General features: G+C 39.6%; 1 pseudogene; it reads right to left on the minus strand.

The window, feature by feature from the left end:
- Nucleotides 1-135,561: 135,561 nt before the first annotated feature.
- LOC107816310 (cucumisin-like) lies at nucleotides 135,562-143,335 on the minus strand (annotated as a pseudogene).
- Between the last annotated feature and the right edge of the window lie 844 nt (nucleotides 143,336-144,179).

Raw genomic sequence — 144,179 nt, forward strand, 5'->3', positions numbered from 1 at the left:
TTCTTGTTTGAAATTATTGTTACATGTTATCTCTCCTATTGTTGAGTTACTCTTATTTGCTATCGTTGTTACGCACTATCTCTCTCATTGTTGAGTTAATCTTGTTTGAAACCTTTATTACTTGCATGTCTTTTATTGTGAGCTCGTTCTTCCATTCTTTGTGTTTTGTAACTCTTGTGTTGATTTATTTATTGTACTCCCGTGTTATTATTGTTGTTGTTGTTGTTGTTATTGTACTCATTGTTGTTGAGCCGAGGGCTATGTGTGGTTGTGGTATTGGAATTGTTTTGAGGAGATATTATGGCATATGGGCACATGTGGTGCGAGTCGTTATATTGTATTGTTATATTTTTGGTACACGTGATATTGTTGAGAGGATTGTTGGGGTGTTCGCACGTGAGTTGCCCGTGCTATTGTTATTATTGATATTTGCACATGCAGCATGAAAAGGCGAGCTATATATATTGGTTTGCGCATGTGATGAGACAAGGTGGGATGATTATATGCGCGTGTGGCGAGACAAGGCGGGCATTTACTTTATTATTGTGCACGCAGAGGGACTATGTCGGGGATGATTTATGATGACTTGTGATGGCTTGGGGCCATTGTTATTGATGATATTTATGTTGTGATGTGCCTACCTTGTGTGAGTCATGCATAATTCGGTTTTGTTGTGTTGTTTCCTACGTGCCATTCGTTATCTCTGATCTTACTTGTGGACTCGAGTTGTGATAGAACATTTGCACAAGCATACATTGTAATTAGTCACTTATATCACTCTAAGAAGATGAACCTTGATATTTATTGATCGTTTACATGAACTATTGTATACCTGCCTTCAGTGCGTGAGCTGCACCTTTAGCACATGAGTTGTCTGTGCGGATACGAGATATTGTTACTGCTAGCACGTGAGTTGTCCGTGCGGATGTTGGATATTGTTACTCTCTTAGCACGTGAGTTGTCCGTGCGGATGTTGGATATTGTTACTCTCTTAGCACGTGAGTTGTCCATACAGTTATGAGGTATTAATTGTATTGGAACTTGAGTTGCCCGTGTAGTTGTGATTTGTAATGTGGGCACAAGATGCCAAGTGATTAAGGTTCATGATTTGGGACCCGTGATTTGTGATTATGAGGTGTGGTACCTCGGAATTTTTTTTGTATAAACCTTGTGTGAAAGCGGTTGTTTTATTGGGTTGTTACTTGTTTTCCCTTACTTGGTTTCACCGGACTTTAACTGTATTCCTCTTACTTAACGGCGTTATTACCTATTGCTCCTTGTTATTAATTGTTGTTTCTAGTTCTTAATGCAAGTATTGTAATATTATTCTTACCATATTTAGCTTTATATTGTTCCTTGTTAGTTTTATGTCCATATTTGTACAGGTTATTATGTCTAATAGGTGTCTTAACTGTTCCTCGTCGCTACCCCACCGAGGTTAGTCTTGATACTTATTGGGTACCGTTGTGGTGTACTCATGCTACGCTCGCTGCACATTTTTGTGCAGATCCAGGTACCAGAGCATGTTGATCATTAATTCGCAGGCCTCGGAGTCACATTTTGAAGTTTATTTTGTACTGTTTATTTCTATTATGGAACAGTTGTATTTAGAGATTTTCTAGTGAACTCAGTAGAGCTTATGAATTGTACTACCGATTTTGGGATGTTATATATCTACTTGGGATTGTTGGCTTTATATAGAAATTTCTGATTCATGTTTAATAGTTGATTGGTTAAAATTTGTTATTAATTCAGTAAGTGTTAGGCTTACCTAGTCTTAGAGACTAGGTGCCATCACGACTCCTAAGGAGGGCTTTTTGGTCGTGACATATAATTGGTTCGGTATTTGATCATGTTCGCAGGGAGTTGACTTTTAGTTATCTTTGATTTGATATTCCAAAAATTATAAAATGATCCCGCCTAGCATATTTGACATTGTTAATCAATATTTTGCATAGATTGAGGTTGTTCGAGGCTGATTGGTTGGAATTTTGAATATCGCAAGGTTGGAAGACTTGTCGTTAGCGAGGTAAGTAAGACATTAAGCTTTGATGCTTGCTTTTCCCAAATTCATTTGGAAAATATATTTGGTCTACCTGGTGCATGTGTTAGGACAATTGTGCGCTTGGTAGAATCGGTGGACTTAGATATGATATGCAAATGAATGAGTATGTAATTGCAATGTAAGCAAATAACTCAACAGTAGAAATGACCTCACTGGGTCCCAAAAGGATAAACGTATAGCCTAGACATGGTTTCTAACATGGATCACAGCGCAATTACTCTAGCACGTATAAATTTCATGAATAGAAACAAGATTAGGTCACTACACAGTACCACATAATCAATCGATTCATAATTAACACGGTGCACGCCCACACGCCCGTCACCTAGTATGTGCATCACCTCAACACCAAACACATATCACGTAGATTCAAGGGTTTATACCCTCAGCACCAAGTTTACAAGTGTTACTTACCTCGAACAAGCCAAATCTAATACCTAGTAAGCCAAACGATGCTCCAAAAATGCCATCCCGCATGTACTGACCTCCGAACGACTCAAAACTAGTCAAAAGCAACTCAAGAACATCAAATAATGCCAAAGGAAACAAACCCAATCGATAAAGGTCGAATCTTTAATCAAAAGTCCAAAGTCAACCCAAAAGTTAAACACGAACCCGCACCTCAGAACCCGATAAAACTTACAAAATCTGATAACCCATCCAATTACGAGTCTAACCATACTAGTTTCACTCAAATCCGACTCTGAATTGATGCTCCAAACTCCAAAATTCACTTTATAAAATTTCAGAGCAAAACCCCCAATTTCTCTTTTGATATCATCAACCAAATGCCAAAAACAAGGATTGATTCATGAAATATTATCAAAACCGAGTAGAGAACAATTACCCCAATCCATATGGTGGAAATCCTCTCAAAAATCGCCCTAATCCGAGTTCCCTAGCTCCAAAAATATTGAAATGAGCTTATAAAAAAAACTGCCCAATAAAAATATTAATGTGGTGGCTAAAAGTCCAAATCTGGTCGCTAAAGGTACCAAATCTGGTCGCTTAAGGTGCGCACCAGAACTTGGTTGCACCAGCAATCTATTTTTCACTAAAAAGACTCTAACTCCCTCATACGAACTCGGAATTCGATAATTCTTGCTCCTATGAGTCACAAATAATAATATGAACCTAATTATTTGGTCAAAACTCAATTCGGAGCTCATTTGCTTAATGTGATACCAACTTCGCTCGTTAAATAATTAACTCATGCTTCACAGTAAAAACCCAATCGCGACTTAATAAAATTAGACCAAATATTATAGATCATTCCTATAAATCATTATCAAACTCCCGGAAGTCTTGAAATCAAATTCTGATCTCTAGAACTAAAAATGGACCTTTGGATTATTATATGCTTATGCTCAAAACAATACCAAAATACCAAATACGTTAAAAATCCATCTGAAACTCACCTGAGCCCCACGGGATCCCGACCAAATATACCAATAACTCCTAAAACATAATATGAACTTGCTCGAGCGATCAAAACACAAAAATTACATCAAAACTCCGAATCTCAACAAATTCAAGCTTTATAAAATCAAAACTTGTAACTTCGAATTTAGTACACAAGTCATAAATATTGTTACGAAGCTGCTCAAACTCTCGGAATCCAAATCGGGACCAATTATCGACAAAAATCCAATTATGGCCAAAATTTAGAATTCAAAGCTTTTCAAAGTTAACAATTGTTCGGAAAATTACACCAAATCACTTTGGGACATCCAATTTAAAATTCGGGCATACACCTGATTCCGAAATCACTATATGAAGATAATGGAACCATCAAAAATCTATTCCGGGGTCAAATACTTAAAAGTCAAACTTGATCAACTCTTCTAACTTAAAGCTTCCTAGTTGAGAATCATTCTTCCAAATAAATTCTGAATCACCTGAAAAACCAAAACCGACACTTCACACATGTCATAATTCATCATACGAAGCTACTTGGGACTTCAAATAACTGAACGGAGTGCAAATGCTCAAATAATCATACGTTTGTCCTCGAACGTGCCCTGAGTCGTTCCAAAGCCATCAAACCACCGTGTAACCTTACCGTGCACATACCCATGTGTGATCCCACATCACCCTAATCCATATAAGCCTTACAACACAACCTAACTGACGATCCTTAATTCAACCTTAGCCCATAAACCTTGGAACCCAATTCCCAACATCCGAAATTCGTTACAAGACCCGAATCTCGCATCTACACACTGTACAAGTCTGAACAGGCTGTATCAAGTCATTTCCATAACCCAAGATGTAATCATATGATATACCACATAACGCAGACGCTCACAAAAATAACGTTTGACTGCAGTAGCTGCTTAAAACACACCCGGTACCGGTAACAAACCTCATATCAAACAAAACCTCACTCTAAAACCTTCATACACTGCCGATGATGAAAGAAACATGCAGAAACTCATAACCACTCATCAAATAAACAAGTCACGGAGCCCTCTCTCGTCCGACAAGAACCAAAGCCAAATCCTAAGCCGACTTTCGATATTATTCCTCCATACATACTGTAATAAAATCCGATAGTACCCATTATAGATCCAATGACCTCATCTCATCAAACACAACCAATCTAGTGACAAGCCACACCAATACAACCTAAAGCCACAAACCGTGCAATCCGTGCACCAATAAGCAATAATTCAAATGCACCAAAAAATGAAATATTACTCAAATGAGAGAACGGTCCTGCAAGCATAACAAGTACCATCACAACGCAATGCTAAGAACCCATCACACACAGTAGAACCAAAAGACACGAATATATCACAAATGATCATATCCCATCATAACCCGGCTGCAATACGTGACCCATCCAAACACCGATCCATATGAAATACCACGAGCCCCATTGCTCAAAATCAACAACCATAAGTAATTCGACACCAAGTACACAAGTTCATGATCATAACCATGGAGAAGCGAATAACACTTTATACCACAGCCCGAAAATAACATAACAATGGCGCAATCAACTATTCAACACCTTAATAACCATCTCGCTCAAATTTCGCCACATGTGTGCATATGACCAACAAATCACAACCCCTCGTAGCATAGAAGAGTACTACATAGAATATACCAGATACGAATGAGATCAACTCCAACCGAATGACACACCCCTTAGCTCTAACAGTTTTTAGTCCACAAATCCGACCCGATGTAGAATACACATCCTCCTCGGGCCTATCAATAGTCCCCCAAATGAATTTCGGTCATCCCCAAATGGATAAATAGCCCTCCAAAATTCCAAAATGATCTAACCATAACATGTTCCAGTATCTAGCTAACCTTGGCCACAGTTTCACATTCTGCAACCCCAAAACAATCTTCTTTTGAGAACGCTCAGTCTCAAAATCCATAGAACACCCGAATCACCATAGTCGGACCCAACTCCATCACTCAAATGACTAATACGTCTTTCATACATAATCATCCCACGATAAATTATTCCATAATTCTTCCGTGCCACATAGCAAAATTTAAACATCAGCAATCGATCAACCAAGTGAGTACCGCAATACCAATGAAGCATCCGTAAGCCAAAATATAGTGCAGCCTTCTCAGGCAATACCAAGTAGTAATAGTATTCACTAAACATCTGAAACTGTCCATATTGTTCAGAATTCATGACCTTCCCTCCAAAACTGAATGGTAACCTTGCACATGCAAATCTCAACCCCACAAAACACACTACATATACCATGCCATCATATAAAAAGCACAAAAATCTCATAATCAACTCTGAGTCACAAACAGAATACATACCCAGCCAGTCAGAAACCTTCCATTTGATCTCACCCAGGAGAAAATTGCAATACGCAACATGCTCCATATCCATCTCAAACCGTGGTAGAATACATACCCGGTGCCAGACACTCAGCCCATTTCAATTACACCATATCGTATGGCACCGGTGGAGTTGAAAAAATTAAAGGAATAACTTCAAGAGTTGCTTGATAAGGGTTTTATCCGACCGAGTGTCTCGCCTTGGGGTGCTCTGATACTATTTGTAAAGAAGAAAGACAGCTCTATGAGGATGTTTATTGATTACATGCAGTTGAACAAGGTTACGGTCAAGAACAAGTACCCACTACCACATATTGGTGAATTGTTCGACCAGCTTCAGGGTGTTTGGGTATTCTCAAAGATTAACTTGATGTCAGGGTATCATCAGTTGAAGATTTAGGATTCAGACATTTTGAATATGGCCTTCAGGACTCGCTATCGTCATAATGAATTTTTGGTAATGTCATTTAGGCTTACCAATGCCCCAACATCATTTATGCACTTGATGAACAGTGTGTTATAGCCATATCTTAATTCTTTTGTCATCGTGTTCATTGATGTCATATTGGTGTATTCTCGCAGTAGGGAGAATCATGAGCAGCACTTGAGGATCGTGTTCCAGACTTTGAGGGAGAAGAAGTTATATGAAAAATTCTTCAAGTACGAATTGTGACTTGATTCAGTTGTGTTTTTAGGCCATATTGTGTCTAGTGAGGGGATTAAGGTGGATCCAAAGAAGGTGGAGGCAATTCAGAGTTTGCCCAAACCGTCTTCTGCTATTGAGATCTAGAGTTTTCTAGGCTTAGTGGAGTTTGCGGCTCTGTGTTTGAACTGTCGGGAGGTGAAGTATCAGAATCAGACACCGGACGGTTCACTTCAGAGGCTTGACATTCTAGAGTGGAAGTGGGAGCATATCACCATGGATTTTGTAGTTGGATTTCACAGACATTGAAGAAATTTGATGCAATGTGGGTCATAATGGACAGACTGACCAAGTCTACACACTTCATCCCGGTTATGACTACCTACTCTTTGGAGCAGCTGGCTCAGATCTATATTCGTGAAATTGTTCTTTTTCATAGTGTGACGGTGTCTACTATCTTCGATCGAGGCACACAGTTCACATCACATTTTTGGAGAGTTGTGCAGTGTGAGTTAGGCATACATGTCGAGCTGAGCATGACATTTCATCCATAGATGGACGGGCAACCCGAGCACAACATCTAGATCTTGGAGGACATGCTACGTGCCTGTGTTATTGATTTTGGGGGTTCACGGGACTAGTTCCTACCACTCACAGAGTTTGCTTGCAACAACAGCTACCAATTGAGTATTTAGATGGCTACTTATAAGGCCTTATATGGGAGGCGGTGTCGTTCTCTAGTTGGTTGGTTTGAGCCGGAGGAGGCTAGGTTGTTGGATACTGATTTGGTTCGGGATGCCTTTGAGAAAGTCTAGTCGATTCAGGCTCGGCTTCGTACAACACAGTCTAGGCAGAAGAGTTATGCTGATCGGAGGGCTCATGATGTAGCATTTATGATGCGAGAGAGGGTATTGCTCAAAGTTTCACCCATGAAGGGTATATGAGGTTCGGAAAGAAGGGCAAGCTAAACCTTAGGTATATTGGTCCTTTTTAGATCCTTGAGAGAGTTGGTGAGGTGGACTACAGACTTACATTGCCACCCAGCTTATCGAAAGTTCCTCCGGTGTTTTCATGTTTCTATGCTCCAGAGGTATAATAGTGATCCGTCACATGTATTAGATTTTAACTCAGTCAAATTCGACAAGGATGTGACTTAAGTTGAGAAGTCGATGGCTATCTTGGACAGGCATGTCCGAAAGTTGAGGTCAAAGAACATTTCTTCATTGAAGGTTCAATGGAGGGGTCAACCGGTCGAGGAGGCGACTTGGGACACCGAGCACGATATGCGGAGTCGTTATCCTCGCCTATTTGGCGCTTTAGGTATGTCTCCATGCACGTTCCATGAAGAACATTTATTTTAGTAGGGGGAGAATGTAATGACCTGACCGGTCATTTTGTGTATTGGAGCCCTGTTTCCCCATTTGAAGCTTCCCGTATGTGTTTTTATACTTTTATGACTTGCCGGGATAGTTGGTTTTGTTTCGGGGAAGTTTTGGAATGATTTGGACTCTTTTTTCTTGGTTTAGAAGCTTAAGTTGAAAATTTTGACCTATGTTTCACTTTTGCAAAAATGACCCCAGAACGGTATATTGATGGCTCTGATAGGTTCGTATCGTGATTTTGGAATTGGGCGTATGCCCGGAATTGAATTCAGAGATCCCTGGGTTGATTTGACTTATTTTGCCAAAAGTTGGCAATTTAAGGTTTAGTCTGTTTTGTCATTTAGAATTTATCTGCAAAATTTGGTGTCATTCCGAGTTGGTTTGATAGGAATCAGACGTTTAGTTGTGATTCTAGAGATTCTTGAGTTTCTTTTTGAATTTTACGAGTTTTTATGTCCAATTCGTAGTTCCGGATATTATTTTGATGTTTTGATCACGCGAGTGAGTTCGTATGATATTTTTTGACTTGTGTGGATGGTTGGTGTAGAGCCCCGGGGGCTCCGGTGAGTTTCAGACGCGTTTCGAATTGGTTTGAACGTATTTTTAGGTTGTTGGTGTGCCAATGCTCTAGTTATCACAATTGTTAGTACCAACATCGCAATTGCGAAGTAGACAAGGGGTTCAGGTATCGTATTTGCGATGCCTTCCTCGCAATTGCGAAGAAAGGCTTGGGCTGGGTAAGGTCATATTTGCGAAAGGGACAAACCGCGCGAATGCGAAGTCAGCATCGCATTTACGACATTTCTCTAAGACGACAGGTGCCGCTTGTGCGAGCTATTGTTTGCATGTGCGAGGGTTTGAAATTGTGGACCCAGAGTCCAATTGCTACTCCTGCACCTGAACATAAGGGCTGGAAAAATGGGACTTACTATTATTTTCATAGTTTTTAACCCTAGACTCGTTAGGAGGCGATTTTGAGAAGGGATTTTCACATACAACTATTGGGTAAGTGATTTTGATCAGTTTTCAAATATATTACATAATTATGTATGAGATATAACATAAAATTTATAAGAATCTAAGAGGATTTTTGGAAAAGTTTGCCTATGTTTTGAAAAATTAAAATTTGAGATTTGAGAGTCGAATTGGACTATTTTAAAACAAAACATATATATGGACTCGTGGGGATATGGGTAATCGAGATCTACCCTTGGACTCGGGTTTTGATCGGGCGGACCTGGGGTTGACTTTTGGGAATTTTGTAACGATCTTAGCTTATTAATCAAACTTAGTTTCTCTTGCATTGTTTGATGATATTAAGTCATTTTTCATTAGATTTGAGGCATGCAAAGGCGAATTTTAAGGGAAAAGCCACTTTTGAGTGTTGATTTGGCCTAGTTGAAGTAAGTATCTTGCCTAACTTTGGGTGGGGGAACTAACCCTTATAATTGGATTTGATTGTACTATTTGAATTATGTGGAAGACGTGTACATAAGGAGACGAGTGTGTACACGGGCTTATATGTGCAATTTACCGGTTTAGACTCTTAGGTTACTTATATGCATTTAATTAAAGTTGTTATTATTTGTTCTATCTTTCGTTGTCAAGTTTATTTTTACATGCTTTTGAAGTTGTTATTACATGTTCTATTTTTCATTATCGAGGTTACTCTTATATGCATTTATTAGTAGTTGTTATTACATGCTATCCTTTCTATTGTTGAGTTATTCTCGTGCATTTACTCGTAGTTGCTATTTCATGCATAATCTTTCATTGTTGAGCTTATTTTATGCATTTGAATTTGAAGTTGCCATTTCATGGAAATACTTATTAACACGTTTTGTGGTTGTAGTTGTTTATTATTGAAATATCTTTCCTTGTTGAGTTATTTTTCGTTCATTTTATTGTTATTGAGATTCTTGTATATATTGTGGTTGAGCCATGGGCTATGTGTTGTGGTGACATTGGTGTCGTTTATTTTGGCAATGTTGTGGCATATGGGCACGTGTGGTGCGAGTTGATTATTATATTATGATATTGATGTGCATGTGGCGGTATAAGGGTGGTGTATTGATGTGCATGCGGCGAGATAAGGTGGGATTTATGCGCGTGTTGCAAGTAAGGAAATTACTTGAAGCCACGCAGCGAGATAAGGGGGCTAAAGCGCGTGAAACTATTTCGGTAAAAATATTTTAAAAATAAATGCAAGGCTCATGCGGCGTTATAAGGAGGATTGTGATTGTGTCTTTTGAAATGTAAATATGGGGTGTAGTACATCGGTATGATTCTTATTGTACGTTCTATCTTGGAAAAGCTTGTTGATTTGAACAGTTATTATTTTGTTTCCTTATCTCATTACATTTGTAATTTTATTGTAATTGGTTACTTGTTGTTTCTATCATATGTGCATTCTTTGTTGTCATTTGTTGCTTTTATTTTCATTGCTAGTCTTGTATTGATAAATTATTTCATTTTCATTTATTGCCTTTACTTTCCCGCTGTTAGATTATTTTAATAGTCTGCACATGTTTCTATGATAGTAGGTGTCTTAACATGACTTCGTCATTACTCTACCAAGGTTAGGCTTGATACTTACTGGGTACCGTTGTGGTGTACTCATGGTGCGCTTCTGTATATTTTTGTGCAGATCCAGGGACTTTTGCCTGTGCCGGATGCCAGTGAGTTGACTCAGATTTTGCGAAGACTTCAAGGTACACCTACTTGATACCCGCAAGCCTCGGAGTCACCTTCTGATACTCTCTTTACCACTATTTATCGTCTTATCAAAACAATATTGTATTTCGAGATGCATAGCGTACTTCATTAGAGCTTATGACTCTGTACCGCCAGTTTTAGGATGGTATGATTTTCGTTCCACTTTGGTTTATTATGGTATTTATTAGTTTAAATTATTGTCTTAATCGTTATTTCCGCTAAATTATCAATATGTGTTAGATTTACCTAGTCTTAGAGACTAGGTGCCACACAACTTCCTAAGGTGGGATTTTAGAGTCGTGAAAAAATCAATATAGAATATTCTATAGAAACTTGACTTAACTAGTGCGTACATATTACAATTTGTTAATTCTTGTCGATCATTATGGTCATACAATATAAGATAACAAAATGAAAATGTAATGATATGTTTATCAGGGACAACAACTGTTACACCCTATATTTTCGTATGTGAGAATACGTCGTAAGTCAATTGATGTAAGCTCAAAAATAAGATTATATTTGGAATTATATAAAATAAGTTAATCGTGTTACCTTGTAGGTTACAAATATTTAAGATCATGAATAACATGTACCAAGAGGGTTGGAAGGCTTAGAAGTTAAACGAATTGAAGAAAATAAGTTTCGTCGGAAGTCGACAAGTTAGGAATGTTATAACATATACTTTTTAGGTGATACTAGGGTGCTTAACATGATAAGGAGGTTATGTTATGAGTTATTATAGTCGTATGACAGTCGGGTGAAGTCAAGCAAGCCGTGGAACAAAAGTTGGGAAAGGTCATCACAAGGTACATTCATAAATGTGCTGAACATTAGGTCAAATGTAGCAGAGGTTTTCTCTCAATATAATAAGAAATACGGAGTGATAAACCTATCAAATTTAAGGTCTACGAGTTTAGATTCCAATTCATTAAATCATTCATCGATACGACATCGGAGTAGAGAGATATTCGCATTTTCATGAGACTGTGCAAGCAGCTCCCTATGGGACCCACTTAGGCGGTTGAGATATCTTGATATGTATATGTGACGCCTAAAGCCCATTTTAACTCATTATATTTTACTCTCTTCAGAACCTAGACACCTAAAACTTTCTCTCTAAGTTCTCTCATGATCCAAGACCCAAACCAAGGGCAAACAACACAAATCAAGTGTCAGGAATCCCGTGGCGCTAGTGAATTTCTTGTTCTTCTGGTGGTTGCTGATTTTGGTGTGGTTCTAGATCATGTGGGGAGTTGTTTAAACTGATTTAAGTTCTGTAAAATACTCTCCCAAGTTTTTTATATCAACCCTAGGTGATTTCAAGTCTTCCAAAGTGATTCTAGTACCAAGAAACCCGAATTGACTGCTACTTTTGCTTCCTTATTCTTGTGGCTGCGTTGGAAGGATATTTTATGGTGAACTAATCTCAAATTGGAGTTGTTATATCTTTTTAAAGGTAAGGAACCTCTTAATCTATATTTATTTAAGCTTATCCAGGTTACGACTAAGTCGTTGAAGGTAGAACTTGTGAGATATCGATCGAAAGGCTTATTAGTGATGTTGTTGATTGTTGGACTGTTTAGGAGGTGTTATTGCAGCATTTTATGGCTAAAAATTTTATGGAATAACCTGAGTATATTGTGTTGTTATTATCAATATATTCTTGAATATAAATAAGAGGAAAAGGGTTCAAAATATAGTTTTATTAGGCATGAACCGAACTTGTCGCTTGATGTGTTATTGTGCTGGTTATGTGCCATAGAGCTGCTGGTTGTTGTTTGGGCTGTTTGTTGACTTTTAGTAACTTATGGAATGTAGTAAAAAAAATGGGAGGTGCTGTCCATTTTCTTATAGAATATTAGTTTCTAAATATGAGAGTTACAACGCTTATATGATGACGACGAAGTCGGTTTACTCATTGTAGACGTAAGAAGATCATATTGAGCTTGGTTGCCGATTGGAGAGAAGATTGCAAGGGTATTTTAAGGCACTTCTTTCTTTCTTTTAGCATGATCTAAAATGGAATGAACGTAAACGATACACTATTTCATAACGGATCTACTCCTAGCAACTAAGGTTGTGCATGTTGTTCGTTCCTTATAAAGTTATTCTAAGAAAGTATGTATGATCCTTGAATCCTATTGAGGTTCATATTGATGGTATGGATGTCCATAATGTTAATCGAAGGTGCGACGACCTTAAGTTTCTCCGAAAGGTTAAGAAAGTGATTCCATGAGTCCAGCATGCAATATATATATGTATTTGTTTTACTCTACCGAGCAGCGCTATAGTCGGCTGGGTACGACACCTATTGTGAAACCACTAATCAGTTGGGTTTTACCGAGTTCCACGTGATAGGGTACGATTCTACCGAGCCTTATGATAGCCGGGTACGTTTTTACCTAGTCCTCTTTGTGGCCGGGTACGACATGATGATGATGATGCCCATTGAGGCGTATGTTTTTAAAAGTATACATATATATATGTATCATGCATTTCATGTCAGCCGCCCTTAGAGGCACTCTGATATTACAGGTTGTATCTTCTCTATTTTTCTTTACACTACTGTTCTTATTTGTGTTTTACTGCCTCACATACTCGGTACTTTATTCGTACTGACATCCCTTTTGCCTGGGGACGCTGCGTTTCATGCCCGCAGGTCCCGATAAACATATTGAGAGTCTTCCTAGTAGGCTATTAGCTCAGCGAAAGGTGTTGGTGCACTCCACTTGCTACTGAGTTGTGTATTTGGTCAGAATGCTTTGGACATGTATTGATTGGTATGGCTGGACCCTGTCCCGACCTTTATGATGTCTATGTACCCTTAGAGTCTTGTAGACAGATATCATGTATATGGATACTTGTATGGCTTTATCGACCTATGTTTTGAGTGTACAAATGATCATGTCGGACTTATAGGCCCGTATGTCACATGTATAAGTTTGTATATCATGTTGGATTATCCTATGTTGAGTATTCCCTTATGTTTTATTTTGGTTTTCTCATGATGGCCTTTCTGGCTCATTTACCCATGACTGTACGATAAGAAAGATATGTTACGTTGGTACTCGGTTGAGTAAGGTACCGGGTGCTCGTTGCGGCCCTTCGGTTTGGATCGTGACAACAACGTTATAGGATGTCCAATTAAGATTTTGATATATGAATTGTTAGGGTTTTGTCCTGAATTTCTAATCTATTAGGATTAAATTTCCTTCATATGCATTATCCTTGTAACGACCCGACCGGTCATTTTAGAATTAGCATCCCATTCGGTAGATTAAGGTTTCGAGCAACTTTGTGTTATGTATTATGACTTGCGTGTGTGGCCGGGATCGCTTTTCGGATGATTCGAGATCAATTTGGAACAAGGAATCTTGTTTTAGAATCTTAAGCGATAAGTGTTGACTGGAGTTTGATTTCTGTGTAGTCGAATTTGGAATGGTGTTTTTATTGATTCCAATAGCTTCGTGTAGTGATTTTGGACTTAGGCGTGTGTCCGAATTTTGATTTGGAGGTCTGTAGGTTGATTTGATTCATTTTGGCAAAACATTGGAAAGTTGAAAGTTTGAAAGGTTGAGAGGTTTGATCGGGAGTTGACTTTATTGATATCGGGCTTGGATTGTGATATTGAGAGTTGGATTAGCTCTGTTATGTCAATTGGGACTTGCACGCAAAATTTGAGGTTATTCCAGGTTGATTTGATATGATTCAATGCGAGTTGTAGAAGTTAAAAGTTGATAAGTTCATTAAGTTCGATTTGAGGTGCGATTCATAGTTTTGACATTGTTTGATGTGATTTGAGGCCTTAAGCAGGTCCACGTTATGTTATGGAACTTGTTGGTATGTTTGGACGGGTCTCGGGGGAACCGGGTGTGTTTCACACGAGCTTCAGATAATTTTCATGCTTTTGGGCAGGTCTGGTTCTGGAGCTTCGCACCTGCACATTTTGGAACGCAGGTGCGGCTCAGCTTCTGTGTGATTTGCATCGCTTCTGTGACATTGAGGCCTATGTAGAAGCTTCGCTTCTGCGGAGTTTTGCGCACTGGTGCGATGTCCGCTTTTGCGGGTCAGGGATCGCAAATGCGCAGGGGTTCGCTTCTGCTGTTCATTTGGCGCTATTGCGCTATCGCAAGTGCGATTGATTTTTCTGTAGATGCAGATCCTGGTCTGGTAAGCTCGGTTCACAGATGCGAGCCTTTTCTCTCGCAGATACGAGGCCGTAGATGCGGGGTATCTATCCGCAAATGCGAAAAGCCTGGACAGAAGCATATATTTGAGGGTTTGGTTTCATTACTCATTTTTGGACCTAGGAAGCTCGATTAGTGATGATGTTTCGTGGGTTTTTCAAGAAAATCATTGGGGTAAGTGCTCTTTACCCGAATCATATTATATTTCATGAATCTATTGTTATTTTCATTATTTAATTAGTTATTTAAGTTGGAAATTTGGGGAAAAATTGTGAAAACTTCTTAAACTAAACTTTGGAGATTTGAAAGGCGATTAGAGGTCAGATTTGAGTAATTCTTATATGGTTGGACTCGTTATGGAATGGGTGTTCAAATTTTATAATTTTGGTCGGATTCTGAGATGCGGGCCCGGGGTTTACTTTTTGAGTTGACTTTTTATTTCTTTTTCAAGATCGAAGCTTTATTGTTGGGAATTGTTTCCTATGATTCTTATTTATAATGTTAAGTTATTTTAGCTAGATTTGAGCCATCTGAAAGTTGTTTCATACGAGAAGGTCAATTTAGAGTGTCGGTCTAGTTTCTTGAAGTAAGTATCTTGCCTAACTTTGTGTGAAAAAACTACCCCTTATGATTTGAGTCATTTGTGCTAATTGTGTCATGTGAAGGCCGTGTACGCGAGGTGACGAGTACGTACTCGGGCTTATTTGTGGGAATTTGACTATTTTAGGCTCTTAGGTTCTTATGTTCATTAAAAATGAAGTTGTCTTATCATGTTAAATCCTCCATTTACTAAATTCACCCTTACGTGTTTTATTTGGAGTTGATTGATTCATGTTCTATCCTTGTTGCCAATAAACTCTTGCGTGCCTTAATTGAAGTTGTCGCCTCTTTTATTGCTATACTATCTTTTCCTTAATTGCTTACCCTTAATTGAAGTTATCGTTATCTTTTCTGTAATGGCTAAACTTTAATTGAAGTTATTATTATCTCTCCCGTAGTCTCTTAACCTTAATTGAAGTTTTGTTATCCCTTTCATTGTTGACTTATCCTTATTAGGAATCATTGACTTAGGCTATCTCTTTTATCATCGAGTTGTATTTATGTGGAATTGTTGTGATACATTATCTCTCCCCTTGTTGAGCTATTCTTGTTGAAACTCTTATTCCCTGTTGTGTCATTCATTGTGAGCTTGTTCTTCTGTTTCTTTGTGTTATGTAGTTCTTATGTTGATTTATTTGATGTACCCTCGTATTATTATTGTTGTTGTACTCAGTGATGTTAAGCCGAGGGCTATGCGTGGTTGTGGTATTGAAATTATTTTGAGGAAAAATTGTAGCATTTGGGCATATGCGGTGAAATACCTTATATTGAGTTGTTATGTTTTGACACACATGGTATTATTGAGAGAATTGTCGAGGTGTTTATACGTGAGCTATCCGTGTTTTTGTTACTATTAATTTTTGTACATGCGGTATGACAAGGCGGGCTATATATATGTGGGTTTGCAAATATGGCGAGACAAGGTGGGAATATAATTGTGCGCGTTCAGCGAGATAAGGCAGGCATTTACTTTATTGCTGCGCACGTGGCGAGACAAGGTGGGCTATGTCGAGAATGATTTGTGATGGCCTAGGGGCATTGTTATTGATAATATTTGTGTAGTGGTTTGCCTACCTTATGTGAGTTATGCATTTTACGTTTTGTTGTGTTGTTTCCTATGTGCCATTCGTTATCTCTACTCTTAAACATTGACTCGAGTTATGATAGAACACTTGCACAAGCATACACGTAATTAATCACCCATATCGGTTTGAGAAGATGAACCCCGATATCTATTGATCATTTACATATATTCTCATATACTTGCCTTTTGTGTGAGAGTTGTACTATTGGCACGTGATTTGTCCGTGCGATTATGCGTTATTGTTATTGCTGGCACGTGAGTTGTCCGTGCGGATATGAGATATTGTCACTCCCTTAGCATGTGAATTCTCCGTGCAGATATGAGGTATTAATGGTATTGGCACGTGAGTTGTCCGTGCGGTTAAAAATTATAATGTGGGCACAAGATACCAAGTATTTTGGGTTCGTGATTTGAGACCCGTAATTTGTGATTATGAGGTTTGATACCTCGGGGAAATTCTTGACTAAATCTTGTGTGAGAGCTGTTGTTCTTATTGAGTTGTTGCTTGCTTCCCTTATTTGGTTTCACCGGACTTAAACTGTGTTCAGCTTACTCTACTACGTATTACTTGTTTGTTCCCTGTTACTAATTATTGTCTCTAGTTTCCTATTGTGATTATTGTTTTGTTATTTCTACCATGCTTAGCTTTATAATGATATTGTTCCCTATTAGTTTCACATTCATACTTGTACATGTTATTAAGTTCAGTAGGTGTCTTGACTGTCCCTCGTCACTACTCCACCGAGGTTAGTCTTGATACTTACTAGGTACAACCGTGGTGTACTCATGCTACGCTTTCTGCATATATTTGTGCAGATCCAGGTACCTCGGAGTTTGTTGATCATTAGCTAGTTGATCGGGCACTGCTCTGAAAACTCAAGGTATACCTGTTGTCGCATTCGTAGGCCTCGGAGCCACCTTTTGAAATTTTACTTTGTAATATTTATTTCTATTCCGGAACAGCTGTATTTAAAGATTGTTTTAGTAAATTCAGTAGAGCTTATGATTTGTACTACCAGTTTTGGGATTGTTGGCTTGTATCGAAATTTTCATTTCGAAATTAATAGCTGTTGGTTAAATTTTGCCATTAATTCAGTAAGTGTTAGGCTTACCTAGTCCTAAAGACTAGGTGCCATCACGACATCATACGGAGGGAAATCGACATCACGACATCGTGCCAAATTGAAATTTTTTTTCTTCTCACAACAACAACAATAGCATTCACAATGTAGTCATTAAAGAGTTTTGTTTAGGAGGTTATTTTTATACTAAATGTTATATGTAGGTCAATTGACCAATCCCCATTATAGTATCCAATTTTAGTATAATTCTTTTTTACTATAATTTATCATCTATCAAGTTTTGCATTGTTAGTTTTCGCATATACTGTATTATTTTGATCCCAACATGAATATCCTTCTCACATGGTCTTCATTTAATCATTAACTGGACTCGTGGAGGCTACCTATTAGTGGTTTTGCACATAATAATGTGGTTCTACACGTCAGGATTTCTCTAGAATTTCGAGATCAAAGTTTACAAGAATTATAGACAGTTATTACTTTGGTGTTGATGAATCACTTGTTTATATTCTCTTTAATCATGGGTATTCAGTCTTCCTTTTTATATGCTATTGCTCTCCCTTGTTTCATACTTTCTACATGGTTCAGTCGTTAAAATCCTTAAATTCAACCTGATCATGCATGGATGGCATTTAACTCATCAAGTCTTTGATTGTTGCTTCTATTATTTTTCCAAGAACTTACATTAGTTGAGAAAGCCACCTCGAAGTTAACAGAGAAAGGGGTTAATATGAAACTAACATGATTGGTATTAGTGAAGAATAAAGCAACAAATTGCACAAAATGCATAGGATGGTAGAAAAACACTTTATTACTATATTTTTGATACATCAAGTAGATAACATAGGATATCAGCCGAAACTATAAAATTTCATATGCCGCATGGTCAATAAAGCTTAAAGACGATGTGTTATTCTCATTACTTAATTCCATAGAACACTAGAAGGATTATTTTATCATGTAGATAAAGGACAAGCAATTCATACGAAAAAGCATTGTAGCTTGAGAATATAAAAACCATATAAATGTATTATGTGGTTAATTAGGGATTCGTTGTATATATTGTTTCCATGAAGAGCATTGGAAATTTGAGCAAGTTCCTTGCCATGACTTTGTACATTCACCTCCTGCACCATCACAGCATTTACAGTCCAAACCAATCCTAGAAAACATGTTCGGAAAATCAACTATACTTAAAATAAGAAAAAAAATTAACACATAAATTCCCAAACCGAAGAAAACAAAAGAAAAGAAATTATGCAAAGAGTGCTAACGTTGTGGATGTTGAACAAATACACGGTTGACTTCAAGGCTTCCATGGTAATCTGTAGTTATCAACAATATTACTATCACGATAAACAACTGAAAAAACTTTGAAATGCCCATATTCACTGCTGAAAAGATGAAATGAAACGATTAATTCTTAAAAGGAAGCTGGAAGTACAAATTGCATTTATTTATGCATGGAATATGTGGTTGGCCCTTCTCGATGAAATTATGGTAAACACCAACTCCGTGGTCGCGGTTTTAACTCTATTAGTACGTTAGTGCCTTGCAGTGGGACCAAAGGAGGACCACTCAATGAACATAGATAGGCACAGCTACATATGTTATTTTAAGACGCGCACACACGAGGGAGTAAATTGTGTAGTGCCCAATTTTCACGTGTCAAAAAACCTATTTCTTTGACTTAACTAATCTGATATAAATTGAAAGTGCAGTGCGAAAATATAATGTACAGAAGTAATTTTACGTAGAAAACCTCCTCGAGAGAGTAAAAATCACGATCTACCCTCGTAGAATTTACCTCAATATTTCACCAACTTCAAAGAGCGATATTAGGGTATAATTCAATAACCAAAGGAACTAACTCTAGTACCTTAAGCCCTATAATTAACACAATTGTAGCTACCCCTTTCCAGACTATAAACTCTTGAGAATTATTTATCTACAATTATACTTCTCGAAAAGCAATAGAAGTTACAATTACAGAACAATGACTCAACCTAACCAACTAAGGAACTAAAGCAGCTTCATCTTCGTGAATAAGTTCTTCTGTTGCTCAGCTTGAATACTTGAAAGCACTTTCTTACTATGATTGATATTTGCCAAGAATAATTTTTTGAAACTATGTGAATAGCATTAGCCTTCAATAGCAGCAACATAACGCTTTATATACGAGTGAGGTTAGCCCAAAATTTCTTCAATTGATGCTCCGAAGCCTAGAATATTTCGGTTAATAAAAACTCTTTTCTAGGATTTGGTTTCCTTATTTGTTTCCAAATCAGCACGCTTTTCCTTTTTTCGTGTTCCTTTTCTTTTTATGCAAGTGTAATAATATTAATAAAATCTCATTGACCACGAATTTCTCTTGCTGACGTAATACTTATAGTGGACATAATAAATACTTCACGGAATCCGACGTGCATTAGGAATCAGTTGCTTGCTTCAGATCAATACACTCTAAGATACCTGATTTTTTCACAACTATTTGTTAATCATCAAAACTAATATAAGCTCAGCTCAATTAATTTTTCCTTTTGAGAATGACAAATCCATATGCAACTTAGTTCAAACTTCCCACATACCTATGTGTAGTCCTCAGCTTAAGAACCAAATTAATCATTAATAGAACTTGCTTGATCGGCAGTATTGACTTTTGCAAAGTGTTTGTTCTCGCATAAGTCTAGGCGTAAGAACTAGATTGGTTCAGTATTTTTCCTACAAACAGACACTTTATGATCATAGTTAAACATTTCAACAAGTACATAGAGACATAGAGACCAAATTTATTGATCAATATATGTGCACATCCTTAACTTCTGCTTTTTGGTATCATCAAAAAATAAAATGTCAGTAGAGCCAAAAGTGAATAATTAAGTATATCAAACGTATGACAACTCAAGCTACACTAATATGCACATAAATCAAGAGCTCAAACATTTAATCTAAGGAAATTATCCATCTTTGAGAACTCATTGAACCAAAAAAAATTCACTAAAGTTTGTACCAATTAAGAATGAAAAGACCCAAACCAACAAAAAAAAGTATAAAAACATGCTAACATTACCACATACAAAGAAAGATAGAAAGCAAAATGAACAACAACAAATAGACTTGTCTTAAAAGGAACTAGGTTTTGACTGGGCTTAAGAATAGACTAGAGGCCGGGTTCACTTGCTAGAGGAGGGTAATGTTTGCGTAAGCCCCAATAACTTTTCAAGGCGAGCAGTGGCAACTTCTTGATCTTTCTGTATTTTCTCCATTTGCCGCTTATATTCATCCTTGAAAGAGGCAATCTCCTCATTTAGCTATTGTTCTCTTCCTTGGCATCCTTTAGATCATTGATCAACTGAGTGGTTAGGCTATTGCTCTTATCACCTAGTTCTTTATCCAGAAGGTCACACTTTTGAAGTGTTGCTCTATCAAACATGTCATTTTTATCCCTTTTTTTCTACTCCCAGCGAGCTCTTAAAGTGAGCAATCACTTAAGAAATCAAGTACACATAAGAAGTGTGTGCTATCTTTTTTATGGATTGGTTGCCCTAGCTATGTGCATGATCATGAATGATGGCAAGTTGAACAACATGTTCTTATCAAGCATCTCTATCACTGCCATATCTGGGGTAGTAGCCTCATTCCTTCTTTCCGATCTAGGCATCACACACTTGTTCATAAATTCGTACAATAATGTCATGACCCAAAATCCCACCAAGTCGTGATGACACCTAGTTCAACCCGCTTCGTAAGTAAAATAATATAGTTACAACTATAATGAGATATCATCAATATTAATAATAAGTATTATAGCAAGAATTAAATACAACTATCCCAAGGACTGATAGTATAAGTCATGAGCCACTATGATTTAGATTTACAATGCTAGTATGAAGAATAAATATAATATCTGTTTGAAAATTACATAAACAAAAATGAAATCCTAAGCTACCATGAACAAAAGGTAGCATGAATCATGTACGCTGGTACATTGCCAATGCAAAGCTCCATCTTCACAGCCACTCAGCTACAGAATCTACACGCAAGGTGTAGAAGTGTAGTATGAGTACAATCGATCCCATATACTCAGTAAATATCTTGACTAACCTCAGTGAAGTAATGGCATAATTTTTAAGTCAAAATATACTCACATAATATAACATGTGTAGCTCATAAGTGAGAGAAAATAACAAGGAGGAAAATGAAAAGTAATAATTAAAGGATCGAGTAACGGAAATACTAAGCCTGTTTCACAAATATAACAACAAAACCTTCCGGAAAATCAAATCTATAAAGAAGGAAACAATATCCGTGAACTAATATAGGCCATAACTAGAAATTGGTATAACAAAAAGGGGTATGTTCAAGTAATCAAATCAAATGGCATGGCAACATCCTTCGTGTATTTATCTCGTCCTCACCAAACATATGCATGTATGTCAAATCAAATAGCACTTTAACACCCTTCGTGAATTTTCACGCTTCCTCATCATTCACATGAATAACAACATCAAACAAGGTAGAAGGCGTAGATGTAGCAACAACAAGTGATATAGAAGGCATAAGTGCGACAATAACGACTCAGAAAAATAGCATAAATGTATATGCGAGCTAGAAAAAAGTAACACAATATAAAACATGTCTCTCGTCCTCTCCTGCACGGAACAACTTTGAGCCATGAATTCACATCCTCACTTACATGAAAACACCCTTCGTGCCAATACCAAAATGTCAAAAAGCTCGAAAATAATATTCGAGTGTCCACCAACCCACTAACAATGTCCAATGCATGTGAATAATGCGTCAACTAGCTATATAAATGATATGCATGGATAATACATGTAAAACATGTGAAATACATGACAAGCATAACGAATTCATGTGCATAATCAAAAATGTCATTTGTTTGCCCGTAAAATGGTACATTTGAATTTGCTCGTGATTTTTAGACAAGTGAATTAATTTGATCCAATAAATAATGAAAAAACCAATGAAATATAAAATACTTAGCTTTAAAATATAGATTGAGTGACAGAGATGATGAGTCCGGAAACAGGGTTTTCGGGCACAACAATGATGAGATCAAAAGCGAGGGAATTATATTAAAATGCTGTATAGAATGTAGTGTAAGTTAGCCATAAAATTCGTCCCTTACAATGATAACTGAGCTCTCTATTTATAGCTATGTCTAGGGAAGAAAGTCCTAGGATCATGCCCTTTTTTAATATCAATTATGAGGGCCATTGATGAAGATGTAACGTTAGACATAAATGCCAAATTCCTTGTAACGGGAAATCATTCTTAATGCTGCAAAATATTCTGTATTAAATGTTATCGGGCGCAAAGCATTTAATACTTCTTTTATGATCGTTATTCCTTCCGGTGACAGGCGGAATAGCTATGTTCAGTGGCCATCTCTATCTTGTGTTACATGTGTCCTTCCTTTAAGCAACCACGTGTCATGTCATATTTTTTTCTATACAGATAGTCCCCCTGCTTTCCGGAGACATAACTTTGTGTCACCGGAAAGTTGGTAGAAACACTCTTTTGGCGGGAATTACTATAATTCCTTTTGAAGTCCATTGATGGTTGATTAGACGCCTATCTCTCCGCATTTAATGCCCCGAACATGCGTCTTCCCATGATTTAGCAAGCCTTTTACCGATTATCGAGGTAATCTTAGCCAAGGATTTAGCCGCCAAAACATAACTTATACGTATCAACTTCCCCCTTGAATTCCAACTTCTTTCATCTCATTTCTCCTACTGAGTCTCCATCTTCTTCAAACAAAAACCCTTTCTCTTTTTTGATAGCTTCCTCTTCAAAAGGTATTGGTTCTCCGAAAGGCAAAAACAAAACTGACGACTTTGTCGCTCCAACCGTAGACTCCATCATACCAAAAAGACTCAATACCGCAAAGGATTTTAGGGAGAAATTCCCTTCTTCTAACCCTCAAACATGGGCTGTTAGCAGGTACCCTTCTTCCATTCGTCCTTCCAGTATTCCCAGGAAGATTGCTGTTGCCATGAGTTAGATATTATTACTCCTGATTTATCGGAGAGAGTGACCCTTTCCAAGGAAGGTTTTACATATTTCTTCACGTATCCCTTTACTTTAGGTGCGTTTTCTTTGAGCGGAGACCTTGATTCCGTAATTGTGGAGTTTTGCCTTCACTACCAGGTGTGCTTGGCACAAGTAAGTCCTTCAGTATGGAGGACGATCGCCTTCCTTCGGCGTTTGTGCCAAGAAATTGGAGAGGTGCTAACCCTAGCTCATATTATGAATCTCTATTCCCCCAAAATCTTTCGCGGGGGAATGATAAACCTTTGCAAACGTGGCCACCATGCTTTATTGTCTAGCATGGATGACGACAACGACCGTGGGTGGATGGACTGGTTCGTTGCAGTTGCCACCAGTGACATTATTCCAATAACGGCTTCATCCTTTCCGGTCTCTTGAACGACTCTTGTAAGTTCCCTTTAATAAACCTTTTCCTACTAAATATTCGTTCATGCTTGTATTGATCCTTCAAACTTCGCTTGTTACATCGACTCGATGGATCCTACCGGTGATAGAAGGCTTGAACCAGTGGGTTCAGAAGACCTTGGAAATCACAACGCCCGAAACTCATTTGTGGAAAGAGTTGTCCCTTAAATATGGGTGGAAGGCCGAAAATCATGGTAACTTTGAATTGCCTTATTTCCATTTTTTGTATATGAAGAACTTGGTTGAACCCTTCTGACTTGTTCATGAAATTATTTCTACTGCGGGCTCGGTTGATATTCCCGAGGAGGATGTTTTGGCTGACCCTGCTGATGTGGCGAGGCTGCTTCAGGAGGCACTTACCCGAACAGGCATCTCCAGACCTGCTTCGGGTGCAAATGTTTCTTCACGGAGTCCCTGGCTAGAGAACAAGCAACCAAAGAGAAGATGTTTCTCTATGGACGGGGAGAAGATTAAGAGGTCAAAGGTTGATGCCCCCGAGTCATCTCCGGTGGCGATGGTGACTGGTCCTCCTTCCGGGCCGGTCATAGACACTGTGATGATCGATGATGATGAAGAATCTAGTGATGTGGGAGCTTCTTTACATAGAAGGATACGATCCTCATCATCTCAATAGGATGCTGGACATGTTGAGACAATGGCACCAACTGACGATGACGTCTCAACACTTTGGTGAGAATCTGATTTAGTTGAATATACTAACTCCCGCTTCCGGGCCCCAATTGCTGTAACCGGTACCACGGGGCTGAGTACCGGGTCCGTGCCATCTTTGGTTGGTGAGCATCAAACAACCAGCACTGCATTTGATGCAGCTGCTTCTCACTCTTCAACTCCATCAGCTTCATTTCTACCTTCACCACCACCAGCAACTGCTACATCATATCTATCTTCAGCCACTCTTCCAACAGTGGTTGCTTCATCATCTCCATCGGTCGCACCTGACCATAAAGAAGGTGTCCCTCCTCCACAGTCCCCAGTTCATGGGTATTTGGGGAAAAATTATGCTGCCCCTTCTGAAGATCCACAAAGGAGGAGGAGTGTTACCCTTTCGGTCTCCACCGGGTGCAACTTGCTTTCGAGGCCAGTGAAGCTTGCTAACTATCTGAAGCCTTTGGCTTCAGAAAAAAACTAAGAGAAGATTCAGACACTCTCAAGGGAGTGTTTGTTGAACAATGCTATGCATAACGTCGCAGCGGTACGCTCATTTCTTCTTCTTTTATTTCTTCTACTTTTGAGCAATTGTACTCTAAGTTTTACCTCTTCTTGTTTTGTCGGCCAACTTTCTTACTTCTGAGGGCCTTCAAAGGCTGATTCGTGAGAAGGAAGAACTTACTTTTGAACGGGATCAGCTTTTGGCGGAACGGGACCAGCCTGTTCTCCACCTCTCGGAACTAGACACCAAGGCTAACGAGGTCGTTATTTTGGAGGATCGTTTGCAGCAAAGCGAGCAAGAAACGATAACCCTTAGCAAAGAAATTAGGCCGTTGAGGGTTAGATTTGATGAAGCCACGGGTAAATGGGCAAAAATCCAGAACATCGTTCTTGCTGCAACTGATCGTGAGGCTGCCTCTGCTGAAAGAGTGATTAACTTGGAGGCAGCCTTAAACTCCAAAAGTGAAGAGCTTGTTGTTGTGGTGGCGAAACATGCCCAGCTAGAAGAGAGGTATAGGAAAACTATCGAGCATAATAGGATCTTTAGTTCAACTATCCGTGAGCTCGACGTCAGTCTCAAATATGCTAGGTCCGCCCGAGAAAACCTTTACAATGAAGTTACTCAACTCAAAGAAGAACTCAATCACCGAGCAACTTGCCTCATTGTTGAAAAACTTATTCCATGTATAGCATGAGGAGAAAAACCTTGGAAGAGGCTAAGACTGAAATCATTGACATTGATGCCGAAATTGCTAAGGCCCGAGAGCTTGAGTTGCATGCAAAAAATGGACTCCCGGCGCATTCTGATGCTCCAAGTTCTTTTGATTCCGATTCCGAGTTTTCGGAAACTGAAAAAGGATCGGAAGGTGATGATACCGAAGACCAAGCTGGGGAAAATGTTGAGCCATCGATGGAACCATCTACTACTCGCGGGGATGCGGATACTTATCTTCCTCCTGATTCCGGAGACGCTGCAGTTTAGCTTTTTCTTTCTTTTTCTATTTTGTACCCTTATCATTTTGACGCGTCCTTGTAAATAAAAGCATATTTTTTGCTCAAGTATCGTTTGAGTCATACTTTCATTTGAATGTTCATACAAGTCTTTAACTTTCGTACTTGCTCAAGTATTCTGCGCATGTTGTTCTGTTCGAGCTTTATTATGTGTAATCTCGGATGCCTTTCCTTCGAGGCATTTTGGTTCCGAGTATTATCACTTATTCGTGAGGGTTTCCATTAGTATTTGCGCAAGTTTGCTTTTGGCATCTTTTTCGTATGCGGCTTCGAGGGTATTTTTCCCCGATGGCATTATAGATTCCTGGCATTGATTCTTCCAGAACCAACCCTTTAACGTGAGTATTATTATAAGAGAGGGCCTTCTTATGTTTACGGTGCTCTTGAAGAGGACGTCTCATGTTCATTACGTCACTAACATTTGAAGTACTTGTTTAACTTTCAAATGGAAAAACTAACTCCTCGTTTGGACAAGAAACAAGATAAAAACAAAAGGATTTCATTTCATTTAATTCCTTCTATTTTCAAAAGTACATAAGCATTTGTCTATGCAGAAAAGAAATTGCCATGACTTGTGGCTATCTTGTACAACTTGTTTCGACGGGCTGGATGCGTAGTCCCCGGTCCCAATGATGTATTATATTCCCGGATTTTCATTCCCCGGTTGACGTGGTATTCAGTATTGCCGTATTCTCATATCATTCCCCCTAGTGTTCGAATGCGAAGAATGCGAATTGAAACACTGAAAGTTTTGTATCTTCGAAGAGCCCACCAATGAATTGCTAGGTAATCCTTCACTCGGCAACATATCTTGTTTCCCCTTAGGAACTCATGCTATCGAGCAAAAGAATAACTAACAGTCCTCTAGTAGTTTGTGCTCGTGAACGGTCGGGTAACCTCCGTTCGATAGCAAACTTAACTTTCCAATGGGAATTTTCTATCAAAGAAAAGATTATCTAATCGTCCCCGAGTGGAAAATTGTTCGTTTGCCTTGTTATGAGAACTCTTATCACTGTTTTCTTTATAGTATGCTTTCCGTCGCTGCCTCATTCAAAACCTTTCCAAAAAAAACTCAATTGGGACAAAAACTGAACGAAGGGAAAAGGAGTGCAGCACATACTTACTGTTTGACTGTTGTTTGTCAGCAGTAATATCTTTTGAGGTGAACCACGTTCTAGTTGTTGGGCAACTTGTCTCTGTTCTGGTTCTCCAACTCGTATGATCCTTTCCTAGTGATAGCTGAAAACCCAGTAAAGGCCTTCCCATATTGGGCCTAACTTGCCGGGTGTTTTGAGTTACCTTCCTCAAGACCAAGTCTCCTACTTTGAAATAATGGAGGTTGGCTCTTCGATTATAATATCGCTATATTCTCTACTTTTGAGCCGCCATTCTGACATGCGCCAAGTCCCTGCATTCCTAGAGCAGCTCCAGGTTGATTAGCATTGCTTCGTTATTCGATTCTTCATTCGCTTGGAAATACCTTAAGGTTGGTTCCCCTACTTCCAATGGTATCAAAGCTTCCACACCGTAAACAAGGGAAAAAGAGATTTCTTCCGTGCTTGACTTGGTCGTTGTTCGGTAGGCCCATAGAACCCTAGGTAATCCTTCGGGCTAGCTGCCTTTTGCCGCTTCCAACCTTTTCTTTAGATTTTGTATAATCACTTTGTTTGTTGACTTTGCTTGACCATTTGCGCTCGCATGATAAGGTGAAGAGGTAATCCTCTTTATCTTCAAATCTTCAAGGAACTTTGTAACCTTTGCGCCGATAAACTACAGCCCATTATCGCATGCAATCTCTTTTGGTATTCCAAACCTGCAAATTATGTTTTCCCACAGGAAGTCTACCACTTCGCGTTGTCCGATCTTCTGATAAGGACATGCTTCCACCCATTTAGAAAAATAGTAAGTCAAAATTAAAAGAAACCTTACATTTCTAGGAGCCGGTGGTAGTGGTCCGACGATGTCCATCCCCTATTTCATGAAAGGCCACGAGAACAGAATCGAATGTAGGGGTTCTGTCGGTTGATGTACTAGTGGTGTGTAGCGTTGGCACTTATCACATTTTCATACGAAGTATTTGGCATCTTGTTCAAACTAATTTTCATACGAGGCCAGTAATATCCTGCTCAAACTAATTTCAGCACCAAAGAATCTGCACCTTAGTGGTTGCCTCATATCCCTTCATGGACTTTTCTCATGACATAGTTAGCTTCTGATGCTCATAAGCACCGGGCCAACGGGCCTTGAAAGGATTTTTTGTACAATTGGCCTTTTTTGAAGCTATAACGTGCAGCTTTGGCGCACAACGCTCTTGATTCTTTGGGGTCTTCGAGCAACTTTCCATGCTCGAGATAATCGATTATTTCGTTTCTCCAGTCCCAGCCCAAACTAGTCGAATTTACCTCATAGTAATCTATGTCCAAGACTGAGTTCATCAGTTGTATCATCGTCCCTGATTTCGATCCCTAGATTTTTGTCGATGAGTCCAAATTTGCCAATGCATCTGCTTCCGCGTTGTCTTCCCTTGGGATATGAGTAATTGACCACTCCTGGAATCATGCCGATAAAACCTGAACTTTTACTACGTATTACTGCATACGTTCTTCTTTGGTGTAAAAAATTACGTAGACCTGATTCACCAACAACTGCGAATCACATTTGATTTCGATGACTTCGGAGTCAAGTCCCCGGTGCAATTCGAGCCCTGCAATCAAAGCTTTGTACTCTGCTTCATTGTTAGTTAAAGGAATCGTTCTAATGGCTTGCCTTAAAGTTTCCCCCAAAGGCGTGATCAAGACTATTCCTAGCCCGGGCCCTTTTACGTTTGAAGCTCCATCCGTAATTAAGGTCCAAACTCCCAATGTCGATTCTGACACTATTATTGCCTCTTTGGCTGCCAGAGGCAATAATCCCGGACTGAAATCAGCCACGAAGTCAGTCAAGACTTGCGACTTAATTGTAGTCCTCAGTTTATGTTCTATATCGAATTCTCTCATTTCGATGGCTCATTTGGCCAATCTACCTGAGAGCTCGGGTTTATGGAGGATATTTCTCAGAGGAAAAATAGTCACCACAGCTATTGGGTGGCATTGGAAGTAGGGCCTCACCTTCCGGGCGGCGACTATGAGAGCTAAGGCCAGCTTTTCCATATATGGGTAGCGAGTTTCTGCTCCGTTAAAATTTTGCTAACGTAATAAATGGGGGATTGCGTACCTTTGTCCTCTCGGACTAAAACCGCACTTACCGTAACTTCTGAAACCGTGAGGTAGACTAGCAACGTTTCACCTTCTTTTGGTTTTGAGAGAAACGGAAGGCTTGAAAAATATTTCTTCAACCCCTTCAAGGCTTGCTGACACTCTGGTGTCCACTCAAAATTATTTTTCTTTTTGAGTAGTGTGAAGAAGCGATGACATTTTTTCGATGAACATGGAAATAAACCTGCTCAAGGCTGCCAATTTTCCTGTGAGCCTCTGGACTTCTTTTAAGCTAGACAGTTGATCCGGGAAGTCCTCTATGGCCTTGATTTTATTGGGATTTACCTCAATTCCCCTTTGTGAGACTAGGAATCCTAGGAACTTACCAGAACTGATCCCGAACGCACACTTCTCGAGGTTCAGCTTCATATTATGCTCCCTCTTGATGTTAAATGTTTATTGCAAATGGTTCAGGTGGTCACTTGCATTCAAAAGCTTAACGAGCATATCGTCTATATATACTTCCATAGTCTTTCCTATTTGTTTTTCGAACATCTTATTCACGAGCGGTTGATATGTGGCTCCGGCATTTTTTAACCCGGAGGGCATTACGTTGTAACAATATGTACCAAAATTCGTTATAAACGAAGTCTTTTCCTGATCTTCTGGGTTTATCTTGATTTGATTGTACCCAGAATAAGCATCGAGGAAACTCATTAACTCGTGCCCGGTCGTGGCATCAATCATTTGATCGATATTTGGCAATGGGAATGAGTCTTTTGGGCACGCCTTATTAAGACCTTATAATCTATGCACATGCGAAATTTATTATTTTTCTTAGGAACTACTACTACATTGGCTAGCCAGTCCGGATATCTTACCTCTTGGATTGAACCAATCTTCTTTGACGAATTTATTCCTTGCTTCGGTGATAGGGCGCTTCTTCTGCCTTACCGGATGTATGTTGGGATCCAAGCTTAAATTGTGCACGGCTATTTCTGTCGGGATTCCTGTCATATCCTCGTGCGACCATGCAAAACAATCAGCGTTAATTTTAAGGAATTCGATAAAAGTAGACCTGAGCTCCGGGTGCAGTCCTGTTCCCAAATTGAATTTCCTTTCTAGGAATTCTTCGAACAACGCAACTTGCGCCAGTTCTTCTGCCGTGGACTTCGTCGCGTCCGTTTCTTCTGGTACTTGAAAATACCTTGGTACATTGTATTGTTCCGACTATTCTGTCCCTGGGCTAACTTCATCTGGTTCGAGGGAAGGTGCCGGTTCCAGTAATTGCTATGCCGCACGTTCCTTTCCTTTGCTATTGGAGACCGAAATTGCATTCATCTCCCTTACTTCCAGTTGATCATCCCTTATCTGTTTTATCCCCTCAGGTGTCAGAAAATTTAACAATTGGTGATATGTTGAAGGCACAGCTTTCATCTCATGCATTCATGGTCTTCCCAAGATGATGTTATACCCCATGTCTCCATCTACCACTTCGAAGAGAGTTGTCTTCATTACTCCCTCAACGTTCGTGAGTAGCAAAATTTCTCCCCGGGTTGTCACGCTTGCAAGGTTGAATCCAGCGAGGAGTTTTGTTGCCGAGATAATTCTTCCAGTGAGTTTAGCTTGCTCCAGTACTCTCCATTGTACGATATTGGCTGAACTTTCTGGATCCACTAAAACACGTTTAATTTTAAAATTTAACACATTTAAAGAAATTACCAGTATGTCATTGTGCGGTAGTAGCAATCCGTCTGCATCTTCATCTGTAAATGTGATATCGTCTTCCCGGAGCCTTTTATTATGAGTTATCGATTCTTTTGTCTTCGTCGCTGATGAAAAGGTGATCCCCTTAATTTCATTTCCTCCGAAGATCATGTTGATCATTTGGCGTTGGGGGTCTTCTCCTACTTTTGAGGTTTCCGTGTTGCCCCTGTTCCGACCATAATTATTTTTAGCTCGGTCACTCAAGAATTCTTTGAGGTGACCATTCTTTAACAGTGTTTCCACTTCTTCCCGGAGGTGTCGGCAGTCCCCAGTCCGGTGGCCGTTAGTTCTATGGTATTCACACCATAAATTGGGATCCCTCTGGTTGGGATCAGATTTCATAAGTCTTGGGAATCGTGCCTCTTTGATATTTCTCATGGCTAATACTAACTTCACCATACTGACGTTGAAGTTATACTCCGATAACTTTGGAAAAGAAGAATCTCGCGACCCCGAGATTTCTCAATCCTGTAGCAATTTGTTGTTTCGGCCACGATTATTCCTATCAATGGTGCACTTGTTTGCTGTCCGGAAGCTCCTGCCATGACCTTCTGTCCGCTCGTAGGGAAAAAATCGGCCCCTCAAAGTCCGTCTATCCGTGTCAATATCATCTTTCATTTTTTTCTATTCTTCTCCCGTCCTTTGGTCAACAATGGAAAGCCAACTTGATCGTCTTCCATCCTTATTTTCGACTCGTACCAGTTGTGGACATCCACCCAAGTCGTCGCTTGAAACTCGAGCAGACATTCCTTCAACTTCCGGGAATCGTCCGAACTTCTTGGATTTAAACCTTTGGCAAACGCTTCAGCCACCCATTTATCTGGGACTGTCGGTAGTAACATCCTTTCCTTCTGGAATCGGGTAACGAACTCTCGTAATAATTCAGATTCTCCCTGCGCAATCCAGAATATGTCAGCCTTTGGGGCTTGTACCTTTCTAGCACCGGCATGAGCTTTGATGAAAGAATCCGCGAGCATCCCAAAGGAATCTATGGAATGCTCGGGCAATAAAGAATACCATATTAAAGCTCCCCTCATGAGAGTCTCACCAAATGTTTTCAGCAACATGGACTCAATTTCTTGAGGAGCCAAATCAATTCCTTTTACTGTTGTTGTGTAGGTGGTAATGTGCTCCTGTGGATCTGATATTCCGTTATACTTTGGCACTTAGAGCATTTTGAACCGCTTCGGGATTAATTTAGGGGCTGCACATGGTTTATACGGTAATTGAATATACTTCTTCGAGTTGGGCCTTTTAGTACTGGTGGTGTGCCCTGGATTTGATCCATGCGGGTGTTTACTTCATTTATGAACTGCAAAATTTCACCCTTGAATAGATCATTCTCGTTGTTTAGGCCGGATCTACTCCCCCTGGCCCCGTCAGAGCCAACTTCGCCCCTAGGAGTGTTATTATCAACTCTCTGCGTCGTCTGGTTCGCGGGAACATCAGGAGGAACTGGATCTCGCTTGTTTGCATTATTTGAGGCACCAGATAGTGCCTGCTTCAGTTCTCTCATAACCTGATCCTGCCGCGTGAGATGGAATAGAATGATTGCTTGTAGTTCTTGCAGGACCCTTACTAGATCCGCTACATGCTCCTCATCAGCATCGTCAAGAGTTGCCTCCCGAACCTGTCGAGGGTATTGTCTGTCATGTACCGGTGTGGAGTCGTTCCCCTCATTGCGAGTGTCACTGATTGAATCCTCAAAATGAGGTTGTTCCCCTTGGATTTCAGGATTGCGCGTGCCGTTAACAGTGTTATCTGCCATTTTTGGTGATTTTTTGCTTGGACAAAGTAATCAAAACACATTAGTAAAAAAAGAAAAGGATCCATTTAATCGCACGGCTGTCTAGGCCCCACGGTGGGTGCCAAACTGTTTGCCCGTAAAATAGTACAGTTGTATTTGTTCATGGTTTCTAGACAAGTGAATTAATTTGATCCAAAAGATAATAAAATAATCGATGAAATATAAAATACTTAGCCTTAAAATGTAGATAGAATGAAAGAGTTGATGACTCCGGGATTAGGGTTTCCGGGCACAACAATGATGAGATCAAAAGCAAGAGAATTATATTAAAATGTTGTATAGAACGTAGTGTAAGTTAGCCAGAAAATTTGTCCCTTACAATGATAGCTGAGCTCTCTATTTATAGCTATGTCTAGGGAAGGAAGTCGTAGGATCATGCCCTTCTTTAATGTCAATTATGAGGGTCATTTCTGAAGATGCAACGTTAGACATAAATGTCAAATTTCTTGTAACGGGCCATTATCCTTAATGCTGCAAAATATACTTTATTAAATGTTACCGGGCGCAAAGCATTTATTACTCCTTTTATGATCGTTATTCCTTCCGGTGACAATCGGAATAGCTATGTTCGGTGGCCATCTTCATCTTGTGTTCCACGTGTCCTTCCTTTAAGCGGCCACGTATCATATCATATTTTTCCCTATACATCATCCTCATACCGCCGCATGAACATCGACCGTGAAATTCTACCCTTATTCCGCCACATATGCATAATCAAGAATGTCACCATTATTTCGCCACATACACATAATCACGAATGCCACCTTATTGCGCCACATTTGCATACCCAAGAATGCCATCCTTATTTCGCCACACGTGCATAACAAAAATTACAATTGCACAACAAAGACCTCATGCCACAATATCAAAATCATAATCGCACGGCAATGACATCGTGTCACAATATCAATCACAATTACACGGCAAAGACCTCATGCCACAATATCATCATAATCGCACAGCAAAGACCTTGTTCCACACCTTAGTCCATATCTGAAAATCATATGCAGGAATGTATGCATATGAATGGCAAAAAAGCATGTAAGATGCACGTGGACTGAGAAATAACCATGCATGGATGTGTGCATTTATACAAGGGATGATCCCTAAGTATGATGTATGCCTATATGTTCGTATGACCACAGCCCAATATATAGTACGTCATCCTAATGTTCAGCATGTCCCAAATAAGCATCAAAATCCATTTTGTAGTCTTTAATATGGGTAAGGAACTCAAGTAGTCATACTTTAATTAAAGACATAACACAAGAATCGCAAGTAAGGGTGTATGTTCACAGTGTATGTGTGACTACGTCTAAGAAAGTGTAACTATAACCCAAAGAATATTTTATCATGCTTAAAATAAGGTATTATTAGCCTCACATTAGCTCTACCATGGTTTATTATGTTCATGTAGTCAATCAATTAAATAACACATAGAATCAAATAGAACACATAACCAAATAAGGCATAGAGTAATCTAGTATATACCCCAAGCCTGAATACCAATGGCACATGTATATATGCTTGTCACCTCACATTTACATCACCCCTGCATATAGAAAATAACAACGATTAGCAGGAAAATTCCTTCAACCAAAGTTAGGCAAGACACTTACCTTGAGAAATCACATCTAGCCGGCTCAAATCTAGCTAAATATCATCCAAAGAAGTCAACCAACGCCCTAGGAATTGATCCCAATCCATAAAGCATCGATCTTTGAAGAATTTCCAAAAATTCAATGAAAGTTAATCCGGACCTGGGTGTTCGTAATTCGGATCTAATACCAAAATCTGATGACCCATAATGTGTCGAGTCCAAATATATAATTAGATTCCAAAATCGAGTCCAAATCAATACTCAAATCCTCCAAATATACTTTCTCAAAGTGTAGGCAAATCCCCAAATTTTATCTCAAAATTTCATATTTTGGGTGTTAATAATTCAGGTAGATTCTTGAGATAATACCAAAAATGAGTAGAAATCACTTACCCTAAAGTCTTATGACAATCTCCATGAGAAATTTTCCCTCTGCAAGTCCAGACTCAAAATATGTGCAATGAGCTCAAAATCCCAAAATAAACAAATTTAAAAGTCTGCCCAGGGGTACCCTTCGCAATCGCTACAATCACCCGCGATTGCGAAGAACAAAATGCGACTTGCCAACTGCCCTTCTATGCGAACGCAATGCCTCAGTCGCATATGCGATGACCAAGCTTCCAACACTACAAGAATGCAGACATATCTATGTGAACGCGATGAACATATCTCCAGCGCCCAAACTCTTCCTTTAGGCGAACATGTGCAGCCCTTCACGAACGTGTAACATTCAGGAAATCCCCCTGCTCCTAACAAACACTGCGCGAACGCGATTCCACCTTCGCGATCGCAAAGAACATTAGAGACATCAGAACACCAGCAATGCAAACACCATTCGAAAAGGTTCGAAACCACCCTGAAACTTACCCGAGCCCCTCGGGACCCCATCAAATCATACTAACAAGTTAATATATAGTATCCAAACCTATCCAAAGGCTCAAAACACCGCAACTAACATCAAAATCAAGAATCAAATACCAAATCATTCTCTTAACTTTCAAACCTTCAAACTTCGCCGAACACGTCCAAATCATACCTAAACCTTCTAGATTACAACCAACTTAGCACATAAGTTCCAAGAACCTAAATGAACTTATCCAAGCTTCCAAAGAGACAATAGGAGTCCGATAACATCAAAATCAACTCCCGGTCAAAGGTACAAACGATTAAATTCTTCAAATTGCCAACTTGCAACAAATGGAGAAATTGGCATAGGAGTATCACGACCCAACTCCCACCAATGGCATGACGGAGCCTAAAACTACTTGCCAGGCAAGCCAATGGTAACATAATAACTAAGCATTTAAGTAAACATGGTTTAATATACTTAACAACGAAAATGTCATAATTCTCTGATAAAAACTATAACAAAACTACTACAAAAGTCCCCAAAATATTGTGTCAACAAGTACATAAGCACGACTAAGTAAAAAAATATAAACCAAATATGTAGTACAACTGTATGAAAAATAGAACAGTAATAAGAAAAATAAAGGGAGGAGAGTCAAGGTCTGCGGACGTCATAGCAACTACCTCGAAGTCTCCAAATACTGATACCAACACGAATCTAGCAATCACCACGTCCGGATGTACCTTGATATGCATGCGAAGTGTAGAGTGTAGTATGAGTATAACTGGTCCCATGTACTCAATAAGTAATAGAACTAACCTTGGCCTGAAAGCAGTGATGAGCTCAAAAGAGGACAGATAGAAACCAATATAATCGACAACACATATATAATGATGACAATAGCAATAAGCAACTCAAGGAATTATCATAATCAGCTCGTACGTATTACACTAATTTAGACATGCTTTCAAGTATAACAATTAGACCCCAACACTGATAAGAACATGTTAGTTACAACTTGCATGAGGAATGATACATCTCTATGCCTACATGTCAAGTATGCATGTCAAATGAATGATTTTATGGTGATATCCCCTGATGCTCTCACTCTCAACCTACTTAAGTTGTCTATCTCAAATGCCCACCTCATCACACACACACAATCACTCAGCACTATACAGGTGCCTGGTGTCATGCCCCGACCTCGGGGAGCGCGACCGGCGCTCAAAAGAGTTACCCCGATCGAGCAACCATGCACAGTGTCATCTACCCAACTCACTCAAGAATAAAGAGAAGAATACATTTCATTAATTAGACAGTACAAGGTCATGTGAATAACACCAGTTCATTTCTATTAGTTACGTCATTAACAAGTCTCCAAAACCGTACATTGTACAATCATAGTTAAAGTGGAACAGATGATACGATTACAACATATTTAGTTTAACCTTCCCAAAAATAGATATAACCCACACTATGTCTATGGAGCCTCTAACAGGAACAAAAGAGTGCTACGACAGTGTCGGTAACAAGTCCCCGGCTATACCTCAAAATGCTATGTACAAAGGATAAGAGATACAGGATCCCGAAATGAAGTGGGACTCACCAAGTCAGCTGAGGAGAGGGTGTGCTGCTATCATTGATCAATACCACATGCTATGGAACTACCTGCATCCATTAGAGATGCAATGCCCCCAGCAAAAGGGACGTTAGTACATATGGAATAGTACTAGTATGTAAAACTAAACACCCTCTCAATAGAACGAGTAACAGTAAAAGGAGAAGGAAACATGAAATCAATAAGAGCCTCAAATAGTATTAACGGGTCAAGTTAGGAGAAAAGTAAATTTCAAGTAAGTTTTAGTATTTTAAGTTGGGAGATCTTTAGCACCGATACACCATTGTGTTTTTAGCACGGAGTCCGATCTTAGCCCGATCGGCTAAGCCATCTCACCCCAAGACATCCACTCACAATACCACCATGTGCGCGGCATGGCGTCCGATCTCAGCCCGATCGGTTAAGCCGTCTCACCACAGTGCCGTGTGGGTTGACATCACATCACATCTCGCTAGCAAAAATATAATCCCATTCAAGGGGAAATGTCTCAATACATCATTCTCATCCCATATAAGGGGAAACAACCTCATCACATTAACATGGGGATTTACCCCTCAATCACTCCTACACTGGCACGTGTAGTTTCGGGGTTAAGTCATTTTGACCTACCCTTCATCGGTGACTAAACGATACTCCCAAAGCATTTATTTTTAAAAGGATTCATAACTCATTTCAACATCTTGTTCTCGCCTATTTGTTTCATTGGCTTTAATGGCCCCAAATATAAAGCCATTGTTGGCACGTTGGCCGTATTTCATATTCTATATTTAATATTTCACTTTCAAACATCATCACGGATCGTCAACGACAAACATTTCTATTCAAGACTTTAAATACACATTTGAGCAACTAACCAAATTAAGGGTCTTAGGCACATGTGATTTCTTACACAATTCGACGTGCTAGTTTTCATTAGAATCACGTTTTCAAATCATAACATATTAACACATATCCCATGCTTAATCACCTTCTCAAGTAGTAACTCAAGATAACAAGAACATTTGGAATACAATTGAACGCATATATCTTTCGAAACAAGGCTTATTCGAAATAATCAATTTAAAATGAGCAACACGGGACTTACAAGGATATTGTGGGGTTCAATTCTAAGAGAGAAGTTTAGCCAACATACCTCGCTTTGAGCTTTTCTTAATTCACTACACTGTTCCGAAAATCCTAGCAACTTTGATCTATTTAGAGATATGGCAAAGTTGAACACAAATTAGGGAGGAGTTCATGTTTCCAGCTCATTTGAGCATTTTATCAAACACTAGATGGGCATTATTATTTCTAGCTTCTTCTATGGAGGATTTCCTTCACCCCATGACCCAAGGTCTACCCATTTGAGTTCAACTACCTTTCCACAAGTCATGAATGTAAATGCATGCATAAACAACAACCCTTATCCTAAAAACCTTCCACCACATTACCTATTCCCAAACAAAATTTTGAAATTGAGGGTTAGGGTAGAATCTTACCTCTTGGTTGAAGACCTTGTGAGCTTTCTTGTTGAATTTCAAGGCTTGAGCAAGATTTTGGAAGAGCAATTAGCTTAGGGATTTCACCTCTCACTCTAGGGCACTCCCTCTCTCTAAAAATACCATATATCCCCTTCAGAAATGCTCCCTTACGTCTAATTATTGAAATAGGGTCGGGTTAAAAAGTTAGAAAAATGAAGCCCCGATGCCGATCTGCGATCGCATATGTGACCGCATAACGCTTCTGCGGTCCGTGGAATGGACCGCATAATGGCACTCCGAAACTTGGCACTCTTGCCTCACTCTGCGATCGGTCTACGGTCCGCAGACCTATTCTGCGGTCGCATAATGCGCTGCAGAACTTTCCTCCAGAAATATTTGTGTTGGATCTGCGATGGGTTGTGCGGCCAGCGAAATGATTATGCGGCCGCATAATGGACCGCATAATGGTTTAAAATTTTTGCCCAAATTTATGCTTCAATCTGCGGCAGATCTGCGGTCCGCATATCAGTTCTGCGACCGCATAATGGTTTAAAAGTTTTGCCCAAATTTATGCTTCAGTCTGTGGCAGATCTGCGGTCCGCATATCAGTTCTGCGACCGCAGAATGGACCACAGAAACGCCTTGCACTTCCGAAAAATTTCTTCAACTCCCCAACGCGTTGTTCAACCCAAAAATGGGCTGTGACGAGTGCCCGAGTTCTACCTATCGAACCCCTCTAAGCATTCGTCTAAGAAATAAACATGAAATAAGTGTAGATCATGCATAACGTCTGGAAATAAACTACTGATTCATATGAACAACATACATGGGAAAACATGCCCAAAAGACATATATACATATTTTTATATATATACGGAAGATATATATATACATAATACGGTAGGGCGAGCCGACAAGGCCACATACTATCCAACTATACATGACTGTCTACAGACCTCTAACAGAGTGTACAACTGTATAAAGGACGGGACTGGGCCCTGTCATACACATATGTTTACAAAAGTATCGTACGAAAACTCAATAGCAGCTCCGGATCAAATGCAACACACCAACTCTCGCTGAGCAGGGATTCTAAGGTGGGGGATCGTCAGCCTGTCTACCTGCACCTACGGGTATGAAAACGAATAATGTACCGAGTATGTAAGGCATAAAAATTAATATATAACATACATGAAAGAAACATGGAGTAAAGGATTCAACCTATAAGTCTGAATAGCTCTGTGAATCATGAAACATTTATAATGTCATGCATATGCATATAAATGTCGTATCATGCATATGTATATGCGTACATAACATTATCAAGCCTCTGAGGGCATTCCATCATATCATCTCAGCATCTGTGGCGAAGTCATAAACGTATACCATCTGATTAGGTGGTGGTGCGTATATAATGCCATAACCTTTCCACATAACCCATATACATATACTGTACGCGTATATAATGCCATCTAGTCATGGGTCAATATACATGTATAAATGGATACAATGCATAATGAAGTAAGTCAATAAGATCTCTCGGAATTTCATGAGACCTATGAATAGACGATATGATAGTAGGACATATGGGGAATCTAAAACCTACGCAATTATATTACTTCTAAGAATAGAATCATTTGCGAATGTTTTGTGCCTATTCGTTTCATTGTATTATATGGATAATGCCAAAAGGAAAGAAGGGATAGCCTTAATATACCTCAAGTCGTCAATTCAACTCAACAACAAGCTTATGATAACTAGCACGCCAACCTTATAACAAAGAAATACATGTGCGACTTAGATGGTGCTAGTATATTACGTATCTCAAACGATAACTCGATTCTAAAATAAAACGGGCAGCATTTCCCCTAATTTTATTGCTCCCTCAATCCTACTTTAGGCGAGATACAAACATAATATAATCAGCAACTCAGAACCAACCTAATTATAATTCAGAACCTTCAATACAATAAAAACCCCAAATATACCATAACATACCCAATCAACAAGTTATCAATTAGCGTGAAACTGCAACGACGAGCGACCAACCTACTACCCTACCACATGTGAAATTTTTCCATGCCCTTTTATCCTTCCAAACTCCATAAATCAGAAGCACAATAGGCCAACACGAGTGGACTATGAAACAGTCCACTAAAAGTGAAAAATAATCGAACTCACGGCTTCCGATCACCGTCCCGTGAATTCTAACTATTAGAAAATTAATTTATCAACCTTCCTTTATATTTAAACACTTAAATACAGAAATTAGATGTTTCTTAACTATGAAGTACCTTACAGAACTCGAACTACAAAGAAACAAAAGAGGCGGTATAATGATACTTACGTCGTATGGATCGTTATGATGTTATCGCTTCTCGATTTCGTACCCGGGATGTTAGTATTCTTTGAAACCCTATTAGAGAGCTCGAGGATAGGTTTTATGGTGTTCTCTGGTCGGATTCTATATAAAATTGAAGAGAGAGACAAGTTAAGACCTATATATCAACTTTTGAAAAGTCAAAGAGGTGCTAGTTTGGCACCCTCGAATTGGCCCTTTTTCCGACGCTTATATCGTTTTATCCGGATATTGTATGAATGAATGGTTAAGTGAATTGAAAACTGCATTCCAAGACCTTCAATTTTGTATATAATATGTCTCAAAAATACCTCATATAGCACATGATATTTATTTCTTAAAAAGCTCTGTTACAAGGCAAATCCTTAGTCGGTTTTTCCGCAACTTAAATTCGATTTTTTCCAAACTTTATATTTTTTATCCAAACATCATATATAGTCATATTATGACTTTAAGATCATTTAAATTATTATTAACAAGTCTCATATTCATTATACGTCACCTTGGGACGCACAGGGTGTAAGACCAAAATTAGTTTCTATAGGAATAGTTTCATTTTTTAAGTCCATAATTTTGCACATAGGAATTAATAAATGGACGATTTCTAAAATCCAACCTTTGAATTTTTGTATAAATCTTTCTACATCTTCGAGGTCCACATCATTATTATCTTCTTCTTCTTGAGATTCTCCTGCTATGGCTACTTCATCTTCCATGGTATGACCTGTGGATGCCATAGAGATATCATCTGGTATCTCTATCTCCAGATTTTTTATTAAATCTTTTTTCACCTCCTTCATGTATGAAGCTAGTATTTTCGATTTGCTCATAGTACCTTACTTCATTTGAAGTTGTCTGGTTATTTGCTTGAAAGGACCTAAATCCTCCAAAATCTTGACATTAGTTTTTTTTTGCCTATTGTATTCATCAGTTTTCTTTTGGATATTATCCAAAATTTCCTAGCTATATAATTTTCCTTGTTCGTCTTTATGGAGTAATTTACTCCAAAACTTGGTAAAAAAAATTTTATTTAGGCATGGGAACCCTATTTTGAATCCTTTAAATTTTTTATCTAATAAATTCTCTAGGTCCTCGAGACTTTTTATCATAACAATGAAGATTAATACTCATTATTAAAGCATTTTAAGAGTTTTCATCACTCAAAGAAATTTTTAAATTAGGATATGCATTAAAATATGCAGGGCCATAGGCCAAACTGGTCTGTACTGTCTCTATAAGGGATTTTTTCTAGTTTTGGTTTCTGCCATCTCTTAGAGCTGATATAAAGCTTTCAAGTAAGCCTCGTAAGTGGCTTGAAGACAACTTGTATTAAACCGATGTGCAAAAATCTATAAGTTTCCCTATAAGGGGCTAAATCATTTTTAGATAATAATTTAAAAGTAGCATGATCACTATCTATTGTGATAGTCTCTTCAGTAGTTTTAACTACTTGTTTTAAACCTAACTTCTCAAAGGTACCTAGTTGGTATATAACCTTAGGTTGGATTCTAGGAATCGTCCACTTATTAAGAAGATCTAATTGTTGGGGCATATCATACTCTTCTTTCCTATTGTTTGTTTACAATAATCTATTTCCTAATGATATTCATTAGAAAGAATGTGTTGAACTTTGCACCTATTTCTCTTTCACGTGGCTCTGATACCAAGTTAAGACCGGATCACTTCATGATCTACAAGTTAAGACCGGATCACTTCGGACTTAAAGGCTTCTAATATAGCCTTAGACAAGAGAATTATCAGATTGAAAAATACCCATGGCCCTATAGGTCAGGAATTCAATACTAATATTACTGAAGAAGGTTTTAATGATATTAATGTCGGTACCTCTAAGGATGCAGCAAGAGATGATTTTCTAGGAGCAGTTAATATGGCTGATAATGAGTTTTTACAAAAATTTTAGCTATTTACTACTCAAAAGTTTTTAATAAAAGTTACTTTTTTAATAGATTATAACTTCAAAAAAGAGTTTACTGCTTTATTTGATAGTGGTGCAGATTTAAATTGTATAAAGGAAGAAATAATACCTTCAAGATATTTTCATAAAACTACTCATAGATTAAGAAATGCTAGTGGAGATAAGATGAGTTTTTCTTATAAATCCAAAAGCTTATATTTGCCAAGAAAAAGTTTATATACCTGAAACTTTTGTCTTGGTCAAAGATATATCCCATGAGATCATATTAGGAGTCCCATTTTTCCATCATATAATTCCTTTTACTAGATGGGATACCAAAGGTTTTACAGGAACTTTTAATAATAAAGAAATTAGTTTTGATTTTATAATTCAATCATCTCAGGCTAGGATTCTTTTTATGATAATTTTAGAGAAATTATAAATTCTCTTTGTATTAGCACGATAAAAGTGCTGAAATTCAGCCGAACCTGTAGATGTCAGGATTAATTCATAATGCATCCTATACTTATATGAAAGTGTGACATAAGATACCGTATTAAAATACTTGTTCATAAGTTGCCAAGGGTTGTCTTTCCATTTTAGGTCAGACTGTTCTAAAAGAGTTATTAACTCTTTTTTCTCATTTTGGTTATAAACCTAAATAGACTCATGACTATCATTTGTTAATGCTGATGAATATGATGGACTATCATTATTACCTTGTTTGGATTTCATAAAATCCAGAAATTCTTTGTACATTGGGTGTTCGATATTAATACCCTATGTTCCTGCTATATTAGCAGCTATTAGCTGCTGGTTTCCAATCTGGGAAAGGATATTCCTTCTGCCATAGGAAGGTGTCCTTCCTCGTCCTGGAAAGGATATTCCCTCTGCCATAGGAAGGTGTCCTTCCTCGTCCTCTTCCCCGAGGAGGTCTATACTCGGGCCTCATATCCTGGCAAAAATTAAAGAAATTATTAGTTCAAAAATTCTCTAGTGACAAAATCAGGAAGACTATTATCTGTCCCTTTTTTATAAATTATTTAAAAATCAAATAGTGCTAATACATCTTGCCATCTTGCTAACATCTATTTAGAAACATCATGCTAGAAATCTTTATTAAAGATAAATATTGATGCTTGGCAATCAGTTTTTATTAAAAACTTCTGATTATATAAATCAGTCTAGAATTTTAATACACATCTTACTATAGCAAGAATTTCCTTAGCCATAGTAGAATAATTTTTTTGGAAATTATTCCATTTTTCCGAATAGAATTGAACAAGATATTCTTGTTTATCAATTAGAGAACAATGTTTTAATATTCCACCAAATTCAATATTTGAGGCATCAGTTTCAACTATTTTTGCCCAACTTCGATTAGCAAGTGTAAGACATGGAAGATTATTAACCTTCTGCTTAATTCGTCTGACTGATTTACTATGATCATCAGTCCATGCTTTTGGATTCTTCTTTAATCTTTCATAAATAATTGAAGTATCCTTAGCGAGATCCTTTATAAAAGGAGAAATGTAATTAAGGCTTCCCAGAAACCTTTGGAGTTGAGTCTTATTAGATCGGGTCGTACATCCTCCACAGAAATCGTGCTTAATAATAATAATAATAATAATAATAATAATAATAATAATAATAATAATAATAATAATAATAATAATAATAGCATGTTGCGGCGTGCATCCCGATCCACAATAATACTCTCATCACGGCTCTAAAACCCACCTCAGTCATCAACCTCTCAAGTCTCAATGGCTCACAATCTCATATCACTCAGCCCAACAATACCACATATGTAAAACAACAACAACATGCGATGTATCAACGAATGATGAATAGAGACTGAGATATGATATGCAAATGAAGAATAATGACTGAGTGTATAATTACAGTTAAGTCAGATAATCCAAAACAATAGAAATAGTCTCATCAAGTCTCAATCAAATAACCACATAGCCTAAATACGATTTCTAACATTAATCATAGCTCAGTTAATCTAACAAGTAGGAAAAATATGGATAAAACAAGATGATAGCAACATAGTACAAAAGTCAACCTGGGTCATGATTACCCTGGTGCATGCCTACACGCCCGTCACCTAGCATGTGCGCCACCCCAACATATCACAAATAACATGTTTTCCATGGATAATTACATTCAATTCCATGTTTAGAAATGTTATCTACCTCAAAGAGCGCAACTCAATACTCCAACAAGCCCTTGCCTCGCGAAATCGGCCTCCGAACAACTCGAATCTAGTCACAAACAACTTAATACCATCAATAATAGCCATAGGAAATAATATCAAATGATAAAGCCAAAGTCTTTAATCAAAATCGGAAAGTGAACCCAAAAAGTCAACCCTGGTCCTAGACCCCGAAATCCGACAAAATTCATAAATTCCGAACACCCATTCAATTACGAGTCCAACCATACTAATTTCATCCAATTCCATCCACAAATTGACCATACTAATTTCTCCCAATCCATACTTGCACTCGTTGAGGTAAGTAACATTTTTAAACTTGGAATTGAGGTAATTATCCCTGGAAAACATGTTATTCATGTTGGATTGGGGTGACGCACATGCTAGGTGACGGGCGTATGGGCGTGCATCGTGGTAATCATTACCCGGGTTTTCTTTTGTACTGTGTTGCTATCAAGTCTTGTTTTATCCATGTAATTCCTACTAGTTAGAGTAATTGTTCTGTGATTCATATTAGAAATAATGTTTAGGCTATGTGCTTACTCAGTTGAAACCTACCGAGGCTATTTCTGTTGTTTTGAATTACATGTTTTAACTATAATTATACACTCGGTCATGGTTCTTCATTTGCATATCATTTCTCAGTCTCTGTTCATCATTCATGGTTACATCGCATGTTATCATTGTTGTTCTTTATATGGAGTTATTGGGCTGAGTGATATGAGACTGTGAGCCCTTGAGACTTGAGAGATTGATGACTGAGGTGGGCCATAGAGCCGTGTTGAGAGTGTTATTGTGGATCGGGCTACACGCCGCAGTAGGCCATATTGGTTTTACTATTATTATTGTGTGGATTGGGCTACACGCCGCAACAGGCCTTATTGGCTTTATATTAGTGCTTGGACAGGATCCGCCCCTCCGGAGTCTGACATACCAGAAGTGAGCGCAGGCACAATGATATATACATGTGCTTTGGTGAGGGGCATTGATGCCAGGCACCCGTACGGTTCTGAGTGTTTGTTTGTGTGATGAGTGAGCATTTGAGACAGACAAATTGAGTATTCTAAGAGTAAGAGTACTTGGGATATCACGGTGAAATCATTCAGTTGACATGCATACTTGACATGTGGGCATAGAAATGTATCACTCCTCATGCTAGCTGTAATTCACATGTTCCTATCATTGTTGGGCTTTAATTGTTGAATTTGAAAGCATGTCTAAATTTCTACAATATGTACAAGCCAGTTATGATAATTCCTTTGCGTTATTTATTGTTATTGTCATCATTATATATGTGTTGTCATTATATCGGATTCAGACTGTTTTCTTCAGAGCTCGTCACTACTTTCAGCCCTAGGTTAGTTCTGTTACTTATTGAGTACATGGGGTCGGTTGTACTCATACTATATTTTACACTTCATATGCAGATCCAGGTACATCCGGTCGTGATGATTGCTAGACATGTGCTGGTACCAGTGCTTGGAGACTTCAAGGTAGCTACTATGAAGTCCGCAGAACTTGACTCTCTTTTCCTTTATTTTCTTTAGTGTTGTTCTATTACTCATACAGTTGTACTAAGGATTTGGTTTATGTATGATACTCAGTAGTCCTCATGTACTCGTTTACACAAGATTTTGGGGTTGGTTGTAGCAATATTATGGCTTTATTCCCAGATACTCTATGATATTCTTCCACTACTGAGTTATTAGACCATGTTTATTCGATTTCATTATTATTATACGATTGTTGGCTTACCTATCGGGTTGGGTTAGGTGCCATCACGACTTGTGGATTTTAAGTCGTGACAAGGTTGTATCATGCTACAATACAAAAATACAAGAACATTATCATCAACTCTGAATCACGAGTAGGATGAACATGCCATCAACCAGAAACCATTTAGTTAACTCAATCAAGGAGAATATCACAACATGCAACAAACCTCCCATACCCATAGAAGACACCAACCTCGAGCTGAGGTCAAAACCATCATGAACCCTTCGAAACCCATTAGCACATAGCCAAACCATCATAACCGAATCCTCTAAATCAAGGAAGTCACGTAGATTTCTAAACCCAAATGTACCTCAACCAAAATTCTCTCTGAAGATACCTTCTGCGAATCTGGAGCTAATTCTTTAATCTCTCTTATACTACCATATAGATTCAATAGTGATACAAAATACTGCAAGTCTCGGCACTATCTAATGCAAATCTTAGATCTTAGCCACACACAAATCCATAAATTCTTAAATATCACATTTGAATCTTGAACACACTAAAACCATTCTCGGGAGTCACTCACTCCGACAAAATCTTGAATGCATAGCCAAACATATCGAATGGCTAGTGCTTCACTAGCACATGAATACCCCAAAAGAAGAAATCGAGAAATTCCTTCCTCCTACACAATACATCCACAAAGGAACATCAAACTCGAGCCACTCCACAACCTCCATATATTCATAAGGTGTAATACATCATGCATCCAGTAAATTCCTCACATAAATCATCCTCGATGACACCCATCTCAAACCATATCCAATCCACAGTGCACTAAAGTCCAGGAACTACAGCAACACATGCCCAAATAACCCGATCGTTGATGGTAGACTCTCCCACTTGACTTGGAGGCACAAAAACAACATATGATAACCTACAATACCCTTCCTTCATAACTTCGTGTAGTTATCTAGATGAATCTCCTCATAAGCTCACATAGCACTAGTCAAAACACACCTCAATCGTCTGCCGAGTTCATGAACATCCTCGTGATAGTCGGGCCAACTTCTTTAAGCCCTCCAAAATGGCAATATATGCATTCCATGGAATAGAAGCCTCATATGAATCACATAAACTCAAACCTTTTCGCAGGAGATAACCCACCTGCTAGCCACAAATCGACATCTTCCTGTGGTCACAACCACTTGTTGATCAATTAGTTTTCCCGAGTCTACACCCGTCTACAAGATATAAGAATCCACATCATACCACATATGAATAATTGAAAGATTCACAAACACATCCATATCTTAAAACCGTACAACAGATAAAGATGATGATCAAGCATCCATAGCCCCTCACATCCCATTCGCAACATCGCAAGTCCTAGGTACACAATTGATATTGAGTACTCAACATCACCAACGAATCGAAGTGAAAGAACATGGAGATTTAGGCTTCAAGCTTTAAAAAAATCGCACGATGAGAAAAGAAAAAAGGGAAGTTTCCTACATGCCATGTTGCTTCTCGAAGATAAGTATAGACGTCATCATACCGATCTGCAAGACTCTACTTGGCATTTGCTCATGACTCATAGAACTTATGAACCTAGAGCTCTGATACCAACTTGTTACGATCCAAAATCCCACCAAATCATGATAGCACCTAACCCAACCCGCTAGGTAAGCCAAACAGTATAAGTTACACCTATAATAATAAATCATTAATATTAATAATAAAGACTCCAAAAGAATTCAATACAACTATCCCAAGGACTGGTAGTACAAGTTATAAGTCACTATGATTTAGATTTACAAGGCTGGTATGACGAATAAATACAAGATCTTTTTGAAATTTATATAAACTGAATTAAATCCTTAACTACCATGAACAAGAGGTAACTTGAATCAGGACTATTGGTACGTCTTCAATGCAATGCTCCGTCTTCCACAACTACTCAGCTCCAGAATATGCACGCAAGGTGCAGAAGTGTAGTATGAGTATAACTGGCCCTATGTACTCAGTAAGTATCTTGACTAACTCAGTGAAGTAGTGGCAAGGTTATTAAGTCAAAAGATACTCACTTAATATAACTTGTGCAGTTCATAAGAGAGAGAAAATAACAAGGAGGAAAAAGTCAAGTAATAATGAAATGATCGAGTAACAGAAATAATAAGCTTGTTTCACAAATGGAACAACAAAAACTTCTCGATAAATCAAATTTATGAGGAAGTAAATAATATTCGTGAACCAATAAAAGCCATAACTGGAAACCAATATAACAAAAAAGGTATGTTCAAGTTATCAAATAAAATAGCACGGCAACACCCTTCGTGCATTTATCTCATCCTCACCAAACGTAGTCATGTACGTCAAATCAAATGGCATGGCAACATCCTTCATTCATTTCCACTCTTCCTCACCATTCACATGTATAACAACACCAAACAAGGTAGAATGTACATAACTAACTGTAACAATAAGATAGGAGGAAAAGATGTAGCAACAACAGGCGAGGTAGAAGACATAGATACAACAATGATAACTCAGGAACAAGGCATAATGTATATGTGAGGGAACGATAACACAATATAATGCATATCTCTCATTCTCGCCTACACGAAAACATCCTTCGTGCCATGAACTCACATCGTCAAATGCACAAAAACACCCTTCGTATAAATATCATAATGTCAAGAACCACTGAAACACCCTTTGAGTGTCCACCAACCCACTTACAAGTCCAATGCATATGGAGAATGCGTCAACTAACATATGTAAATGATATGCATAGATAGTACATATAAAACATGTGAAATGCTTGACAAGCATAAAGAATTTATGTGCATAATCAAGAATGTCATCCTCATACCACCACATAAACATCAACAGTGAAATGCCACCCTTATTCTACCACATGTTCACAATTAAGAATCCCACCCTTATTCCGCCACATACGCATAATCATAAATGCCACCGTATTGTGCCACATGTGCATACCAAAGAATACCATCCATATTTCTCCACATGTGTATAAGAAAAATCACAATTGCACGGAAAATATCTCTTGCCACAATATCAATCACAATCGCACGACAAAAACCTCATGCCACAATATCAATCACAATCGCACGGCAAAGACCTCGTGCCACACCTTAGTCCATATCCGAAAATCATATGCAGTGATGTATGCATATAAATGGGAAAATAAGCATGTACGATGCACATGGACTGAGAAATAACCATGCATAGATGTGTTCATGCTTATAAGAGATGGTCCCTAAGTATGATGTATGGCTATATGTTCGTATGACCACAGACCCAACATGTGGTGCGTCTCCCAAATGATCGTCATGTCCCAAATAAGCATAAAAAGTTATTTCGTAGTCTTTAACATGAGTAAGGAACTCAAGAAGTCATAATTCAATTAAAGGCATAACACAAGAGTAGCATGTATGGGTATGTGTTCACAATATACGTTCGACTAAGTGTAAGCAAGTGTAACAATAACCCCAATAATAGTTCATCATGCTCAAAATAAGGTACTATTAGCCTCACATTAGCTCTGGCATGGTTTATCATGTTCACATAGTAATTCAATTGAATAACACATAGAATCGAGTAGAATGTACAACCAAACAAGGCATAAAGTAATCTAGAATCTACCTCGAGCATGAATACCCATGGCATAGGTATATACACTCGTACCTCATATATATGTCACCCCCGCATGTAGCAAACAACATCAATTAGTATAAAAAATTTCCTCAACCAAATCTAGGCAAGATACTTACCTCATCCGGGCTAATCTAAACCTCGGAAGCCGTATTTCCTTGAGAAATCACCTCTAGCCGGCTTAAATATAGCCAAACATCATCCAAGGAAGACAACCAATACCATAGGAATCGAACCAAATCCATGAAGCTCTGATCTTTAAAGAATACCCAAAAAGTCTATAAAATTCAACCGGGACCCGCGTGCTCGAATTCGAAACCAATACCAAAATCCGAAATGGTTTGAAACCACCATAAAACTCACTCGAGCCCCTCGGAACCCCATTCGATCATACCAGCAAGTCCATATACAGATCAATCCTATCCAAAGGCTCAAAAAACCACAAATAACATCAAAACCAAGAATCAAAAATCAAAACCATTCTCTTAACTCTCAAACCTTCAAACTTCGTCGAACGCGTTAGAATCACACTTAAAACTTCTGAATCAGAACAAAACCTTACACACAAGTTCCAATAACCTAAATGAACCTATCCAAGGTCCCAAAGCCAGAATAGTAGTCAGATAACATCAAAGTCAACTCCCGATCAAACCTATGAACTCTTCAATTCTTTAAATTATCAATTTTCGACAAATGGAGCGAACTCCTTCTAGCAACATCCAAATTCAAATCCAAACATACGCTCAAGACCAAAATTAACCTAATGGATTTATCAAATCACCAATCCGAGGTTGTTTGCTCAAAAGTCAAACCTTGGCCAACTCTTCCTACTTAAAGCTTCCAAATTGAGAAGTACTCTATTAAATAAATCTTGAACCTCTCAAAAATAAAAACCAATCATCCATGTAAGTCGTAATACACATTATGAAGCCACTCGAAGTCTCAAATCATAGAACTAAATGAAAACTTGAAACGATCGGTCGGATCATTATAAATAACTTATGAACCAGGTTCATTTCCCTTTTATACGCCTTCCTGGCCTCCTCAGACTCTCTTCCCTGCATTTACTCGGCAGTCAAGTACGCCTTACTTTGCTCCAATTCACTTATCTTCATCTAGTACATTTGACATTCAAACCTATTAGTAGGATCCCTCAAAAGTTGCCCCAGCTCCTCAGAATTGGAGGTCACTTCCACTCCTTTGACAGTGGTGCTCACCGTGTTCTCTTCCAACAATTGAAATTTGGAGTAGAATTGAGACATTTAATCCTCATGAACTTCATAAAGTGGACAAAGAAAAAGATGTGTCCACTTTTGGATTTCTACATTTTCCACCAATTCTTTCCTTCTCGTTTTCTCAACAATCTCCGTGTCTATCACCATGTCCTTCAATACACAGTGTCCACCAAAACCACATGCCATTTCCTACATAGGCAACCTTTTATTTTATTTTTCTCCTCCTTTTATAACCGGTCCCTACCTCCGTGGGGTCAGTATTCTTTCTTGTTTTTGGAGTTCTCTTCTTCTTGGCAACAGTTCCAAAAGAACTCACTTTCTTCTTCTTTATCATGAGGACCTCCTTTTCGTCATTAATTCTGAAATCTATTGCCTCCACATCATATTCATCTCTCAATCTTAACTCTTTACTCTCTTTTCTTTTCTTTTCTCTTTTACTTGGTTTCTCTAGTCGCCTTCCCGAGAATGGCTTTTCATTTACTCCTAGTGGTAGGAGTTCTTCTCTTTGGTGGTTGTTCCTTCTTGTTAAACTTTTTAAAATAATGATTAGAGATTTTAGTACCCTATGGCACTCTCCTTTTCTTCCAGAATTTCATTCTCTCAGTTAGTGACAAATTATCATCTTTCTTTTGTTCCTGATTCACTCCATCTTCTCCTTCCTCTTCATCATCTTCCCCCTCAGTTTCAGCTAAATTGACACCTAACAAATCAGGTTATATGTCAACTTCTTTTGCATTCTCAATTTCACCACCACCCTCACTCAAAAAAACTTCTTCATCACCCTTGCCAACAGTATAAGAGCCTGGATTTTGTCCAACGAATTATGAGGCAACACTAACACTTTCCTCTTACTTGTTACATCATCGGTTTCTCTTTTCTTTTCTCTTTCTTCCATAACCTCCATAGTTTTGTCAATTTCACCACTAGCCTAAATACCCTCCTCCCTAATATCACCATCTTCCCTTTGTAGTTCTACTTTGTTATAGACAGACGTAAGATATTCATGTTCTTGAGCTGGGTTATGGATTTGGGAGATTTAAATTTGGGGATATGAGGGAGAAGCATCACTAAATAGTTTGGTGTGCTCAAACTCAGAAGGAACAAATTGGGAAGGATTAATTTGAAGGCTTTCAAAATTGGGATTTTTTTTTTCTTTTTAAGATTAAGCACAACATGGGAGAATTATGAGAGAGATCGTGAGGGATTAGGCATAAGGGAAGGAAATTAAATAAAGGGTGGATGCAATTTGACAGTGAAGACCAAATCAGCCAGGGATTTTAATTCCTAAACTTGTTCATAAGGAAAAAGTGATACGCCAATATATGAAATGTATAGTAATTCTAGGAGCCTGCTCTCATTTTCACGTTGACTGATGGCAGATATAATTTCTCTTTTATGACTCGAGTATGATCAAGATTTGATTTAGGAACCAGGTTTCACTGACATAGAAATTTTAACAAGTTAATGCAACTAACTATTGGAGATGAGGTACATACCTGAACGTTACAAGAACCAATTTTTTTGATTGATTTTCTCAATGTGTCTGAGTGTCCTATAAGAGTAGGGATAATATAATCAGATCTCGTCTAAGATAATGACCACACCATGCGTGCATACATGTTACGGTATAAGAATGCATTTGATATTTTCAACACTTAGCCATACCTAACGCTTTAATTTAATATAGTCAATCATTGAAGTAACAAAGAATATTCTTTGTTCAAGTTAATAGAATTAATCTCCAAACGATTTCGCTCATAGTGATTCCTGCTTAAAGCTTTGGCAAAAAGATCAATAATCTGCTCTTCCATCTTGCAAAACTCCGTAGATATATGAACCGAATTCTTTGCTATGTTCACAATAAACGTATTATCATAGAATATTAGAACTCGTTCAATCATCACAACATAGTCTTCTAACTGCTATTTGATCCACAATAATTGTGCATAATACATACTCAGTTTTTGTAGTCGATACTTTGCTTCTTTGATGCCCAAGAGATCATACACGAACCTAAAAAGTGAGCCATCCCAAATGTGCTCTTTCTATCAACTAGATAACCTGCATAATCTGCATCAGTGTATCCCACCAAATCAAAAGTACTACTAGATGGATACCAAAAGATCAAATCTTGAGTACCTTTTAGATACCTCAAGATTATTTTCACAACTTTCAAATGTGACCCATTGAGATTTGATTGGAACGTAGCAAAAATTTCAACACTAAACACAATATGGTCTACTAGTAGTGAGATACAATAAAGATCCAATCATACCACTATACAACTTTTTATCAACAGTCGAGGCAAATTCATCCATGTCCAACGGAGTAGCAGTGGATACAAGAGTATCAATTGTCTTTGCATTATCCATATCAACCCTTTTGAATAACCTTTAATGTACTTTTGTTGATGTATCATTGTCCAATTCTCATTTAGCTTAACTTGTAACCCAAAGAAGAAATTTAGCTCTCCCATCATGCTCATCTCAAACTCACTTTCTATTAATTTTGCAAACTCATTACACAAAGATTCATTAGTAGCGCCAAAAAGGATATCATCAACATAGATTTAGACAATTAACAAAGTTTTACATGTCTTCATCAGAAATAGAATATTGTCAATTCTACCTCTTGTGAGCCCGTTTTCAAAAAGAAATTTTGACAACCTTTCATAATGCCCTAAGTGCTTGCTTTAACCCATACAATACTTTATTCAATTTGTACAACATGATCAAGAAGATCATGGCTTTTAAATCCTAGAGATTGACACACAAATACTTCTTCTTTTAGATACCCATTTAGGAACGCACTTTTGATATCCATTTCATATAATTTAAAATTCATGTAAGATGCAAAAGCAATAAGCTTCCATATAACCTCCATTCTAGCAACCAGTGCAAAGGTCTCATAATAATCTATGTCTTCTTCTTGGTTATAACCTTGCCTTATTTCTTGTGATAGTTGATAAGTGTGAATTTTAACCACTTATTAGTACCTTCTTGCTTTAGATTTTCTTCTGAAAATAGTAATTTTTGTTTCCGAATCTAATAAAACAATGTGAATTGCAGGCATACTGGAGGATGTGATATCAATGAAGAAATCTAACTCAAAGAGGAGATGTCCCAACTTAAATAGTCAAAGAGGAGAAGTGCAAAGAGGCCACAAATGCACATGCAACCAGCAGAAAGTAAAGTGCGGTCATAGACTAACCCCTGAAGCTTCAGAGGATTTTAGTAGCAGCGCTGTCCGCATACCAAATTGTGTGGCCACGTAAGCTTCTCGCACCGAAATGATTGAAAGATAAGAGAAGATGCAAAAGAACAAGTTTGAATCCTCCTTGAAGCACGGTCCGCAGCCAAATTGTGCGGCCGCAAAAGCTTAAGTGCGGCCGCATAAGTTTATGCACGGCCGCAGAATCCCTCCAACTACAAGAGCAACAGATGAAAGTGCAGACCGCAGATGAATTATGCGGCCGCAGAATCTCTCGAATGGCATTTTAGTCAGCGAATTTTAGAGCACTATAAATAGATGAGAAACACATTTTTAGGGAAACTTTTGTACTGTAGCAGCTGGTAGCAGTTAGACTTAGCCATTGTGGGCACTTTGTGACTACAATTAGAGAAGACCCATTAGTTTTAACTTTTAATTTTAGTTTTATGTCCTCAATTACTTCTTCTTTTTAATTTTACATGTCTATAAGTATGAGTAGCTAGATTTTATCTAGAGTTGTGACTCAATCCTAGTGTGTAAAACTTATGGGTATTTAATATTAATACTTGTTATTGATTTGGTGTATGTTATTTAGACTTTTTTATGTTTTATATATATAATTAATAGTTGCAAATATTTATTCATGCCTATTTGACTTAGTTCTTACTTGAGATAGAGGAACCTAGTCTACAAAAACTTGGCTAACAAGAAATTGAACTTGTTGAAGTTTTGATTAGTTTGATTAAAGAATTTGAACTAAAGATAAGGATAATCTCACTTGGATTCATATCAATTGTTTAGATTGCTACCCATTTAGTCTTAAGAAAGTCAATTTGGGTATAATCACTCTTTAACCGAGAGGTATTGAGTAGGTACTTGAGTATTGAGAGTCATAACACACCCCGATCTACCAAACAAGCATAGATTTACTCTACCCATTAGGTTTACACCTAGGTGAAGGTTACATACCTAGGCTTTTCCCTTATTTGATATAAACACTAAAAATATTTCACTCATTATTTGATTACTAGTTAGTTCAATTTCTTAGAAGTTAATTTAGATAACAATTACCCCTACTTTTTTGAAAGATAAATTTAGTTATTTCAAGTTACTTTCTTAATTGTTTACTTTAGCACCAACTTAAATTCGACCACGATTCGTGTTGGGATTTATAATTGCAACGACTGTTTCATGCTCTTTAATTGGGTGTGAATTGGACGTGATCAATAGTACCTTGGTCATCCAACTTGTATATGAAAATTCACCTAGTTCCTACGATCGTCTGGTCATTCGGTCGGGATTCCAGATTCCATACTTTGTTTCTCTCAAACTGGTAAAGCTCTTATTACATAGCCACAATCCAATCATATCTTAAAGAGCCTCCTTGAGACTTTTGGGGTTAATCATGAACAACTAAGCAGAGAAGGCACATATATTTCTCACTTTGGATCTCGTCGTGATTATAAAATCCACAAGAGTGAGAACATACCAAATTGGGTGAGAACTTTTGTGGTTCCAGTTTCTCACTTATACTTCCTTAGTAACACTATTCCCTTCCTGATCAGCAGAGAAACCAAGTTCATTGTTACTAGTTGTTCTAGCATTAACCTATTTGATTGTCCCTGTCTGTTATATATCATGCTCAGCTTCCAGAGAATTGGGTTCTTGTATTATCTATCCTTGAACAATAGTGTTCAACAAAATGCCTTGATCTAATCCATCAGTATAGGCTTATGTGAGTAAAATTTCACTATTATCATTATCATCATCATCATCTTGCAGACCTTTCTCGGTCAAGTGATCATGTAACACCCCGAAAAATTTTAAAGTACTTAAGTGTAAGGCCTGATAAAATTTGCAAAGAAAATAATGTTTCATAGTGCCGGACTATGCTCGGACCTTTTGGGTTGAACAATGCACAGGAAAGTAAAGGAAAATTTTTGTCGGAAAAGTGTGTTTATGCGGTCCATTATGCGACCACATAATCACTCTGCAGGCCGCATAATGGCTGCAGAAGTGAGCAGGAGAGGGCTATTCTGGAAGCAGCTATGCGGTCGACTATGCGACCGCATAACTGTTATGCGGTGCATTATGCGATCGCATAATGGTTATGCGGACCGCATAGTTACCGCATACACAGGAAGTTCTTTTAGCTATTTTGTAACCAATTATGCGACCGATATGCGGTCCGCATAATCATTATGCGGTCGCATATGCGACCGCAAAACCTGTTCCGGAGCTTCATTTTTGGATTTTTAAAAACCGACCGTACTTTGTTAAATACACGTTTTGGGCCATTTTTGAGAAATAATCTGACATTTTAGAGTGAGAGAGGGTGCCCTAGAGTGAGAAGGTATTCTCCAATAATTGTTCTTCAATTCTTGCCCAAGTTTTGGAAGATTGAGAAGGAAAACTCACTAGGTCTTCATCCTAGAGGTAAGATTCTACACCCTAACCCTCAATTTCGAACTTTGTGTTGAAATGAATAATAAGCAAGATAATTTATGGGCAAGAGGGTTGGTTATTTTACATGCATGTGTTGTCAAGGGGTGTAGAATGATTGTTGAGCTAAAAAAGGTAAAGTTTGGATTGTGGGATGATGGAATCCTCCATAAAAGAATCTTGAAACCTTAATGCACATCTAGTGTTTGATAAAATGCTCAAATGAGCTAGAACCATGATCATCTTCCTAATTTTGGTTTAATTTATTATATTTCTAAAATAAATTGAAGTTGCTAATAATTTCGCAACATTTAGAGTGTAAGGAAGCTCAAGTGAGGTATGTTGGCTAAACTCTTCTTTGAGAATTGGAATTCCCATTATCCTTGTAAGTTCCGAGATGTTGATTATAAATCGAGTATCCCGATAAGTTCTGTGATGAAGATATATGTTCAATCCGTGTTTCAAATGCTCTTATCATATTGCATTATAAATTGAGGATGTGTCCCAAACTATGGATTATGTATCCACATGTTATAATTTATAGTCGTGATTTATGTGAAAGTTATTATGCCAAGTTGTGTAGAGATTGTGATTGTGATACACCTCCACCCACATACATTGGGGTGAGGCAGCATGACCGCTTTGTGTGGGGATTATGGTATAGAGATTGTGATTGTGATACACCTCCACCCATATATATATATATATTAGGGTGAGGCGGCATGACAGCTTTGTGTAGGAATTATGGTATTATGGGACTGCACCTCCACCTGCTTACATTGGGGTGAGACGGTACGACCGCTTTGTGTATAGTTTTTGTATTGTTGTGGCACCACCACCCGCTTACATTAGGGTGAGGTGGAATAGCTTCTTTGTGTAGGTTCTTGGTACTGTGGTTATACATCCACCCGCATACATTGAGGTGAGGCGGCAGGGCCGCTTGATTTTGAGTTGTGGTACTGAACGTACACCTCCACCTGCATACATTGAGGTAAAGCGACGGGGCCGCTTTATGCTAAGATGGTTATAGAGGATCTCATCTTAAATCCTATAAATGTTGTTGATGGCTTTTAATAAGCTTGCTATGGTTGAGACGGTTATCTATATTATACTATTGCCGCACTGGTCCATCATATTCATCTTGTATTTATGAATTCTTAAATTGGTGTTTAGTTTTCATACTAGTACTATTCGATGGTACTAACGTCCCTTTTGCCGGGGTGCTGCATCTTTAAATGGATGCAGGTGGTTCCACAGCAGGAGACATTGATCAGTGATAGCAGTACATCTTCTTCCCAGCTGAGTTGTGAGCCCTACTTCATCTCGGGGTCATCTATCTTTTGATCTTTATGTATTATGGTTGAGGTATAGCCGGGGCCTTATTGCCGGCATTATCATTGTACTCTTCTTTATCCATAGAGGCTCTGTAAACATAGTATGTTGTGTATTGGTGTTGGGGAAAGACAAACTATGTTATGTTGTGGTTGTATTACTTGTCCTGTTGAGACTTTAAAAATGATGAAACTATTGGTAAGAAATTAGTAATTGCAGATATGGACACTTTATTGTTTAATTAAGGAAAACATATATTATCTTTATTCATGAATGAGTTTGGGTAGAAGGAATCTAATAGGCTTGCTCGGTCGGGTTCACTCGGTTGAGCGCCAGTCGTGCTCCCCAATTTTGGGGCGTGACAAACTTGGTATCAGAGCCTAAGGTTTTCAAGTGTCCTAGGATGTCTCGGAGTCGTGTCTAGTAGAGTCCTTATTATCGGTGTGTTATCGACCACATCTATAATTAGGATGCTATATGGGCATTTAGGAATAATACCCTTCTTTCATGTTCTTGATCGTGCGATAAAGCTGGTTGTAAGATTGTTCCTCCTTGAACTCCTGCGTTGCTTTAATTTTCAGTACATGGCACCTAAGAAGAAGGCAAGAACTAGCCAAAGAGCCAATGTCACCCCAGTAGTGACAGTTGACCCTATAATTGATGATGCGGGTGAGCACCCGAGGAGTGAGAATATTCCTCCAGTTACTACACTTCCTGACTCTGCTACAACTGATGAGACCGCACCTGTCCCTACACCTACAGAAGGTGCAACAGTTCCTCCAACTGATATTCTAGTTCCACCTCCACCTCCAGCTTCCGATTCTGGTGTGTCTGATATTGAAATTAGGGGAGCCATACAAATGTTGACACAGTTAGTGGCTTCTCAGGCCTAGAGATCGAGTGTTGGGCCTACTTCTTCTAGTCACCTAGGGGAATCTGCTAGTTCCAGGGTGAACAAGTTTCTCCAATTAGATCCTCCGGTATTTATGGGTGACGATCCCGAGGAGGACCCCTAGGACTTCATTGATGAGATGCACAAAACTCTCCGGGTTATGCATGCTATAGAGACGGAGGGAGTAGAATTGGCCTCCTACCGTCTGAAAGAGGTGGCCTACTCTTGGTTTGAGTTATGGGAGGAATCCCATGAGGAGGGAAGCCCTCCGGCAAGGTGGGGTGAGTTCACAGATGCCTTTATGGATCATTTCTTGCCTGCCGAAACTAAGGCAGCTCGTGCCACTGAGTTTGAAAGCCTGGAGCAGGGTAGTATGAATGTGTGGGAATACCATATGGAGTTTGCGCGCCTCTCCAAGTATGCTATTCACATGTTGCCCACTATGGAGGCTAGAGTGCGCCGGTTTGTACAGGGCCTTAGCCCCTTGGTTATCAATGAGGCCTCTACAGCTGCCTTGAATTCCGATATGAACTATGGTAAGATGGTGGTATTTGCTCAAGCCACAGAGACCCGCAAATTGAAGAATAGAATGGAGCGTCAGAGTAGCAGCAAGGCCCGGTCCACAGGCAACTTTGGTAGTTCTTCTGGTAGTGGCTGTGGAAGGTCGGCATTCAGGGGAGCGTCATCAGGACCATCCCAATCATTTGTCCAGTCTTCAATGGGTGCACAGTCATCTGGACCCAGTCAGGGCAACAGGGGACCCCACCAGCAGGGTCGGCCCGACAGAAGGTTTCAGCAGCGGAGGCTTCCATGCCCTAAGTGTGGGAAGATGCACTTTGGGTCCTGCTTCATGGACCTACTAGTATGATATGGGTGTGGTGTGAGGGGTCACATTCAGAGAGATTACCGCTCATCCAGCCGAAATATGGATAGAGGTGTGGCACAGCCAGCTAATTCTGCAGCTACTACATCCACAGCACCTCCAGCTCGAGGTACCACAGCGCCCGCGGGGCGTGGTGCATCTAGGGGTGGTGCACAGAATTCGGGAGGACCCAGAAGATTTTATGCTATGCAAAGATGTCAGGAATCAGAGGCTTCTCCAGATGTTGTCATAGGTATATTGACTGTCCAATCTCATGATGTATATGCTCTTATTGATCCCGGTTCCACTTTGTCATATGTCACTCCTTATGTTGCTATGGAATTTGGAATAGAACCAGAATAGCTTCATGAGCCATTCTCTGTATCTACTCCGGTAGGTGAGTCTATTTTTGCCGCGCGGGTTTATAGGGATTATGTTGTCACGTTGCGTGGTCGAGACACCGTGGCCGATCTTATTGAATTGAGAATGGTCGATTTTGATGTGATAATGGGGATGGATTGGCTTTACTCTTGTTTTGCCAAGCGTGATTGCCGAACCAGAACTGTTAGGTTCGAATTTCCAAATGAGCCAGTTATTGAGTGGAAGGGTGATGATGTAGTGCCGAAGGGTAGGTTTATTTCTTACCTTAAGGCCACAAAGATGATCAACAAGAGATGTATTTACCATTTGGTCCGGGTTACGGACACCTATGCTGAGGCACATACACTTGAGTCTATGCCTGTTGTGAATGAATTTTTGGGAGTCTTTCCGGATGAACTCCCTGGGATCCCACCAGACAGAGAGATTGATTTTGGGATTGATGTGATGCCAGACACACATCCTATATCTATTCCACCCTACGGAATGGCACCGGCAGAATTGAAGGAGCTAAAGGAACAATTGAGAGATTTGTTAGAAAAGGGTTTTATCCGGCCGAGTGTGTCGCCTTGGGGCGCACCGGTCCTTTTTGTAAGAAACAAAGATGGGTCACTGAGAATGTGTATTGACTATCGGCAGCTTAATAAGGTCACAATCGAGAATAAGTACCCACTGCCAAGGATAGATGACATGTTTGATCAATTTCAAGGTGCCAGGTACTTCTCCAAAATTGATTTAAGATATGGGTATCACTAATTGAAGATCAGGGAGCGAGATATTCCAAAAACAGTTTTTAGGACTCGGTATGGGCATTTTGAATTTCTAGTGATGTCTTTTGGGCTTACAAATGCCCCAGCAACCTTCATGGATCTTATGAATCAAGTTTTTAAGCCATTCCTCGACTATTTTGTGATAGTGTTTATTGACGATATTCTTGTATATTCACAAAGTCGAGAAGACCATGCCGATCATCTCAGGGTAGTTCTGCAAACCCTACATCAGCACCAGTTATATGCAAAGTTTTCAAAGTGTGAATTTTGGCTTGAATCAGTCATATTCTTGGGTCATGTAGTTTCTAGTGAGGGAATTAAGGTTGATCCTCAGAAAATTTTAGCTGTGAAGAATTGGCCGAGGCCTACAACTCCAACAGAGATTCGCAGTTTCTTAGGCTTAACTGGGTATTACAGAAAGTTTGTGGAGGGGTTTTATACTCTTGCCTCTCCATTGACTAAATTGACGCAGAAGGCAATTAAGTTCCAATGGTCAGATGCTTGTGAAAGGAGTTTCCAGGAATTGAAAGCAAGATTGACTACAACGCCGGTGTTGACTCTACCAGAGGATATAGATGGATTTGTGGTATATTGTGATGCTTCAAGAATCGGGATTGGGTGTGTATTAATGCAACATAGGAAGGTGATAGCTTATGCTTCTAGGCAACTAAAGAATCATGAAAAGAACTATCCAACACATGATTTAGAACTTGCGACAGTGGTATTTGCATTGAAAATGTGGCGTCATTATTTATACGCGGTCCAAGTGGACATATTCACGGACCATAAGAGCCTTCAATATATTTTCAAACAGAAGAAATTGAATCTGAGGCAGAGAAGATGGCTTGAATTACTCAAGGATTATGACATTGATATTTTATACCATCCAGGGAAGGCTAATGTTGTGGCGGATGCTCTTAGCCGAAAATCTATGGGTAGCTTAGCACACTTAGAGGCATATAAAAGGCCATTGGCCAAAGAAGTTCACCGATTGGCTAGTTTGGGAGTTCGTCTTACGGACTCTAGTGAAGGAGGGGTAATTGTGCAAAATAGAGCTGAATCATCGCTTGTTGTGGAAGTCAAAGAGAAGCAATACAACGATCCATTGTTGGTGCAATTAAAAGAGGGGATTCATAAACATAAGACCATGGCCCTTTCTCTTGGCATGGATGATGGTACACTAAGGTACCAAGGGCTACTATGTGTTCCAAATATGGATGGTCTCCATGAAATAATTTTGACTGAAGCTCACACTACTAGGTATTCCGTGCACCCAGGTTCTACAAAAATGTATCATGATCTTAAGAAAATCTATTGGTAGAATGATATGAAGAGGAATGTGACAGAATTTGTGGCAAGATGTCCGAATTGTCAGCAAGTGAAGGCCGAAAACCAAAGGCCCGGTGGGTTGGCACGGAACATAGAAATTCCAATGTGGAAATGGGAAATGATTAATATGGACTTTGTGGTAGGACTACCACGCACTCCGCGCAAGTGTGACTCAATTTGGGTGATTGTGGATCGACTCACGAAGTCAGCACACTTTTTACCGGTTAAGTCTACCAACACAGCGGAGCAGTATGCTCAGTTGTATATCAAAGAAATAGTCAGGTTGCATGGCACCCCAGTTTCCATCATTTTTGATCGAGGAGCGCAATTCACTGCTTATTTTTGGAAGAAATTTCAGCAAGCTCTGGGTACTTAGGTGAATCTCAGTACAGCCTTTCACCCGCAGACTAACGGGCAGGCAGAGCGGACTATTCAAATGCCTGCGGATATGTTGCGCGCTTGTGTTATAGACTTCAAAGTTAGCTGGGATGATCATTTACCACTCATAGAATTTGCATATAATAATAGCTATCATGCCAGCATTCAGATGGCACCGTTCGAGTCTTTATATGGTAGGAGATGTAGATCTCCCATTGGGTGGTTCGAAATTGGGGAAGCAGATTTGATAGTTCCAGACCTTGTGCATCAGGCTATGGAAAAAGTTAAAATCATTAAGGAGCTGTTGAAGACTGCTCAGAGTCGTCAGAAATCCTATTCGGATGTTCGTCTTAGGGATTTGAAGTTCAAAGAAGATGATTGGGTATTCTTAAAAGTTTCCCCCATGATGGGTGTAATGCGATTTGGTAAGAAAGGGAAATTGGGTCCGAGGTATGTAGGACCGTACAAAATCATTCAGAGGATCGGTGAGGTGGCGTACAAGCTTGAGCTACCACATGAGATGTCATTAGTACACCCGGTGTTTCATGTGTCTATGTTAAAGAAAGTAGTTGGAGACCCGAAAGCCATTGTTCCGGTTGAGACTATTGAGGTAAATGAAGAATTGACTTATGAAGAGATTCCAGTTTCTATTATTGATCACCAAGTCCGAAAGTTCATAAACAAAGAAATTGCATCCGTGAAAGTGCTATGGCGAAACCAACAGGTTGAAGAGGCTACTTGGGAGGCCAAAGAAGAAATGAAGAAAAATTATCCTTATTTATTTGAATAACCATGTAATTATGAGTTGTGCCTTATGAAAATGCTAAGGGATATTCCTATGAAATATGTATGACTTGTACATTTGGTGTTAAGGGTGCTCCTTTCTGAACATATATTGCTTATGTGTCCACAGTTGGTGTTGTTTTGTATTATGTTACGTCTTTGGAATACGTATATATTGTTCGGATGTGTTTCTAGGGCTTTCTGACAGGTGGATAGGCCTAATTACAAAGGAAAATTTGGCAAAATTTTTGGAAATTTAGTAAGTTAGTCAAATTTGGGGTTGCTGGTGCGTGGTATGAAAGACTGAGTTGCATAAGATGCTAATAACAGAATTTGCCCTTATTCGAGGACGAATGATCCTAAGCGGGGGAGAATATAACACCCCGAAAAATTTCAAAGTACATAAGTGTAAGGCCTAGTAAAAATTGCAAAGAAAATAATGTTTCATGGTGCCCTACTATGCTTACGTGTTTGAGGATTATAGAAATTCTTCGCGGCGAGCGTGCCAGACTATGCTCAGACCTTTTGGGTTGAACAATGTACAGGAAAGTAAAGGAAAATTTTTGTCGGAAAACTGTGTTTATGCGGTCCATTATGCGACCGCATAATCACTCTGCAGGCCGCATAATAGTCGCAGAAGTGAGCAGGAGAGGGCTATTCTGGAAGCAGCTATGCGGTCGACTATGCGACCGCATAACTGTTATGCGGTGCATTATGCGACCGCATAGTGACCGCATACACATGCAGTTCTTTTGGCTATTTTGTAACCAATTATGCGACCAATATGCGGTCCGCATAACCATTATGCAGTCGCATATGCGACCGCAGAACATGTTCAGGAGCTTCATTTTTGGATTTTTAAAACCCGACCCTACTTCGTTAAATACACGTTTTGGGCCATTTTTGAGAGATAATCTGATATTTTAGAGTGAGAAAGGGTGCCCTAGAGCGAGAAGGTGTTCTCTAATAATTGTTCTTCAATTCTTGACCAAGTTTTGGAAGATTGAGAAGGGAAACTCACTAGGTCTTCATCCTAGAGGTAAGATTCTACACCCTAACCCTCAATTTCGAACTTTGTGTTGAAATGAATAATAAGCAAGATAATTTCTGGGCAAGAGGGTTGGTTATTTTACATGCATGTGTAATCAAGGGGTATAGAATGATTGTTGAACTAAAAATGGTAAAGGTTGGGTTGTGGAATGATGGAATCCTCCATGAAAGGATCTTGAAACCTTAATGCACATCTAGTGTTTGATAAAATGCTCAAATGATCTAGAACCATGATCATCTTCCTAATTTTGGATTTGTTATATTTCTAAAATAGATTGAAGTTGCTAAGATTTTCGGAACATTTAGAGTGTAAGGAAGCTCAAGTGAGGTATGTTTGCTAAACTCTTCTTGGAGAACTGGAATTCCCATTATCCTTTTAAGTTCCGAGATGTTGATTATAAATCGAGTATCCCGATAAGTTCTGTGATGAAGATATATGTTCAATCTATGTTTCAAATATTTTTATCATATTACATTATAAATTGAGGATGTGTCCCAAACTATGGATTATGTATCCACATGTTATATTTCTAGTCGTGATTTATGTGAAAGTTATTATGCCAAGTTGTGTAGAGATTGTTATTGTGATACACCTCCACCCTCATACATTGGGGTGAGGCGGCATGACCGCTTTGTGTGGGAATTATGGTATAGAGATTGTGATTGTGATACACCTCCACCCGCATATATATTGGGGTGAGGCGGCATGACCGCTTTGTGTAGGAATTATGGTATTGTGGGACTGCACCTCCACCCGCTTACATTGGGGTGAGACGGTACGACCGCTTTGTGTATAGCTTTGGTATTGTTGTAGCACTACCACCCGCATACATTGGGGTAAGGCGGCATAGCCGCTTTGTGTAAGTTCTTGGTACTGTTGTTATACATCCACCCACATATATTGAGGTGAGGCGGCAGGGCCGCTTGATTTTAGTTGTGGTACTGAACGTAAACCTCCACCTGCATACATTGAGGTGAGGCGGCGGGGCCGCTTTGTGTGAACATGGTTATAGAGGATCTCATATTAAATCCTATAAATGTTGTTGGTGGCTTTTAATAAGCTTGCTATGGTTGAGACGGTTATCAATATTATACTATTGCCGCACTAATCCATCATATTCATCTTGTATTTATAAATTCTTAAATTGGATTTTAGTTTTCATACTAATACTATTCGACGGTACTAACGTATCTTTTGCCGGGGGCGTTGCATCTTTATATGAATGCAGGTGGTTCCACAGCAGGAGACATTGATCAGTGATAGCAGTACACCTTCTTTCCAGCTGACTTGGTGAGGCCCACTTCATCCCGGGATCATGTATCTTTTGATCTTTATGTATTATGGTTGAGGTATAGCCGGGACCTTATTGCCGGCATTATCATTGTACTCTTCTTTATCCATAGAGACTCTGTAGATATAGTGTGCGTTGTGTATTGGTGTTGGAAAAAGACAAACTATGTTATGTTATGGTTGTATTACTTGTCCATTTGAGACTTTAAAAATGATAAAACTATTGGTAAGAAATTGGTAATTGCAGACATGATCACTTTATTGTTTAATTAAGGAAAACATATATTCTCTTTCTGAAACACACAAGTTTCTTTTGTTATACACTTTATGGGCCTTACTATGTAAATAATATCCAAATAAGACACTCCCATTTCTTTTTGCATCAAACTTTTTAAGAGTAACTTTACCATTATTATACACAAAATACTTACTGCCAAATGCTCTTAGGTGAGTTATATTATATTTACGGCCTTTAAGTAACTCAGAGGAGGTCTTCTCAAGAAAAGGCCTAATGATAATGTAGCAACCAGTGTTTACAGCCTCAGCCTAGAAAGTTTTAGGAAGACCACTAGTAATTATTATAGTTCTAGCCATATCCTCTAAAAGTCCTATTTTTCCTTTTTAATCATTTTACTGGGGAGCCATAGATGCAACAAAGTTGTTGTCAATACCATAATTTACACAGTATTCAAGAAATCTAGCATTTTTAAGTAGAGTGTCATAATTAGATCTAATACTAAGTACTTCATTGTCTATTTTTCTTTGTAGTTTACTCACAAATTCAACAAACAAATCATATATTTTATTTATAGAGGCAAGAAATAAAGTTCACGTAAACCTAGAATAGTCATCAACAATCACAAATACATACTTGATTCCTCCTATATGTTGAACCCTCATGGGACCATATAAGTTCAAATGTAGTAGATCCAAGGACGCGAGGTACTTAGCACTTTCTTTGATTTGAAGGAGGACTTTAAGGTTAACGTTTTGCATAAGCATTACAAATTTTGTCTTCCTTGAACCTAGATTTTGACATGCAAAGAATCAGGTCCTTTGATATCAACTTGTTTAGCAATAAATCTTGCATGTACTACCCTTTTTTGCCACATTATTGACTCATTATCAAGTACTAAGACATGCTAATTAATTTTTTGGAGATAACACAATATCAGCTTTGTAAATATTTTTGTGTATTTTTGCTCTAAGAACCAGGTTTTCAGTATTCAGATTAGTGACAGTACATACACTAGAGGTGAACAAGACCTAGTTTCCTCTATCACACATTTGAGACACGCTCATTAAGTTGAATTTTAGACCTTAGTATATATAAATTTTCAATCGCATGGGAGTGAAATATACAAAGCTTATCTTTACCAATGATATCTCCTTTCTTACTATTTTCGAATTCCACACTTCCTCCTTGATAGGCTACCAGTGAGAGAAAATATTTTTTTTCCTACCATGTATCAAGAGCAAGCATTGTCCACGTACTATATATTCTTTCTTTTCCTTACCTTAGCCTGTAAAATAATTTAGGGGTTAGTTTTAGCAACTCGGACTAGATTGAGTTCCTTTAAGTAAAAGGATGAATCAAATTCCTTTTAGCTCATCTTAATAATCTTGTATTTTCCAATAAAGACCAGGTTTAATACTTTTCCTTTTCTCAACATATTTAATATTTTTAAAATGTTTTGAACTTCGCCGTGCATGAGTCTTTGAAATACTCATTATTATCATAGTGTGTACACACGTGTTTTCAAGGATAAAAAACATAACTACTTTTGGGGTTATAAAGAGTCTTAACCTTTTTATGTCATAATCTTTTTGTATTGCTACTGTGATTTTTATGTAATGTAGTTAGTATATCTTAGGACCTGCTCCATTTCAAAGTTCTTTCCAATTCATACTTACTTTTGTTTAGGTTCTCTTGAAGTACCCTATTTTTCCCACATTCTGTAGAGAGATTATTCTTAGCCTTTTTTAATTCATTATCTAAGTTTTCTTGAATCTCACTAGCATGACTCTTTCTCTCAGAATATGCATCAAGAAGCTTTTTATTTTCTTACTCTAAAGTTGAGCTGTCATTACCTAAAGTAACAACCTGGTCCTTTAGATCTTTAATGGTACTTTTTAGGTTTTCTTTACTTATTTTTCTAAGTCTGTATTTTCAAGCTTAGAGAGGTAAATTTATTTATAAGTTGTTTCTTTTCGGCACATAGAGTATGATATGCATCAATTAAGATATGGGACAACGAAGCCAATATCTTTTCAGTGTAAGTATGAATCTTTTCTTTAATATCATTAAAATTTACTCAGTTTGGTCATCTTCCACAGCTGAATTAGAGTTGGCGATCAAAGCAAGAATATCTTCATTGTTTGAGTCAGATTCATCCTTGACCATCATGGATTGATCTTCATTATCACTTTCATCATTGAAGGTATTTCTATAGTCAAAGCCCGTTTTTACGATCTTACCAGCTTTTTTCCTTTGTCATCTTATTTTCAGGAACCCTGTCCTTTTTTTGCTCTTTCACTTTTTAATGATTACTTTTCTTCTACTCAATTTTTCATATTAGGCAATTCCTCATAAAATGACTGTGACTGCCACACTTGTAGAACTCATCAATGTTGCTATTTTATGGAGCTTTAGACTTGGAGCTGCTATCTTTTTTCTGAAATCCACCCTTTTCTAATTATCTTTTAGAACCGACGTGTCGGTGGTGCCATATCATCATCGCCAATTTTCATCTTTTATGTGATTTTAAGACCCAGGTTCTTCTCCTTGCAAGGCTTTGCCATCCGGCGATCTTAATACTTCTTCAAGTCATAGGTTTTAAAGTTTCCAATGATATCGTTAGTGGCTATTGTCTCAAGATTCCTAGATTCAGTAAATATGTTAACCTTTCTTTATCATGAGACAGGCAGTATACTTAGAATCTTCCTTGTGATTTCTTCAATAGAGATTAGTTCGTTATTGATCATTGTGAACCTAGTATGCATCTTGTGGATAGTTTTTCCCTTATTCAACTTGAAGAGTTCATACTGCCTTGTAAACAATCTTAGACTGTTTGACCTAATTTGTTCCTTCATGAGCAATCTATAAGGCATGAGATTTGCTTAGTATTAATGCATGCAGAGATTTTGATTATCTCATTAGATCCAATACCGTAGATTAAAAAAATTGGCTTTAGTGTTCTTCTAAACAGCCTTGACGTTATCATCATTATATTGCTCCCACATTTTTGGGCCAGTCACTGGGACCCTGGGAACCTTCGTAACTTTTTAAAATACGTCCTAGGGATCTAAATCTTCGCCTTTCAGAGAATCTAGCATTCTTTCTTTTCACCATCCATAGCACTTTCCGTTAAAAAGTAGTGGGTAGTTGATTGTCCTTCTTAAACACTTGGAGGTGCAACTATGTTGGATCCTTTTAAGGTGTTAGCTTTACTTTGACGGAACATGCTCTAATACTAATTGTTATTTTAATATGCACCAAGATACAAGAGGAGGGTGAATTCTTTATTATCCAATTTTCACTTATCAAAGAACCTAGTTCTTTGACTTAATTAATCTAACACAAAATTGAAAGTGAAGTGCGAAAATATAACGTACACAAGCAATATGCATGGAAAATCTCCTTGCTTAAAGGAGTAAAACTCACAACCTATCCTCATAAGATTTGCCTCAAATCATCACTAACTTCATAGAGCGATTTTAGGTTTAAACTCAATAATCAAATGGACTTAACTAAACGGACTAACTCTAGTACCTTAACTCCTATAATCAACTCGATTAACTACCCCTTTCAAGACTATAAACTCTACCCTAGAAAGCTAAACGAACTCTTTAGAATTGTTTACATGTGAATACACTTCTCAAAAAGCAATATAGGTTACAAGAACAATGATTCAACCTAACCAACTAAAGGACTAAAGCACATTCGTCTTCGGGAACAGGTTCTTCAGTTGCTCAGCATGAATCTGAAAGCACCTTCTTGATATAATTGTTATTTGCCAAGAATAATTTCTTAAAACGTGCGAATAGGGTTAGCCTTCAATAGTAGCAACATGATGCTTTATATAATAGTGAGGTTGGCTAAAAACTTCGTCAATTAATATTCCAAAACATAGAATATTTCGGTTAAGAAAAATGCCCCTTTTAAGATTTGGTTTCTTTATTTGTTTCAACTCCATATGCTTTTCTTTTTTCCACATCCCTTTTCATTTTATGCAAGTGTAACAATATTAATGAAATTTTTTTGATCACCAATTCCTCTTGCCAACGTAATATTTGTAGCGGACGTAATAAATACTTTAAGGAATTCTACTTGCATTAGGAATCAGTTTCCTGCTTATGATCAACACACTCCAAGAGACCTGGTTCTTTTATAACTTCTTTTATAACTATTTGTTAATTATCAAAACCAATATAAGCTCTATCCAACACATATAATAAAAAGAGTTCAATTAATCTGAAAATCATACTACCCGAATAGGAAGTATCTATTTTGTCCTCGTATAAGAAAACTTGAATTACTTTTAACATGAGGCTTTTTAGTGTAGTCGTAAAGGTATTTGAAAAGTTAATTTAGGTTGCTATCACATTGAAACTGTAGCATTCTTGCTTTATTTTCTTTTAATCTACTTGCTAGAATTTCTGACTATGTTTGTATGTATATGTGTGCATAAATATTAATAAAAGTTTTACGATAGTATTTTTCTAGACTTAACGATTTTCTCCTCTCTATCGTTTTGAAAACGACTAGCTAAATTTCTCCTATGCTATTAACTAGGCTCCTAGAATATGACTAGCTAAAGTTTCGTCTAGAACAAGGACTTTGTAACAATCTGACCGGCTGTTTCGCTTTCTAAATCCCCGTTTCGCTAAATAAGACTCTCCGTATGTGCTTTAAGTATTTTATGACTTGCGGGACGATTGGTTCGGGTTTATAGGAGTTTGGGTTGAAATCGAAAAACTTAGTTCTTGTTATTGGCTTTAAAGGGTTAAGTATGACTTGGGTCAACACTTTTAGTAAACAACCTCGAAATCGGGATTTGACAGTCCCAATAGGTGCGTATGATGATTTTGGACTTAGGCGTATGTTCGGATCGGATTTTAGATGACCCAGGAGTATTTCGGCGCCTAGAGTTAAAAGTTGGTTTATTGAAGGTTTTAATGTTCTTTAAATTTAGTTTAGAGTAGGTTTGGTGTTATCGAGGTTCGTTTGGGATTCCGAGGCTGGAAATAGTTCTGTATAGTGATTTAAGACTTACACACAAAATTTGATGGCATTCCGAGTAGTTTAAGTATCATTCAGTGTGCTCGGAGTAAGTTGGAAGAAATAGAAGTTCATAAATTGATTCTATTAGTTTTGGGTCGCGATTCTTACTTTTAATAATGTTTTTCGCGTTTCGAGGGGGCGATCGAGTCCGTTTTATTTTTACAAACTTATTGGCATGTTAGGACAGGGCCTCAGGGGGGCCGGATGACATTCGGACGAGGCACGGAACTCATTTGGACTTGGAAAGAATGGCTGAAGCATCATAGTTCTGGTGCAATCGCACCTACGGAGGTCCAGCCGCAGAAGCGAGCCAACTACCGAAGAAGCAGCCTAGCGTGGGCTGCCCAGTGACTGCAAAAGCAAGGAGAGGAGTCGCATCTGCGAAGGCGCAAATGCGAAGAAGAGACTGCATAAGCGGGCTGGTGCGCAGGTGCAGCGCTCGTGCCGCAGAAGCGGGCTCGCAGATGCGAGACGTTGCCCACATAAGCGGGAAGGGCGGACATGGGTATGGTCCGCATCTTTGAGGCTATGTCCGCAGAAGCGGAGCCACAGATGCGGCCATGGCTCCGCAAAAGCGGAAGTCGCTGGGGCAGTGAGATCCATTTATTGCGGACTTAGACCATCACTTAGGCCATATTTAGTTCATTTATTTCACTTCTTGGGGCAATTTTGGAGCTTCCTAGAGAGCGATTTCCACCTAGCTATTGAAGGTAAGTAATTCCTAACCAATATAAGTCAAATACATAGATTATGGGTAGATTTTAACATATAAAATTATGAGAATTTTGGGTTTAGATGAAAAACCTAGGTTTTGATAAAAATAAAATTTAACCACGAAAAATGATTATGGAATGGGATGAAAATTATGTATTTGAGTTCGTAAGGTTATGGGTAACAATTATCTTCAAAAAATTTCGAATTCTGGGCACGTGGGCCCGGGGGTGAATTTTAGGAATCTTCCAATTGGGGTTGGGTAATTACTCTAATAGTTAGATTATGAACATTCAAACATGTATTGATTAATTGATATAAAATTTGCCTAGTTTCGTATTGTTCGGCACCGAGTTGAGGCTTTAGAGTGAATTTGAAGCCGGAAAGTGAGCTTTGAGACAAGGTAAGTCTCTTGTCTAACCTTGTAGGAGGGAATTTACCCCATAGGCGATTTAAATCTACTTGCCTTTAACTGTAGGGGCTACGTACGCATGAGGTGGAGAGAGTCCGTGCGTAGCTACTAATTATTCTTATGTCCGGTTAGTTTAGGATCCAAATCATGAATTACGTGTAATGCTTGCACCCTATTTGTTAATTACAGTGCCTAAATTATATTAGACTTGATAGAGAAATTGTAAAAGACCGACTTCCACTTACCAGAGTTTTGGCAGGTCACTTGACCGTTAATAAAAATTGTATTTCTTTATACATTAGCCTTGTATTAGCTTTTAAATCGGTTGTTCATAAAGTATCCTCTCTTCTTGTGGAGTGGGCCGAACGCCTCGGCAGTAGATAGATGCATCTATGGTTCGTGTCGCTCGACCCTCGTCGGTGTACACATTATTCTGAATCGGGTTGTACGACCTCGGCATAATCGTGCGTGAAAACACTCGGAGTTTAATTATATTTAATATTATTTTATGGCTTGAGAGATTAAAATTTCATATGACAAAAACTTACTTGGGATTTACCATTTGTGAAAGAATTATTTATTTTCTGCTTGTTATTGAGTTAATATTATTATGTACATAACTCTTTCTTATTTAGAATTCCTGTGTTTTTTTTGTTAGCCCATAGTAAGTGTCGATGTCGACCCCTCGTCACTACTTCTTCGAGGTTAGACTAGATACTTACTGGGTACATGTTGTTTATGTACTCACGCTACACTTATGCACTAACCGTGCAGGATCTGAGGCAGGTGCATCTGGCGGTCAAACCGGCGCACATCCCCGATACCCTGAGGCCTAGCGGTGAGCTGCTTCCTGAGCCGTTGTGCAGCACGTAGAGTCTCTCTTTTGCACTTATTTTCTGTCTATTTTTATTTCAGACAGTAGTTAGAGTTTTGTATAATCTACTAGTTGCTCATACACTTGTGACACCAGGTCTTGGCACACATACTAGTAGTCTTTATGGTTTTGGAGTACTTATATCACTATGATTGCTACTCAGTTGTCTTTGTTTTATTTATTAAATTTTTTACTCCTTAATTTCTTAATAAATAGAATTTAATTACTTGAAAACTTATTACAAAGAGAAATAACATGGATTAGTTCACCGTTGGCTTGCCTAGCGGCGACGTTGGGTGCCATCACGGCCTATAGGAAAAATTGGGTCGTGGCAACATAGTATTAGATAGGAGTGGCAAATGGGCGGGTTGGGCTAAATTGGGCGGGTCAAGATGGGTTAGGTCATTAAATGGGTCATTGCCCAACCCAACCCAAAGTGTACTTGGGCTAAGATGGGCTGGATCAAGATGGGCTAAACAAAAAAATTGCGGGGGTGGGGGTGGGGGTGGGTGGTAACTAAGTAAATTTCTAGATAAGTTGGGTTGAGATCCCTTTATTTTGGGGTGAGCTTCATGGCTTGTATTTGGGCTACTTCATGGGTCAGAATGGGCTATAAAAATAATGGGTTAACTTGGGCTCAGGCCAAATAGACCCATGAGCTAAAATTGTCATGCCCCAAAACCGAGGAGCGCGACCGGCGCTCAACCGAGTGAACCCGACCGAGCAAGCCTGTTAGATTTTATTCTACCCAAACTCATCCACAAATGGAGATAATACATATTTTCATTAATTAGACAAAATAGTGTTCACGTCTACAATACCAATTCATTTCCAGTAGCTTCATCATTTTTAAAGTCTCAATGGACAAGTAATACAACCACAACATAACATATTTTGTCTTCCCCAGCACCAATACACAACCCACACTATGTCTACGGAGCCTCTATAGATAAAGATGAGTACAATGATAATGCCGGCAATAAAGCCTCGGCTATACATCAAACATAATACACAAAGAACAAAAGATACATGATCCCGGGATGAAGTGGGGCTCACCAAGTCAGCTGGAAAGAAGGTGTACTGCTATCACTGATCAATATCTCCTGCTGTGGAACCACCTGCATCCATTTAAAAGATGCAGCGCCCCTCGCAAAAGGGACGTTAGTACCGTCGAATAGTACTAGTATGAAAACTAAACACTAATTTAAGAATTCAGAATACAAGATTGTCACGCCCCAAAACCTTGGAGCGTGACCGGTGCTCAACCGAGTGAACTCGACCGAGCAAGCCTGTTAGATTTTATTCTACCCAAACTCATTCATGAATCAAGAGAATATATGTTTTCCTTAATTAAACAATAAAGTGGTCGTGTCTGCAGTTACCAATTTCTTACCATAAGTTTCACCATTTTTAAAGTCTCAAATGGACAAGTAATACAACCACAACATAGCATAGTTAGTCTTTTCCAGTACCAATACACAACCCACACTATGTCTACGGAGCCTCTATAGATAAAGAAGAGTACAATGATAATGCCGGCAACAAGGCCCCGGCTATACCTCAACTATAAGACATAAAGATCAAAAGATACATGACCCCAGGACGAAGTGGGACTCACCAAGTCAGCTGGGAAGAAGGTGTACTGCTATAACTGATCAATGTCTCCTGTTATGGAACCACCTGCATCCATTTAAAGATGCAGCACCCTCGACAAAAGGGACGTTAGTACCGTCGAATAGTACTAGTATAAAAACTAAACACCAATTTAAGAATTTAAAAATACAAGATAATTATGATGAACCAGTGCGGTAATAGAATAATATAGATAATTGTCCCAACCATAACAAGCTTATTAAAAGCTATCAACAACATTTATAGGATTTAAGATGAGATCCTATATAACCATCTTCACACAAAGTGGCCCCGCCGCCTCACGCGATATATGCAGGTGGAGGTGTACGTACAATGCCACAACTCTAATCAAGCGGCCCTGCCGCCTCACCTCAATGTATGCGGGTGGATGTATAACCACAGTACCAAGAACCTACACAAAGCGGCTATGCCGCCTTACCCCAATGTATGCGGGTGGAAATGCATCAACAATACCAAAACCATACACAAAGTGGTCGTACCGCCTCACCCCAATGTAAGCGGGTGGAGGTGCAGTCCCAAAATATCATAATCCCTACAATAAGAGGTCATGCCGCCTCACCCTAATATATATGCGGGTGGAGGTGTATCACAATCACAATCTCTATACCATAATCCCCACACAAAGCGGTGATGCCGCCTCACCCCAATGTATGCGAGTGGAGGTGTATCACAATCATAATCTCTACACAACTTGGCATAATACCTTTCACATAAATCACGACTAGAAATTATAACATGTGGATACATAATCCATAGTTTTAGACACATCCTCAATTTATAATGCAATATGATAAGAGCATTTGAAATACAAATTGAACATATATCTTCATCACAAAATTTATCGGAATACTCGATTTATAATCAACATCTCGAAACTTACAAGGATAATGAGAATTCCAACTCTTAAAGAAGATTTTAGGCAACATACCTCAATTGAACCACAACCCTAAAACGTTCCGGAATTCTTAGCAACTTCAATATGTTTAGAAATATAACAAATTGAACCACAATTAGCAAGATGATCAGGTTTCTAGCTCATTTGAGCATTTTATCAAACACAAAGTGTGCATAAGGTTTCAAGGTCCCTTTTATGGAGGATTCCATCATCCCACAACCCAATCTTTACCCTGCTTAATTCAACAATCTTCCTACACCCCTTGATATCACATGCATGTAAAATAATCAACTCTCATGCCCAAACATTATCTTGCTAATTACCCATGTTCAGATGATTTTGAAATTAGGGTTTAGGGTGTAGAATCTTACCTCTAGGATGAAGACCTAGTGAGCTTGCCTTCTTAATCTTCCAAAACTTGAGCAAGAATTGAAGAACAAATATTGGAGAACACCTTCTCACTCTAGGGCAACCTCTCTTACTCTAAAATGTCAGATAATAGCTCAAAAATGACCCAAAGAGTGTATTTAACGAAATAGGGTCGGGTTTTAAAAACCCAAAAATGGAGCTCCGGAACAAGGTATGCGATCGCATAACCGATATGTGGACCGCATATCGGTCGCATAGTTGGTTACAAAATAGCCAAAAGAACTGTCTGTGTATGCAGTCACTATGCGGTCCGCATAACCGTTATGCGGTCGCATAGTCGACCGTATAATTGCTTTCAATTGGCCCAATTAACTGTCTCACTCTGCGGCCATTATGCAGTCCGCAGAGTAATTTTGCGGTGGCATAATGGACCGCAGAAATGCACTTTTTTGCCAAATATTTTTCTTTACTTTCCGGTGCATTATTCAACCCAAACCTTTTTCAACAATCCTCAAACACGTAAACGTAGTCCGACACCATGAAACATTATTTTCTTTGCAAAATTTATCGGGCTTACCACTTAAGTACTTCGAAATTTTTTGGGGTGTTACATTCTCCCCCGCTTAGGATCATTCATCCTCGAATGAGGGTAAAAATCTGTCATTAGCATCTTATGCAATTTAGTTTGTTTTATACCACAAACTAGCAGCCCCAAATTAGACTAACTCCCTAAATTTTCAAAACTTTCGCCAGAGTTTCCCTTGTAATTAGGCCTATCCACATGTCAGAGAGCCCCAGAAAAACATCCTAACAGCATATACATAATCCAACAACGTAACATAATACAAAACAACACCAATTGTGGCCTCACAAATAATTATATTACCAGAACGGAATACCCTTAACACCAAATGTACAAGTCATACATATTTCATAGGAATATCCCTTAGCATTTTCATAAGTCACAACTCATAATTACATGGTTATCCAAATAAATAAGGATACTTTTTCTTCATTTCTTCTTCGGCCTCCCAAGTAGCCTCTTCAACCTGTTGGTTTTGCCATAGCACTTTCACGGATGCAATTTCTTTATTTCTCAACTTTCGGACTTGCCGACCAATAATAGAAACTGGAATCTCTTCATAAGTCAATTCTTCATTTACCTCAATAGTCCCAACCGGAACAATAACTATCGGGTCTCCAACTACTTTCTTTAACATAGACACATGAAACACCAGGTGTACTAATGACATCTCAGGTGGTAGCTCAAGCTTGTATGCTACCTCACCGATCCTCTGAATGATTTTGTACGGTCCGACATACCTCGGACTCAATTTCCCTTTCTTACCAAATCGCATTACACCCTTCATAGGGGAAACTTTCAAAAATACCCCAATCATCTTCTTTGAATTCCAAATCTCTACGACGAATATCCGAATAGGATTTCTGATGACTCTAAGCAGTCTTCAACCACTCCTTAATGATTTTAAATTTTTTCATAGCCTGATGCACGAGGTCTGGCCCTATCAACTCTGCTTTCCCAATTTCGAACCACCCAATGGGAGATCTACATCTTCTACCATATAAAGCCTCGAACGGTGCCATTTGAATGCTAGCATGATAACGATTGTTATATGCAAATTCTATGAGTGGTAAATGATCATCCCAGCTACCTTTGATGTCTATAACACAAGCGTGCAATATATCATCAAGCGTCTGAATAGTCCGCTCTGCCTGCCCGTCAGTCTGTGGGTGAAAGGCTGTACTAAGATTCACTTGAGTACCCAAACCTTGCTGAACTTTTCGGTACATTATTCTACCCAAAAAGTCTGAGCCGCGTCTACAATCATCAAACACGTAAACCTAGTCCGACACCATGAAATATTATTTTCTTTGCAAAATTTACCGGGATTACCACTTAAGTACTTCAAAATGAATTAAGAAATACAAGATGAATATGATGAACCAGTGCAGCAATAGAATAATATAGATAACCATTTAAACCATAGCAAATTATTAAAAGCTATCAATAACATTTATAGGATTTAAGATGAGATCCTCTGTAACCATCTTCACACAAAGCGGCCCCGCCGCCTCACCCGATGTATGCAGGTGGAAGTGTCCGTACAATACCACAACTCTAATCAAGCGGCCCTGCCGCCTCACCCCAATGTATGTGGGTGAATGTACACCCACAGTACCAAGAACCTACACAAAGCGGCTATGCCGCCTCACCCTAATGTATGCGGGCGGAAATGCATCAACGATACCAATACCAACACAAAGCGGCTATGCCGCCTCACCCCAATATATGCGGGTGGTGGTGCCAACAACAATACCAAAACTATACACAAAGCGGTCGTACCGCCTCACCCCAATGTAAGCGGGTGGAGGTGCAGTCCCACAATACCATAATCCCTACACAAAGCGGTCATGCCGCCTCACCCCAATATATATGCGGGTGGAGGTGTATCACAATCACAATCTCTATACCATAATCCCCACACAAAGCGGTCATGCCGCCTCACCCCAATGTATGCGGGTGGAGGTGTATCAGAATCACAATCTCTACACCATAATCCCCACACAAAGCGGTCATGCCGCCTCACCCCAATGTATGTGGGTGGAGGTGTATCACAATCACAATCTCTACACAACTTGGAATAATAACGTTCACATAAATCATGACTAGAAATTATAACATGTGGATACATAATCCATAGTTTGGGACACATCCTCAATTTATAATGCAATATGATAAGTGCATTTGAAACACGAATTGAACATAAATCTTCATCACAAAACTTATCAGAATACTCCATTTATAATCAAAATCTTGGAACTTACAAGGATATTGGGAATTCCAATTCTTAAAGAAGAGTTTAGCCAACAGACCTCACTTGAGCTTCCTTACACTCTAAATGTTTCGAAATTCTTAGCAACTTCAATCTATTGTAGAAATATAACAAATTGAACCAAAATTAGGGAGACGCTCATGGTTCTAGCTCATTTGAGCATTTTATCAAACACTAAGTGTGGATTAAGGTTCAAGGCCCTTTTATGGAGGATTCCATCATCCCACAACCCAATCTTTACCATTTTTAGCTCAACAATCTTCCTACACCCTTTAACAACACATGTATGCAAAATAAACAACCCTCCTGCCCAGAAATTATCTTGCTAATTATCCATTTCTACACAAAATTTGAAAGTGAGGGTTAGGGTGTAGAATCTTACCTCTAGGATGAAAACCTAGTGAGTTTTCTTTCTTAATCTTCCAAAACATAGGCATGCATTGAAGAACAATTATTGAAAAACTCCTTCTCACTCTAGGGCACTCTCTCTCACTCTAAAATATCAGACTATAGCTCAAAAATGGCCCAAAGAGTGTATTTAACGAAATAGGGTCGGGTTTTAAAAACCCAAAAATGGAGCTCCGGAACGTTTCTGCGGTCGCATATGCGACCGCGTAAAGGATATGCGGACCGCAAAATGGTCGCATAATTACATACCAAACGACCAAAAATATCTGTCTATGCATGCGGTCACTATGTGGTCCGCATAACTGTTATACGATCGCATAATGCACCGCATAACAGTTATGCGATCGCACAGTCTACCGCATAATTTCCCCAAACTGGCCCTTCTCCTGCTCACTTTTGCGGCCATTATGCATCCCGCAGAGCGATTTTATGATCGCATAATGGACCGCAAAATTACAATTTTCTGCCAAAAATTTCCTTTTCATTGTCGTGCATTGTTCAACCCAAAAAGAATTTCTATAATCCTCAACACGTAAAACCAATTCGGCGTCACGAAATATTATTTTCTTTTGCAAAATTCTACTGGGCCTTACAAAAATGTTGTAGCCCAACCCATAAATCTTTGGGCGGGTTGTGCGGGTTGGATGGGTTTGGGCTCAAATTGACGCCCCTAGTATCAGAGCACTAGGTTCACGTAGGTCTCACAGGTTATGAGCAGGCCTAATAGAGTCTTGCAGATCGGTGCGGAGACGTCCGTACTTATCTTCGAGAGGCTATAGGGTGTTAGCAAACTACTCTTCCTTCATCTCCTATCGTGCAGTTGATGTTGTGTTAAGTACCTTTCTCTTATTCTCTCACATATAGTGAAAACATGCATGGCAGATGTACCCGATCATAGATAGGCTGCTCCCATGTTGCAAGAGGCCGAGGCAGAGGCCGAGACAGGGCCCCAGCTCGTAGTACAGGACTAGGACATCCTAGAGTTGCTCTAGTTATGCCACAAGTGGATCCAGTAGAGGATCCTATTATTGAGGATCAGGGTGAGGTGCCGGCAACCGAGCTAGCCCTGGTGCATTTCATGTCTGCGCTGGGATTCCAGGAGGTCATGGGCCATATGCTGCGGTTCATTGATTCTATGACTCAGGCTGGTTTATTTCCAGTGGACCCAGCCACATCTCAGAGGGGAGAGGGAGCACATACCCCTACCGCTCAGGCTTTTGGGCATGCAGCTATCGTGTATCAGACCCCGAGTGCACTACCCGTGGGCAGGGCACAGCCAGTTGCAGTAGCTATACCTGAGCCCAGACCAGCTGCGGCCAGCAAGTCACAGAAGCTATTGGATGGACCAGACTACACCCTCCTGTCTTCGGGGGTGAGCGACATGAGGACCCCCAGGACTTTATTGATTGGTGCAGGGACAGACTGCACAACATGAGGATATTGGAGTCCCACGGGGTGGACTTTACCACCTTCCAACTGGAGGGCAGGACCCGTACGTGGTGGCAGTCATATCTTCTCGGCAGACCAGCAAATTCTCCTCCCTTGACTTGGGAACGGCTCACACGTATTTTTTTGGATAGGTATATTCCGCCCTCTTAGAGGGAAGAGTTGTGGTTTCAATTCGAGCAGCTCCAGCAGGGTCAGATGTCGGTGACCGACTATAAGGCGAGATACTCTAAGTTGTCTCGCCATGCACTTATGATACTTCATACCGACGCAGAGAGAGTGAGGAGGTTTGTTGCAGGTTTGCACTCTGGCATTCAGGACACTATGGCCCGAGAGATTGAGATGGGGACTTCTTACAAGCTAGTTGTGGCGATAGCTCGGAGGATAGAGGGTGTACGTTAGTGTAGCCGAGAGCAGGCAATGAAGGACAAGCAGTTTCGATATTCTGGAGAGTTCAGAGGTGCCCCAGATAGGGGCAGAGGTCAATTTGTGAGGGGTCAGTCTAGCAGGCCCGCATATCCAGCACCGCCGCCTCCTTGGGGTGCTCTGGTGCGACCTTATTTCAGCGCAATGCCAGAGATTTCCTACCGCCCACCAGTTATCCAGGGTTCCTCCAGTGGGTATTTAGGCCATCGGGGTCAGACTTCAGGTCAACAGTCCACTGTACTAAGAGGTTGTTTCGAGTGCAGGGATTTCAGTTATGTGTAGAGGTTCTGCCCCAGACTTTGGGGCAAGGCAGTGCAATAGGGTCCGCAACCTATGATTTCAGAACCAGTTGCCCCACCAGCCATCCGACCTCTTAGAGGCGGAGGGCGATCATCCTAGAGGTTGAGGCCAGTCAGGTGGAGGCCGGTCAGGTGGCGCTCCAGCTAGATTCTATGCTTTTCTGGCCAGACCAGATGTAGTGGCCTCAGATGCCGTGATCACATGTATTGTTTCTGTCTGTGGTAGGGATACTTCAGTACTATTTGATCCAAGGTCTATATATTCATATATTTCATCTATGTTTGTTAATTTCTTGGGTGTTCCTCGTGAGTCCTTGGGTACTCCTGTTTATGTGTCCACACTAGTGGGCGATTCTGTTGTTGTGGATCGGGTCTACCGATCATGTATCATGACATTCTGTGGTTATGAGACTAGAGCGGATCTTCTGTTGCTTGATATGACCGACTTTGAGGTCATCTTGTGCATGGACTGGATGTCTCCATATCACGCCATCCTTGATTTCCATGCCAAGACTGTTACCTTGGTGATGCCAGAGTTGCATAGATTTGAGTGGAAGGGTTCGTCTGTCAGTGCATCTAGTCGGGTTATTTCTTTTCTGAAGGCTCGACACATGGTCGAGAAGGGTTGTTTGGCTTATCTAGCTTATGTTCGAGATACTACTATAGAGACCCCGGCGAAAGATTCAGCGCTCGTAGTTCGGGAGTTCTCCAATGTGTATCCTTCTGATCTTCCAGGCATGCCACCAGATCGTGATATCGATTTCTGTATTGATTTGGCTCCAGGTACCCAGCCTATCTCTATTACATCGTACCGCATGGCTCTAAAAGAGTTGAAGGAATTGAAGGAACAACTTGAGGAGTTGCTAGCTAAGGGGTTCGTCAAACCGAGTGTGTCGCCTTGGGGTGCACCGGTGTTATTTGTGAAGAACAAAAATGGGACTATGCGGATATGCATTGATTACCGCTAGTTGAACAAAGTTACCATTAAAAACAAGTACATGTTGTCACGTATTGATGATTTATTTAACCAATTGCAGGGTGCTAGGGTGTTCTCTAAGGTCGACTTGAGATCGGGGTACCATTAGTTAAAGATTCGGGATTCGGATGTTTCGAAGACGGCTTTCCATACTAAATATGGCCATTATGAGTTTCTAGTGATGTCCTTCGGTTTGTCCAACGCCCCGTCGGCATTTATGGATTTGATGAATCAGGTGTTCAGGCCATATATTGATTTGTTTGTCATTGCCTTCATTGATGACATTTTGATCTACTCACGTAGTATGGGTGCTTTAGACGTTGCGGGAACAGAAGCTAAATACTAAGTTCTCCAAGTGTGAGTTCTGGTTGGATTCTGTGGCATTCTTGGGTCATGTTGTATCAGGCAAGGGTATTAAGGTAGATCCCAGGAAGATCGAGGCAGTTCAGAGTTGGCCTCGTCCTACTAAGGCAACAGAGATCAGGGGCTTCTTGGGGTTAGCAGGTTATTATCGCTAGTTTGTGGAGGGCTTCTTATCCATTACAGCACCTTTGACTAGATTGACCCAGAAGGGTGCTCCGTCCCGATGGTTTGATGATCGTGAGGTGAGTTTTCAGAAGCTCAAGACCGCATTGACTTCAGCACCGGTATTAGTGTTGCCTTCCGGTTCAGGAATGTATACTATGTATTGTGACGCTTTACGCGTTGGTTTGGGTTATGTATTGATGCAGGAGGGTCGAGTTATTGCATATGCTTCACGTCAGCTGAAGCCCCACGAGAAGAATTACCCTGTTCACGATTTAGAGTTGGCTGCGATTATTCATGCTCTTAAGATATGGAGGCATTATCTTTATGGGGTGTCCTGTAAGGTTTACACCGATCATCGCAGCTTGCAGCATTTGTTCCCGAAGAGGGATCTCAATTTGAGACAACGTAGATGGCTTGAGTTACTAAAAGATTATGCTATTAGCATCATGTATCATCCAGGCAAGGCAAATGTAGTTGCGGATTCCTTGAGCAGAAAGCGGAGAGTATGGCTAATTTGGCATTCATTTTAGCAAGGGAGAGGCCACTAGCTTTGGACATGCAGTCCCTGGCTAACAGACTTGTGAGGTTAGATATTTCGGAGCCCAGCCGAGTTCTTGCATGCGTCGTCGCCCAGTCTTCACTATTCGAGCAGATCAAGGCTCGTTAGTTTGGCGATCCGCACTTGTTGGTTCTCATAGAGACGGTACTACAGGGTGGTGCCAAGGAGGTTACTATTGGCGAGGATGGTGTTATGCGACTCTAGGGTCATCTATGTGTTCCAAATGTTAACGGATTGAGGGAAGAGATTCTAGAGGAGGCACACAGTTCTCGGTATTCTATTCACTCAGGTGCTACGAAGATGTATCGCGACCCGAGGCAGCATTATTGGTGGGGGGAGATGAAGAAGGACATAGTCGAGTATGTGGCGAGATGTCTAAATTGCTAGCAGGTTAAGTATGAGCACCAGAGACCAGGTGGCCTACTCTAGTAGATGACTACACTAGAGTGGAAATGGGAGCGCATTACTATAGATTTTGTAGTTAGGTTGCCGCGGACCTTGCGGAAGTTTGATGTAATTTGGGTTATTGTCGACAGGTTGACCAAGTCGGCACACTTCATTCCGGTGGTGACCACGTATTCATCAGATAGATTGGCCCAGATTTACATCCAGGAGATTGTTCGGTTGCATGGTGTGCCTGTTTCTATCATACAGGATAGAGGCCATCAGTTTACTTTGCATTTTTGGAGGGCAGTGCAGAGTGAGTTGGGGACCCGGGTATAGATCAGCACAGCCTTTCATCCATAGACCGACGGACAGTCGAAGCGGATGGTTCAGATCCTGGAAGACATGCTCAGACCATGTGCGATTGACTTCAGAGAGCAGTGGGATTGCTCTTGCCTTTGGCCGAGTTTGCTTACAACAACAGTAATCAGTCCAACATTGAGATGGCTCCATTTGAGGCTTTATATGGTCGGTGATGTCGTTCGCCCATCGAATGGTTTGAGCCCGGCGAGGCTAAGTTATATGCTACTGATTTAGTGAAGGATGCCTTAGAAAAGGTAAAGTTGATTCAGGAGCAACTTCGCACAGCACAGTACAGACAGAAGAGTTACGCAGACCAGAATGCATGTGATTTATCATTCATGGTGGGCAAGAAGGTTGTCTTGAAAGTCTCACCGCTAAAGGGAATTATGAGTTTTGAAAAGAAGGGCAAGTTGAGCCCAAGGTTCATAAGTCCATTTGAAGTATTGAGACGAGTCGGGGAGGTTGCTTATGAGCTTGCTTTGCCTCCCACTCTATCTGGAGTTCATCTGGTTTTCCACGTATCTATGCTCCGGAGGTATCATGCCGACAGGTCGCATGTGTTAGACTTCAGCACGGTTCAGCTAGATGAGAGCTTGGATTATGAGGAGGAGCCAGTTGCCATTGTTGATAGGCACGTTCGCCAGCTGAGGTCCAAGAAAATTTTGGCGGTAAAAATTCAGTGGAGTGGCCAACCAGTCAAGGAGGCAATTTGAGAGGCCGAGGAGGACATGTGGAACAGATATCCACACCTATTCAGCACTCCATGTATGATTCTAGACCCATTCGAGGATGAATATTTGTTTAAGAGGTGGAGAATGTAACGACCCGATCGGTCGTTTTGATTTTTAAATCCTCGTTCCCCTAAATAAGACTCCCCATTTGTGCTTTTATAGTTTTATGAATTGCGGAGGTGGTTGGTTCGGGTTTAGAGGAGTTCGGGTTGAAATCAGAACACTTAGTTCTTTCTTATTGGCTTTAAAGGGTTAAGTTTGACTTGGGTCAACACTTTTAGTAAACGACCTCGTAATCGGGATTTGATGGTCCCAATAGGTTCGTATGATGATTTTGGACTTGGGCGTACGTTCGGATCGGGTTTTGGATGACCATGGAGTATTTTGGCGCCTAGAGTTAAAAGTTGGTTTATTAAAGGTTTTAAAGTTTTTTAAATTTGGTTTGGAGTAGGTTTTGGTTCTATCGAGGTCTGTTTGGGATTTCAAGCCAGTGAATAGTTCCGTATGGTGATTTAAGACTTGCACGCAAAATTTGGTATCATTCCGAGTAGTTTAAGTCTGATTCGGCATGCTCGGAGTAAGTTGGACGAAATTGAAGTTCATAAGTTGATTATAGTTGTTTTGGGTCGCAATTCTTAGTTTTAATAATGTTTTCTGCATTCCGAGGGGGTGAGCGAAACCGTGTTATGTATACAAACTTGTTGGCATGTTTGGAGGGGTCTCGGGGGGCTCGGATCCCATTCGGATGACACACGCAACTCATTTGGACTTGGAAAGAATGGCTGAAGCATCAGAGTTCTGGTGCAATTGCACCTGCGGATGTCCAGCCGCAGGTGCAAGCTCGCAGAATTGATCCAACGGCCGTAGAAGCGGCCTAGCATGGCTGCCCAGTGACGCAGAAGTGAAGAGAGGAGCCGCATCTGCGAAGGTGCAGATGCGAGGAAGAGACCGCAGAAGGGGGCTGGTGCTCAGGTGCGGCGCTCGTGTCGCAGATGCGAGACGTTGCCCGCAGAAGCGGGAAGGGCGAACCTGGGCATGGTCCGAATCTTTGAGGCTATGTCCGCAGAAGCGGAGCCACAGATTCGGCCATGGGTCCGCAAAAGCGAAAGTTGTTGGGACAGTGAGGTCCATTTATTCCGGACTTAGGCCATCTTTGGTTCATTTATTTCACTTCTTGGGGCGATTTTGGAGCTTCCTAGAGAGAGATTTCCACCTAGCTATTGAAGGTAAGTAATTCCTACCAAATATAAGTTAAATACATAGATTATGGTTAGATTTTAACATGTAAAATTGTGAGAATTTTGAGTTTTGATAGAAATGGAATTTAACCATGAAAAATGATTATAGTATGGGATGGAAATTATATATTTGGTTTCGTAAGGTTATGGGTAACATTTATCTTCAAAAATTTCTGGAATTCAGGCACATGGGCCGGGAGGTAAATTTTAAGAATCTTTCAATTGGGGTTAGGTAATTACTCTAATAGTTAGATTATGAACTTTCGAACATGTATTGATTAATTTATATAACATTTGACTAGTTTCGGATTGTTCGGTACGGAGTCGAGGCTTTAGAGTGAACTTGAAGTCGGAAAGTGAGCTTTGAGACGAAGTAAGTCTCTTATTTAACCTTGTAACAGGGAGTTTACCCCATAAGTAATTTAAATTACTATTTGCCTTTAACTGTGGGGGCTACGTAAGCACGAGGTGATGAGAGTCCGTACGTAGCTACTAATTATTCTTATGTTAGGACCCAAATCATGAATTACGTGTAATGCTTGCACCCTATTTGTTAACTAAAGTACCTAAATTATATTGGACTTGATAGAGGAAATTGTAAAAGACCGACTTCCACTTACTTGAGTTTTGGCGGGTTACTTGACCGTTAATAAAATTTGTGTTTCTTTGTACATTAGCAGTAGATAGATGCATCTATGGTTCGTGCTGCTCGACGTTCGGCAGTGCACACATTATTCTGGATCGGGCCGTACAACCTGGGCATAATCGTGCATGAAAATACTCGGAGTTTTATTATATTTAATATTATTTTATGGCTTGAGAGGTTAAAATTTCATATGACAAAAACTTACTTGGGATTTACCATTTGTGAAAGAATTATTTATTTTCTGCTTGTTATTGAGTTAATATTATTATGTACATAACTCTTTCTTATTTAGAATTCCTGTGTTTTTCTTGTTAGCCCATAGTAAGTGTCGATGTCGACCCCTCGTCACTACTTCTTCGAGGTTAGACTAGATACTTACTGGGTACATGTTATTTATGTACTCACGCTACACTTCTGCACTAACCATGCAGGATCTAAGGCAGGTGCATCTGGCAGTCTTGCCGGCGTGCACCCCCGATACCCTGAGGCCTAGTGGTGAGCTGTTTTTTGAGCCGTCCTGCAGCACCTAGAGTCTCTCTTTTGCACTTATTTTCTGTCTATTTTTATTTCAGATAGTAGTTAGAGTTGTGTATAATCTACTAGTTGCTCATACACTTGTGACACTAGGTCTTGGCACACATACTGGTAGACTTTATGATTTTGGAGTACTTATATCACTATGATTGCCACTCAGTTGTCTTTGTTTTATTTATTAAATTTTTTACTCCTTAATTTCTTAATAAATAGAATTTAATTACTTGAAAACTTATTAAAAAGAGAAATAATATGGATTAGTTCACCGTTGGCTTGTCTAGCGGCGACGTTGGGTGTCATCACGGCCTATAGGGAAAATTGAGTCGTGACAGACTTGTCATACTAATTCCTTAAATTAAATTACATTGTTGGTTCTTTTCCTTTTTGGGTTCTCTTGAACGTGAACCTCCAAATATTTTCATCGTAATACGCAGTTTGGGTAATCAATTCACTCGGAAATATAGAAAGAAAAAGGAATATTGCGCAATGGGATTACTGGGAAAAGAAATTGAGTTTCGTCGTATTGAAAAGCCTTATCAGTAGCTACACTTAAGCGTTACTTTAGGTGTAACCTCACCGTTACAAGATTACAAGGGAGCTTTTAATAATTAATTATAAAACGGAAGATACAGTAGTACTTGCCTCATCAGTATTATCAACCGTATTCGTCAATTGTTGGTTAGTAATTGGGTGGTCTCGATTGCTCATACGTACATAGATATTTATTCAGTAGCTGAAGGTTTAGTTAATTTGGCCTTTAGTCAAAAATTTTCCTTTAAATGGCAAATATGTTTGTGCTTTCTAGAATTTCTTCATGTGTTGCAGAAGATGTTATTAGTGTTTTATTCCCTAGCTTGATTATTAGCTAGTTTTCTAGTTGCTTTCTTTCTCCTTCAAAAGAGGAAAAAATTGGCATATAGTAGTAGATTAACATTTAAGAGCCGTTTTGTTAATATTTAACTTTATTGTCCTTTCTACCAAAAAGGTCAAATGCTTCTAGAAGGTAGATATTTGATAAACCAAACGGTGCGCTTCATGACTGGCGAATATCAAGATTACTTTCTTTTTAGTGTCTGAATTCAATGTTAAGGACAGTCCAGATTCAAATAGCGCAAAGGCCTCCCAAGATTCGAATGTCAATGCTTTGTTTCAACGTAGAATAGAAAAAAAAATAGAAAAGAAATGTGAAAGCTCGATAGTATGGTGTTATTTATATATCATGACCCTTTATAATTTTAAATTTAAAAAAATGATATTTTTAGATCTCTTATGTGTAAAAAATAGATCTTTTACGTATAAAAATAAATCTTTCATGTGTAAAAAAAAAAGTGTATACGGTCGAAATAGATGTCGGCCTTCCTACGTTCGATCGAGTTCGAGTGTTAAGAAATCGGAATGAGATTTTGGGAGTGAGCTCTGAGGTCGGTACTAACGAACCTCGAGCCTGAAGGTCGCTCGAGGAGGCGGCTCGATAATCCTATCGAGCCTGTGACCGAATCGATCTGCAAGGCACTTCTTCGAGGTCAAAAATGTGCGACGCCCATCTCGAAGGTCGAACTCGATCCAAGACCGAAAGGCCCGACCCAGTAACGAGTTCGAGCTAGTATCGAGCTCACAGACAAGAGTCGTTGCAACCACACCAAGAAGAGAATCTTGGCGGGAATCAAGGAAGAGACAAGTCATCATGGGTCTTCCACTACATGTTTTATTTTATTATTTTTTGGTAATGACCCTCTTCTATAAAAGGGGGAATCCTTGTAAGCTAGACAGGGCTGAACATAAAAAAGATCACTTCTTATATTGATTGTAATCCCCTTGTGCTTGTTTTACTTATTCTTTCTTTTTGTTTATTATTTTCTTTCTTACAGTCAACAATACACATATTTTTATTTCTCTACGCGATTTATATCAAATTATATCGCATATCCTTAGAACCATCCACAAATCTAACGTTATTTGCTTTTTTCGGTAAACAGTTTGGCGCCCACCGTTGGGTTAAGGGTAACAGTGATCATTTTATATGAACCTAAAGTACACGCCAGTTTGCAACTTCAAATCAGCAATGGCTTCACCTATCGACCACGAAGCCGGCCTTCAAGATGAAACCAATAACTTGGCACCCGGGGCCGGAAGGCCACTCGATGAAGGCGCTGAGGCTCGAATCGAAGCACCCGAAATTCGAGCCGAAGTATCATTGGATGTCAATTCACAAATAGCTCTAGAGGCGAATCAGCGTTCCGAACCGGAAAGGAGCATTCAGGGTGGTACTCGATCCGTAGCTCGAGACACCCATAATGTGGATGAGATCGAAGTTAGCTTACGGATGATCTTCGAGATGTTGCAGGCCCAGCAAATAGCGATAGCTCAGTTGCAGAGCTAAACTCAGGTACAAAGCAGGCCGGAGCCCAATCCGCTTCGAGAAGTCACCCACAGAACGGAACCAGCCATAGAGAAGCCAAATGAGCAAGAATCGGGGACTACGCCCGAAATTACTAAATTGCTCGAGGAACTCACAAAACGAGTCGAAACCAACGATAAAAAAGTAGAAACATATAATTTCAGGGTCGACCAGATCCCGGGGGCTCCACCAATGATAAAAGGGCTAGATTCGAAAAAATTCATTCAAAAGCCTTTTCCCTCGAATGCAGCCCCAAAACCAATCCCCAAAAAATTTCGTATGCCCGAAATACCCAAATATAATGAAACGACCGACCCCAACGAGCACATCACTTCTTACACGTGTGCCATCAAGGGCAATGATTTGGAAGATGATGCGATCGAATCTGTATTATTAAAAAAATTCGGTGAAACCCTGTCAAAAGAGGCAATGATATAGTATCATAATTTACCATCTAACTCCATTGATTCTTTTTCTATGCTTGCAGATTGCTTCGTAAAAGCTCATGCCGGAGCAATAAAGGTCGAAACCAGAAAGTCGGACCTGTTCAAGGTAATGCAAAAGGATAACGAGATGCTAAGGGAGTTCGTAGCTCGTCTTCAAATGAAACGAATGGATCTGCCACCAGTCACAGACGATTGGGTTGTTCAAGCTTTCACTCAAGGTCTAAATGAGCGGAGTTCGAGGGCTTCGCGGCGGCTGAAGCAAAATCTGATCGAGTACCCAGCTATTACTTGGACCGATGTGCACAATCGATATCAATCCAAAATAAGAGTCGAAGATGACCAGTTGACTTCTAGGACCATTACGAAAAAGCAAAAGTCGACCAGAGATCGATACCAGCCATATAGCGGAAACGATACTACTGCTGAGTATCTGAGGCCTATTTAAAATCAACCTCGTACACAGGGGGGCTTTATCATTGAACGCATCTGTGATGATTATCAAGTTCGGTGCAAAGGAAGTTACTTCGTTATTTCATGACAAACAGTTTCTCAACGGGAAACATTGTAAGGGCCAAACGGTCAAAACGAACCATGCTTATATAGTTGGCCCGAGCCCTGATGCAAAACATGAACCCATGTATAATGACCTGCAAAGAAAGCTCTCCTCCTTACCGATATTCTATGTTCAAGATTTATTATGCAAACAGGATCGAGTTCGAATCATTCACTAGATTGCCAAGCCTATGGGCCACCTTTATTTCGAGTTCGAGCAATCACTCACTCGACCATTAAGCCTACGGGCTACTTTGACTATTACGCCTACGGGCTACATTACATCGAGTTCCAATCATTCGCTCGATTACCAAGCCTACGGGCCACCTTTATTTCGAGTTCGAGCAATCACTCACTCGACCATTAAGCCTACGGGCTACTTTGACTATTACACCTACGGGCTACATTGCATCGAGTTCGAATCATTCGCTCGATTGCCAAGCCTACAGGCCACCTTTATTTCGAGTTCGAGCAATCACTCACTCGACCATTAAACCTACGGGCTACTTTGACTATTACACCTACGGGCTACATTGCATCGAGTTCGAATCATTCGCTCGATTGCCAAGCCTACGGGCCACCTTTATTTCGAGTTCGGGCAATCACTCACTCGACCATTAAGCCTACTGGCTACTTTGACTATTACGCCTACCGGCTACATTACATCGAGTTCGAATCATTCATTCGACTGCCAAGCCTACCGGCTACCTTTATTTCGAGTTCGAGCCATCACTCACTCGACCATTAAGTCTACGGGCTACTTTGCATCAAGTTCGAATCATTCACTCGACTGCTAAGCCTATGGGCTACCTTTATTTTGAGTTCGAGCCATCACTCGCTCGACTATTACGCCTACGGGCTACATTATTTCGAGCAAAACTACTCATTTCTTCGAATTAAAACAAACACTTGACTATTTAAGCTGAAGGACGCTCGAGCCCGATAAAGCAAAGGGGACTACCCACGAGGCCCGAAGGCAACATATATTTAAATTCAAACTGTCTATTTAGTTTGAAAGGCCATTTCTCTTCACACAAAAAAAAAAGAAAGATTGGTGTTTACAAAATTTTTGTACAGAAGCGGCGAAAATGTCATCAGAAGTTATCCGATTCAAAGCATGTTGGGCCTCGTTGAAAAGACAGGAAGCCCCTCCGCATTCATCACTGATTGATCTTCTCCGGTCACCAACGGCCGAAGGTAACTAGCAATTCTCACTGGGGAAGAAAAAATTTGGGTATCCTCGATAAAGTCGGGGACTATAAAGACACATAAGATGATCGAGCATTACGTACGTCATGGTCGGGATCGATAAAAATATCAGTGTATAGATCGAGCTGTTGGGAAATCATATCCTTTCTCGCCACATCCTTTTCCGAGAAACGAGGGGACTATCTGTATACGGTCGAAATAGATGTCGGCCTTCCTACGTTTGATCGAGTTCGAGTGTTAAGAAATCGGAATGAGATTTTGGGAGTGAGCTCTGAGGTCGGTACTAACGAACCTCGAGCCCGAAAGTCGCTCGAAGAGGCGGCTCGATAATCCTATCGAGCCTGTGACTGAATCGATCCGCAAGGCACTGCTTCGAGGTCGGAAATGTGCGACACTCATCTCGAAGGTCAAACTCGATCCAAGACCGAAGGGCCTGACCCAGTAACGAGTTCGAGCTAGTATCGAGCTCACAGACAAGAGCCGTTGCAACCACACCAAGAAGAGAATCTTGGCGGGAATCAAGGAAGAGACAAGTCATCATGGGTCTTCCACTACATGTTTTATTTTATTATTTTTTGGTAATGACCCTCTTCTATAAAATGGGGAATCCTTATAAGTTAGACAGAGCTGAACATAAAAAAGATCACTTCTTATATTGATAGTAATCCCCTTGTGCTTGTTTTACTTATTCATTCTTTTTGCTTATTATTTTCGTTCTTACATTCAACAATATACATATTTCTATTTTTCTCCGTGATTTATATCAAATTGTATCGCATATCCTTAGAACCATCCACAAATCTAACGTTATCCGATTTTTTCGGTAAACAAACGGTGCGCTTCATGACTGGCGAATATCAAGATTACTTTCTTTTTAGTGTCCGAATTCAATGTTAAGGACAGTCCAGATTCAAATAGCGCAAAGGCCACTCACAAGATTCGAATGTCAATGCTTTGTTTCAACGTAGAATAGAAAAAAAAAATAGAAAAGAAATGTGAAAGCTCGATAGTATAGTGTTATTTATATATACCTTTTATAATTTTAAATTTAAAAAAATGATATTTTTAGTTCTCTTATGTGTAAAAAATAGATCTTTTACGTATAAAAATAAATCTTTCCTGTATAAAGAAAAAAGATAAGGTTAAAGCAAATTTGTAAAAAGCTACAAACCCTATTGACATGATAGTATGTCGATGTAATGAGACTTGAAATGAATAAGCAAAAAGCAGCAAATAGGCAGACGGATGACGTAATTCTTGATATATAGATAATTAAATTTCGTCATGTTAGAAGGATTTTGGCAATCTTATATTACATATATGCATTAACGAATAGCTTTCTCATATTGGAGGTATTCAACTTGTATCTTTGTCAACTTTCATTTATAGTCAATTTGGACTATATTTATATTCCTTTCAGATTATGGGCAAAACAGTCAATAGTGTGAGAAAATGTCACGACCCAAAATCCAACTTGTCGTGATGGCACCTAACCCAATCCGCTAGGTAAGTCAATAACCAATTATCTAATTTAATGAGATTTATTAAGACAAGAAATGATAATGCAACTGAACTATTATACAAAGGATTTTTCAAGGACTGGTAGTACAAATTATGAGCTTCTAAGATTTAGATTTTTATAAGACTGAACTGAAATAATTATAACATCTGTTAAAATGTAAATGAACAGAATTCGAATCTAATGCTACCAAGGACAAGTGATAGCCATAACTGAAACACATGTATATCTTCAAATCCAGCTCTCATCGTACGCAGTAACCTCAGCATCTAACATCTGCACGCAAGGTGCAGAAGTGTAGTATGAGTACAATTGACCCCATGTACTCAATAAGTAACAAACCTAACATTAGGTTGAAAGTAATGATGAGCTGGGACAACGGTCAGAGTCCAACTCCAATAACCAGCAACAGTTCATAATAATATAATAAAAATGGTACAAGAAATAGCTTAGCTCGTTCACAATTACGGAAAATAGGCATGCTTTTAATTTCAAGTATAACAGTAAATCTCAAATCTTTCACCGAAAATTCCAAAAATATGAGTAAGTTTAAAAACGGTGACTTTTCCCAAAAACTTTCAACAACATTTAAGAAGTCTCATTATCAGATGGCATAAAGAAAGTACATCTCTATGCCTACATGTCAATGTGCATGTGAATGTCATAAATGTCATAAAGTCGTGTAACATGAGGGAATGCATCTCTTTGCCTATGTGCCAAGTATACATATCAATGCAATGCACCACAGTAATGGACTCATGTACCCACACTCTCAGAGCACTCAATCTCACTGTCTCACGCTCCCACTCATCACGCTCAGTCACTCAACACACTCGATCACTCAGCACTGTACGATACCTGCTGCGGCGCACAGCCCGTTCCCATCATGAATCAATAGAACCTGCGCTCATCGTGGGTGTGCAGACTCCGGAGGAGCGAATCCTGCCCAAGCGCTAATATAACATGCTACGGCATACAGCCCGATCCCCATATAGCTCTAAGGCTTGTTGCGGCACGCAACCCGATTCATAAATAGCCATAAGGCTTGCTGCGACGTGCAACCCGATCTACATATATATAATACCTGATGCGGCGTGCAGCCCGATCCCATAAATATCACTCACAATCCGGCCCTCAGGCCCCAACTCAGTCATCAATCTCTCCAGTCTCTCAGGCTCACAAATCTCATGTTAATCAGCCCAAATAATGACAACAATATGATGTGACAAGGAATGATAACAGATACTGAGATATGATATATAAATGAATGAACATGACTGAGTATATAAATGCAATTTAAGGAAATAACTCAATAGCAGAGATGACCTCAGTAGGTATCAACAGAATAAGCATATAGCCTAAACATAATTTCTAGTATGATTCACAACTCAATTTCTCTAACACGTGAAAATTTCATGGATAGAAACAAGATTAAGTAACTATACAGTATCATAGAATCAACCGAGTCATAATTCACGTGGTGCACTCCCACACGCCTATCACCTAGCTTGTGTGCCACCTTAACACTAATCACATAACATGTATATTCAGGGGTTCATACCCTCAGCACTAAGTTTAGAAGTGTTACTTACCTCAAACAAGCCAAATTCAATACCGAGCAAGACAAACGATGCCCAAAAATGCCATCACGCGCGACCGACCTCCGGACGGCTCGAAGCTAGCCAAAAGCAACTCAAATACATCAAATAATGCCAAAGAAAACAAACTCAATCGGTAAAGGTTGAATCTTTAATCAAAAGTCCAAAATCAACCAAAATATAAAATTCGGGCCCGTGCCTTGGAACCCGATAAAACTCACAAAATCTGACAACCCATTCAATTACGAGTCCAACCATACTAGTTGCACTCAAATTCAACTCTGAATCGACGTTCAAAACTCAAAACTTCACTCTATAAAACTTTAGATAAAAACTCCTAATTTCTCTTTTTAAAAAATCAACCAAATGCCAAAAACGAGGATAGATTCATGAAATATAATAAAACCGAGTAGAGAACACTTACCCCAATCCATATGGCGAAAATCGATTCAAAAATCGCTTCAATCCGAGCTCCATAGCTCCAAATATGATAAAATGGCTGAAATCACCGAAATATAGCTTCTGCCTAGGTATTTACACTTTGCGATCTCGGAAAATACTTCGCGATCGCGAAGCACAACTTTTCTTAGCTCAAAATTGCCCTTCGCGATCGGGAAGAACAAGCTACCCAACTCCTCCAGATAGCCTCTAGTATAATAGTCATAACGTTTTGTACAAAATACAAAATGACAAATAGTTTGACTCTGCGAAAACTACACACCAAGGGCTACAACTTTTATTTTTGGATCATCTCAAAATTCCTTATATATTGCAAGATATGATCTTCCAAAGTCAACCCTATGCACCAGAAATTTCTTCTTCCCGAACGCGAATCTGTCTCCGCGAACGGGATTCACATACCCCTTTCTCCCATTTTGCTCTTCGCAAACGCGATCCAATGTCCGCGATCGTGATACACACAGCTGTAGCCAAAAACCAGCAATTAAAAATAGCTTAGAAATGGTCCAAAACCACACTAAAACTCACTCGAGCCCCTCGGGACCCCGTCTGAACATACCAACAAGTCTGAAAACATATTACGGACCTACTCGAGGCCCCAAATCACATATAACAACATCGAGCCATAACTATCACCCAAGATACAATCACATCATATACCACATAACTCGAATACTCATAGCAATAATTCTAATCATCGTAGCTGCTCGATAACCAACCCAATACCGGTAACAAATCTCATATCAAACAAAACCTCGCTCTAAAACCTTCGTACACTGCCGATGATGAAAGAAACACGCAGAAACTCATAACCACATATCAGATCAACAAGTCATGGAACTCTCCCTCCTTCAACAGATATTATAGCCAATTTCTAAGTCGAATTCTGATATTATTCTTCCAAATATACTGCAATCAAATCCGATAGCACCCATTCTAGGTCCGACGACCTCATCTTATCAAATACAGTCGCCCTACTGACATGCCACACCAATATAACCTAAAGCCACAAACCGTGCAATTCGTGCACCAATAAGCAACAATTCAAATGCATCCAAAAATGGAAAATGACTCAAATGAGAGAACCATCCCGCAAGCTCAACAAGTACCACCACAACGCAATGCTAAGAACTCATCACATCGTAGAGCCAAAATACACGAATCTAACACAAAGGATCATATTCTATCATATCCCAGCTGCAATACGTGACCCATCCAAACACTGACCCACATAAAATATCTCGAGTAATCAATTCGACGCCAAAGTACACAAGTGCATGACCATAACCATGTAGAAGCAAACAACACAATATACCACAGCCTGGAAAGACCATAACCAAGGCACAATCAACCATTCCACACCCTAAATCACCAAATCACACAAAGTACGCTATAAGGCTTAAACAGAACTGTCACGACCCAAACCGATGGGCCATGACGAGTGCCCGAGTCCTACCTGTCGAACACCCCTAAGCATGCCTCTAAGATATAAACATAAATTAAGGATAGGTGATGAATAACATTTGTCATTAAACTGCTAAATCACATGAATAAGATATGTGAGAAAAACATGTCCAAAAGACATAGATAAATATAAATGCGAAATACGGTAGGGCGAGCCGACAAGGCTACTATAGACAACTATATATCCAAAACTAGAAGCTGACAAGGCCACATACTATCCAACTATACATGATTGTCTACATACCTCTAATAGACTGTACAACTGTATAAAGGACGGGACTGGGGCTCGTCATACCCATATCTACATACAAAAATAGCATACAAAAACTAATAACAACTCCGGATTAAGTGGAGCACACCAACTCTCGCTGATCAAGGATCCTAAAAAGGGGGACCGTCAGCATGTCTACCTGTACCTGTGGGCATGAAACGCAGCGTCCCCAGACAAAAGGGACGTCATTACGAATAATGCACTGAGTAAGTAAGGCATGAAAATCAGTACATAAAGACATAGATGAAACATGGAGTAAAGAATTCCGCCTGTGAGTCTAAATAATTTTGTGAATCCTAAAACATTTATAATGTCATGCACGTGCGTATAAATATCATATCATGCATAGGTATAGGTGTACATAACATTATCAAGCCTCTGAGGGCATCCCATCATATCATCTCGGCCACTGTGGACAAAGTCATCAGTATATACCAGTTGATCAGGTGGTGGTACGTACATAATGTCGTAACCTTTTTCCATATCCCATATACATATAATATACGTGTATATAATACCATCTGGTCATTGGTCAATGTACATGTATAAATGAATGAAATGCATAAGAAATACATTAATAAGATTTCTCGGAATGTTATAAGATCAATATGCCTTTCAGATAAACTTTATCAACTATGTATTTTTCTGAGACCCATGAATAAAAGATATAATAATAAGTCATATGGGGAATCAAGAACATAGACACCCCTAGTACTTCTATGAATAGAGTCATTTATGAAAGTTGTGCGTTTGCTCGTTTCGTTTGTATCGTATGAATTATGCCAAAAGGAAAGAAAGGATAGCCTTAACATACCTTAGCCGATTCTCTTGACAATCCCTCTAACACACGACAATCGCGACAAACATGTAACAGTGGATCGAAGTAGGAAAAAATCCATATGATATTCTTGAGAAAGATTGTACCGTGCTCCCTTAAAATTTCATCTCACGATGATGTAGCACTAAAAGGGTCCATATGAATTCTTTTTGAGACTTTCCATTTGTAACTAGCAAGCTTATACATCTAACTTAATGATGTAGAGAAAATCTAATTATGGGTTCATAAGAACATTTGAAGCTACACCAGTTACTATTGTTGAAGATCTCATCCTTTACTTTGTTGAAGCCTTCATCCATCTCCCCTTAATTAATTAGGGAGGTTTCTTATTATAGGAGTGGGCCCCACTTTATGTGATGACTTAGCCAACAATTCTCCTAAATATTCCACCTAGATACCTAATTTACTTAGTCACTATAAGACTTGATTATCAATCCAACTTGCTGCCACGTTGGGAGGTCTAATGTCACTACCAAACTTATCCACAAATTTCCAATTAATTAATTAACTTCTCACTCAAATCAATATTTAACCAATTATCCACAAAATTAATTCTAGCACACAATTTACTTAAATTCTAATATACTTCATATACCTTACTATCATGATTATGTGGTACCTTGTATGGCACTAGTCCATAAATATCGGGTATTATAGCCTAGACCGTATTTTATCCCAAATTGATAAACTTCAACGAAACTCATTTTCTTTGATTCGTTTATCCTCTAACCTTCATGACACTTACTTATCGCCTGTTATAAATAGCATAAATGCTTATAACCTCAAAAATAATCTCATTCCCGAGTCTACGTCGATTAACTTACGACGAAACTTTAACGTACAAAAACGTGAAATGTAACATCCTTCCCCCCTTAGAAACATTCGTCCTCGAATGTTTAACTCCCTGGGATCTATATAAATTTTGGCAGTCGCCTTTGTAACAGTACTACTATTAACCCTTCCTGTAGAAAACTCGATAATTCAATACCACATATTGCCACAATCATCAATCACGACAATGGCCTCACACGACTAATGAAAATAATTAACACAAGAATCCATACTCGTACCTTAAGGTTGTGATGTCTCAGTCGTATCCTCCTCTGGAAGAGGAAACAAGTGAGGATACCTAGACTTCATGTCCTCTTCATCTTCCCAAGTCATTTCTTCCACATTTTTGTTTCTCCAAAGTACTTTCACCGAAGCTACGTCTTTAGTCCTCAATCTCCGAACCTGTCTATCTAGTATAGCAATGGGAGTTTCCTCATTTAATAGCTGCTCTGTGACCTGAACATCATCAACTGACATGACTCTGGAAGGATCTTCGATACATTTATGAAGCATAGACACATGAAAGACTGGATGTACAGACTCCAAGTCAGAAGGCAAGTCTAACTCATATGCTACCTGGCCTACCTTGTGTATGATCTTATATGGTCCAATGTACCGAGGGCTAAGTTTTCCTTTCTTACCGAACCTTATAACACCTTTCATCGGTGATACCTTTAGGAATACCCAGTTGTCAACCTGAAACTCTAAGTCTCGTCATCGATTATCCGTATAAGACTTCTGACGACTTTGAGCTACTAATGGCCTTTCCTGTATAAGCTTAATCTTCTCGATTGCCTGTTGTACCAACTCTGGTCTTACTAACTTAGTTTCCCCAACATCGAACCATCCTATAGGCGACCTACACTTCTGTCCGTAAAGATCTTAGTATGGAGCCATCTGAATTCTAGTATGATAGCTATTATTATACGCAAACTCAATAAGCGGCAAATGATCATCCCAGCTACCCTTGAAGTCTATCACACAAGACCGTAACATATCCTCCAGTGTCTGAATAGTACGCTCAGTCTGTCCATCTGTCTGGGGATGAAATGTTGTAATAAGACTTACCTGAGTCCCCAATCCTTTTTGGAAGGACCTCCAGAAATTAACTGTAAACTGAGCACCTCTATCCGAGATAATAGATAGAGGGACACCATGAAGTCGTACTATCTCCTTAATATAAAGCCTTGCATAATTATCTGCGGAATATGCACGGGCAGAAAATGGGCTAATTTTGTAAGTCTATCAACAATCACCCATATAGAATCGAACTTACGCTGGGTACGATGTAAGCCTATGATAAAATCCATATTGATTACTTCCCACTTCCAAGTCGGAATCTCTATAGCCTTCAATAATCCACCGGGTTTTTGATGCTCAATCTTAACCTGCTGACAGTTAGGGCACTGAGCAACAAACTCTGTTATATCCTTTTTCATTCCATCTCACCAATATATTTCCCTGATATCATGATACATCTTTGTTGCTCCTGGATGGATAGAATAACGAGAATAGTGAGTTTCTCCCAAAACCTGCCGATGCAGCCCTGCAACATCAGGGACACATAATCGTCCTCGATACCTGAGGACCCCATCTTCTGTAATCTCAAATCGTGTCTTCTCCTTCTGAGGGGTCGTATCCCTATAATGAGCTAACACAGGATCCTCGTGGCATTTCTTCACTTCAGTTACTAAAGAGGATGTTGTCGTGTCCTGAATAGTAATTCTAGTATCACCTGAGTCCGGTAATCGAACTCCAAGACTAGCTAGCTGATGAATGTCATGGGCTATCCCAATCTTCTCTGGTTGTAAATATGATATGCTACCCATAGATCTACGGCTGAGGGAATCGTCTACTGCATCTGCCTTCCCTGGATGATATAAAATATCAACGTCATAGTCTTTTAGTAGCTCCAACCATCTCCTTTGGCATAAATTCAATTTATTACTGAAGGCTCTTATGATCTATGTCGATATCAACATGAATGCCATACAAGTAGTGCCTCCACATCTTTAGTGCATGAATCACCGCGGCTAACTCTAAATCGTGGGTCAGGTTATTCTTCTCGTGCTTTCTTATTTGTCTAGAATCATAAGCTACAACCTTACCATGCTATATCAGTACACAACCCAATCCAACGCCCGAAGCATCACAATAGATAGTATAACTATTGGTCCCCTCTGGGAGCGTTAGAATCGATGCTGAAGTTAATCTGTCCTTCAATGCCTGGAAACTCCGTTCGCAAGCATCAGCCCATTGAAATTTAGCTCCCTTATGAGTCAACTTTGTCAATGGTGCTAAAAGGGAAGAAAATCCCTCTACGAATCTCCTATAAATACCTGCCAAGCCGAGGAAGCTACGAACCTCCGTTGGTGTCATAGGTCTAGGCCAAGTCTTTACTGCCTCAATCTTTTGTGTATCAACCCGGATACCTTCACCTGAAATAATATGCCCAAGGAAAGCTACAGAATTCAACTAGAATTCACATTTAGAGAGTTTTACGTACAACTTCTCTTTTTGTAGAACTCTAAGCATCGTACGCAAATGATCTGCATACTCAGTCTCTGAACGAGAATACACCAATATATCATCAATGAATACAATCATGAACAGATCTAGAAAGGATCTAAACACACGGTTCATCAAAACCATGAATACTGCTGGGGCATTGGTCAAACCGAATGACATAACACGAAACTCAAAGTGCCCATATCTGGTCCTAAATGTTGTCTTCAGAATATCTTTCTCCTTAACCCTTACCTGATGGTACCCAGACCTCAAGTCTATATTCGAGAAACACTTGGCACCTTGCAACTGATCAAATAAATCATAAATCCTCGGGAGCGGGTACTTATTCTTAATCGTCACCTTATTCAACTATCTATAATCAATACACATCCGCAAGGAACCATCTTTCTTCCTCACGAATAACACGGGTGCTCCCCATGGTGATGTACTAGGTCTGATAAAGCCTTTTCAAGCAAGTCCCTTAGTTGTTCCTTCAACTCTCTCAGCTCTGCAGGTGCCATTCTATAAGGAGGAATAGATATATTGGCTGAGTATCTAGTAATTTGTCAATAGCAAACTCAATTTCTTGCTCTGGTGGAAGACCCGAAAGCTCATCGGGAAACTCACTAACCACAGGGATAGATTGAATGGTTGGTGACTCTACTTTTACGTCTTGTACCCGAACTAAGTGATAAATATAGCCCTTTCTGATCATTTTCCTTGCCTTGAGATAGGAAATAAATCTACCTCTCGGCGATGCCGTAGTACCTTTCCATTCCAAAATAGGCTCCCCTGGGAATTGGAATCGGACCATCTTTGTTCTACAATCAACGTTGGCATAATAAGAAGCCAACCAATCCATACCCATTATAACATCAAATTCTACTATATCTAACTCGATTAGGTCTGCTATTATAGATCTACTATGAAATACTACTATACAAATTTTGTATACTCGCCTAGCTATCACTAGATCCCCAACAGGTGTGGACACCTCAAAAGGTTTAACCAACTCAAGTTTTATTCCAAACTTACTAGAACCTAACGAAGTAACGTATGATAAGGTGGAACCTGGGTCAATCAATGCATATACATCGTATGAGGAGACTAATAATATACCTGTAACAACATCAGGTGACGATTCCTGATCCTGTTGACCTGCTAATGCATAAATGCAATTCTGAGGACTGCTCGAGCTAGATGCTCCACCTCTGCCTCTACCACGATCGATTGGTGCTTGCGAACCTTGCCTAGGGGCACGTACTAATGATGACGAACCAACTATAGATCCCGCTGGCTGAACTATGCTTGTACCACCTCTCGTCGGACAATCTCTCATAATGTGGCCTGGATAACCACAAGTATAACAAACACCCAACCACATACGACACTGCCCGATGCTGCTTACCACACCGACCACATCGTGGCAAGGGCGGCCTCATCTAACTTGTCTCACCCCTATACTGAGAACTTGAGGCCCTAAAATTCTGACTAGGACCTAAATATGTGGAACGATCAAATCTCCTATCGGCAAACTGAGGGGGTGCGCTAGCCGATGGCTGGGCTGGATACCTCAGGTATTGTTGTCTTTGATCACCTCGAAGCTTACCAGAAGAACCCGAAGATCTCGCTCTCTTACTCTGGCCCCTATCATGCTCACGATCGGCCCTCTGCTACTGTTTATGCTCCTCTACACCCTGATCGTATGCCTGAATATGATCAATATCCATGCCTGGCTGAAGCGAGACCGACATACAGTCGTTAAGCAGGTGCGGCTCCAACCCTATCACGAACCGGTGAACCCGATCCTCTATCTTAGATACAATAGTGGGAGCATACCTAGCCAATGAATCAAACTGAAGACTGTACTCCCGAACACTCATGTTACCCTGTCGAATGGTGAAGAACCTATCAACTCTGGCCCATCTAAGCTATGGTAGTAGATAATGATGATGAAAAGCCTCTGTAAGCTCCTGACATACCGCTATAGGGGTATCCTCACCTCTGGACAACTCCCAATACTCGTACTAATTAACTGCAACATCTTGAAGTCTATAGGAAGCTAGATCAACTGACTCAGTCACAGTGGCCTCCATTACCCTCAAAGTCCTCTGTATCCTATCGATAAATACCTGAGAGTCCTCGTTTAGATCTGCTCCAGTGAATACCGGAGGGTCCAAATAAATGAAATCATGAACCCTCGCACTGATGGCCCTATCTGCATGACCAATACCTACTTCCTGACGCTGAGATTGTGCGGCTACTAATCGAGTTAATCATTGAATAGCATCTCCCATCTCCTGAACCAGTGCATCTGGCTGAGGAGCCGGATGTACAGGGGCAGGCGCTAGAGCTGGTGCCCCTCGGAGCTCCTCTGTAGAGGGTGGGGTATGTGAAGTCTCACTATGAGACTCTCCCCGAGCCCTGGTAACTCGTGGTGCTCGACTAGTAGTCTCATCAGCCATGGACTTGCCCTTATGGGCGGCAGTATCTATCTTATCGCTAAAAAAAACACGTCGTTAGGAAAATGAATCCTCACATTGCACGATTCAAGATAAGAAGGGAGGATAACATCCTATATGTCCTGTAGCCTCCTGTCTATAAATGTGGTGTACGACACACTCATAAACAAGACTCTACTAGACACGGTCTGTAGACAACCTTAGGACAGAACTGCTCTGATACCACTTTTGTAACGACCCAAACCGATGGGCCATGACGGGTGCCCGAGTCCTACCTGTCAAATACCTCTAAGTATGTGTCTAAGATATAAACATAAATTAAGGGTAGGTCACGAATAACATCAGTCATTAAACTGTTGAATCACGTGAATAAGATACGTGAGGAAAACATGTCCAAAAGACATAGATACATATACATGCGAAATACGGTAGGGCGAGCCGACAAGGCTACTATAGACAACTATATATCCAAAAGTAGAAGCTGACAAAGCCACATACTATCCAACTATACATGATAGTCTACAGACATCTAATAGAGTGTACAACTGTATAAATGATGGGACTGGGCCCCATCGTACCCATATCTACATACAAAAATAGCATACAAAAACTACTAACAGCTCCAGATCAAGTGGAGCACACCAACTCTCACTGATCAAGGATCCTAAAAAGGGGGACCGTCAGCCTGTCTACCTACACATGCGGGCATGAAACACAGCATCCCCGGGCAAAAGGGACGTCAGTGCGAATAATGCACTGAGTATGTAAGGCATGAAAATCAGTACATAAAGACATAGATGAAACATAGAGTAAAGAATTCTGCCTGTGAGTCTAAATAATTTTGTGAATCTTGAAATATTTATAATGTCATGCACGTGTGAATAAATGTCGTATCATGCATAGGTATAGGTGTGCATAACATCATCAAGCCTCTGAGGGCATCCCATCATATCATCTCGGCCAATGTGGGCAAAATCATCAACATACACCTGCTGATCAGGTGGTGGTGCGTATATAACGGCGTAACCTTTTCCCATATCCCATATACATATATTATACACGTATATAATGCCATCTGGTCATGGGTCAATGTACATGTATAAATGAATGAAATGTATAAGAAATATGTTAATAAGATTTCTCAGAATGTTATAAGATCAATATGCCTTTCGGATAAACTTTATCAACTACGTATTTATCTAAGACCCATGAACAGAAGATATAATAATAAGTCACATGGTGAATCAAGAACATAGACACCCCTAGTACTTCTATGAATAGAGTCATTTATAAAAGTTGTGCATTTGCTCGTTTCGTTTGTATCGTATGAATCATGCCAAAAGGAAAGAAGGGATAGCCTTAACAAACCTGAGCTGATTCTCTTGACAATCCCTCTAACACACGACAATCACGACAAACACGTAACAGCGGATCGAAGTAGGGAAAAATCCATATGATATTCTTGAGAAAGATTGTACCGTGCTCCCTTAAAATTTCATCTCATGCTGCTGTAGCAATAAAAGGGTTCATATGAATTCTTTTTGAGACTTTCCATCTGTTACTAGCAAGCTTGTACATCTTACTTAATGATGTAGGGAAAATCTAATTATGAGTTCATAAGAACTTTTAAAGCTACACTCGTTACTGTTGTTGAAGATCTCATCCTTTACTTTGTTGAAGCCTTCATCCATCTCCCCTTAATGAATTAGGGAGGTTTCTTATTATAGGAGTGGGCCCCACTTTATGTGATGACTTAGCCAACAATTTCCCTAAATATGCCACTTAGATACCTAATTTACTTAGTCACTATAAGACTTGATTATCAATCCAACTTGCTGTCACGTTAGGAGGTCTAATCACCACCAAACTTATCCACAAATTTCCAATTAATTAATTAACTTCCCACTCAAATCAATAATTAACCAATTATCCACATAATTAATTCTAGCACAAAATTTACTTAAATACTAATATATTTCATATACCTTACTATCATGGTCATGTGGTACCTTGTATGGCACTAGTCCATAAATACCGGGTATTATAGCTTGGACCGTATTTTATCACAAATTGACAAACTTCAAGGAAACTCATTTTCTTTGATTCGTTTACCTTCTAACCTTCACGGCACTTACTTATCGCCTGTTATAAATAGCATAAAAGTTTATAACCTCAAAAATAATCTCATTCCCGAGTCTACGTCGATTAACTTACGACGAAACTTTAACGTACGAAAATGCGAAATTTAATAAGAACCACACCATGTGTGCATATAGCCAACAAATCACAATCCCGCGTAGCATAGAAGAGTAACATATAGATCATATCAGAACACGAATAAGCTCAACTCTAACCGCATGAATGCCTAACACATCTCTCATAAACGATCATATCAAGAGGTATACTTCCATAATTCTTCCATGCCACATAGCAAAAATTTGAATATCAGATGTCCATCAACCGGGCGAGTACCACAATACCAATGAAGCATCCATAAATCAAAGCACATTGTTCCTTCTGAATGTACACTCTCTTCAAGCAATACCAAGTAGGTATAGTACTCATCTCGTCATCTAAACCCGTCCATGTTGCCTAAGAATTCCTGACCTTCCCTTCAAAACTAACATGTGACCTTGCACATGCAAATCTCAATCCCACACAACACACGATATCTAGCATGCCATCTGTCATGGGCGGCTTTCCAACCATGCCCCATGACCCTTTGGACGCGCCCCGTGGCGTCCTGGCCAGCCTCCCAACGCCCGTCGCCACAGTCGGCCCCGTGGTCTCGGTAGCTCCAAGTGACAAGCGCGCATGTGCCTCTGTCGCCCCACCGATAGCCATCGCCAGCACCCAGCCACAGGCATATGCCAACAGCGCCACGCGCGTAGACAATGTCGCGCGCGTAGACCCTGATGCTAAAGACAAATGCTGCCAACGGACTTGTTGCTGCTTTGTAGAAGACTAAGTCCTTTTCATTGTAAATATAGAGTAGTTTTGCTGCATTTTCTTTAAGTGTGATTTTCCAGCTTTCATAGATCTAGTCATGTAACTTTGGTTTATTTTTTTTAAGCATTATTAAGGGGGACCAAGCAATCAAAACTTTCAAGCAAGCAAACAATTCTCTGTACTGGTGTCTCTCCCCCCCCGACACCGTCTTGTTTTCTGTAATAGCTTTCATTCAATGCAATCAAGCTTTCTTTTATTCTCAATTATCTTTTCTGCTCTCTTTCAATTGCTCATGACATTGGTTTTCCCGTACGGCACTGACAATCTAGTCTAGCATACGGAGGGGACCTCAGTTGGCGGACAGCAATCGTCCTGACATCGGTTGCTTAGCCTTACGTTGCCCTTCCAAGGAACTTCAGGAAGGCGCCGCGTAACAGCTGGTATCAGAGCCTAGGCTCGACATCGGACGAGGGATTACATTGTAATTACTACCATTTCTGACCATGGTGAATTATGGGGATTGTATCGCGACCCTTGAGGGAACAATTGACGCATTACGGCCCATCGTGGAAATGGTGCCCGATCTAAAGACCAGCCTAGTGCAAAGGTTGGATGACCTGGACCACAGACTCATCCAGGCCGAAGTTGACATAGAAAATATCAGTCGCGACTCTGAAGGAGACCGGCAAACAGCAGCCACAGAGGCAGCTAAAATTTTTGGTAAATTTGAGATCCTCCAGCAGGAGCGTGCCGAGGATTTAGCTAACAGGGAACAAGAGGCAGACAGGGTGACTGCCATGCAACAAACTATAGACAACTTGACAGGCCAGCTCAATGTTGTCAATGCTACTTTACAAGGCCTACTTCGAGGAGGAGGAAACCAATTTGGGGGTGGTGTGAACCTCGCCCCTATGGCACAAAAGCTGAAAATTCCTGAGCCAAAGCCATACAGTGGAGCTCGGAATGCCAAAGAAGTGGAAAATTTCATTTTTGACATCGAGCAATACTTCGATGCCGTGGGAGGCCTAGAAGAAGCTAAGAAGGTAGCAACTCCTGCCATGTATCTTCAGGGTGATGCCAAACTCTGGTGGCGGGTGAAGTACGAAGCCATCAAGGCTGGTGAAGATGCCCTCGAGACATGGGCGGAACTGAAGGCAGCTATACGCCTATAGTTCTTCCCCAAAAATGTTGAGTACAATGCCAGGAGAAAGTTGCGGGAGCTCCGCCAGACCAAATCAGTGCGAGATTACGTGCGGGAATTCTCCGCGCTCATGCTGAACATCTGTGACATGGGGGACAAAGACAAACTCTTCACCTTCCTGGAAGGGTTGAAACCTTATGCCCGAATGGAGTTGCAGAGACAAAGGGTAGACATGTTGCCTAAGGCAATCCAAGCAGCAGAGTGCCTTGGGGATTACCAAGTGGAAGCCCGGAAGGATAGGCCTCAACAGCCTATCCGAGGAGGATACAAAGGGGGCCAACCAAACACTGGTAGCCCTAGCAGAAGTGGAGGAGACCGGAGTGCACCCAAATCCAAGGCTCCCTCTTCCGGCAGTACTAGTGCTGGATCTAACAACAATGATCGGGGGAGGAAGCCCCCCTCAGGATGCCGTCATTGCGACGGACCACATTAGAATAATGAATGCCCACATGCACAGATGAACGCCCATCAAACTTTTAAGGATGGGACGGATGACGACGCCGATGATGCGGACCAGACCGAGCCAGTAGGTGCATTCAATGCAATTGTTGGCTCCATTTCTGAGCCCTTAGCAGGAACTAGTGCCGGTATCCGCAAGAAGAAGGACCCCTGTCTAATTGCCAGGAAAGGAAATAAGAAGGCGAATTTGAGGACTCCTCCTCATCAAGAGAGGACCTTAATGTTCGTTGACATGAAGGTAAATGGCAAGCCCATTCGGGCAATGATAGACACGGGTGCCACCCACAACTACTTAGCCTCGACTCAGGTGGAGCGTCTTGGACAAGTTGTAGGAAAGGGCAAAGGTCGTGTGAAGGCTATCAACTCACCACCTCAACCAGTGGGTGGAATAGCCAAAGAAGTCCCAGTGAAGCTTGGCCCTTGTGAAGGAAAGTTCAACCTGCGCGTAGTGATCATAGATGACTTTGAGTTAATAGTGGGGTTGGAATTCCTGAGACAGACCAATACCATGCCCGCACCGTATGCAGACATGCTACTGATGATGGGAGCAAATGGGGCCAAGCCCTGCATTATTCCGTGCATTCCCATGAAGATGGCAGCCGAGAACATCTCGACCTTGCAGTTGAAGAAGGGGGTAAAAAGACATGAACCCACGTTCTTGGCTACCCTCTGCATGGAAGATATAGAACGCTCATCGGGTCCCATTCCTGCACCCGTGAAGGAGTTGCTTCTGGAATTTGAAGACATCATGCCACAAGATATGCCAAAGCACCTTCCGCCTAGGCGAACTGTGGACCATGAGATTGAGTTGGTGTCGGGTGCGAAGCCACCTGCCCGGGCGCCGTACAGAATGTCACAACCCGAACTCTCCGAGCTTCGGAGACAATTGACGGAAATGCTAGACACAGGGATCATCGTGCCCTCCAAGTCCCCATACGGGTCCCCTGTGCTATTCCAAAAGAAACATGATAGTAGTTTACGACTCTGTGTGGATTACCGGGCTCTAAACAAAATTACCGTGAAAAACAAGTATCCTATTCCGCTAATGGCAGACTTGTTTGATAGACTGGGTGGTGCGACGGTATTCACCAAAATAGACCTGAGGACAGGTTATTGGCAAGTTCGGATTGCAGATGGTGATGAGCACAAAATGACCTGTGTGACAAGATATGGGTCGTATGACTTCCTGGTTATGCCCTTTGGCTTGACTAACGCGCCAGCCACATTTTGCACCCTGATGAACCAAGTCTTCCGAGAATACATTGATGAATTTGTCGTGGTTTATTTGGATGACATTGTGGTATATAGCCAGACACTGGAAGAACACCTGGAGCATTTGCTGAAGGTCCTAGCCCGATTTCAGGAGCACAAACTATATGCGAAGCTATCCAAGTGCTCCTTTGCTCAGAAACAAATTGACTTCCTCGGACATGTCATCGAGGAAGGGAGGATCAAGATGGACCAGAAGATGATTCAGCCATTACAGAATGGCCGCCTCCTAAGGATATACATGCCTTGAGGTCGTTCCTTGGTCTATACAACTTCTATCAGCGTTTTGTGAAAAGTTACTCCCTCATTGCAGTGCCGCTGACAGAACTTCTCAAGAAGGCCACCCCGTGGGATTGGGGCCCCAAGCGGGCAGAGGCCTTCGATGCATTGAAGATGGCTATGTCTAGTAGCCCAGTCTTGGCCCTCCCTGACTTGGCCAAGCCATTCGAAGTGCAAACGGATGCCTCCGACTATGCAATTGGTGGAGTATTGCTACAAGAAGGGCATCCCGTAGCATACGAGAGCCGGAAACTGAAGGATGCAGAGCGGCACTATGCTGCTCATGAGAAAGAATTATTGGCTGTCGTTCATTGCTTACGCCTTTGGAGGAATTATCTACTGGGAGCCCCATTCGTGGTTAAGAAAGACAACACAGCCGTTAGCCATTTCATGTCCCAGCCAAAGATGAATGGTCGACAGGCTAGGTGGCAGGAACTCCTAGCGGAATTTCACTTCAACCTAGAGTACCGAAGTGGAAAGACCAATCATGTTGCTGATGCACTCAGTCGGAGAGCTGATCTAGCATCGATATGTGTACTCGCCGCCCTAAAGGGAAGCGAAGTAACCACCACCATAAAAGACCAGATACAGGTTCTACTCATCAAGGATCCTACTGCACAGTATTTGGTTGATTTGGTAGGACAGGGCAAGAATCGCCAGTTCTACACTGAAGATGGTTTCCTGAAGGTGAAAGGGAACCGACTTTATGTTCCTAAAGGAGGAGATCTGCGATGGGCTCTTCTTGCAGAATGCCACGATACTTTGTGGGCCGGTCATCCCGGCGAGGAACGCACCATGGCATTACTTCGCCGTGCATATTATTGGCCTCAAATGGTCGATGACGTCGCTCAGTATGTGAAGACTTGTCTAGTATGCCAGAAAGATAAGTCAGACCGCTTGACGCAGGCAGGGCTCTTGGAACCACTAGCTGTCCCAAAAAGACCTTGGGAAAGCGTTTCCCTAGACTTCATCACCGGATTGCCCAAGGTCGGAGATCTCACAACTATCTTGGTTGTGGTGGATCGGTTTTCCAAGTATGCTACCTTTATAGCAGCCCCACAATATATATCAGCAGAAGATACAGCTCGACTATTCTTCTCTCATGTCGTCAAATATTGGGGCTTACCTAAAGACATTGTTAGTGATCGCGACTCACGCTTCACTAGCAATTTTTGGACCCAACTCTTTAAGTGCCTGGGGTCAAAATTGAGTCAAAGCTCAAGTTTTCATCCGTAATCTGATGGCTAGACGGAGCGATTCAATGGCATGCTAGAGGAATATCTCCGGCACTTTGTGACCGGATCGCAGAAGAATTGGGTGAAGCTTCTGGATGCTGCTCAACTGTGTTTCAATTCACAAAAGAGCTCAAGTACCAACAAAAGCACTTTTGAAATTGTTACCGGACAGCAACCGCTACTCCCACACACAGTGAACGCACCAAACATGTCAAAATCTCCTCGGGCTACTAGCTTCTCAAAAGAATGGAAGCAAAATTTGGAGATAGTGCGGAGCTATCTTGTCAAAGCCCAAAAGTGGATGAAGAGGCATGCTGATCAGAATCGCCGCTTTGTTGAATACCAAGTAGGAGACAAAGTGATGGTCAAAATCCCAAAGCGGTACTTTTTTGTAGGTGTCCATGACCCTCGCCTATTGCAAAAATATATTGGACCCTTGTCCATTGAAAGTCGCATTGGGAAAGTTGCATACCGGGTGGATACCCCAGCTTGGTGGAAACTCCATCATGTTTTCCATGTCAGTCTCTTGAAACCTTTTTGGGAAGATATGGAGGACCCTTCACGAAGCCAACTCACAATACCAAGTATTCGAGGCCCCAATTCAACCGGGAAAAGGCGTGCTGAAACTATTCTTGATGATCGAGTGATTCACGCCTCAAGAAAAGATCACCAGGAGTTCTTGGTGAAATGGCAGGGTTGTGATGCAGAGGAGAATACTTGGGAGAGGGGAACAAACCTCAAAGCTTACAAGAGCCTGATTGATGATTACCTTCCAAGGAAGGCGCCGAGGACGTCGCCAACTTAGGTGGGAGAGAATGTCATGGGCGGCTTTCCAACCATGCCCCATGACCCCTTGGACGCGCCCCGTGGCGTCCTGGCCAGCCTCCCAACGCCCGTCGCCACGGTCGGCCCCGTGGTCTCGGCAGATCCAAGTGACAAGGGCACATGTGCCTCTGTCGCCCCACCTATAGCCATCGCCAGTGCCCAGCCACAGGCAGATGCCAACAGCGCCGCGCGCGTAGACAATGCCGCGCGCGCAGACCCTGATGCTAAAGACAAATGCTGCCAACGTACTTGTTGCTGCTTTGTAGAAGACTAAGTCCTTTTCATTGTAAATATAGAGTAGTTTTGCTGCATTTTCTTTAAGTGTGATTTTCCAGCTTTCATAGGTCTAGTCATGTAACTTTGGTTTATTTCTTTTAAGCATTATTAAGGGGGACCAAGCAATCAAAACTTTCAAGCAAGCAAACAATTCTCTGTACTGGTGTCTCTCCCCCCCGACACCGTCTTGTTTTCTGTAATAGCTTTCATTCAATGCAATCAAGCTTTCTTTCATTCTCAATTCTCTTTTCTGCTCTCTTTCAATTACTCATGACATTGGTTTTCCCGTACGGCACTGACAATCTAGTCTAGCGTACGGAGGGGACCTCAGTTGGCGGACAGCAACCGTACTGACATCGGTTGCTTAGCCTTACGTCGCCCTTGCAAGGAACTTCAGGAAGGCGCCGCGTAACACATCATATGAAAAGTACGAGAATCTCATAATCAACTCTGGGTCACTATCAAACTACATACTCAATTAGCCATGACCTTCCACATTATCCCATCCAGTAAAAAATCACAATACTCAACATGCTCCTCACGTCGGTAAGAAATATCCATCTCAAACCATGGTAAAAACCATCGAGGACTCTTCGAAACCCATTTGCACATAACCAAACCATCAGAACTGAATCTCGCTAACTCTACCAAGACACGCAAGTCGCCAAAACCAAAGAGCATTGCCACAAAACACCTGTAGAAACTCACCACATCATAAGTACCTAAAGAACCAATCATATCAATTGCTGTGCTGATCCAACCTACTACCAAGTTATCCTATTTCCTCCGAGTTTCTTCTGATTGCCTTCAAGTTGACACTCCTTCTCACGATAATACCATAATCCTCAACCAAAACTGACCCCCATGAGATCCTATAATAAAACCACACCGCCCTAAGGCCCATACGCCGTTGTATTCCCTCTCACGCACCCCAAAAGTACTACAATAGAGACACCTACTCTGAAGAGTCTTTATGTGAACCTGAAACTATTTCATTTACCTTCTTGATACTGAAATATAGAATCCATAGTGATACAGAAATATCGCGAGTCCCGATACCATCCAACACAAATCTTGGAGTCTAGCCATATACAAATCCGAATAAATTCTTAATTTCTATATATAAATCTTAAATCCATTAGATCCTTCTCGAGAGTCATCTACTCTGCTCAAATCTCGATTGTACCACCCAAACGAACCAAACGACTTGTGCCCCATTAGCACGACAACACCCAAAGAAGTAACCTCGCCTTAACGCAACCAAGCAAATTCCTACTCCAATGCGCACTACATTCGTCACGAATAACAACTCAAATCATTCCATGATTTCCATATACCCATAAAGTGTAACATAATCAGTATTTAGAAATTCCCTTACTCGAGTCATCCTCGATCTCATCCTCTGCAAGTCATAACTGATTCACAAGCATGCCTCAAACCGAAACCACCACAACATATAACCATACGATCAAATCGGTGATAGTAGACTCCCCCACTTGGCTCAAAGCCATAGATCAAAACACTCGATAACTCACAATACCCATACCCCATTATTGCCATAATACCGCAATGAGATTCAACTAAATCTTTCATAAGCTCGTGTAACACAAACCATTTAATAGCTCAAATCATCTGCAATTCTCGCATTCATCCTCGTGACGGTCAGGTCAACTTTCTCAACCAATCCGAACTCAAATCGCAACACCTATACCAACTGGTAGAAAAGAAAACCTCCATACAACATCATAAGGATCACACATCCGTAGATTACCATGCAGGTGATAACCCACCTGCTTAGCCTCAAACTAACATCTCTCTATCCCCTTTCACAACCACAGCTACTACACAATCGCTTAAACTTCTGGAGTCTGAACTCATCAACAAGACATGAAAATCTACTTCGTTCCTCAATTAAACAACATAAAAGACCCGTCAACACACTCATAACTCGAGACTATACGTCATATCAAGACAGGAATCAAGCACCCAATAGTCCTTTTTACATCTTAAGAAAACTCTTCTTGTCACATTCAAACCATCTGAACACATCCTGTAGTCATATCATATTTCATCATATAGCCATCCAACCACTCACCGAGCCATAAATTCCACTCATAGGGACACTACCGGACATATAAGTCCAAAAGCATATACTCACACAACTAAAATCCCCATGCTCAAGCTATCGTCAATATCCGATCTCAAGTCCTCCAGACTAGCCAATCATTAGCACACAGAATTCACATCTCGCACCTCATCCATGGAATCATAAGTCGTCAACGCACAGCTGATACTGAGCGCTCACATGCGCATACGAGTACGCGGAAGGAATTTGTCACGACCCAATTTCCCTTCCGTTTGGGTATCGTGATGGCACCTAGTCTTAGGGACTAGGTAAGCCTAACGTTAATTGAAACAACAACATTATTTAAATAACATCTAACAATTTGAAATAGAAATCTCTTAAAATTTACAATTCCCAAAACAGGTAGTACAAGTCATAAGCTCTACAGAGTGTTTGCTAGAAAACTTCTAAATACAACTGTCCAGAAATAAGAATAAACAGTGTAAAATGAAAACTTGAAGGTGACTCCGAAGCCTGCGAACGCAGCAGCAGGTTTACCTTGAGTCTCCACAGCAACAACCCGCACAACTGCTAACGAACAAATACCTAAATCTGCACAAAAATGTGCAGAAGTGTAGAATAAGCACACCACAGCGGTGCCCAGTAAGTATCAAGACTAACCTCGGTGGAGTAGTGACGAGGAACAGTAAAAACACCCACTGGTCTAATAAACCGAACAAGTATAAGTATATGAAAAGCAGAAATATGATATCTACATAAAGACTATGCAATATGGCTCACAATACAGTAATGGCAATAAGAAAGGAAACAACAAGTATCAGCGGGATACCATAAAAATGACACAGAAAAGTGAATGGAACACAACCTAAATCCGGAATCACAAATAGAGCAAGCACAAGTAATAACTCAACAACTACAGCCGCTTTTACATCAGGTTTTAGTCATCAAGCTCCACGAGCTACCGAACCTCGGACAAATCACAACTCACGGGTCTCAAAACCTGAACCCTAACACTTGGTATCATGTGCCCTCATAACACTTCATAACCGCACTAACGACTCATGTACCAATAGAGCCATTCTCACATAGAAAGCAAGTAAATAAGGGTGAGCATCTATGCTCAACAATATTAAGAACACCTCTTATCCGATAAGAGTGCTTAACTACGTGTATGCTTGTACAAGTGTCCTAACATAGTCCATACCAGCAAATAAGCATAAGGAAAAAGAATGGACAGCACGTAGAATATTTTCTCACAGCTTTCACAAGATAAAGCTCACACATGTAAGTGTACCACTACACAAATATCAACAACAAGAATGCTCCCAGGCCATCACAAATCAATTCCTGACACATCCCACCTTGTCTCGCCACGTGTGCAATAATAAAGTAAGTACCTACCTTGTCTCGCCACATGTGCATAACAATGTTCCCACCTTGTCTAGCCACATGCGCAAAATAGCACGGCAGAAACCTCGTGCAACCCCATAACAACAACCGCATGGCAGAAACCTCGTGCATCACAATAACCACAACAACACGGCCGAAACCTCGTGCATCATAATAACAACAATCGCACGGCATAAACCTCATGCATCAGCACAATAAATACAATAGCAACAATGATAATAATACAATGGTACGACAAACAAGTCAACTCAGAAATTCCAGAACTCAAGAAAACGGAGGAACTAATTCACAATGAGTAGCAAACAATAGAGAATGCTAGTCATAATAAGAACAACTCAACAAGAAAGGAAATATTATGTAACAACGGTCCACAATGTACAGTTCGACAATGAGGGAGCTAACACAAGACGAATAAGTCCAAATAAGGACAAGTCAACTAAAATATAGGATATCTAACTTCTTTTAAGGTTGGCAATTAAGAAAGAGATACAACAATTTCAATTAGGGATAAGCAGCAGAAAGATAATCATAGCCTCAATTAAGGATGAACAATTATAAAAGAGATAATTATAACTTCAAATAAAGATAAACAGTTAGGGAAAAAATAACATGGCAATAGAAGAGATAACAATTTCAGTTAAGGCACAGATGACTGAAATAAGCATCAAGGGCGGATCATGAAGCAATTAATTCTAATTAAAGCAGGTAGAGGTGAAACTAGTAATTAAGTAACGTATTCATAATACCACAACTGCATAATCAGTGAATACAAGAACCTAAGAACCCTAAAAGGCCAACTTTACACAAATAAGTTCGAGCACGTACTCGTCACCTCACGTACACGGACTACAATTAGCATAGAAGACTCAAATCCTAAGGGGTAGTTCCCCCACACGAAGTTAGGCAAGATACTTATCTCAAAGAAGACAGACAGATACTCAAAAATGAACTTCTCGTGCGAAATGACCTCCGGACGGCTCAAATCCAACCAAAATAACTTCAAAGCACAAATAAAACTCATAAGAAACTATTCCAGACCATAAAGCCTCAATCTTTATCAAAATCTAAAAATAGCTCAAAAGTCGACCCTCGGCCCCGCACCTCGGAACCCGACAAATTTCACAAAACCCGAACACCCATTCCGATATGAGTTCAACCATACTAAAATTATCAAATTTCGATACCAATTCGTCCCTCAAATCATGATTTTTCATTTTGGAAATTTTCTTCAAAGACCTCCTTTTTCCCCAACTCAAAGCACAAATTAAATGATAAAAATAAAGATAAAATCATGGAATATAATAAAGGTGAAGAACACTTACCCAATCGATTTGCTTAAAAAACCTACAAGGAATCGCTAAAAACCGAGCTCTATAAGTCAAGATATGATAAAAATGGCCTAACCCACGATTTGAAATATTATATTCTGCCCAGGTCTTTAAACATCGTGAACGCGGAAGAACAATCGCGTTTGCGAAAAAGAAAAACAAAAGCTGCTTAGTTGTGCTTCGCGAACGCGACAACACATTCGCGAACGCGTAGAGGAAAATTCTGATGGCCCAACGACTGCTCTTCGTGAACGCGCAAAGTAGTACGCGAACGCGAAGAGTGGAATGGCATAGCTACGCAAACGCGATGAAGGAAAAGGATTGGCTTCCGCGATCGCGGTGTCACGACCCAAACCGATGGGCCGCGACGGGCACCCGGTACCTTACTCAACTGAGTACTAACATAATGTATCTTTTCGTATCATACTATCATAGATAACTGAGCTAGAGAGGCTGCCGTGAGATAAGTAGAATAAAACATGAAATACCAACTTATACATAAGACATACGGGCCTATAAGACCAATGTGATCTATTATATACTTAAAACATAGGCCATACAAGTATCCTTATACATGACATATGTCTACAAGCCTCTAAGAGTGCATAATATCATAAAGGTCGAGACAGAGCCCCGCCATACCAATCAACACATATCCTAATCATACTGACCAAACAACAAATCCAGAGCAAATGGAGCGTAGCAACATCTTTCGCTGAGCTGATAGCTTACTTGGAGGGCTCATGACCTGTCTATCGGTACTTGCGGGCATGAAACGCAGTGTCCCCAGGAAAAAGGGATGTCAGTACAAATAATGTACCGAGTATGTAAGGAATGAAATTCAGTAAATAATAGACACGATAGAAACATGGAGTAAAAGACTCAACATGTAAATCTGAATAACTTTGTGAATCATTGATATTTACAAAGCCATGCATATGCATATAAATGTTATACCATACATAGGTATATGCGTTCATAATATCATCAAGTCTCCGAGGGCATCCCATCATATCATCTCGGCCACTGTGGGCAAAGTCATCAACATATACCAGTTGATCAGGTAGTGGTACATATATAACGCCGTAACCTTTTCCCATATCCCATATATATATAATATATGCGTATATAACGCCATCTGGTCATTGGTCAATGTGCATGTATAAATATATGAAATGCATATGAAACACGTTAATAAGATTTCTTTTATCATAAAAATAATATGCCTGTCAGATAAACTTTATCAAATACGTATTTTTCTGAGACCCATGAATAGAAGATATAATAATAATTCACATGGGGAATCAAGAATATAGACACCCCTAGTATTTCTATGAATAGAGTCGTTTATGAAAGTTGCGTATTTGCTCGTTCCATTTGTATTATTTGGATCATGCCAAAAAGAAAGAAGGGATAGCCTTAACATACCTGGAGTAGGAAAAATCCGTATGATATTGTTGAGAAGGATTGCACCGTAATCCCTTAAAATTGTAAAATCTCGCGTTGCTAAGTATTAAATAGTCTTGTATGGGATTTGATTGTAGCAAATCACATAGGCAATCTTTCTGAAACGTGAATCTTGCATCTTCTAATCTTAAGGAGATAAGAAAGTCTTTTGTTGTGCTAATCACGTTACCATGAAAAATTTTGCATCAATCTCTCTTAAATGAATTAGAGATCTTATACCTTAATAAGGTAAGAAATCTCTTAGAATGTTGTGCTTGAACTCCATCCGTAAGAAGCTCTTTTAGCAAATCTTAGCATACACTTTTAATAAAGTAAGAGATCAAGTCTTAAAGTTACATGTTGTGGGCCCCACTTTGATGATGACTTGGCCACAAATACTCTCTTAAAATGCCACCTTGTAATGAGAGTTAAGAGTCATTTTCTTTGTCTTAGCTTGCTTCCATGTTGGGTTCAAAGATTTATCCAAAGGATCTTAATATATTATCCACCAATTTTTTAATAACTTGTAAATCTCCCATTAACCAATATCCCACATAATTAAGAATTATCTCAAATTACTTAAAATATTACTCACTTTTAACACACTTTGTACACCTTACTATCATGGCCATGTGGTACCTTGTATGGTATTAGTCCATAAATACCGGGTATTTTAGCTTGGGCCGTATTTTATCCCAAAATGTCAAACTTCGACGAAAATCATTTTCTTCGATTTGCTTACCCTCTCACCTTCACAAATTTACTCATCACTTGTTTCAAAAGCATAATGCTTATAATCTTAAAATAATCTCATTCCTGAACTTACGTCGATTAACTTACGACGAAACTTTAACGTACGAAAAATGGGGGATGTAATATCTTATTTCCAAGCTTTCAACAATTTACTTATGGCATACTTTTATGTACGAAAACATGGGGTGTAACATGCGGAATGAGGAATGTGAACGCAAAGAACAAATATTCCCTCCAAAATTACTCTTTGTGAACGCGGAGGAGCAGACGCGAACGCGAAGGAGAAAACCAGATGACAGATATCAGCAGTTCAAAAATAGAAAAAAATGGCCCGTAACCCATCCGAAACACACCCGAGGCCCCCGGGACCCCGTCTAAACATACCAACAAGTTCCATAACCTAATACGGACTCGCTCGGGGTCTCAAATCAAATCAAACAACGATGAAACTACGAATCGAACCAAGAATCGAACTTATGAACTTTCAAAACTTCTAACTTCTAAAACTCCTGCTGAAACCAATCAAACCAACCCGGAATGACGTCAATTTTTGCATGCAAGACCCAAATAACATAACGGAGTTGTTCCAACTCTCAGAATCGCATTCCGACCCTGATATCAAAAAGTCCACTTCCCGTCCAAATCTCCAAAAATTCGACTTTTGCCATTTCTATCCTAAATGAGCTACAGACCTCCGAAACACAATCCGGACACGCCCCTAAGTGCAAAATCACCCAACGGAGCTAACAGAACCGACGGAACTTCATTCCAGAGTTGTCTTCACATAGCTCCGACTACGGTCAAAATCCTAAGACTTAAGCTTCCGTTTTAGGGACCAAGTGTCCCAAATCACTCTGAATCATCCGGTAACTGAATTCAACCATGCAAGCAAGTCAATACACATAATACTAAGTCACTCAAGGCCTTATGCCACCGAACGGGACTTAAATTCTCAAAACAACCGGCTGGGTCATTACATCCTTCCCCTCTTAAACAAACGTCTGTCCTCGAATGTGCCAAGAATCGCCTCGAAGTCTTCAAATTACTGAAAGCACATATCCAACATAGACCCATGGGGGACCCCACGTCACCCCCAATCCACATAAGCCTGATGACACCATCCCAACTGTAATTTATCCTTTCTATCAACACCGATAAACCTTAGAGTCAAAATTCTCACCTTTCATTTATCTTCAAAAGACCCGATTCTAAATCCATACCCAGTATCAGTCTCAACCAGCTGTAACAACTCATGCCTACACCCACAAGGTACGACCACACAACAAGACACACCACACATAGGTCCATAATAACATTTCTGATCACAATAGCTACCCGTAATCAAAACCAGCATCGACAATTAGCCTTATATCCGTTAGAACCCTGTTTCAAACCTCCACAACACTGACAACGATGCACAAAACATGAAAACCTCTTAACTATATACCTGAATCAAAAAGTCACAACTAATATCACCGGGCACACACCCCGCAAGCTAAAACTCAAGAAGCACGAAATGAAAATGACTGAATATGTAAAAAGAAACACATAAGGGAAATATCAAACAAGCCCGACAGGCACAACTCTCTAACAGTACCATACTATGAATCAATTCAAAAGGAAAAATCAAAGTACATGAACAAATCATAAGGATCTCATCCTGATATAACTTCTACCGCGGCGCGTAGCCCGGCTCAAACACATCAAATCACATGGAATCGCGAGGGTCTCACCCTCAACTCTGAATCACAAGTCGAATACACATCATACCAATGGAAATCTTCCACTAACTCAATTCTGCCAATAAAATCACAACACTTAATGAACTCTCACCTCGGTAGAGTATCAAATCACAAATCGTAACCAAATTACTCAGGAATCATATTAAACCTGCCATAATAGACAACATGAATTCACTTCTAGCCTCGAAACTCTCAATAATGAATGGAAACAAATGATAGACATGGGCTACCACTCATAGAGTCTCCCAACAGGGGCAAACACATATACAAAATACTAAGTCATGAACTCACCCATAGATGGAACAACAAATAGGGGAACTCACCCCGATAAGCAGAACCGAATCAAAATACAAATGGTTCCCCTTTGTAACAAATCAAAAGCATACATGTATAACATCATCTGGCGTAGTGGCCTCAAGCCTACTCTATGAAACACATCAACGGGCTAGGCCTTCCCTTCTTGGGCTCCCTCTACTCGCCTGAATACTCTGCTGTGACACACCTACCCGAAGTCTGGGATAATCTCTCACCATGTGGCTAGTATCTCCACACTCAAAGCAACCTTTCTGCTGACGTGGCTGTGGAACGGTGCCGTACAATTACTCTGAGACCCATGAACACCTGAAACACTGTGCGAAGCCTAAAGGGCAAACTGAACTAGATGACCCACAAAACCTCTACCATGTCGTACCTTGCCTCCAAAATAAGGACCAGTAGATCTCTCCGGTCTACGAGGCCTCCTCGCCTCCCTGTCCTCTCTATCCTGACCTCGTATGTCTCATCTATCCTTATCCCACATGCCCTCTACTTGTTGGTCCCACATGCCCTCTACACGGCGAGCGATCCCTACCACCTACTGAAATGAAACATTTGACTCTAACTCCCAAGCCATGCTGAACCGAATATCATGCATGAGTCCCTCAATGAATCTACGGACACGCTCTCTAATTGTAGCGACCAAAGCAGGTGCATGTCTGGCCAAATCACTGAATCTAATGGCATACTCTAACAATGACATAGTGCCCTAGTGCAACTGCTTAAACTCTGCGCACCATGCATCCCGAAGGGACTGAGGTACAAACTCTCGCAAGAATATCTCTGTACACTGAACCCATGTAAGTGAAGCCGACTCGGCCGGACTACCCAACTCATATGCCCGCCACCACTGATAAGTCGCTCCCTTAAGCTGGAATGCAGTAAAAGCAACCCCTTTTGTCTCAATAATACCCATAGTGTGGAGAATGCGATGGCACTCCTCCAGAAAACCCTGTGCACTCTCTAAAGCCAAACTACTGAATGTATGAGGGTCATATTTCTTGAACCTTACAAGTCTAAATTGGTCTTCCTCAGATATTGCTGCCCTAACCACGGGCTGAACTGGAATCGCAGGCTGTGTCGCCATGACACCTGAAACCTGACCAACATGAACTCGCTGCTCTGGGGTGTGGGCGGCGGGAGTCTAGGTTCCTCCCCCCGTCTGTGAAATAGCTGGTGCAACCGGAATCAACCCCGCTTGAGCTATTGTACCAAATATGTTCAGGAACTATGCTAAGGTCTCCTGAAGTCTGGAGATAACAGCAAGCGCCTCCGGTACCTGCCCCCTCTCCCCAACTGGAACTACTGGCGGCTCCACAACTGCTACTCTAGTAGGTGCCCTAGCTTCGGCACGTGCTCCCCATCGGCCTTTGCCTCTGCCCCTAGCGACATCTGCTCCGGGGGTAACGTCATCAGTAACTGCAGCTCGTGTCCTCACTATCTGTGAGAGAATGGAATGATAAAAGTTCAAACTTCGAGACCAATGAACTCGCACGACAGGAAGGAAGGAAGTGAAACTATCCTAATAGTCATGTAGCCTCTCGAAGATAAGTACAGATGTCTCTATACCAAATCGCAAGACTCTACTAAACTCGCTTATGACTCGTAGCACAAATGAACCTAGAGCTCTGATACCAACTTGTCACGACCCAATTTTCCCTCCGTTTGGGTATTGTGATGGCACCTAGTCTTAGGGACTAGGTAAGCCTAACATTAATTGAAACAACAACATTATTTAAATAACATCTAACAACTTGAAATAGAAATCTCTTAAAATTTACAATTTCCAAAACCGGTAGTACAAGTCATAAGCTCTACAGAGTATTTGCTAGAAAACTTCTAAATACAACTGTCAAGAAATAAGAATAAATATTGCAAAACAAAAACTTGAAGGTGACTCCGAAGCCTGCGAACGCAGCAGCAGGTTTACCTTGAGTCTCCACAGCAACGACCCGCATAGCTGCTAACGAACATATACCTGGATCTGCACAAAAATGTGCAGAAGTATAGAATGAGCACACCACAGCGGTGCCCAGTAAGTATCAAGACTAACCTCGGTGGAGTAGTGACGAGGAACAGTCAAGACACCCACTGGTCTAATAAACCGAACAAGTATAAGTATATGAACAGCAGAAATATGATATCTACATAAAGACTATGCAATAAGGCCCACAATACAGTAATGGCAAGAAGAAAGGAAACAACAAGTATCAGCGGGATACCATAAAAATGACACAGAAAAATGAATGGACCACAACCTAAATCCGGAATCACAAATACAGTAAGGACAAGTAATAACTCAGCAACTATAACCGCTTTTACATCAGGTTTTAGTCATCAAACTCCACGAGCTACCGAACCTCGGGCAAATCACAACTCACGAGTCTCAATACCTGAACCCTAACACCTGCAATCATGTGCCTTCATTACACTTCATAACCGCACTGACGACTCACGTGCCAATAGAGCCATTCTTACATAGAAGGCAAGTAAACAAGGGTGAGCATCTATGCTCAACAATATCAAGAACACCTCTTATCTGATAAGAGTGCTTAACTATGTATATGCTTGTGCAAGTGCCCTAACATAGTCCATACCAGCAAATAAGCATAAGGAAAAAGAACGGACATCACGTAGAATATTTTCTCACAGCTTTCACAAGATAAAGCTCACACATGTAAGTGTACCACTACATAAATATCAACAACAAGAATGCCCCCAGGCCATCACAAATCATCACAAATCAATCCCTAACATAGCACACCTTGTCTCGCCACGTGTGCAATAATAAAGTAAGTGCCCGCCTTGTCTCGCCACACATGCATAACAATGTTCCCACCTTGTGTCACCACATGCGCAACCCCCCCCCCCTCCCACACACACAGACACACACACACACACACACACACACACACACACACACACACACACACACACACATATATATATATATATATATATATATATATATATATATATATATATATATATATATATATCCGCCTTGTCACGCCGTATGTGCAAATATCAATAGTAACAATAGCACGGCAGAAACCTTGTGCAACCCCATTACAACAACCGCACGGCAGAAATCTCGTGCATCACAATAACCACAATCGCACGGCCGAAACCTCGTGCATCACAATAACAACAACCACACGGCATAAACCTCGTGCATCACCACAATAAATACAACAGCAACAATGACAATAATACAATGGTACGACAAATAAGTCAACTCAGAAATTTCAGAACTCAAGAAAACGGAGGAACTAATTCACAAGGAGTAGCAACAATAGATAATGCTAGTCATAATAAGAACAACTCAACAAGAAAGGAAATATTATGTAACAACGGTCCACAATGTACAGTTCGACAACGAGGGAGCTAACACAAGACGAATAAGTCCAAATAAGGACAAGTCAACTAAAATATAGGATATCTAACTTCTTTTGAGGTTGGCAATTAAGAAAGAGATACAACAATTTCAATTAGGGATAAGCAGCAGAAAGATAATCATAGCCTCAATTAAGGATGAACAATTATAAAAGAGATAATTATAACTTCAAATAAAGATAAACAGTTAGGGAAAAAATAACATGGCAATAGAAGAGATAACAATTTCAGTTAAGGCACAGATGACTGAAATAAGCATCAAGGGCGGATCATGAAGCAATTAATTCTAATTAAAGCAGGTAGAGGTGAAACTAGTAATTAAGTGACGTATTCATAATACCACAACTGCATAATCAGTGAATACAAGAACCTAAGAACCCTAAAAGGCCAACTTTACACAAATAAGTTCGAGCACGTACTCGTCACCTCACGTACACGGACTACAATTAGCATAGAAGACTCAAATCCTAAGGGGTAGTTCCCCCACACGAAGTTAGGCAAGATACTTATCTCAAAGAAGACAGACAGATACTCAAAAATGAACTTCTCGTGCGAAATGACCTCCGGACGGCTCAAATCCAACCAAAATAACTTCAAAGCACAAATAAAACTCATAAGAAACTATTCCGGACCATAAAACCTTAATCTTTATCAAAATCTAAAAATCGGTCAATAGTCGACCCCCGGCCCGCACCTCGGAACCCGACAAATTTCACAAAACCCGAACACCCATTCTGATATGAGTTCAACCATACTAAAATTATCAAATTCCGATACCAATTCGTCCCTCGAATCATGATTTTTTATTTTGAAAATTTTCTTCAAAAACCTCCTCTTTCCCCAACTCAAAGCACAAACTAAATGATAAAAATTAAGATTAAATCATGGAATATAATAAATTCTAGGTGAAGAACACTTACCCAGTCGATTTGCTTGAAAAATTCACAAGGAATTGCACAAAATCGAGCTCTATAACTCAAGATATGATAAAAATGGCCTAACCCACGATTTGGAAATATTATATTCTACCCAGGTCTTTAAGCATCGTGAACGCGGAAGAACAATCGCGTTCGCGAAGAAGAAAAACAAAAGATGCCCAGTTGTGCTTCGCGAATGCGACAACACGTTCACGAACGCGTAGAGGAAAAATCTGATGGCCCAATGATTGCTCTTAGTGAACGCATGAAGTAGTACGCGAACGCAAAGAGTGGAATGGCATAGCTATGCAAACGCGTGAGATGAATGCGAACGCGATGAAGGAAAAGGTTGGCTTCCGCGATCGCAAAATGAGGAATGCGAACGCGAAGAACAAATATTCCCTCCTACAAAATTACTCTTCGCGAACGCGGAGGAGCAGACGCTAACGCGAAGGAGAAAACCAGAAGACAGATATTAGCAGTTCAAAAATAGAAGAAAATGGCCCGTAGCCCATCCGAAACACTCTCGAGGCCCCCCGGGACCCCGTTTGAACATACCAACAAGTTCCATAACCTAACACGGACTCGCTCGGGGTCTCAAATCACATCAAACAACGACAAAACTATGAATCAAACCAAGAATCGAACTTATGAACTTTCAAAACTTCCAACTTTGAAAACTCGTGCCGAAACCAATCAAACCCACCCGGAATAACGTCAAATTTTGTAGGCAAGTCCCAAATAACATAATGGAGTTGTTCCAACTCTCGGAATTGCATTCCGACCCCGATATCAAAAAGTTCACTTCCGGTCCAAATCTCCAAAAATTCGACTTTTGCCATTTCAAGCTTAAATGTGCTACAGACCTCTGAAACACAATCCGGACACGCCCCTAAGTCCAAAATCACCCAACGGAGCTAACGAAACTGACTGAACTCCATTCCGGAGTCGTCTTCACATAGTTCCGACTATGGTCAAAATCCTAAGACTTAAGCTTCTGTTTTAGGGACCAATTGTCCCAAATCACTCTGAATCATTCGATAACTGAATTCAACCACGCACGTAAGTCAATACACATAATACGAAGCCACCCAGGGCCTTATGATATCGAACGGGACTTAAATTATCAAAATGATCAGCCGGGTCGTTACAGAATTCAAAGAGTTACACTTCAAGATGAATAAATCTCGCACGATAAGGAAAGAAAGATGAGAAGTTTATCCTAAATGACCTTTAGCCTCTCAAAGATAGGTGTGGGCGTCATCATACCGATCTGCAAGACTCTACTAGATACTTGCTCATGACTCGTAGAACCTATGAACCTAGAGCTCTTATACCAACTTGTCACGACCCAAAATCCAACTAGTCGTGATGGCACCTAACCCAACCCGCTAGGTAAGCCAATAATCAACTATCCAATTTAATGAGATTTATTAAGAGAAGAAATGATAATACAACTGAACTATTATACAAAGTATTTCCCAAGGACTAGTAGTACAAATCATGAGCTTCTAAGATTTAGATTTTTACAACACTGAACTGAAATAATTACAACATCTGTTGAAATGTAAATGAACAAAATTCGAATCTAATGCTACCAAGGACAAGTGATAGCGATAATTGGAATGCAGGAACATCTTCAGATCTAGCTCCCACCGTATGCAGCAACCTCAGCATGCAACATCTGCACGTAAGGTCTGACAAGACAAAAACGAGGATAGATTCATGAAATATAATCAAAACTGAGTAGAGAACACTTAACCTAATCCATATGGCGAAAATCGTTTCAAAATCGCTTCAATCCGAGTTCCATAGCTCCAAATATGATAAAATGGCCGAAACCCCAGAAATATAGCTTCTGCCCAGGTATTTACCCTTCGCGGTCACAGAAAATATTTCACGATCGCAAAGCATAACGTTTCTCAGCTCAAAATTGCCCTTCGTGATCGCGAAGAACAAGCTGCCCAACTCCTCCAGATAGCCTATAGTATAATGGTCATAACATTTTGTACAAAACACCAAATGATAAATGGTTTTGACTTTCAAAAAATTAGACACCAAGGGCTATAACTTTCATTTTTGGATCATCTTCAAATTCCTTATAGATTGCAAGATACGAGCTTCCAAAGTCAGCCATGTGAAGCAGAAATTTTTCTTCGCGAACGCGAATCAGTCTCCGCCAACGTGATTCACAGACCCCTTTCTCCCGTTTTGCTATTTGCTAACACGATCCAACGTCCGCGATCGCGATGCACACTGCTGTAGCCAAAAACCAGCAGTTAAAAATGGCCTAAAAATGGTCCGAAACCACCTCGAGCCCCACCCTGTCCGAACATACCAACAAGTCTCAAAATATATTATGGGCCTACTCGAGACCCCAAATCACATATAACAACACCCAAACGGCAAATTGTACCACAATTCAAACTTAAAATTTTTTAAATCTTGTGATTTTTAAAACTCATGCCGAACCATATTAAATCAACTCAGAATGAACTCAAATTTTGCACACAAGTCCAAAATGACATAACGAAGCTATTCCAATTCCCGGAACCATAATCCGAATCTGATATCCTCAAAGTCAACTCTTGGTCAAACTTATGAACTTTCCAAACCTTCAAATTCCTAACTTTCGTTAATTAGCGTTGAAACCTTCTAGAAATATCCAAATACCAATCCGGGCATACACCCACATCCAAAATCACTATCCGAACTTAATGAAACCATCAAAACTCAATTCCAGGGTCAAATACACAAAAAGTCAAACTTGGTCAACTTTTCCAACTTAAAGCTTCAAACATAAAATTTATTCTTCCAAATCACTTTCGAAAAACCTAAAAATCAAAGCCTACAATTCACATAAGTCCGTAATGATCAATACTTCAAATAGCTGAATGGAATGTAAATGCTCAAAATGACCAGCTGAGTCGTTACAAAAAAAGACTTATAGTGAGATTTCAATCCGGTAAGTTGTAACGACCCGGTCGGTCATTTCGAGAGTTGTAGTCCTTTTTCCTTTTTCTACTCATTTTTATGCTTCACTGTTGTTTTATAACTTACCGGGTTAGTTGGTTCGGGTTCGGAGTGAATTCAGAGTGAATTGAGACACTTAGTCTCTTAATTAAAATCTTAAGTTGGAAAAGTCGATCGGATGTTGACTTATATATAAACGACATCATATCGGAATTTTGATGGTTCCGCTAGCTCCGTTAAGTAATTCTGGACTTAGAAGCGTGTCCGGATTATGATTTGGAGGTCGGGAGTAGAATTAGGCTTGAAATGGCGAAAGTCGAATTTTTGGAAAGTTTGACCGGGGGTTGACTTTTTGATATAGGGGTCGGATTCCGATTCCGGAAGTTGTAGTAGGTTCGTGGGGTTATTTGTGACTTGTTTGCAAAATTTGAGGTCAATCGGACGTTCTTTGATAGGTTTCGGCGTCGTTTGTAGAATTTGGAAATTTCAAAGTTTATTAGGCTTGAATCCGTGTGTAATTCGTGTTTTGATGTTATTTGAGGTTATTTGAGGGTTCGAATAAGTTCGTATGATATTTTGGAACTTGATGGTATGTTTTGTTGAGGTCCCGGAAGGCCTCGGGTGAGTTTTGGGTGGTTAACGGATCATTTTTGGACCTTGGTTGATGGTTGATGGCTGATGCTGTGTTTTTCTGGTTTCCTCTTACGCATTCGCAAGAAGAGCCTCGCATTCGCAAATGGTTTTTGTAAGCTGGGAATTTCTGTTATGCGCGTTCGCAAAGAAGAGGTCGTGAACGCGAAGGTGTGGTCTGTGTGTGCATCGCGAATGCGGGAGTGGTGTCACGTTCGCGAAGAGGTGTGAGGCAGTTGGGGACCCCCAGCCTTTTAGTCTACGCGTTCGCGGGGCATGGGTCGCATTCACGAAGGTTAGAGTTGGTAAACCATCGTGTTCGTGAAGCGTTGGTCGCGTTCGCAAAGAGCTAAACTGGGAGGCAATCAAATTGGTCTACGCGAACGCGAGAGGACGGTCGCGTTCGCGAAGAAGGAAATCTGGGCAATAGTATTTAATTTCAAAAACGAGGGTTTGAATCCATTCTTCATATTTTGAGCTAGAGACCACGGATTTGGACGATTCTTGAAGGGATTTTCGTGGTGTTGATTGGGGTAAGTGATTCTTACATGGTTTTGGCTAAATTTCATGATTATGTCTTTAATTTCATCATCTAATTTGTGATTTGGGGTGGAAAAATTGGAAAAAAGAGGAAGTGTTCTTGAGTTAGATTTTTGAGGTTTTGAATGGGATTTTGTTATCGGATTTGAGTAAATTTGGTATGATTAGACTCGTGAGTGAATGGGCTTTCGGGTTTTGTGACTTTTGTCGGATTTCGAAACGTGGGCTTGGGGGCCGGGTACGGGCTGATTTCGGATTTTTGGCTATAATATATTAATTTTCTTGTGGAATTGGTCCCTTTAGACTATATTGACTGTATTTTACTACTTGTGGCTAGATTCGGGACGTTTGGAGACAGATGTGAGAGGCAAAGGCATTTCGGAGTAGAGTTTTGCACGGTTTGAGGTAAGTAACACTTTCAAACTTGGTTTTGAGGATTCGAAACCCCAAATTATGTGTTATGTGATTGGTATTGAGGTGACACACATGCCAAGTAACGGGTGTACGGGCGTGCACCGTGAGAATTGTGACCTGGTTGATTCCATGGCACCATATAGTGACTCTATCTTGTTGATATCCGTGTTTTCATCATATGATAAAGTAATTGAGCTGTCAATCATGCTAGATATCATGTTTAGGCTTTATGCCAGTACTGTTGGGACCCCTAGTGGTCGTTTCTTGCTGTCATCTGACTGATTTCATTGATATATTGTATTCAGTCATGTTCATGCATTTCATATCATATCTCAGTCTCAGTTGTTATTTATTAATATATCATAGCATTGTTTCGGGCTAGTTTTTATGACATTGTGAGCCCGTGAGTGAGACTACAGAGGTTGATGACTGAGTGAGGCCGAGAGCCTGATTATGAGTGACAGTTATGGGATCAGGTTGCACGCTACAGTGGTTATACTGATTTGTGATAGCGCTTGGGCTGTAGGAGCCCCTCCGAAGTCTGTACACACCCCTAGTGAGCGCGGTTGATATTATTGAGGGATGGATCTTTCCTAGATATGGATCTTGTCCGAAGTACTTGATATCTGGAGATGGATCTTCTCCATAGGGCTGGATTGGCCTTCCTCAGTACTGGGTGACTGATGGTCAGTGATTTATATATTCCAGGATGGATCTTCCCTGGGCCGTATGAGCCATATACAGTACCGAGTGATTGAGCATTTGAGAGCGTGAGCACGTGAGGCTGTCAGCATCGTGCATCACATACAATATGTGTATTGGCGTGTAGAAGTAGAAGAGATATATTCTTCACATTGTTCAGACTTGATCTACTTTACTGTTTTGAACTATCTATTTAACTTGAAAGCATGCCTACGTTTCTGCACAGTTATTTCTATTTTATCTGTACCGGTTGAGTTCGTCACTACCTTTCAGTCCAAAGGTTGGACTTGTTACTTACTGAGTTGGATGTACTCATATTACTCCTGCACCTTATGTGGAGATCCAGGTGCTTCTGGTCATGGCGGCTGCTGATTGAGGCATCAGAGTTCGGAGACTATCGAGGTAGTTGCACGGCGTTCGCAGGCCTTGACTCTCTTTCTTTATCTCTATTTGTATTTCAGTTTTTATTCTCTAAATATTGTAGTAGACTGTATTCTGACATAGATGCTCATGTACTCGGTGACACCCCGATCTTTGGGAGAGGTTCATATTGCGTTATGGTTTTATTTCGATTTTTAAATGGTTTCTTAAATATTAACGGCCTTCGTTAATTTTCAAAGCTTTTATTTGGTTGAACTGGTTGAGTAGTTGGCTTGCCTAATTTCTCAATAGGCGTCATCACGACGGTTGGTTTTGGGTCGTCACATGAGTCATGCGAAATGAAGTTACAATTCCAATCTCTAATCAACATGGAGTAGCTAAGTCACACTTGTACTCTTGATCGTTAATTAATTTCTTAAAAGATGTTGAATACGCATAGGGCGCGGCGCAAGATCTAGATTGTATGAGCACTTGATATGATCGACCATGCTTTATCGTGGTGTAAATTTATCCCTAGCTGGCTGATTGAATGCATTGTCACATTCTAGAAGGTGACTTCCCTTGTAAAAGGAAAATGACACTTGTTGAAATATTTTGTTACCGTATAGTAATATATTCTCGTTGCTTCATTAAGTATCTTACAGATTAGAAAAAATGTACACTTTAAAATCGCTATTTTTTTGTTATTTGTTTTGAAGCAGACAAGTGAGATACGTTAGTCCACTTATGAAGTAATAAGATTTTTTTTTTTAAAAAGTAATAAGAGAGTTTTGCATTCGTATAAATAATGTTGGTTATGTGACACATACAATAAAATTTTTATTTTTAATTACTCCTTCCATTTTAATTTAGATGAGTTAGTTTGACTAGACACGGAGTTTAAGGGGGAAAAAAGACTTTTGAAACTTGTGATCATAAAAGTTTAAGGGATAAAGGCTTTATGGGGCCATGATATTTGTTTGGTTATTAAAGCTTCTCCTTAAGGGTAAAATGGGTAAAATAAAAAGTTTAAAATTGAATTATTTTCAAGTGTAGAAATATGTCATTCCTTTTTGAACGGACTAATAAGGAAAGTGTGTCATGTAAATTGAAATAGAGGGAGTACATTTTTATGTTGGAAGGAATGTTGGAGTACTTTCTAAATTTAATTTGAATGACTATATTGATGGTCTTCTTTGGGCGGAATCAACCAACTGCGTGTTGGTCCCCTCCTTCAATTTTGAATCATGACACACCATTAAAGCTCTCATTTCATAGTTGTGGTCCTTGTAGACTTGTATACAAAGATTCAGAAGCTCTATTGATGAATGATTAATGGAAAAACGATGTTTGATGAGTTGCATTAGTTCATTTATCTGCAACTTAATTCTCTTTTCAATCATCCACAGACAGAGGCGGAGCTGCTAGACTTTGCTTACGGGTTCGACCGAGGCGAGTAACTTTTGTTCAAAATCTTATATTTGTCTTGTGAAATTTATGAAATATATAGAAATGATTAATTTAAATCCCAATAATTTAAAAGAACTAGAATACTATATCTATAAACTTCAAATTTTGACTTTACCTCTATCTACAAAAGTTTAGCGGCCCTCTAGAGAATACATAAGTTGTTTGGAAAATCTTAAAAAGAAAAAAATGAAGCTTGAGGTAATTTATTCCAAAAGGCAACATCCAACACCGTCCCCCTTATCTTGAGGTTAGAAAATACAAAGAGATGGTTGACCAAGGTAATGTTTGATACACGTGGACCCCACATTCCCCTAGCCAATAGCCACAACTCTGCTTGTTCCATGAAGTACTGTGAACCTTTTTTCTTAAATGCATTGTATTGTATGTTAGTGTCAATTAGACTATTTTTTCAGGAAGTAGTGTGAACCCTTTTTCTGTAAAATTATTAATTTTGTTTTAGTCAAATGGAAGTTTCCATAGAGAAAGTAAAATTAATTTTTAAATAATAGGGCAACAAAAATTTACAAGATTTTCATATTTACCCATACTATTTTAAAACAGTTTAAAAATAGAATTAAATGGTTTCATCTATCCACACTATTTGAAAGCGATTTCAAACTAAAAAATTTTATATTCAAAAGTAATTTTAAAAAATATAGTTTGTTAAACCTCAAAAGTTAATTTAAGTAATGAGATTTGTTCCTACTGTACTGGGAGACTATCTCTTATATACTTAATTGATGTAAAAATATAATCTAGGGGTTACACATTACCCTCCCCAAACCTCACTTGTGGGATTACACTGAATTTTTTTTGGTTGTTGTTGTTGTCCATTCTTCCATGATAAGTTTTCAACTGTCAATAAATTGTCTTAAATATTACTTGATATAATTTTTATGTTATTTCATTATAAAAATTAACATTGATAATTCTATAAAAGAAAATAAAAACATTTCCCTCATCTCCTTAAATTGAGGAAAAAAATTAAAATTCGTATAATTTATATAGACTTCTATCAAATATTTATTATTTTATCACCAGTTAACATCATTTTAAATGAGTTATAGTTAAATATAATTTGAACTGCTATATTGAATTCCTACAATTTATATAATGTAAAAAATATAATAATAAAAAGGCAATCTACATCATATTAATATTTGTTTTAGTGCATATTGTTCTCTTTGTTTGAAGTAGTAAATTGCCTCGTTAGGAATGCAAATCCTCTTGGAAGTTCTCTTTGCTTATTGAACTAAAAATAATTCTTAATTTTGATGTATACAAGATATGAAGTAAAATCATAATTTTTTTAATCTTTTATCGTATTATAAAGAATGACATTTCTTTCATCAAGTAGCTAATTGGTCCCACTATCGAAATACTTGCAAGACCAATTTGGATGTATTCCAGATTAGTTTATAAAAGATAGATTGGTATTCTTTTTATTCTAGAAAATTATATTAATATAGACGACACTTGCAACTTTTTAATGTATTCTCTTTTAAAATATATATTCAAATACAGTGGGGAAATAATATCATTGATATCAATTTTTTAATTTGATGTTTGTGTTTGACACTAATCGGAGGTTAAAATGAGTATTATAGCACGTAATCATTTTATGTTAATTGAAGCAACTTAAACAGGTTATAATTTGTAGCTTAATTTTATGTAAATTATTAAAATAAATTAATTGTAAATTTTGATCCCAATATCATTCTCTATCCATGATTAAATGGATATATTAATGATAATTTATTTATCAAAAAATTAACTGAGCACCGACAAATCACATTTTAAAAATGAGAATATTATATAAATATCTCAAATAAGTTCTAACTTACTAACCTCTAGCCATTAATCATAGACTTATCAACACTAGCCAAACACATATAAAAATTAAAAATTCAAATAAATAAGGTTCTTTCTCTCCAAGAATCACATGCAAAGATCCTCTTCCATATATTTTAAGCGTGATCAACAACATTAGATGCAAGATGAAAAGAAATAAGGTTCTTTCTAAGTAAAATGGGACTTTTTTCAATGGGTATGGTTGAAATTCATTGAAAACATATAGATTAGTCAATATACGATTTTTGAGGAAGATCAGAGGTGATTTGGACTGATTTGGCATCAAAAATTATAGTTAAAATCGAATTCAAAAAATTCTTCTGCGACACATGTATCACACATACAAATATATATATATGAATATACATGTGATACACCTTTTATACAAATATGATACATATGTGATACACAAATAATGCACAGTATGATACACATCTCATTTTTATCAGGTTTCATCTTCTATTTCGGATTTTCAATTCAAACCACCTCAAAACTCCGCCAAATCATCCCAAAACTAAGATTCAAACTCCTTAAAATGTACCCAATCTAATCTAATAACACCCACTAAAAAGAAAACATAAATTTAACACTTTTTGGCTACAAATAAGTAATTGCTAACATTTGGCTAATGTTAATAGGAGTAATATTTAATGAATTGGTCAATTTTTATAATAAGTAATTTCCCAATGAAATTGCAATATTGGGCCCGGGCCTTTCCTCATCTAGTGGTTATAGAAAATGAATGACCGGAAGAGGAGGAAAAAAAAATATAAATTCATATTCTGAAGCTTTAATTAGAAGCATAAGCAACAACAGGACTCCTAACTAGATGCACCCCCGTCATCCCACACCATACCTGATATCATAGAGTCAATTATCTCCGCCGTAACTGACACCACGAATGATTGCGTCTGCCCCAATGATCTGAACGAAAGAATTCTCGGTTCTACTCGAATGGTGTGTCCCTCAGGTGCTACCACAGTTGCCTCGTAAGTTGAAACGGGCGTACAAACGATGGTGACGATCCTATGAAATACTCGGGTGATCTTTGTGTTTTTCGAAGAAGAAATTGTGAAAGAAGGGTAGTTTAGATCCCAAACAGTTATATTGGTTTCAGAAGTACAAGAAGTCAGCCCCTGTAATAATCTGTAAATTCTTGGTACTGTATCCTTGACCACAGAAGAATTTTATGTAATCAATTTCTCCCATGTCATATACTAGACCGGGATGTGCAGCTTTTATTGGATTTATTTGACCAGATCCATATGCGAATTCTGCCTCAGTGTTTGCCCTGGAGCTCATAGGCGTTGCTGTACCCAAAAGGAAGAAATACAAAAGTTAAAGGAAGGTTATCTATTTTATTGAATGTTTTTTAATTTTGTATAATGTTTGGGTTCCACAAGACATGCACCCCAAAAGGTCAATTTACTGCAATTAGGCAAAATACATAAGGTGGCATCCGACCAAATCTCTGTTATATATTTTTTGTGGACGAAAATAATATTACACACTCAACCTTTTGAAAATGTATCTAAGACACACCGTTTTTTCTTGACCACTTTACCTAAATATGGGTAATGTCACATAACATTAACCATTTTTCTCAATTCTTCCCGATCTTTGTTTGGTTCGTAATATAAAATACCACTGGTAATAGTGTTAATTCACGATTGAAATTGATTTGACCCGGTACTAAGGTCAGTCTGACTAGGTGCACTTGTCCCCTCGGCCAAAGCTTTCATACGAAAATATCTAGCTTTATCTTGAGGGTGTAGCAATATGTGTCTAGTCAAACTTCCCGTCTCCCCCGACTTCCAACATATTTAAAAACTAACTCTTTGCCACAAGTTTATATTTAGCCCTATTTTTTTCTCTCTTAGTTGAGTAAAAAATGGTCAAATAGCATATGTTTCTGCCCGTTTAGAAGGTTGTCTAGAAAAGGTAGGGGCAGTAACATGAGGGTCAGACGGGGCATCATTTGGATTATTATTAGTTGGGTTAACTTCAGGAGCAGGACTAGTGGGTGTATCGTCATCCGGTTGCGTTTCATCAAAATATATTTCTTCATCATCATTTTCATCAATAGTTGGATTACCATAAAGAGCATTCATATATTCATGGTTTAATTGTTCACTGGGTGCAATATTATGGCAAAATTGACTCTCGGTAAATTGTAATAAACTATTATCGCTATCAAGAATAGGAGGTGTAGGACGGGTAACAAGTTTGCGTCGGGGAGCCGGGGGAAGTGGAGGAGGAATAGATTGGCCACTAGATTCACCATTCTTGGATTTTTCCTTATTTTTACTAAATATTTTTTTAAAGAATATGCCATCTTAATTAATCAAGCAATACAGAGTAAATAAAATAAAAAAACTATAATATTAAAACTTAAGAGTTGGAACGAGTTTACCGAATTGACGAATAACTTGTTGAAAATTAATTATCATTGAAGACTTGAAAACTTCAATTCACTAACTTTATAATTTTGCACAAATTGTAACAATAAAGTAAGCAATTATAGAAGAAAGTTAGAGAGAGATTGAGAGAGATTGATGATTTTGTGAGAAAAATAAAAAAATGAGGGGGTATTTATAGTTGAAAATAGGAAAAAAGTATAATTATAAAAAGTTTGGAGTTAAAACAAAATTGGGAGGGGGGAGGGGGGAGGATTAAATGGCTATTTTGACAGGTAAAACAACCATATTTTAAATGCCATAACGACTATAATGTGGCAGATGTTTTTTAAAAAAAATTAGTCGTTGGGCCCGGATAGGCCCGTTTAGGACCGCTTGAACCGGCCCACTTCCCAGCCGGTCCCGGTCTCGCAGGCCTCGCCTATGGGACCGACCCACTACCCAGCTACCTCCCCACGGTCCCGGTCTTATCCGGTTAGGACCGTTTAGGCCCACCGCCCATTTGGGCTTGCGGTCCTAGGTCGGGCCCGGTCCTAACCGGTTCACATGCCACCCTTAGGTTATAGACAAAAAGAAGGACTTGATTACTTTGACACTTACTCGCCAGTAACGAGGATAATATTTATTAGGGTGTTAGTGACACTGGCGGTCGTGTATGGTCTTGAAATCTATCAAATGGATGTTAAAACATCTTTATTAAATGGATAATTGGAGGAAGAGATTTACATGAAACAACCTGAGGGTTTTGTGATTTCGGTTAATGAAAAAAAAGTGTGGAAACTTGTTAAGTTGCTTTATGCACTTAAACAAACACCCAAATAATGGCATGCCAAATTTGACCAAATAATGTTGGCAAGTGGGTTCAAAATCAACAAGTGTGACAAATGTGTTTATATTAAAAATATTTCAGGTCATGAATTCATTGTTTGTTTATATGTTGATGACATGTTGATAATGAGCAAAGATATGGCAGACATAAATACTACTAAGTGCATGCTGGCTAGAAAATTCGACATGAAAGACTTAGGAGTTGCTGAAGTCATTATCACAGTCTCACTACATTGAAAAAGTACTTGAAAAGTTCAAGTATTTGGATTTCAAGATTTCCTAGACTCCAATTGACGTGAGTTATGCACTTCAAAAGAATGAAGGTTAAAGTGACTCAGAACTGGACTATGCAAGAGTATTGGGAAGTTTGATGTATATCATGAATTGTACGGGACCAGATATAGCATGTGCTATTAGCAAACTGAGTCGGTTTACAAGTAATCCCAATCAAATACATTAGATGGCAATGAAACGAGTTTTGGGGTATCTGAAATATACCCAAGACTATGCTCTACATTATAACAAATATCCCTCAGTGATTGGGGGATATAGTAATCCAAATTGGATCACCGGATCATCTAAAGTTAAATCCACTAGTGGATATATTTTCATAATTGTGGGCGGAGCAGTGTCATGAAAATCATCTAAACAAACGTGCATCACCTGTTCTACAATGGAATCTGAATTCATAGTTTTAGATAAGGCCGGTGAAGAAGCTGAATGGCTCCGGAATTTCTTGGAAGATATTTCATTTTGACTAAACCTTTGGCACCTATATGTATACATTGTGATAGTCAAGCGGCAATAGGCAGGGCAGGGAGCGTTATGTATAACAGAAAATCTCGTCACATACGACGGAGACACAATACCGTTAGACAACTACTCTCTAGTGGTGTTATCACGATTGACTACGTAAAGTCAAGAGATAACGTGTCGGATCCACTTACAAAAGGCCTATCTAGAGACACGGTTAAAAGATCATCGAAGGGAATGAGATTAAGGCCTAGGACAAGTCATCATGGCGGTAACTCTACCTAGCAGACTGGAGATCCCAAGAGCTAGGTTCAAAGAGATAAAATAAAGTTATAACTGACGGTTCAACATTGTCAAATAACTCAACCCATTCTCATGATGAAGACAATGTTCAGAAATCAGGGTAAAGCATTAAGGCTTTTTTATAAGTCAATAAAGGTTAAAGCTTTTCAATAATTTGCCAAGTCTGGTAGGAAATGACCAGATAGCGTGTCTATAGGATTAGACGTTTAGAAATCACCTATGTGAGTGTGAAGTGTAAGCCACTTCAAGGGAAATAAAAGTAAAAGTCCATTCTCTAACTCATGAAACTAGGCGGTGTTCATGGCTGAAACGAACACAATCGTGAGAACGATAGATGGTTAAGGGTTGATTGTATGACTTATGTTGTTTAGGTATACAACAAAGCTCGATGGTTCAAAGATATCAAATCTACCGATTGACCGAGTATATCCGATATAAGTTCACTATGGAAAGTTCAAAGGGAAACCTACTCATATTTCGATGCAATTAATCCTTGCATGTAAATCACACACTCGTCCGTGCATTCCTTTGTCTTATAGCCATTCCCCATTCATGTGGGGGATTATTGAGATTAAAGTTTGGTGAATGGGAAATGGAGGGAAGAAACTGAAGGGAAAGTGAGTTCCATTTTGCTTTGGAAAGAGCAAGTGTCCCTCATTAGTGGTGAAAACTCAAAAGAAAAGGGAATATGCTTATATTGAGAAAGCACTTCCCTTGGTGTTAAATGGGTTGTAAAGAAAGTAAGCCCCGCGCCGTCGTCGTCGTCGCTCGCTCGGATTCGGATTCGGTCAAAGATTGATTGATTAATCTTTTTGGAAAATATTTCTTTTAATTATTTAATAAATTAATTTAATTAATTAACGAAAATTCAACCCGGAATAACTCAGGACCCGCTACGCGACCCGGTCCGTTTCTTTCCCGAATTATTTTAAATTCTTTTCCCGGAATTTTTCAAACGAGAAACGTTTCCACCTGTTCCAACTACTATGGCTGTTTCTGAAAGGTTGTAAACTTTTCAGAAACAGTGCTAGAAAATGGCTATAAATATGTATTGATCCTAGAATCGTTCCTTACAAAATTTTCAGATTTTCTTCTCCTTCTTCTGCACAAAAGTTTCCAATGTGTTTTACAACCTTCAAGTGGTTCGCTGTATCATCGACGTTTTTGGTACCGATACTCTGGTGAGTTAAATCGTTATATCGTGGGAGGATAATATTCCAACACCTTGGGTACTTGAGGGGAATAATTTTCTTAAGGACACAGCGTGCATTCAGTGGCTTGATTTTATTCCGAAATATATTTTCAGATTCTGTTTCTGATTATATACATTTCTGCTATACTATTGTTTTTCCTGTTTCTGTTTTTTTCTTGTTACAGAAATATTGTTGTTTCTTTATATTATAGCATTGCAGTTTGACTAACATATTCCACTCTAAATACTGCTTAAATACCTAGATTCAGATCCATTATATCCTGCCTCAGTATTTGGAACGTCTCGACCATAAACTAGTGGGTAGTGAGTCTCGAGGTCAAAAGTGTTGATGGAGACCCCCTGCAAGAGAAGGTTAACCAAGTGTAAAGTCAAATTAGAAGACTGAATTCCACCTAATTAAGCTTGATTATATCATCCATTCATGCTTAATCACAGTTTACTAAGAGCATGTTTCGCCAAACTTTAAAAATATGTTTATTTTAAAAAATATTTTCTTTCTGTTAAAAAGGAAATTCGAATACTTTGAAGTAGTATGAATTAACAAGCCAAGTGAGGTTGACTCTAGGTCGTAAATTGAGTTTTCAAGTCACGATGGAAAATAAGTGGGAATATTATTGAACCTCCTCATGGGGTGGGATGGACCAAAAACAAAATATAAGTTTGTGTTCACCCAAAAAGCATTTTGTTAGTAGTATAAAAGTAGTTTATGTTTAAATTTCGACTATCTATTGTCCGAAGAAATGTTCAGATAATATTCACCTTCGCGATATTCTTAATTAGTAAATATGCAATACTATGATTCGTTATTTGATTAATCTCAATATTCATATTTTTATATATGAATATAACTTCTATTATTCATTTGTCAAAGTATTTTGAGGGTCAACACTAGTAATTAATTAGGAAATTTGGCACATATTTTGTGTAGAAACTATTGTGTGAACCCCCACGTGTTGAGCGATAAATGTGTTTAGGATGCATCATCGGTTATTTGGGGCATAACATCAAAAATTAAGCCCCATACATGAGCCTCGAGATATTTCGCAAGTACCCTGCTTAGGAGCAAACCCCGAGCAAGACCCAATAAACTTTTTAAAGCACTGATAGACAATAAGAGAACTCGTCTATTCTATGGGTAATTATAGCAAGATGTTAAGAAAATGTAATATATATTAAATATAAAAAATGGTATTTTTTACACAAAAAAATGACTTTTACAATTAAAAATATAGAGAAGTTTTCAACAGCAGATGTAAGTGTCGGAAAATATAGAGAAGTTTTAAAAATATTTTGTATCAAATGTAGTTGTTTTAAAAATATTTTGTATCAAATGTCATTGTTTTTAAAACATTTTGTATCAAATGTCATTTTTCTCTACAATATTTTTCTCTCTCACACCCCCTCCACGCACACATATAGTGTGTGTAGCAAAATTTGGCAAGATTTCTCACCTCATAGACTTCACCGTTTCCTAATTGCACGTCCGTGACAAATCTGCTGTCAATGGTACTCGCAGCAACAGAGAGAGACCAAGGGGACAGGTTGGTTACCGTTGCGGATCAGGTCCGGAATTGCCTGCAGAATCGGAGGTGAGGATTCCATTCTTCATAGAATGGAAAGCTCCAATGGCTATTGAATCTTCAAAGTATTCATAAGGTAAAGACCATCCTACTGAGAGTGAGATTATATCAACTACATCTGCAATTGCATCATCAAATGCTGCTAGGATATCAGCATCAGAATAACCATCAGACCAGCATATTTTATATACAGCTATCCTTGCAGAAGGTACTCCTCTAGCTGTTCCTTAGCCAAGACCGTACAAGCTTGCACTTCTAACGGAGCGCCCGGCTGCTGTTGATGCCGTGTGTGATCCATGACCTTCTGTGTCTCTTGGTGATTGGATGTCGCCTGGCGGAAATTCTCCATTGACTCGATAGTACTTGGCTCCGATGATTTTTCTTAAAAAGATCGATATATATTATGTTGTAAAGTAAGTAGCAGACATATATAGGTGTGACCATATATCTCATTCAAAATCTTACATCAGAGAGCATATTTTTATTAAGTTAATCATGTTCTCAATACGTTCCCTTACTTGCAAGCATGATTATGTTCCATTATGGTATTAGAGCACGTAAAGACCATGGATCAAGTCCCATCGTCACCCATATTTAATTACTAAATAAGAAATTTATCTTTGTGTTTGATTAGACGTGCTTATTGCAAGTGAATTTAGCTGAGGCCTGACAAATGCCCTTCCACTTGCTTGGGGGAGCAGCAAAATCTTCGTCATTGAAACTTTCTGATTCTGGCCAAATTCCAGTGTCTAGCATTCCTATAATAAGGTCGCTCTCCACATTTGTTCTACTTATAACTTCTTGAGGAAAACCCAGGAAATCCCATGACCTTATTGTATGCAGCTCCTTTCTACCATTTGGGAACACTGATACAACTGCCTCCATATCTGTGAATAAACAAAGTTGATTTAGACAATATGATTGGAAGGGTTGGTATTGTACGTAGTTAGTAAATTTCATAATATATAATAGTGATCGATTTGTTTGAACTGTACACATTCAATGTCAATCACATATATTTTTGTTTATCCGTAAAACGGTACAATTGAATTTATACGTGTTTGGTAGAAGTGAACTAATTTGATGCAGAAATAATGCAATAATTGAATAAATATACAATACTTAGCCTTAAAATGTAGATGAAACAGCAGAAATGACAGTTTTGGGAACAAGGTTTCCGAGCACAACAATGATGAGATCAAAAAGCGGAAAAGTAAGATTGTATTAAGCTTTGTATAGAATGCAGTGTAAGTTTAGCCAGAAAATTCGTGTGCTTTACAATGATAACTTAGCTCACTATTTATAACTATGTCTAGGGAAGGAGGTCCTAGGATCGTACCATCCTTTAATGTCAATTATGAGAGTCATTAATGAAGATGTAACGGTGAACATAAATGCCAAATTCTCTGTAACGGGCCGTCCCTCTTAATGCTGCAGAATATTCCTTATTAAATGCTACCGGGCGCAGAGCATTTAATGCACCTTTATAAACGTTATCCCTTCCGGTGACAAGCGGAATGGTTGCGTTCGGTCTTCAGCCATCGTCGTCTTGGGTTCCACGCGTCTTTCCCTTAGATGACCACATGTCATATCATATTTCACCCTATACAGATAGTCCCCCTGCTTTCCAGTGACCTAACTTTGTGTTACCGAAAAGTTGGTAGAAATACTTTTTTGGCGGAAATTACTATAACTCTCTCTGAAGGCTTCTGATGGTTGATTAGACGCA

This window comes from Nicotiana tabacum, chromosome 13 (genome assembly GCF_000715075.1).
Source record: "Nicotiana tabacum cultivar K326 chromosome 13, ASM71507v2, whole genome shotgun sequence".
NCBI classification, from domain to species: Eukaryota; Viridiplantae; Streptophyta; class Magnoliopsida; order Solanales; family Solanaceae; genus Nicotiana; species Nicotiana tabacum.